Source organism: Vipera ursinii (assembly GCF_947247035.1).
Source record: "Vipera ursinii genome assembly, chromosome: 6".
Classification (NCBI taxonomy): domain Eukaryota; kingdom Metazoa; phylum Chordata; class Lepidosauria; order Squamata; family Viperidae; genus Vipera; species Vipera ursinii.
This window is the reverse complement of record NC_139515.1, coordinates 36,405,962-36,550,140: the sequence shown is the minus strand read 5'-3', so window position 1 is coordinate 36,550,140 and position 144,179 is coordinate 36,405,962. Positions and strand designations below refer to the sequence as shown.

At 42.7% G+C, this 144,179-nt stretch overlaps 1 long non-coding RNA gene across 2 annotated transcripts; it reads left to right on the top strand.

Moving 5' to 3' along the window:
* Positions 1-47,009: 47,009 nt before the first annotated feature.
* On the top strand, positions 47,010-96,475 carry LOC310641908. 2 transcript variants are annotated; one of them, XR_014492796.1, is made up of 3 exons: positions 47,010-47,273; positions 94,223-94,404; positions 95,951-96,475. It is a non-coding gene; the product is annotated as an uncharacterized lncRNA (long non-coding RNA). The 2 variants fall into 2 exon arrangements; XR_014492797.1 differs by lacking the exon at positions 47,010-47,273 and adding an exon at positions 81,257-81,355.
* The last annotated feature ends 47,704 nt before the right edge of the window (positions 96,476-144,179 follow it).

Sequence of the window (144,179 nt, the reverse complement as noted above, 5' to 3'; positions counted from 1 at the left end):
TAAACATTAAGAAAACCAAGATCATGGCATCTGGCCCTCTCAATTCCTGGCAAATAGATGGGGAAGAAATGGAGGTAGTGACAGATTTTATTTTCCTGGGCTCCAAGATCACTGCAGATGGGGACTGCAGCCAAGAAATTAAAAGACGCTTGCTCCTCGGGAGGAAAGCCATGGCAAATCTAGACAGCACACTAAAAAGCAGAAACATCACCTTGTCAACAAAAGTGCATATAGTCAAGGCTATGGTCTTCCCAGTTGCAATGTATGGCAGTGAAAGTTGGACCATAAGAAAGGCTGAGCGCCAAAGAATTGAAGCCTTTGAACTATGGTGCTGGAGAAGACACCTGCGAGTCCCTTGGACTGCAAGGCGATCAAACCGGTCAGTCCTAGAGGAGATCAACCCTGACTGCTCTTTATTCTGAAGCTGAAACTCAAATACTTTGGCCACCTAATGAGAAGGAAGGACTCACTGGAGAAAATCCTAATGCTGGGAAAGATTGAGGGCAATAGAAGAAGGGGACAACAGAGAATGAGGTGGCTGGATGAAGTCACTGAAGCAGTAGGCGTGAGCTTAAATGGACTCCAGAAGATGGTAGAGGACAGGAAGGCCTGGAGGAACATTGTCCATAGGGTTGCGATGGGTTGGACACGACTTCGCAACTAACAACAACAAAAAAATATTGTATTTTAACCTACCCCTTTTAAACTTTTTAAACCCATTTTAACCCATTTTAACCTTTTAAACCATAGTTTTAAACTTATTTTTAAACCTTTTTTAACAAACCTGAATGGGGAAAAGAAGGAAGAGACAGCTCTCTGCAGCAGAAAGTATATCCAAGCCTTTGAAGCAGCAGAAAATGGAGGATTATATTGCAAACAGACAGTCTGCTCCAGTAAGTAACTCATTTGCAGGCACCTTATCAGATAAATTTAATTTATGTGACTCATTGGAATGGGACTTACAAACTGAACTGGAGAGCAGACAGCGTGTGGAGTTGTCCTCCTCCCTCTAGGGGAATGGCTCCCCTCCTTGGAATCCGGCAACAGCCTTTTTTACACAGGAGGGAGATGTAGCAAATTTGAAGGGGGAAAATGTGACAGACTTCCTCTCTAGAAAATGTTTGCTTACAGCTCAAACTGTAAACTCAATATATGATCTCTTGTCATTTGTCATAAATAAGGTCGACTGCCTGAAAGAATCTTTTGCAAAGTTTGTTAGGAGCCACCCAAATACTGTAGAAGGACTTGGGAGGATAACCATGGACAGACATGGGATGGCTAACTCAGAAAATGAAAGTAGAGAAGGACCTTGTTCTCCCAAAAATTTGAACACCTACAGAGAAAACACTCAATCAGGCAAAGGTCTAAGAGATGACCAATATAACTACAGTCTGCAAACTAACCAGGTTACTTTGCAAATTTATGACAAGAGAGTAAATAGAGGGTGTTGGAGCAATAGAAAAGCTATTAGGCTGTCCCTGAGCCAGCTGCTCCGCTGTGAATTCACTCTAATAGATCTACTACATGCAGAGTGGCTGCCAGCAAGAACACAATGTATGAGAATTCTCCTATCGTTCAAGCAGTCCACAATTCCCTCCATGCTCTTCAGAATGAAGCCCTTTCTGAGCATCTTCTCAATATTTCCAATAAGGGTCTTTTGTTCAGAAAAAGTGTACCCACAGCATCACCAAGAGGGAACTGTCGCTTTAAATCTAGGCTGCAACAGCCCTCATACTACTAAGCCTGAGGTTGCTGCAACTGAACTGACCCTGAGAAAGCAAAGAAGCAATATACGAACTGTGTTACCTACAGCTGCAGGAACTGCTGAAGATGTGCCAGAGGAAATGTTGATTGACCTATTCAGTGCATTGCCAGAACCTGAGCAAGTTAACATCATTCAAAGATTGGATGACCTAAAAGAGGCACTGACAACAACTCAATCTACAGCAAAGCCTCTATTTAATTTGGCTCCACTAACCACGCAACCTTGTGACAAGATATTTAATCAACAATCTGCCTTTACCTCAACAGTAAAAAAAGGTGTTGTCACACAGGCTGAGAGTGGAGTAACTGCACTGACTGACCCAGCCTCTGAGAAACAACTGAAAGACAAAGGGCTATGAACTTCACACAGTGCCCCCTAAACTGACAAACACTAAGGACATAATCCAGTTTACATCCTCATTTGATTTAGAAGTTCCCACAACATCTTTCCACAAGATGAACCCTCAGCCATGCCCCTCCAAAAATGGACATAAATCTACATTTATAGACTTAAGACAGAGTACCTGCCCATTAGGAAAAAAATCATTCTTGGAGCAAGAGCAGAGGCACACTGGCAACCGAGATATAGAGGAGCAACAACAAGTTCTGCAACCCATGAGGAGAAATATCGCACCTCACAATAACTGTGTTTATATGGGAAGCTTAGATGATATTGACCCAGCTCCAATGTCAAGTTGACATCTGGCATTTCTACCATCTAGCCAATCAACCAAGTCAGACCACCTTGCCTCTGAGAACCCCATACAGTTGATGACCTGGAACATAGCTGGCTGGAAAGGGATGGTTGATAGTGGACTAATGAGCTTTCTGTCTAGATTTGATGTAATAGCCTTTCAAGAAACCTGGCTAACCGAAGTGGATGAACCAGTACAATTGCCAGGCTTTCAGGGATGGGCCTCCCCAGCCCTAAAAACAAAGAATAAAGGGAGACCCTCTGGTGGGCTATGCATTCTTATGAAGCAAGAGTTGCAATGGCAGGGAGAGAAATTATATAACGAAGATAAGTATCCGTTTTTTCTAGCTGTCAAATTTGAATATGACCAGTTTGAGTTAATATTGGTAAATGTGTACATTCCTCCAAGCACATCCCAGCACTATAATTTTGAATATTGGATGGGCTTGGAAGTTATCTTAGAAGATATATCTATACTGTACCCTCAGTCCATAGTGGTATTATTAGGAGATCTGAATGCTAGACTGGGTCCCTCTCTGTATGAGCTTGCCCAGAAGAAGGGAATCCCAGGGGAGTTCTTTGATAACCATCCTTAATGGCTCTCGAGAGACTGTAAAAGTAATGCTGCTGGCCTGCTCCTAGTCTCCTTAATTTTTAAGGGTAATCTCCAAATTTTGGGAGGTAAGGACAAGAATTATACATACCCTTATACATACCACTCAGCCAATACAAGTAGTGTACTGGATCTCTTTTGTGTGTCTAGAGATAAGGCTGACCTCTTCTCAGAGGTCACAGTACACCTTAGCGACAATAGCGACCATCAGCCTGTAAGTGTGACATTGCGAGGCCGCTCAGATTTAAGACCATATAACATGGCTGACAGATGGCTCACCAAAAAGGTAGAGGTAACCCAAAATAAAAGGTTAATTTGGGCCAAAGTTGATACTAAGGCAATATTAGAATGCCTTAAAACAGAGAATGCTACTAAGTGAGCTAGAACAATACAGTCATCTACTACTAACTGGATGTCAGCCTTCAATTCATTCTCCAATCTTTGTAACATACTGAAGAAATACCTAACAGCTAAACCTACTACAAAAAGAGCCCAAGTGGGTAGACCTTGCTGGTTTGATCCTGATTGCCAGCGACAGAAAAAGAAATTGAAGGCAGCCATGAGGCTTGCCCAGAGGAATCCTACTGCCCATATACAAGCTAAAATGCTGCACACAAGAAGGGAATATAAAAAAACTATAACATTAAAGAAAAAACGTTTTGCCATTTCAATCTGGTCAGAACTTGAGTTGGCTGCCAGAAGTCATAATTCAGTATTATTTTGGCACTCTGTAGCAGGTATCCTGAAGGAACGGAGATTTTCATTTGACATACCAATCTCTGCTGCGGACTGGGAGAATTATTATCAGTGCTTGTTTGCCCCCACCGAACCGGTAAAGAAATTGTTTTTAAACAGTGATTTGGTAAATCCTAGAACTCTCCCCCCTTGGCCACCAGTCTCAGAAAAGGAGATACAGTCCATCATTAAAAGCTTAAAGAGCAATAAAGCCCCAGGCGAGGATTTTTTTACCAGCAGAATTATTTAAGAAATTTCCCAACTGGTGGGGCCCTGTATTAGCAGGTCTTTTTACACACATAAATAACACCTGCCATATACCAGATGGGTGGAAGATGGCAATAGTTGTCTCCATATATAAAAAAGGGAATAAAAAGGATCCTAGTAATTATAAGCCCATCAGCCTGATTGACATTGTAGCAAAAATATATGCTAGGTACCTTTTGAACAGAATAGAAATCTGGGTAGAGGAAAACAACATCCTCACAGACGAACAAGCAGGTTTTAGACAAAACAATCTACTATTGATAACTGCTTTGTCTTGAACCATCTAATTGCCAAATATGCCTATAAGAGGAGACCCCTGTTTGCTGCTTTTATAGACCTTACAGCAGCATTTGATATGGTAAATAGAGACGTACTATGGAGTAAATTGACATCTCTTAAAATAGAACCCAGACTCCTGGCCTTGATTAAAGCCCTTTACACAAGTACCTGTTTGAGGGTGCGGTATGGGGTTAATGGGGCCCTAACTAACAGGATTCACACAAATAAAGGGATAAGGCAAGGGTGTATCCTGGCCCCATTATTATTTAATTTATACATCAATGACTTGCCAGGGTTAATGAAGGATACCATGGTACACATGCCGATGATCCTAAATACTTACTGTAACAGCTTGCTTTATGCTGATGATATGATTTTATTGTCATACTCACAAGTAGGATTATGTAGGCTATTAAGAAGATTCAGCTCTTATTGCCAGGATAACTCCCTAATCATTAGCAAATCCAAATCGAAAATAATGGTGTTTGGAAGAAACCATCAGAGACATAAGTGGCAATTAGATGGTGAACCAATTGAGCAGGTTAATACCTTTGTATATTTGGGAGTAACTTTTTCCAAGACTGGATCTTGGGCCTGCCATCATCAACGGAGTACATTTAGAGCAAAAGCCCATTTGAATTTATTGCTTAAACTAAAGAACCATAGTTACCCAGGGTCCCTAGCCCCATTACTCAAGGTTTATAAGGCTAAGGTTACGACAATGCTCTTGTATGGAGCAGAAATTTGGGGTCTTTATTCAACCACAGTTTTAGAACAAACACAGTCCCAGCATCTGAGATGTATTTTGGGTGTAGATCCAAGAACATCTGCTGCAGCAGTTAGAGCTGAATTGGGAATTCATACAATTCAGGCATTATCTAAAATTAGAGCTTATAACTACTGGTGCAAAGTTAATGAAATGGAGACTGATAGACTCCTCAAATTATGCCTACTAGAGCAAATAAAACTACAATCACAAATCTCCTGGATCACCAAACTAACAAATTTTGTAAGAAGCTGTGGCCTTCCTGTTTCTTGCGTAACAGGACAACAATCTAAAAAAAGAGTTGCCCAAAGAATTAAGGATATAGAAGCACAAACTGATATAGCTATCCTTAGTAAGGTGGGTAACTTGAAATGGCTGAGTAAATACAAATGTACTTTTCAAGTGGACAGTTATTTGAAGTTACAACTCCCAAAACATCTTAGGGAGATATTTACGAGAGCGAGATTCGAACAGCTTGATACAATGATCAGATATGGGAGATTTCATGCTATACCGTACAATGAGCGTCTCTGCATTTGCGGAGCAGCAGAGGTAGAGGACCTGGCTCACATCCTATTTGACTGTTGTCTGTATAAGAGGGTGAGAGACAGGTATCTTGGTCTATATACCAAACGAATGACCCATTGGGATCCCCATATTAAAATAACTTATCTTATGTCTGGTCAGAACTTGAAAATAACATTTAACGTAGCACAGTATTTAAACAAAATGATCCGGTTAAGATCTGCATATGTGGGACTGATTGGGGTAGATTGCAAGGGCGACTCTGAAATATAATGTTATCATATTTTATCTATATCTTAAATTTGTATTTTATTACTATTTCATCTTAAATTGTATTTTATTTTAATTCCATTTTAAATTGTATTTTATCAAATTCCATTTTGGATTGCTTTTATCAAGTTTTGGTGACAGTTTGTTGCTGGAACTTTGCACTTTGATATGGCCCAAGGGCTAATCAATAAAGTTGTTGTTGATTGAGATGATGGAATACTTTGAACTATAAACCTTTCATTGATGAACAATTTTTAATTGCTCTTCTCTCTCTGGACAGAAAGGATGTGTTTTTCATTGGACAGAAAAAATTGAAAAATTCGAACTTATATTTGCTGAGGGGAGACTTAAGGATGGATTGATAGGCTAGCTGGATAATTAGGAGTTCAAATGACAATTGACTGAAACTTTTGAAATCCCTAAATAGATTGGACTATAAAGACTACATACAAAAACAAAATGAATGTTCCATACTTAGCTTCAAATGGTAAAAAACCATGCCTAACACCTGTCCCCAAAGTCCCCAGCTTGACATACCAACAAGAAAATGTTGATAAATTTCAGAAATAAATTCTTTCTATGTTAAAATCAATACAAGAGACAATTGCCTTAGCTCATGATGAGACTAAAAATAATACAAAGGAGATAAAAGAACAATTTTTAATCCAAATCTATGAACTCAGAAAATGACTACAAAGAAGGAACTAGCAACCCAGAAAATAGAAAGAAAATCAGAGGAAGCAGATCCAAAGATGGAGGACCTAATGAAAGGAACTAACAGAAAGACTCAGACAAATGAAGAATTAGAAGATGTAGCGATAATATCGGAAATGGAAAAGATATCTTACTTGTCAAGTTCTCAGAACACACTTGAGGATAAGAAAGAAGAACTGACTGAATGGAAGATATTTTTTTTTAATTTTTTAATTTTAATCCAATTTATATCCCACCCTTCTCCGAAGACTCAGGGCGGCTTACAATCTAAGAAGCACAAATCAATGTGCTTAGCAATAGATAGATAGATAGAGCTGTTAGGAGAATTATGAGAAAATGGAGAAGGAGGGAGGCTGTTTAATAAATATCAATGGGCTGAGCATCCTTTCAAAAATACTTTAATCAAATTGTCTTTCTTATTCCAAACAATATACACAAAAATAGAGGAAGAATTACTTGATGATTCAAATGCATTAACTTGGAAAGTTAGTTGGCAAAGGAAGAAACCTAGAGTAAGACTGAAAAAAATAGTGGTTTTGACCCATTAGATGGGATATTATACTATTAATCAGAGGTTTGAACATGGCGGAGAATAGATAATTGTTAGAAATAGAAGTATTATTATAACTAGAAAGATAGGATTTATAATTAGAATATTATATTTTGGTATGAGAAGGGAATTATGAAGATACTAAGAGGGTTTGAATAAGGGAAGCTTTTGGTTACCCAAATATCACTTATTATGAGAAATTATAAGTGATAGAGACATTTTGAACACTGATGGGAAATAAAAAATAAAAAAGTGGGAAAAACAGGATATTAATTGAACATATGGATATTAAGTGCAAATGCAATTACTATATATTTTGGTTAGAAAAGATATTTTAAACCATTATTGATATTATTAGGAAAATGTAAAAAAGATGTTGATATTCAATTGTATATGTATTAACAACAATAACAAATGTATTTGCCTAATGTGGGAAAATGTGTACTACCAGAAGAAGAGAGGAAGCATTGAATGGTATAATATTGGGCCTAGATTGAAGAAGTTAATATTTACCACTGAATTACTAATGGACCCAGGACAACAAATTGTTTATTAAGTACTTATGATTGTAAAACAAGAAAATTATTATATATAAAAAGAAGAGAGTCCATACTATCTATCTGAATATTGCAAATTTGGCAAAATGTTAAATAATGCATCTAAAAGAAAGCATTAAAAGATTCCTAACAAAGAAAATTAAACATTTAAGAAACTTTAATATTACTGTCTCCGTGGAAACTTCATGAAGCTGCAGTTGATCATGAAAGCAAATAGAAATAAACCTTTAATATCATACAAACTTAACAGATCAAAATTAATGTGCTGTTATTGTAACAGAGATTCACATGTACCAAATCAATGCAGATTAGAAAGAGAAACCTGCAGAAAATGCAATAAACCAGCTTTTGGTCAAGACTCTTCTTCAGGGAAAGCAAATCTTTTAATAAACTGCAATGTATAAATTCAAAATGAGTGCTGTTCTCCATGTTTTAGATGAAAAATGTGATATGAAACTGAAAAGGAATAGGTAACCTCAGTGCTTTTTTTGTAAAAAAAAAAAAAAAAAGGTGCCGGAACTCACACATGTCATACAACCCACCTTGCCTACCCTACAACATTCCATCCAAAAAAGGTGCCGGAACTCCATTCTGGGCATTCTATGACAAAAAAAGCCCTGGGTAACCTAAAAATACATATCATAAAAGGAGAAATGATAGCAGCAATATGGCTCACACCAGAAGCGTATGGAAGAACCATATGAATGCAACTGATTCTACTTCAGCGGTTATATTACAGTATGAATTTGAGCAGTTCTTCAGAAATGCAAACCCAAACCATTAAAAGTACATTAAAAACTTAAACTGGAGAAAATATTATTCTTTTGATGTGATACCTATAATCAGTGCTTTTTTTCTAAAAAAAAAAGGCGCTGGAACTCAGAGGTGCTGTCACTGGGAGCGATGCCGGTGTCTGTAAGAACCCCCTCTTGCTATGGTGTCACTGCCTGTCCTTTGCACCCCCTCCCCTGCAGTTGCCATGCTGTGGCCCGTGCTGAGCCCCCACCTGGAGCTGCTCTGAACCCCAACCCAGAGCTGTGTTCCTCATGGCAGTGGTCTCCAGTGCTGAACAGCTGACAACCTCTGGCAGTGGCCCTGACACCAGCTGAAGACACCCAGGCCACTGGACGCCCAGCATCTCTGGTGCCAAACAACTGATGGCCTCTGGCACCAGCCCCGACACTCATTCACTTACTGCCCCATTGCTTCTAAACACAGTAAGTGAGCAAGTGGCATTTGGAAGCGTTTGGAAGTGATGGGGCAGTAAGTGAGTGAGTGAATGAGCAAATGGGGTTTGGAAGTGTTTAGAAGTGATGGGACAGTGAGTGAGGGGCATTTGGAAGCATTTAGAAGTGATGGGGCAGTAAGTTTCAAATTCCGCGCCTTCAGTCCCCCTCTTTCCCTAGCATCTTGTAAAATCTTAAATTTAACTCTTGTTTTTTCCCCCGCCCAAATAAATTTATTAATACCCTTCTGCCATTGATCAAGGTTGGCATCCTTTTTCAATATAGGTATCATTTGAAACAAAAAGAGAAACTTTGGCAGAACATTCATTTTAACAACTGCAATTCTTCCCAATAAAGATAATTGTAATTTTTTCCAATTATTTAAATCCCTTTGTACCTTCAACCATAGTGTTTCATAATTATTCTTATACAATTTTACATTTGAAGCTGCAATATATACTCCTAAATATTTAACCTTTTTCACTATTTCAAAACCTGTTAATTTAGATAACATATCCCTTTCACTCATAGATAAATTCTTAGATAATATCTTAGTCTTATTACTATTCACCTTGAACCCAGAAACCTTACCATACTGAGTTATAATTTCCATCAAATCTATAACCGACTGTAACGGTTGAGATACTGTCACAACCAAGTCATCAGCAAAAGCTCTCAATCTATAATTCCTTTTTATTTTAATTTCCTCTATCATAGAGGACTCTCGAATTTTAATTAATAAAATCTCTAATGTTAAAACAAACAATAATGGTGATAGGGGGCATCCCTGTCTTGTACCTTTTTCAATTTTAAAGGTCTCTGTTAGCCCCCCATTAACTATAATTTGTGCAGTTTGTTGTTGATATATAGCTTTAATAGTATGTAAAAAAACCTTCTCCAAAATTCATCTCCTCAACAACTCTCAACGTTTTTGCATTTGCTTATGCCTCTAGGCGTTGTTCATATAAATCAAAACCCATCTCATATAAGCTTTACTAGCATCCCAAACCATTTCCATCGATGTACCTTTATGCATATTTGTAACAAAAAATTCTTTCATATGTTCTCTACATTTCTGCAAGAACAAGTCATTTGTAAATAAATTCTCATTCAGCCTCCAGGATCTTCTACTACCATCTTCAGCAAAAAAAACCTCCAACCAAACAGGGCTATGATCAGACATTGTCCTAGGGAAAATCTTAACGTTCTTAACCGAAGAAAAAAGATCAGTAGTAATCAAAATAAAGTCAATCCTAGAAAAAGATTTATGTCTATCCGAAAAAAAGGTAAAATCTCTGTCTCTCATGTTCCTTTCCCGCCATACATCTCTTAATTCCAGATCCTCCTTCAAATCAAAAAAAGCTTTAGGCAATTTAGAATTAAAAAAGTTTTTGGAGGATCCCTTCTTGTCTTCAGATGGGACCAAAACTCCATTCCAGTCCCCCATCATGATAACAGATTTATAATCCAATTCGATTAGTCTCTGATGTAAAAATTTGAAGAATTTTTGCTGTTGTTGATTTGGAGCATATAATCCAATAAGAAGAACTTTCTTTCCTTGTAATATTAATTCAATACTAACATATCTCCCTTGTTTATCCGATTCAACCAATCTTGCCGAAAAATCTTTTCTTAAATAAATGACCACTCCAGCCTTCTTGTCTGGAGCAAAAGATGCAAAATGTGTTCCCAATCGGGAATTAATCAGATACTTTTGGTCTTTTAATGCAATATATGTCTCTTGTAAGCAAATAATGTCATTTTTATGTTGTTTCAGATAAAAAAATACTTTCTTTCTTTTCTGTGGTGAATTTAAGCCATTAACATTCCATGTCAGGAACTTCACCATCTCTGGTGACCATGAGCCTTTGGAACATAGCCTGAAGATCAGCTGTTGCTCTCTTCAGACGTGCTCCTCCCACAGGCTCTGAGACAGCCCCGTCTTGCGTAATTGGACCAGATACAGGCTTCTGTGTTTGCTCTTTTTCCATACACTTATATGCAGCCCTTGTCATCCTCTGTTCTTTTGGGTCTTCCTTTAATGCCAAACTCTGCTCCATAACCTCCGCCTGTCGTATCTCCTCAAGAGGCAATGACATTGCCCCTTCACTCAATTGTTTATTTTCTTGTCTTGCTTCTGTTCTTTTGATTCGAGGAGATGGTGGTGAGCCTGCTTTCAGGACCTTAGTGTAGAAATCTTTTGCTTTTAAAATTGTATCCAATCTGTATCTGGCCCCTGCGTAATTTACCACAATTCCATTAGGTATTTCCCATCTGAACTGGATTTGTCGCTTCTTAAGCTCATTGGATAGAAAGGCAAAGTCTTTCCTTTTTCTAATAATTTTTGGAGGTATCTCCTTTAAAATCATAATGTCTTGGCCTGCAATTTGAAATCTTTCCCGATAAAAGGCCTGGATAATAGAATTTCTGGTTGATCTCCTGGAAAAATAAATCACTACATCTCTAGGTAATTTTTTTTGCCTAGCAATCCAGGAGTTAACCCTAAATGTCTTATCCATTTCTTTAAGTAGTTCTTCAGGTTCACATTTCAAAACAGGAGCCACTGCTCGTTCTACTTCCCATTCCAAATCTTCTTTAGGATTCTCTTTAAGGCCTCTGATACGCAATGCATACTCCAGGTTCTTATATTGTGTTATAATAACTTCGTCCTCTGTTCTGTCAATCTTAGCCTCTGCTCTATCAATCTTCTGTTCAGCATCAATGACTTTATTTTCCAAATTCTCCACATACTCCATAACTGAGTCCACACGAACATCCAGGGGTTCTATATGTGCAGCCAAACCCTGGAGTGCAAGCATTATATCTTCCCTCATCTGGTTGTTTTGGTTAACAAATTCTTCCCTTGTTTCCTTTATTTCTTACTGCAAAACTTGTGTTGACTGCATCACAACTCGCTGAATGTCTGTCAGTGTAAATGCAGGAGGTGGGGGGGAGGGTGGTTGTACTGTAGGTTTCATCGAAGTCTGCCCGACAGCTTGTGGTAAAGGTGAAGAGATAACATTCTTAGAACTTGGAGGCCCTCCACCATGTCTCACAGCCATCTCTTAGGTTTCGATTTCCTCTTTCACCCAGCAGAATCAAAGTTCAGGGGAAAAAAGGGGGGAAAAAAGAAGGGAAAGGAAAGAAAAAATAAAAGTTCTCCCAAAGTTCCTTAACCTTCAATAAGAAAAAAGGAAACAAGCTTTCAAATAAACAAAATCCAGTACTGGGTAAAGTCAGTTGCAAATTGTATCTCTTACTATGTAACAAAATATAACAGTTTTCCAACGCAGTCACTTCACACAGGAAAGAAACATTCCAGCACCATTTTTACTCCATTTCAAACTTAAAACTTGAAGAAGATAATGAATCTGAGTTAAAGTTAAAATCCAACTTGAAAATTCAGATCTTCCTGCTTTGCTTTGCCTGCTTCTCAAAGAAACAAAATACTCACAGTCCCATCTAAGCAGCAGGTGCAGTTGTCGCGTCTGGTTCCACTCCTTTTGGAGCGAAAACATCCCGAGAGCAGAGAGAGCCTGGCCTCTGAGGGGGCTCACCCTGTTATCCCCCAAACTACTTGAGAGAATCGCAGGGGAGCTCTACCTCTACCCAGGCAAGCTTGCCTCTCCCTCTTCTCCCGAGGGAGAAGCTCCAGCGCCGCGGGACAGCTAATTTTCGCTGCCTCCGAGCGCTTTGATGCTTCCCAGGATCGAGCAGCTTCAAAACGCCGCCATTCGGCGCGGCAGCGCTACTGGAAGTCGGTGTCCAGTCTCTTCTTAAAAACTTCCAGTGTTGGAGCATTCACAGCTTCTGGAGGCAGGTTGTTCCACTAATTAATTGTTCTAACTGTCAGGAAATTTGTCCTTAGTTTTAGGTTGCTTCTCTCCTTGATTAGTTTCCATGTTTTTTATATTGTGGTGATGAAAACTGGATGCAGTATTCCAAGTGTGGCCTTATCATGGCATTTTAAAGTGGTATTAACACTTCACGTGATCTTGCTTCTATCCCTCTGTTAATGCAGCCTAGCACTGTGTTGGCTTTTTAAGTGATTGTCCACTACAACTCTGAGATCCGTGTCACAGTTACCACTACTGAACAAGGTGCCACCTAAACTATACTATATTTTGTTAGATAGTGCCCAGTGTTCGAGTCTGTCCAGATCCTCCTGTATCTTAAGCATATCTTCTGGAGCATTGGCTATTCCTGCCAGCTGCAAATTTGATGACTTCCCCATCTATCCCCTCATCCAAATCATTGATGAAGATGTTGAACAGCACTGGATCCCGAACAGAGCGCTGGGGTGCCCCGCTACACACTTCCCTCCATGTACATGTAGTTCCATTGAGGACCACACACTGAGTATGGCCAGTCAGCCAGCTACAAATCCATCTGGTGATGATGCTGTCTAACCCACATTTTTCTATCTTATCAAGTAGTAGGTTGTGGTCTACTTTATCAAATGCCTTACTGAAATCCAAGTAAATTATATCCACAGCATTCCTCTGATTCTGTCAGGACCCACCTCAATCCACATCTTAGGAAATAAGAACTTTGGATGCAAGTTTAGTCCAAAAGGAAAATGTTTACCAGGATGGAATCGATTGTGGCAATACAAGGCGGAATCTAACAAAGTTACATTTCAATCCTATATAAAGCATTCCCATTTCAGCCCCTCCCCTCATCCATTTGGTCAGATGTCAGGCCCTTCCATGGGAAAGGGAACTCTCCTTGGTTTTATGGTTATTGCTTCCTTTTTTGTTCAAATGTTCCCTGTTGTTTGAAGATGCCTAAAGTCTATCCTCTCTCCCCCCCCCTTCGGAGAGATGGCAGAATCCCCAGAATAAGCACATTGTTCTACCTATACATTTATGAAATGTGATATACATGGATTCTGACATTCGGCTCTCCTTTCAGAAAAAAGATGAGTCCATCCATATAAATGTTAGCCTGGTTTGTTCGGATATTCTGTATGAAACCTCTTAAGCAACTTAGGTGCTTTAACATGGAGTTTGTTAACCCACTCATTTTCTGAGGAGGGGAGGTGTTTCCATGCCACTAAATATTGTATCGTTCCATGGTGTTTTCTGGAATCTAAGATTTCTTTCACTTCAAAATGTTGTTCTCCTTCCACCATGATGGGTGGTGGTGGTGGTGGGATTTTTGCTCGTAGTGGTGATTGTTGTTCTCTCTTTAATAGACTGCAGTGGAAGGTTGGGTGTATTTGTCTAAGATTTTTGGGTAGTTCTAATTCAACTGTTACTGGGATTATGATGGTTTTAATTGGAAAGGGTCCAATATATTTTGGTCCTAGTTTTTTACAGGGTTGGAGTGATTTCATGTATTTTGTGGATAAATATACCATCTCTCCTACCCTAAATGGTGTGGGATCGGTTCTTTTTTTGTCTGCCTGTGTCTTGTATGCTTTTCTGGCATCTTCCAACGCTTTCCTAATGATTGGCCATGTATTTTGTAATTGAGCAATCCATTCCTTCAGATCAGGGATAACCGGTTCTTTTGGGGTTAGTTCTGGTATTTGGTTGAAACTCTGGCCTGTAGCTACTTGAAAAGGAGTGTAACCTGTGCTTGAGTGGACTGCATTATTATATGCTACTTCTGCAAAAGGCAGTAGGTCCGCCCAGTCGGACTGCTGAAAATTAATAAAGCATTTCAGATATTGTTCAAGTATATTATTAAGTCTTTCAGAAGGTCCGTCTGTCTGAGGATGGTGACTAGATGACAGTCCTTGGCTGGTTCCTAAGAGGGATAAAAATTCTTTCCAAAATGCCGACGTAAATTGCACCCCTCTGTCAGATATGATGCGTTGTGGTACCCTGTGCAATCTGTAAATATGCTGTACAAAAAGTTTTGCTAATGCTTTTGCGGTCAGGATTTTTTTTGGCAAGGTATGAAATGTACTTGCTTAGAGAACAGATCTGTGACAGTCCAGACTACGGTGTTTCCATTACTTTCTGGCAGTTCTACGATAAAATCCATGGCTATTTCTTTCCATGGGGCTGAGGGGTTTGCCACTGGTTGTAACAGACCTGGCGGTTTCCCTTGCAGTCTTTTGGCCATCGCGCAAATTTGACAGCTACCCACATAGCTTTCTATGTCCTTTTTCATAGATGGCCATCAAAATTGCCTTTTAGTTAAGTGTAGGGTTTTTACAAAGCCAAAGTGTCCTGCTGATTTTGTATCATGGCACAGTTGCATGAAATTGATTCTCTGTGTGGCAGGTATATATAGCTTCTCCCCCACCCACGGCAGTCCATCTTTAATTGTGCACACATGTTTATTTTTCTGGAACCATTCATCACTTTCCAAAGACTTCCTGAATTCTATTCCAGTTTGGCTATCTACCTTCGGCTTCATTTTTTCTTGTGCCCTGGTGGTGACTGGTGCTGCCAGTTGTTGTTCCGGTACAAGTGGTTTAAAGTCAGTAACTCTTGTGCTGTTATATTGGGGCATGCGGGATAGTGCATCTGCCAGGAAGTTCTTCCCCCCTGGTAAATGTTTGAGAGTGAAATTGAATCGGCGAAAATGTTGGGACCAGCGAGCATGCTTAGGAGTGAGCTTCCTGGGCGTTTTTAGTGCTTCCAAATTTTTGTGGTCTGTCCAGACCTGGAAAGGTATTTTATTTCCTTCTAAAAATTGGCGCCAAGTTAGTAATGCCCACCTCAACGAGAATGCCTCTTTTTCCCATATTGGCCAGCGTTGTTCTGTTTCTGTGAGTTTTCTGGATGTGTATGCGCATGGTTGCAACGTCCCCCCCCATCATTTTCTTGTAATAGTACGGCTCCTACCGCTACATCACTCGCATCTGCCTGTATTACAAAAGGTTTGTCGGGATCTGGGTGTTTTAGGACAGGTTCAGCAGAAAAAAGTCTCTTTAGCCTCTCAAATGCTGCTTGACATTCCATTGACCATTTCAGAGGCTGGCTGGGTTTCACGGGTGACCCCCCCTTCATTTTCAACAAATTTGTGAGGGGCATGGCTGTTTGGCCAAATGCGGGGATGAATTGGCGGTAGAAATTTGCAAACCCCAGGAAACTTTGTAATTGCTTCCGTGTGCAGGGGGGTGCCCACTCTAGTACTGCCCTGACCTTCTCAGGGTCCATTTCGATGCCCTCTGGAGATATGCGATACCCCAGGTAGTCGATTTTTTCCTGATGGAATTCACACTTCGATAATTTAGCATATAAATGGGCAGCTCACAACTTCTGCAGGACTGCTCTGACTAGTTTGATATGTTCCTCTTTGGTTTCTGTGAAGATAAGGATGTCATCGAGGTAAACCAGGACCCCCTTATATAGGTGCTCTCTCAGCACATCATTAATTAATTGCATAAAGACTGCAGGGGCCCCTTGCAGTCCGAATGGCAATACTTTGAATTGATAGCACCCCATTGGGCAGTTGAATGCAGTCTTCCATTCGTCTCCTTCCTTAATCCTAATACGGTAGTATGCTTCCCTCAGGTCTAGTTTGGTAAAAATCTTTCCTTTCGATAGGTGGGATAGCATATCCTTCATTAGGGGAAGGGGGTACAGATTACATTCACTAATTGTGTTCAAATTTCTATAGTCCACAACCAAGTGAAAAGACCCATCCTTCTTCTCCCTGAACAGAACCGGGGCGGCCACTTTGGGTTTGGCAGGCTCAATAAATCCTCTTTCTAAGTTTTTCTTTATGAATCTTTCCATTTCTGCCATTTCCCTTGGGCTCATGGCATACATCCTGGGTTTTGGGGGTTTTGCCCCAGGTTTGAATTCTATGGTGCAGTCTGTGGGGCGGTGGGGGGGAAGCTCATCTGCTCTTTCCTCACTGAAAACCTCAGCCAGGTCCCTGTATTCTTCCGGTATCTCTGGTAACCCCTTCTGTTTCCCCACCGCTGCTGTCTCCTCCCTCTGGGTTGGGGGGGTGCTTTTGGAGTCTAAGTTCTTCTGCCCCCATTTGGGAAATTGAGTTCTCCTGTCCTCCAGTTTATCCCAGGGTTCCATTTCTTCAGCCATTCCAGTCCTAGAATCATTGGGCATTCCATGCCTGGGGCCACTATAAACGTTATGTCCTCCTCATGGGGCCCCAGTGATAGGTGGATTGGTAAAGTGGCTAGGGTGGCTGGTCCTCCCCCTGCTATTGTCCCATCTAATTGACTAAAAGAGATTGGTTGTTTTAGCTTCCTCACTGGGATGCTCAATCTCTCCACCAGCGTTGGGCTGATAAGGCAGCGGATGCACCCAGAGTCTATCGGAGCTTTTATTTTGGCTGCTTCAGGCATAGGGGAAGCTAATATAGTCACTGTCTTAAGTATGGGTGGAAGGGGTCCACTACCAAGGGTTCTCCCTCTGAGCTGTCTTCTGAGTTGTCCACCATCCCTGCGGTGCAGGCCGGAGTCCAATCCCAGTTCTTGGCAGGAATTGTGGACTCTACAGTCTCTGTCCCCTTCATGGAAGATTCTTTTGTGTTGCCTTGGGGCTTCCCCAGCTTCTTGGAGGATGATGCCTCTGGTTTTCATGGGGGGGCTTTTGAACGACATTCTGCAGCACGGTGGCCCTCTCTCCCGCAGTTGAAGCAACCTGTTGATTTTTTGGCTGTGGCAGGTGGTTTTTCCCCCTCGCGTGGTTGCTCGGGTGGCAGGCGGCCCCATGGTTTTCCTCTGCAGTGTCTCTTCAGTAGGTCTATTTCCACTTCCTCCACCAAGATGTACCAGTTGTCGAGATGGGGTGGGTCTCCTCGAGGCAGGTTGTAGTTTAGACCATCTTTGAAGTGGCTGAGGAGGATGTCTTCTGGCCAGTTCAGCTTGCTGGCAATGGCTCAGAATTCTTGGGTATAATCAGCCACTGCTCGCCTTCCCTGCCTCACCGTTTTGATTCTCTCCCGGGCCTTACAGTCAGCCAAAGGATCCTCGAACCGCCGCCTCAAAGATGACATGAATCGGTTGAAGTCGTTGAGTTCTGGGGCATTGGAGTCATGCAAGTTCACCACCCAGTCTGCAGCCGTCCCGTCCAGGACAGATTGCACAATTCGGATGCATGCTTTGTCACTGGGGATGTCCTGTCTGTACTCTTCCATGTAGCTGAGGACTTGGGTTAGGAAAAATCCCAGTCGTGATGGCTCCCCCTTGAATTTGACTTCCAGGGGCGGGAGTCTTTGGCTGGAGCGTTGTCTGCGCCGGGGCCAGTATCGCTCCTCATCCTGGTCCCCGTCTGTGGTTCTGGGGTGGGTGGGTACTGCTGAGGCAGCAATTCCTGTTCCATTGGACAGCCCTGGGGTTTCAGGTGTTGGATCCCCTCCGTTACCTTTCCAGTTACGTCCCCAGACGCTGCCTCGGTTGTGATTTTCAGCTCTCTCCTCCCTCAGTGAGCTCAGGGTTGCTTTCATCAGATCAATGGCCTTTTCCAGGATCCTCTCCTCCTCACTGGCATGCAGGGAACTCTCCATCTCTTGCCTCTATTCCGGTTGGTGGTTACTCTGCCTCAGGGTCGCTTCTCCCAAAGCCTTTTACCACTCACTTTTCCTTCCAACGCCCATCGACCATCAGGGTTTTATGTCGTACTGCTCCACCGCTTCTTCCCCGGGGGAATATGCTGCTTCAGCTTCCCATTGTCTCTGGGATTTCATTTGGGGGGAAGACTCCCCCTCCATGGGGCTTCCCTCCTCTCTTGCTTCGTCGCCAGACATTGTATTTGTTGCAAAGTCCCCCCGGTAAGGTTTTCCCTTCCAGGTTGACTCTTAAAGCAGATTCCGTCTACTGTCAGGACCCACCTCAATCCACATCTTAGGAAATAAGAACTCTTGGATGCAAGTTTAGTCCAAAAGGAAAATGTTTACTAAGATGGAATCGATTGTGGCAATACAAGACGGAATCTAACAAAGTTACATTTCAATCCTATATAAAACATTCCCATTTCAGCCCCTCCCCTCATCCATTTGGTCAGATGTCAGGCCCTTCCATGGGAAAGGGAACTCTCCTTGGTTTTATGGTTATTGCTTCCTTTTTTGTTCAAATGTTCCCTGTTGTTTGAAGATGCCTAAAGTCTATCCTCTCCCCCCCCCCTTCGGAGAGATGGCAGAATAAGCACATTGTTCTACCTATACATTTATGAAATGTGATATACATGGATTCTGACAGATTCACTAATTTTGTCACTTGGTCAAAGAGTGAAATAAGATTTGTCTGGCATTATCTGTTTTTGACAAACCCATGTTGGCTTTTAGTAATGAATTTGTTTGCCTCTAGGTGCTCGCTGATTCATTGTTTATCTTTTCCAGAATCTTCCCAGGTATTGAGGTCAGGCTCATAGGTCTGTAATTTCCTGGATCTATTTTGTTTCCTTTTTTGAAGATGGGAACTACATCAGTTCTTTTCCAGTCCTCTGGTATTTCCCCAGTGCTCCAAGATCTTTGAAAGATATAGTTCAGTGGTTCTCAGACCACATCTGCCAGTTCCTTCAGAACCTTGGGGTGTAATCCATCTGGTCCTGGTGATTTGAACTTGCCTAGGGTGGACAGGTGCTCACTTACCATTTTCTTGCCTATCTTAACTTTTGTTTCTAATCTGTTTTTTACGGTACTGTTTTTGATAGGTTGGACTGTTTTTTTCTCTTTGTGTAAAGATGGATGCAAGAAATGAATTAAATAGTTCTGCTTTCTCTGTTGCTTGTCACCTTCTTGCCACTTTCTCCCACTAATGAACGAATCATTTTCTTAACTTTTTTTCTTGTTTTTTACATGTTGAAAGAAGCCTTTTTGTTATTTTTGACTTTGGTCATAGGCCTTAGTTCATTTTGAGCTTTAGTTTTCCTCATTTCATCTTTGAAGGCTCGGGCTATTTGCTGTTATTCTGCCTTAGTTATGTGCCCCCCTTTCCACTTTTTATACTTGTCTTTTTTGTCTTTCAATTTATCATAGAGTTCTTTATGCAGCCATGCTAGTTTCTTTAATTATCCAATCCTAAATATATATATGGGTGAGGTACCTATAATCATATCTGACCTTGAACTTTTATTATCAATATAGCAAATAAAAGAAATTGGTTGTGAAGCTCTACTATACCAAAATAGATTGCAACCTTTCTGATTTTTATCTGTTTCTGCTGCAAAAGAAAGGTATTTTTTTCTATGTTCCTGTTTCAAAACGCTCTAATAACTATGCATCTTTTAATCCTGTGGGAACCTTTGTTTTCACCATATTTCTTTCACCTTTTACAAAAATCTGGCTCTGACTTCCAGCTCTTAATTGTTTCTCCACCTGATGTTCAAAGAAAGCGGACTTCTGTAAGGAGAAAGTCAGGCATCACTTTTTTAAACAGTAACAAATTGAAACATTTATGTAAGTAAGTGATGGGAAACTTCAAATTTGATTACAAGCAACCTTTGGCTTTTTATCTGCTGAACAATAGGTCATGTTGTTAAGGGAAATTTCCATGCACAGCATGTGGGTTCTATTTTTTTCATCCTTAGACATGGTTGTTTACTGTTCAAAGCTGTTTATGCATTTTAATTAGGATGATTCAATAGTCCTTAATAAATCACTCCTAAATGAATGTTCCAAAACAAGGACTGTTCTCCAAAAATTTTCTTGCTTTTTTTCTTCTCTCTCCTAATACCAATGTTTAATACTTCAGGGCCTGGTAAATAGGAAAATAAAATCAAAGCCTGGTAAAGTCAATGAAATTATAATTACCTTGTTCAATGTCTTGTTTGCTCCAAATTGCTTTTTTAAAAAACTGCAGGAGTCCAACTTTAAATAAATTGCAGATAGACCCAATTTCACTATTGGAATCTCCATCAGCTCCTGGTATGGAAGATTTTTTAATGTCCTGAAGGTGACAGTCTAGATTTTGTCAAGAGCTTACAAATGAAACATATGCAAATTATACAAGTCTCAATCTTGTGGATAATGGATAATAAGGAGGGGGAAAACATAGAAATATTACTTTTTGGTGGGATAAATATTTGTTCACAATTCTGGGAAAAAACATTTGGACTAACATACAACTTGTTGACTGATATATTTTTTTCATTGCAAAAATAAAAGCTTTATTGTGCCAAACTGTCAGACCTGTCCCAGTTTGATCTCTCAGGAAAGTAAAACTTGTGTCTCCATTTAGTTGAAGCAAAGGAAGTTTTACTGAAAGAAACTGGTTGCAGTAAAGTCAGGTGGAATCTGGTATTCCCATACAAAACTATTCTCTCCAACTCCCAATCCCTCCCCTTAGGACCAGTCCCCTGGCCAGCCAATGTGATGCCAGTATTATGTTTTGAGATTCTGAGATGTGAAACTGGTAACATTCCATTCTCAGGGCAAACAGCCTTGAAGATCCTGGTACAAGCTGGTTTGGTGATCTGGTCTTCTTCCATTGTCACTTCCCCCTCCCATTTCCCACCATTAGATACACAGGTGTGGATTGCTCCAAATGCCTGCCCCCTCCTTCCACTTTGATAGGAGTAAAGGAAAATAAATAAAGGTTATTCTTTTATAAATGGTACCAAATGTAACACCAATGAATTGTATAAAATGTAACACTAAGATGTGGGGCTATCTACAGTATTTCCTGCTTAGACAGAGAATTCACACATGGTAATCAACAAAGTTCTTTTGAAATGTTAAAAAGGATACTCACCTCAAGAAGGTGAGTAAAACAAGATAGTGTAGTGACGGATGTAAGGAAGTTGTTACAATAAGTCTTTTGGATGTAAAAGTTCAAAGAGGATCTTTTAGAAATGTAAATGACTTCAAAGACTAACTTAAGTTTCTTGGGGGGGGCATGTATCGAGAAAAGAAAGTATAAATGCCTAGTTTGAAACTTGCTCAGTGCGCTCTTTGAACCCAATCCAACTTGGGAAGGGTCTAAGAGGCCGCGTTTGCAAACGCTTTCTTTCTTTATTATTTTCTTTATTATTTTCAATTTCTTTTCAATAAATCTTTGTTTTGTTAACCAGACTTGTCTTTGAGTTGTGAGTATCAAATTTTGGGTTTTTAAATCTCACAGGAGGAACCCAGCAACGGGCCAGCCTGATATTGAAGATCCTGATAAAAACAGATTAATGCATGAAACTGTTAGTCAATCATTTTAAATCAATACGATACTGCTGGAATCTAATGTGGCTTTCTTTTTAGAAGAATAACAAGTATTACAATAATATAATAAATATTATAGGAGAATTCCATCATTTTCACTGTCACTGGCCAAAGTCATGTGATAATAAAAACATTCATTATAGACTTTTTGATCTCCATATCAGCAAAAAGATGTATTTAAGTTCAAAATACTATGGATTTGGGGAATGTATGCTGCTCACAGAATATAAGTAAATATAATAAGTAATTAGAATTATGGTAAAAGATTGCAAACCTATGCTGACTTTTGATATAGTAAAATCCACTGAGCTCACTGAGATATATTTTCCAGTAAACATATACAAGTAAAAGTAAAACAATTACAAATATGTGAGCATTTTATTTTCCCTAACTTGTAATAAGGTATGATGTTAGATCAGAATAAATGCTGCATTTAATAAGAACATTTTCCACCTTGAATTTGCAGAAAGATATCTGTATCTTTTACTCTAACATGTACTATAATGAAAATAAATATGATTATAAATGGCAAGATCAACTGTATAACGAAGAAAAAGATAGTATTATAGAAAATTAGTAAAATTTGGGGGTAATATGACTGATGTGGTGTCTACAAGAAAGGAAAGCAGATAAAGCATGCAACATGACATTGCAACACCCAATTTGTCTTTTTTCTGGTTAAGGTATGTATGTACTGATCTTTCATAGAGTTTATTGACTGATTATATGCCTTTAAGATAGTGTTGAACTCATTTTATCTTATTTTCATTTTATTTTTTATTTATTTTATTCAATTTGGACACAGCTCACTCCAACTGATTCACAACCATGTACATGGACCTTCTCCAGAATTATCTGTTCCCAATGTAACTCTCCAAATCTTCCAATGGTGCAGTGATTGAGAGAAACTTGATAGAAAGATTTGTGTGGTTTTAACAGTGCAGTGATAAGCTAGCTACACTACCGTGACAGATGAAAATGAAAGGATCTGCAAATTCTAGTAATGAAAGTCATCTAGCACAATAAAACAATTTGACTAAGACCAAAAATATGACAACAGTTACAGTAACTAGCTTTACAACTGACAATGAAGACATTGAAATGGATGATAGCTTTGCCTTTTTTGATTGACTATCAATAGTATGGGATCAAACAGCCAAGAAATACACTGCAGACTAGCACTTGTTGGCATAAAGGCTGTAGGAAACATATTCAGATGGTTTAATGTGTATATACCTATAAAGATTAGAAGTGGGCAGTCAACTGTTTTCTATGATACTCTACAGAAGCAAAACTTCGATTTTTTTTAAAAAATAGGAGAACAAGAATATTGATGTTTTTGAACATTGGTGTTGGAGAAGATTCTTGTGAATACCAAAGTAGCCAAGAAAACAAACTAGCGCATCAAGAATAAACTAAATGAAATAACTCACTCATTACAAGGCTCAAATTATCATATCATGGACAAGTTGTATGATCTCAAGAAGAGTAATAATATGAAAGGTGAAGTAAAGATTAGAAGAGGACAACCCTCAGCAAAGCAGATGGATTTGATTATAGCAGCAATAGATGTACCATTGGAAGATCTTACAAATCAAGTTAGTAACAGATCACTCTGGAGAAGATCTATGTGATTGCTAACAGTTGTGCTTTGAAAGAGCAGGCAGGACAGCAAAGTTAAGCAAACTTAACTTTATTAGGAACCAGGCAAACAACAGAAGAACAACGCTCCTATTTATACTAGCAGCTGTCAACGTTTGTCCAATCAGGGCTGAGCCGGTTTCCCGCGCCGTCTGCTTCGCCAATCAGCGCCGGCTGGTTTTGACAGCTCGGAGCTGTCATCGGTAGCGCGTGCTGTTGCCAGGTGATTCTGACAGCTGAGAGCTGTCAGACGGTGGACGCCTGCGTAGTTCTGTCCGGCAGCTTTTGACAGCTGTCAAAAGCTGCCGTGGCTTTACCTCAGCCCTGTATAATCTTAATGTTAACGTTAATAAACATGTGAATACATAACACCCCTTACCCCTCCCTCTGATTGAGTTGCCGTTTTCCCAATTGTTTCTTTTTTGGGTTACCCCATTTGAAGTCTTCCAAATAGGTGGGGGGTCTTTTTATTCTTTCGGAGCGCCGGGGGACTGTTTCTTCAGTTTGTTCTTTTTCTTCAAATGTATTGGGATCTGGCTCGGGGGGCGGGGGGCTTGGCTCCCTTGTTTCAGAGTTCCTTTGAGGAAGGAAGTCATTCTGCGCGGGGTTTTGTTGTGGTGCCATTTGTTCGGGGGGGGTTAGGTGTGCGGGTGTCTGCGGCGGCGGTTCTGACTGCATTTCAAAGTTCCCCCTTTCCCCCATATTTTGCGGGCTGCGTTGCCGTAATTGATCAATGTGTCTGCAGATGTGGGAATTGTTCCCTGTGTCAATGACGTAAGATAGGGGACCTGTTTGTTCTATGACGACCCCCTGTGTCCATTTATTGCTGCCTCCGTAGTTCCTAGTCCAGACAGCTTGCCCGGTGCTGAGAGTTCTGTACCGGAGGGGAAGCTCAGGGTCTGGTGGGGATCTGTCAGGATGTAAATGGTCCAGTCTGGTAGTCAGTCGTTTGCCCCAGCGTAGTTCTGCTGGAGACTTCCCCCTAGTTGTGCAGGGGGTGGTGTGTTGTGATAAAAGGAATTGAGCAAGTCTGCGGTGCCAGTTGCCGGTGATGATTTTCCGCAGTGCCTCTTTGGTAGATTTCACCATCACCTCAGCCAAGCCGTTCGTCAAGGGGTGAAACGGAGCCGTGGTGGTGTGCCTAATAGAGTTCGCCGTTGTGAAACTCTGGAATTCATGGGAAGTAAATTGGGGGCCGTTATCGGAGACTAATATATCCGGAAGCCCATGTGTGGCAAACAACCCCCTTAAAACTTGTATTGTGGCTGCAGAGGTTGTGCTTGTAACTGGGGCCACCTCTAGCCACCTAGAATAACTATCCACGACTATTAGGAACATTTGCCCCTGGAATGGACCTGCAAAGTCTAAGTGGACGCGTGACCAGGGTGTCTTGGTTGTTTCCCATCTGTGTATGGGAGCTTGGGGCTGAGCTGCTCTGACAAGTTGGCAGGGATAACACCCAGCCACATCTGATTCTATTTGCCTGTCCAGGCCGGGCCACCAGACGTAGCTTCTGGCCAAAGCTTTCATCTTGACCATGCCCGGGTGACCTTCGTGGAGGCTTTCCAAGACTTTTAATCTGTGTTTTTCGGTTATTATTACCCTACTGCCCCATAATAAACATCCCTGATGGGAGGATAATTCTTTTTGTTTCAAAATGTAAGGTTGGAATTCTGGGTCTGGGGGTGTGGATTGCCAGCCTGAAGTGACGTAGCCTAAGACTCTGCCCAGGATTTTGTCCGCAGCTGTGGCTGCAGAAATGTCCTTGACTGATAATGGGCATTCTGGCAGTTCGGAAATAGCTAGGATCTTTCCAGCTGGTGCAGGGTCTGGGTCAATTACTGGTAGGGGAAGTCTGCTAAGCCCATCTGCATGACCCATGCTTTTCCCTGGTTTGTATTCCAAAGTGAATGAATAGGCTGACAAAAAGGTGGACCATCTGAGGATGCGGGGGGATAATATTTGGGGCGTCTGTTTGTTTACTGTAAAGATTCCTAATAGGGGCTTATGATCTGTAAAAATGGTAAATTGGCGACCATAGAGGTAGTCGTGAAACTTTTTTACGCTAGCAACTATGGCTAAAGCCTCTTTATCTATTTGAGCGTAATTGCGCTCAGGCTTTGACAGCGTTCTGGAATAGAACGCTACAGGGGTTTGTGTTCCCTCCTTAGTTAAGTGGCTCAGGACTGCTCCAATGCCGTAGGGAGAGGCATCACATGCCAAGCATAAGGGTAGCTGTTCGTTGAACAGTGCCACCGTAGCGTTGCTAGTCAATAAGTTTTTTAAAAGTTTAAAACTTTTGTTGTGCTGAGGGGACCAGACCCAGGGTTTGCCTTTGTCTAATAGCCTGTGGAGGGGTTCAGCGATTGAGGCTTTGTGAGGCAGGAAGGTATGGTAGAAATTAACTAACCCTAGAAAGGCTTGCAGTTCCTGTTTATTCTTTGGGATGGGTGCTGTTTTGATGGCTTTTATTTTAGATTCAGTGGGGTGAATTCCCCTTGCATCAATTTTAAACCCTAGGAACTCCGTTGAGGGTACCCCTATGGAGCATTTGTCTCTTCTTAATTTGAGGCCAGCCTTCCTGAACCTATGGAGCACATTTGTTAGTTTGTCCGCTAAGTCGTTTTCTGATTCCCCTGCAATTAGGATGTCATCAAAATATGGGCAGACCCCAGGGATCCCTTTTAGTGTTTTTTCCATGATTTCTTGGAAGATCCCTGGGGCTGCGGAGATGCCAAATTGAAGGCGGTTAATTTTGAACGCTCCCTTGTGCGTGACAATTGTCTGTGCTAAGGCGGTGTCAGGGGTGACAGGCAGCTGTAAATACGCCTGTGCCAAGTCTAACTTAGTGAAAATGGCGCCTGACTTAATGGCTGTGAGGATGTCTTTGACAGCCGGGACCGGGTAAGCATGGGCGTTTAATGCGCGGTTCAGGGTCGCTTTATAATCAGCACATAATCTGATTTGACCATTGGGCTTGATTGGGGTCACTATGGGTGTTTCCCATTCGGCCCCTTCAACTGGTTCTAAAACTCCCAAAGTAACTAGCCGATCTAGATCGTTTTCTATTTTTTCTCTCAAGGCGAAGGGAACTCTCCTAGCCTTGATTCTGATGGGCATTACATTAGGGTTCAGTTTTAGTGATACTGGGGGTCCTGTGTATTTTCCCAGTGAGCTGTCAAAAACGTCCGCGAATTGAAGGCAGACGGATTCTAAGTTTGACAGCTGAGTGGCGTTGACGCCTGTCAACGCTATCCCTAGTGCCTCGAACCAGTCCAGCCCTAGCAGGCTGGTCCTGTTTTCCTGGGTAACTAGTATAGTAAGGGGTCCCTTAAATTGTCTAAACTCCGTTGGGACTGAGGCCTTTCCCCGGAGTTTAATGGGCGTTTTTTGAAAATCCGCTAGGCGGAGTTTAGTGGGGCGTAAGGCAGGCTGTTGCCGGCTGCGATTACAAATGTCCCTGTAAGTTTGCCAAGAAATGAGAGAGACGGAGGACCCAGAGTCCACTTCCATCTCGCAGGGGATTCCGTGGATTAGAACGTCCACCTTGACTTTGGGCTTAAGGGTGCTGTGGACGGTATGCTCCCTCACTTTTCCCCTTACATTTTGCACTAGGGGCTTGGATTTATGCCTGTCCCTGGGTGTGGGTCGGTTCGTACCTGCAGACGTCACCTCCAATTCATGTAGGTTTTCTCGGCTCCGGCTACGGCACACGGCTTTGAGGTGACCTGTTTTTCCGCATCCATGGCACTTGGCACTGCGGAACCGGCACAATGCTCTCGGGTGGCTTCCGCCGCAGCTGTCACATTTAGCTCTGTTAGGCTGGTAGCTAGTGCTCTTGTTGTTGTTGGAAGGGCCCCCTTGGTTGTTGCGCTGAAGCCTGAGCCTCTCGAACCGCCGCTGCACAGCATCAATGTCCATGGAGATGTCGTCGTCCTCTGGCCCGCTGAAGGTGCCGTCCTCCTGGTGCATGGACCCACTGGGCCCGCTATCAGGGGGATGTTGGTTGTCACCGTGGCTGTCTTCGTAGGTGATGACTTCCATGGCCACTTCAGCCAGCATCAGAGCGGGTTTGGCGATCAGCTTCCTCCTCAGGCGCTCATCTTTAAGCCCGATGACGATTTGGTCCTGGATTCGGTCCTCTAAGTCGGGGAACCGACACCGCCGTGCAGCGTGTCTGACCCGGGTTATAAAGTCATTAGCGGGCTCGTCAGGAAGTTGCACTCGTGGGGCGAAATTCACCCTCCAGAAAAGCTCTGATTTCATGGGCATGAAGTGTTTACTCAGCCCCTCGGTGAGTTCTGCGTAGGAGATTGTTGCGATGGGTTCTGGACCACAGCAGCATCGTAGACGGCGGGCCCGCTGAGCCAGAGGAGGGCAGCTGCTTTAGCCCGATTGTCAGTGATCTTCTTTACCACCAGGTACCCTTCTACCTGGCCTAGATGTGATTCCCAGCATTCTGGGTGGCGAGTGTTGAACTCGCGAATATGGCCACGGTTCGTCATGCTGTCTGGTCGTGGGTGCTGCTGCTTGCCTTGTGTGGAAGCTAGGCTTCCCTTAGTGACTTCAGCGAGTGACTAGCTCTGGCTAAGGGAAAAAATCTCTTCTCCCCTTAGGCGGTGACTTCAGCTACGCAAGCAGGCATCCCACCTTCGTCGCCAGTGCTTTGAAAGAGCAGGCAGGACAGCAAAGTTAAGCAAACTTAACTTTATTAGGAACCAGGCAAACAACAGAAGAACAACGCTCCTATTTATACTAGCAGCTGTCAATGTTTGTCCAATCAGGGCTGAGCCGGTTTCCCGCGCCGTCTGCTTCGCCAATCAGCGCCGGCTGGTTTTGACAGCTCGGAGCTGTCATTGGTAGTGCGTGCTGTTGCCAGGTGATTCTGACAGCCGAGAGCTGTCAGACGGTGGACGCCTGCGTAGTTCTGTCCGGCAGCTTTTGACAGCTGTCAAAAGCTGCCGCGGCTTTACCTCAGCCCTGTATAATCTTAATGTTAACGTTAATAAACATGTGAATACATAACAAGTTGACTTTGTAATGATGGTATATATCTCATTTCTAACTCCCTCTCTGTGCAAACCCAAATCTCACCCCCACTTTCTGGATTCTGCCATTCCCAAGGAGGAAAGAGAATAGACAGGGGGGTTTATTGCCCTCATCTCTTTCCCTTAGATGTAACTTTTTGTTTATTCAGCCTGTCTGTTGGCCATTGCAAAAAGACTGATGAAAGGAACCCTCTCCCTCTAATCTACGAGCAACTAAGAAAGGGAGTGAGGGGAATTCTGGCTGTTACCAATGAAAGGAATCTTCTCCCTCTCTGATCTACGAGCAAATAAGAAAGGGGGTGGGGGGAATTCTGGCTTGTATCTCCGGATGGAATGTGAAGGGGAGGAAGTAATTGTGTTGCAAATGGACTGATGGTTCTCCATTTCCCACGAGGGGTTTGACACCTGAGACTTGACTGATCCGGGACTGACCAAATAGACTGAGGGGTGGGGTTTTGCTTGGGGACACTTTAAAAATATCGATCTGTGAGACAGTTTTCAGATCCTGTCTATTATATCATCTGTCATCTATGTCTTAGTAAAAGTTCCTGCTTGGACAATCTTGTCTCTAAGAGTTTTTCTTTCCTAAGATGTGGATTGGAGTGGGTTCTGACAGGTAAATTATTGATCAGCTAAATACTAAAGCCAGTGTGGTGCACTACTTCTCAAATCCAATCTATCCAACAGAGTTGCTATTATGAGGGGAAAAACAGAAATTTACTGTGCTTAGATATAAGTACATACCATGCTAAAATAAAGTCTAAGAAACCTTCTGACTGTATGATGTTCAACAGTTCATTATCCTTCAAATTACATCAAATTTGTGTCTGTATATATCTGTTTTAATAAACACATTGAGGTGATCGGGAAGCAAGGAAGAGATATAAAAAGCAACTTGGCCTAACTTTCAGAACTGTAGGAAGTGCTGACCTTAGTTTGCTTAAGGGCTTCTACCATCAAATAAATGATTTCAAAAATAGTATAAAGCAGAGGTTAATACCAGACTAGGTCTTTGATTGTGTATCCATGGTCACTCTTGATCTCCTCCTGATTTCAATCAAGCCTTATACAAACTCAGGACACAAAAACCACTGGTAATTTGAAAAGATCTTTATGGCTAATTGGATATTGTTATAAAACCTTTTAATGTCAATGGTTTGGATACCTGGAAATGTATCAATCACACTAAGTTTTGGATTAATTCAGGCCACTGAACTGATGTGGTACAAACTAGTCTTATGGACAGCAGCATCTGCCCCAAATCAATATGATGCCAAAATATGAAGTGACATGATGATGCAGTGGCATTATCATGCAAATGCCACACTATATACTTATCTCAATATGTAACAAGTATGTAAGTCGCAACATATTCATGATAGCATCAAACATGTTATTGTATGCTCTCCCTTATCCCTTTTTTTCTTTTGTAAAACTTTTTATCTTTTCCTTATTTGAGCCTTTCTGTACTGCCAACATAGGCTGGATTTCCCGTGCAGAGCAATAGGTTAAGGTATCCCCAAGCAAGACCCCACCCGATAGTTCATCTGGCCAGTGTGGGACAGCCAATCCACAGGTATTAGGTCTATCATGGGAAAAGGGCAGATAACATTGGCCCATCTTTGGTTCACACAGCGATGGTTGGGTGGCTCTTCACACCTTCATCTGAGAGCATAGAAATAAACCAAGCACGGAGGTTACATTCCTTATTCCCTCCCTCGTTCTAGCTGACAGTTTAGGGAGAGAAAGTTCAGAGAGAGATATAACACAGGAAAGTAAAATGTTACATTGTAGCAGATAGAGGAAAATGTTACATTGTAACGGACAGAGGAAGCAGAGGCAATAAACCCACGGGTACATCCCCCCTCCCCCCTGGAAGTATGGCAGAATGCAGGGAAAGGTGAGATTTGATTTTGGGTCAGAGGGGATAGATAGAAATGAAATAGGAATGGGTTCTGACATCCTGCCCTCCTTAAAAATAGGAGAGATCCACCTGTAGTGAAACAAAACAGGTATAGAGGTTAGTTGGGTTTGTTGGGATATTCTGTATGAAACTTTTTTAACAGTTTGGGTGCTCTAAGATGACATTTGTGGACCCACTCATTCTGTGAGGAGGGAAGGTGTTTCCATGCTACTAGGTATTGGGTTGCCCCATGGTATTTTCTAGAATCTAGGATTTATTTTGTTTTAAAATGTTGTTCTCCTTCAACCATGATTGGAGGTGGTGGTGGGGATGAAAGATTGGGTGTATTTGTCTGAGGTTCTTTGGTAATTCTACTGTTACTGAGTTTATGATTCTTTTAATTGGAAAAGGTCCTATATATTTCGGACCAAGTGTTTTAGAGGGTTGTAGGGATTTTAGGTATCTTGTAGACAAATATACCATTTCTCCTACAGTGAATGGTTTAGGTTCGACTCTTTTTTTATCTGCTTGTGTTTTGTGTGCTTGTCTAGCTTTGTCTAAGGCTTTCCTAACCACTGGCCAGGTGTTTTGTAATTGGGATACCCATTCTTTCACTGATGGGATTGTTGGTTCATTTGGGGTTAGTTCTGGCATAGGGTTGAAACTTTGGCCAGTGGCTACTTGAAAGGAAGTGTAGCCTGTGCTGGAGTGGACTGCGTTGTTGTAGGCAACTTCTGCAAAAGGAAGTAGGTCCATCCAATTCATTTGCTGGAAATTAATAAAGCACCTTAAATATTGTTCAAGTACTGAGTTCGAATGTTCAGTCGATCCATTAGTCTGAGGATGATGACTAGATGACAGTCCTTGGGTATTTCCTAAGAGGGACAGAAATTATTTCCAAAACTCTGATGTGAATTGTACCCCTTATCTGATGTGTTGGGGTGCCCCATGCAGTCTGTATATGTGCTGCACAAATAATTTTGCTAAGGCTTTTGTGGTGGGGATTTTTTGGCAAGGGATAAGGTGCACTTGTTTTGAAAACAGGTCCGTAACCACTGAGATGACAGTGTTTCCATTGCTTTCTGGTAACTCCACTATAAAATCCATGGATTATTTTTTTTAAAATTCCATTTATATCCCGCCCTTCTCCGAAGACTCAGGGCGGCTTACAAGCTTAGCAGTAGTCTTTATTCTATGTATATGCCTGCTTATTAGGGCTTTCACACACACCCCCAAGCGGCATTATTACAAAGTCAGCTTAATTGCCCCCAACAATCTGGGTCCTCATTTTACCTACCTCGGAAGGACGGAAGGCTGAGTCAACCTTGAGCCTGGTGGGATGTGAACCTGCACTAATTTCAGGCAGCTGGTGTTACTTAAGGAGGCATTAGCCCACTGCTCCACGAAGGCTCTTTTAATGGGGCCAAGGGATTTGTCACTGGTTGTAGCAGTCTGGGCGATTTCCCTTGCAATCTCTTAGCAGCTACGCAAGTTGGGCAGCTGGCCACGTATCTTTCTATGTCCTTTTTCATGGATGGCCACCAAAATTGTCTTTTGATTAAATGTAGTGTTTTTACAAATCCAAAGTGCCCTGCTGGTTTTGTATCATGGCACAGCTACATGAAAGTGACTCTCTGGGTTTAGAATCAGTGGATCGTGTGCTGTTATATTGGGGCATGCGAGATAGTGCATCTGCCAGGAAATTCTTTCCCCCCGGCAAATGCTTGAGCGTAAAGTGGAATTGGTGAAAATGTTGGGACCAGCGGGCTTGCTTGGGGTTGAGCTTCCTGGGTGTTTTCAATGCTTCCAGATTTTTGTGGTCTGTCCATGCCTGAAAAGGGATTTTATTCTCTTCAAGGAACTGGCGCCATGTAAGTAATAACCATCGTATCCTGTCTGCTTCTTTCTCCCACACGGGCCAGCACTGTTCCATTTCGGTGAGTTTCTTGGATGTATACATGCAGGATTGCAATACCCCTTCATTGTTTTCTTGTAATAGTACAAACCCCACTGCCATATCACTTGCATCCACCTGTATTATAAAGGGCTTATCCATGTCTGGGTGTCTCAGGATAGGTTCTGTAGAAAAGAGTCTCTTTAATCTCTCAAATGCTGCTTGGCATTCCATTGTCCATTTTAATGGCTGGCTAGGTTTTACTGAGGATGCTCCCTTTGTTTTTAATATGTTCATGAGGGGGAGGGCTGTCTGGGCAAATGAGGGGATGAATTGGCGGTAAAAGTTTGCGAAGCCCAGGAAACTTTGCAGTTGCTTTCTTGTGCGAGGTGGTGCCCATTCTATTACTGCTCTAACCTTCTCTGGGTCCATTTCAATGCCCTGTGGGGATATGCGATAACCCAGATAGTCTATTTTTTCTTGGTAGAATTCGCACTTCGATAGTTTGGCATATAGGTGGGCAGCTTGCAGCTTCTTTAAAACCGCTCTGACTAGGTTGACATGTTCCTCTTTTGTTTTGGTGAAGATAAGGATGTCATCTAGATAAACCAGGACCCCCTTAAATAGGTGCTCCCTTAGTACCTCGTTGATTAATTGCATAAATACTGTGGGGGCTCCTTGTAATCCAAATGGCAAAACTTTGAATTGGTAGCACCCCATTGGGCAATTAAATGTGGTTTTCCATCCATCCCCTTCCTTAATTCTAACACAGTAATACACTTTCCTTAGATCTAGTTTAGTAAAACATTTTCCTTTTGAGAGGTGTGATAACATGTCCTTCATAAGGGGTAAGGGGTATAGGTTGCTTTCACTGATTGTGTTCAATAGGCGATAGTCAATGCATAAATGTAAAGAGCCATCCTTCTCTCTAAACAGGACCAGAGCAGCCACTTTAGGCTTGGCTGGCTCAATGAACCCCCTTTCTAGGTTTTTCTTCATGAATCTTTCCATTTCCTCCTTCTCTTTTGGGCTCATTGAGTATAATCTGGGCTTTGGGAGTTTTGTCCCAGCCTTGAATTCTATGGCACAGTCCATAGAATTGTCCATAGATGAGGTGGTGGTGGTGGGAAGCTCATCCACCCTCTCCTTGCTGAAAACTTCAGCAAGATTTCTATATTCCTCTGGTATTTCAGGTAGCCCCTTTTTCTTCTCCCATGAAAGCTTTTTCCATCTTAATTTTGATAGATCCCCTTGGGTTTTTAAGTCCGTAGGGTCCCCCTTTGGAAAGTTGATTTCTGCCATCCTCCAATTTACCAAGGGTTTCCATTTCTTTAACCATTCCATCCCTAGGATCATTGAGCATTCCATGCGTGGGGTCACTACAAATGTTATGTCTTCCTCTTGGTTCCCCAGGGATAGGTGGAGTAGTAAAGTGGCTAGGGTAGCTGCTATAGACCCATCTAAATGGACAAATGAGATTGGTTGTTCTAGCCTCCTCAACGGAATGCCCAGATTCCCCACTAGTGTCAGGCTAATGAGGCAGCGGGTGCAACCAGAGTCTATTAAGGCTTTCACCTTGACAGCTTTAGGCATGGAGGTAATTAATATAGTTACTGTCTTGAGGATGGGTGCGATGGGTCCACTTACCAGGGGTTCACCTTCCGAGCTGTTGTCTGAGGCATCCACCGGCCCTGCAGTGTAGGCTGGCCTACCTTCCCCACATTGGGCAGAGGTTGGGGATTCCATAGCCTTTATCACTCTCATGGTGGATTCTTTTGGCTTAGCTGGGGATTTCCCGGATTTGCTGGCCAGTGATCTGTCTGGGTTGTGCTGGGAGGCTTTCAAGCAGCATTCTGTGGCCCAATGCCCCTCTCTCCCACATTTGAAACAGCACATTGGCTTCTTGGCCAGTTACTTTGCTGGCTCATGCGTCGACTCATGCATTGAGCAGCTCCATTGTTTTCCTCTGCGGTGCCTCTTCAGTAGGTCGATCTCTGCTTTCTCTGCCAGGATGTACCATTCGTTGAGTTGGTGTGGGTCCTGAGATGTATTTTGGGCATAGATCCAAGAACATCTGCTGCAGCAATTAGAGCTGAACTGGGAAGTGATACAATTCATGCTCTATCCAAAATTAGAACATACAGTAGTGGCCAAAATTGTAGAAACCTTTTGGGAAAAGTGCACAGTAGAAATGCTACCTTTGGTTAAGTTTCCACCAATTTTTCTTCTAATTTCTTTATAACTGTAGCCTTGTTCACTTAATAATACTATTTTACATCACTTTCTGGGCAACCAGTCAACTCTTTGCACCATTACTTTAATTTTAATACTTTTTACAAGCTCACTAAATGAAAGATCACAAAAAACCCCAACCAACTTGATAGCAATCACATAATACACTGACAAATGTCCTCCTCTCAGCTTCAATACATGACATTAATAACTGAATCCTACTGTGATCTGATTGGCTCATTGCCAAAACAAGGTGAAACCTGATTGACTCTCTAAACACTCATGCTCATTGGCTACAATCAGATGAAGGAAAGCTACCTGATATCAACCTAAGCAAGTTGTGCTTCCTTTTTCTGGTTATTTGGCTATAACTTTTCATAGAATACAGTACAGATAATTGAACAAACATTGTTGCATTACATTCTTGATTAAATTATCTTTCCATTGATATATAATTTTACGGTACTACTTCCCAAAAAAGTGTTATTAGCTATCAAATCTCAAAAATACACTTTTCCAAAAAGGTTTCCACAATTTTGGCCACTACTGTATAATTACAGGCATAAAATTAATGAACTGTAGCGTAATAGACTCCCCAAGTTAAGCCTACCAGAGGAGATAAAATTACAATCACAAACTTCCTGGTTCACTAAATAGACAAATTTTGTAAGAAGCTGTCAGGACCCACTTCAATCCCACATCTTAAGAAATCAGAACTCTTGGAAACAATTTCTTCCAACAGGAACTTTTATCAAGAGTAGTTGAAAGCAGGCATAATAGACAGATCTGAGATGTGAGACACAGGTACCTTGGCCTATACACTAAATGAATGACCCATTGTGACCCCCATATCAAAATAATTTACCTTTTGTGCAGCCAGAATTTGAAAATTACATTTAACACAGCACACTACCTGAGCAAAATGGTTCTGGATGAGATTGGCATATGTGAGACTGATTGGGGTAGATTGAAGGGGTGATAGTGAAATATAATTTTATCATATTTTACCTATTTACATTTTAAATTGCCGTATTTGATTCTAATTTCATTTTAAAAATGTATTTTATCTCAATTTCATTTTAAATTGTATTTTATTTCTATTTTATCTTAAATTATATTTTAACTAATTCGATTCTAAATTGTTTTTACTGCATTTTTAGTATATTTTTTATTATTTTTTTTCTATTTTTTTATTAAATATACATTTAAAAACAAAAGTGGACATGATTCAACTTCCCTAGCTAAAACACTACTATTAGTATTATCTTACGTTACAGAAAGAAATAACAAAAACCTAGAATACAGTCTATAATAGGACAGAGCATAACAAACTGTACATATAAGATCTGTCAGGTTTTTTTACTAAACTGTCATTCAGTCCTCAGTGTTAAATTTACGTATCTTTCAGTTATGTCCATTGCCGGCCTGGACTGAGGGACTGGGATTTTAGATTTTAAATTTTAAATTTTAAATTTTAGAACGTGTTTTATTGTTTAGGGCTACTTGGTTTAATTTATTTTAATTTTGTATATTATGTGTTGTATATAGTGTTTTAATTGCCCTGTACACCGCCCCGAGTCCTTCGGGAGAGGGGCGGTATATAAATCCAAATAATAAATAATAAAATAAATAAATAAATATTGATGCTAATAAGAAATCCTTACATTATCAACCAATCAATGTTCATCTCAGCGATCCTCCTTAACAATAACCAATTGTACAAATTTTGCCAAATTTCATAATACTCCGTTTCGTTCTTATTTTTGATCTCTAGGGTTAACCTGTCCATTTCAGCGCAGGATAAAATTTTATCTATTATTTCTTCTTCAATGGGTGTTTCCTTTCTTTTCCATTTTTGGGCATATGCCAGTCTTGCTGCGGTTAAGATATGTACTAATAAATAGAGAGAAGCTTTACTGAAATTATCGTTAATAATCCCTAATAAAAAGATTCTGGTTTTAAATCAATTTTTTGTCATAATATTTCTTCCAACCAATTTTTTATCCGCTGCCAAAAATTTTGCGCTTCTGAACATTCCCACCACATATGATAGTAAGTCCCTGGGAGCCTTCTGCATTTCCAGCACATTGGTGAGATTATTTTATCTATTTTTGCTAACCTTGTAGGGGGAAGGTGCCATCTATGAAACATCTTGCACAAATTCTGTTTATAGGAGGTGGCTAGTGTTAACCTCCTATTTCTATCCCATAGTAATTGCCAATTATCTAAGTCAATATTATAACCAAAATTTTTACTCCAGGTTAACATTGTTTCTTTTACCTGTTCTTCTAACAAATCCTGTTCTAATAAATATTGATATATCTTTTTTATCATTCGATCTTCTGTTCCTAGAAGAATTTTATCTAATTGTGTATGCTCTAATTTTATCCCTGGTTCTTTATCTTTTCTGTATCGTGACTTTATTTGTAAATATGCCCACCATTCCAACTCTACACCATCTTCTAATAATCTTTTTCTTGTTTTCAGGTCTCCATTTTTTTTAATATATTTTTTTATTTTATTGAAATCGTCCACAACTACATCATAACAATACATCACAGTGCTTATTAAAATTCTTTTAAAAAATACAAAACATAATAATAAACATTCTAATAATTTAGACAAGTTGCTGTTACATTATATAATCAATCCTTCCCGTAACCATCTCTTTTTGTCAACCATTCATACCACGGTCTCCAAGATAAATAATAATCTGTATCCCCCTTATCTTTCAACAGCATGGTCAAACGGTCCGTTTCCGCACAATCAATAAATTTCTTGATTAACAGATCCTCGGAAGGACTAACAGAATTCTTCCAATATTGAGCCCATAATATCCGTGCCACCGTTAACAAATGCGACATCAAATACCATGCAGATCTATTCAGATTTTCTGGTTTTAAGCCTAACAAAAACGTCTCAGGAGTCAGTTTAACAGAATGTCCCAAAATCTCATTCAACCATATATGAAGCCGATGCCAATACTTCCTCGCTTCACCGCAGGTCCACCACTGGTGGTAATAGGTGCCCTCTCTTTCTCCACACTTCCAACATTCTGGGGACACACCCAAAAACATTTTACCCAATCTAGCTGGAGGGAGATGCCAATGAAACATCATCTTATAAGCGTTCTCCTTATATGCAGTAGATTTCGTTAGCCTAACATTTTTCTCCCAAATGGACTGCCAATTATCACAGTCAATTTGGTAACCCAGATTCCTTTCCCAGGCGACCCTAAAGCCCTCTGTAAGTTCATTTCACCCATCCATATCCAATAGTAAAGAATAACGTTTTGCCAGCAACTTCTCACTTTTCCCAAAAAGAATCTTATTGAATCCTTGAGCTTCTCTAGTAATTCCTGGCACCACTCTCTCCTTCATAAACCGACTGCGAAGCTGCATATATGCCCACCAATCTACCTGGATACCCTGTTCCTGCAATTGTGATTTAGATTTTAATTCTCCATTTGAATGCAATAATTTTTTATAAATAACCCTTTTTTCTGGGTTAAACACATTAGGGTAGGTCAATGCTTCCATCGGCGACAGTCAATATGGTGTCCTCGTATAAAACTTCTTCCTAACTAACGACCAAGCCCCTAATAGTATATTACGCAAGTAATGCCTAATAAAATATTCTGGTGGGCTTCCTGACTCCCGCCACAGATAAGCATGCCACCCTTGGGATAGATCATGTCCCTCTAATGCTAACAACTGCCTATTTTGGAGAGTCATCCACTCCCTTATCCAAACTAACAACGCCGCAACATAATAATGCTTCCAATTAGGGAGCCAAAGTCCTCCCTCTGCCTTTGGTCCTTGCATTATCTTAGCTTTAACCCGAGGTTTTTTTATTTGCCCAAACAAATCTAGAAACAAGTCTCTCCAAGTTCTTAAAAAATGAATTGTCTAACTTCACTGGAGCTGTTTGAAAAAGAAAGAGAAATCTCAACAAAACCTGCGTCTTTATTAATGCTATTCTACCAAATAAAGGCAATTTGTTCCACTTCTCCAAATCCTTGGATATTTGTACCAATAATTTTTGATAGTTGTTTTCTTTAATTGAGGAGCACCGTTCTGTGAGCCAGATTCCAAGATATTTTACCTTACGTTCCACCTGCAGCCCCAACTTGCCTTGCAACTCCAGCCTTTGTGCTATCGTCATATTCTTTACCATAACTTTCATTTTTTCTCTGTTGATCTGTAACCCTGCCACCTGTCCATACTCCTCCAACTTCTCCAAGAGACACTTACCCGAATTTATAGGTTCTTCAAGAATAAACACTAAATCATCCGCGAACGCCTGGACTTTATATTTTTGTTCCTTTATCCTCAACCCTTTAACTTCTGGGTCTCCTCTCAAGGCTCTCAAAAATGGCTCCAAAGATAAAATAAATAACAAGGGAGACATAGGACAGCCTTGCCTCATTCCTCTCTCTATTTTCACCTCTTCTGATTCCTCTCCATTAATCAAAATTTTGGCAGTTTGCTCCTTATAAATAGCCTGGAATGCATTCAAAAACCTTGGACCAAAATCCATGTACCTCACTAACCCGTTTAGATACCTCCAATTCACCTTGTCAAATGCCTTTTGGGCATCAAGGAATACCAATGCTAACTGTTTATCGGGTTGGGCCTCATAATACTCCAGCACATCGATTATGATTCTCAAGTTATCCCTAATCTGCCTAGATGGTAAAAAACCATTTTGGTCACTATGAATAAAGCTACTCAAAAATCTTTTAAGTCTCCCAGCCATAATAGAAGCAAATATCTTGTAATCTGTATTTAAAAGGGAGATAGGTCTATAATTCTTGATTTGTGAGTGATCAGTGCCTTCTTTAGGAATTAATGTGATATAGGCTACGGACCAAGATTTGGGAACTACAGATTCCTCTAAAACTGCGTTAAATAGATCTTTCAAATATTTCACCAAAGTCTCTGAGAGCAATTTATAAATTTTGGCAGGCAAGCCATCTGTCCCTGGAGTCTTACCCGTCTTTTGACTCCTAATCACACTTTCTATCTCCCCCTCTGTTATCTCTTCATTCAAAAGCTCCCTCATGTCTTGTGGGACTACAGGGGGATCCACATAAGTCAGATAGTCCAAGATCTTATTCTCCTGTACCTCTTCTCCAAAGTATAGGTGTGAAAAAAAATCTTGTGCAATCCTCTTCTTTCCATCCATATCTACTCTAATCTCTCCTGTCTCATCTTGTAGTTGATCAATAAACCTTTTCTCTTTCTCTTTCTTCAACTAGTAAGTCAACCAACGCCCTGCTTTGTTAGCATGCTCAAAATGGTGCTGCCTGACACTTCGAATTTTCTGGGCCAAATCAACCTGTTCTAATAACGTAATCTGATGTCTAATTCTATCAACCTTCTCTCCCAAACTTCGATCTGATGGGTGTAATTGTAAGTCCCCTTCTGCTTCTCTTAATTTCTCTACCTACTCCTCCCTTTCCCGTAATTTAACCTTTTTCTTCCTCGCGATAAATTTAATTGCCTTTCGCCGTATCCCAAAGGATTTGTAACGACGTCTCCCCATTATTGTTCTCCCTAAAAAAAGCTCCATCTCTCTCTTAATTAATTGCTGGAATTCTATATCTCTTAATATTGTTACATCAAGGGTCCACCTTCTCCTTTTCCCAATCCTACCTTCACCCCATACCACCACTATGGGGTTGTGATCAGCCCATAAATTAGTCTGTATTTCCACAGTGGCTAGAGATCTTATCTCGGCCGTCATCCACACCATGTCCAGGCGCGACCAAGATCTATGCCTCATAGAAAAGAAAGTAAATTGCTTCCCGTTTGGGTTCAACTCCCACCAGGCATCTCGAAGGCCAAGCTCCTCCCTCATCTCATCACATATTTTGGGAAGTATCTGCCTATCTGTCAGCCACCTAACCCTTGTTCCTGATCACAATTATAGTCCATCTCCTTATTTATAATCCCATTAAAATCACCTATTATGCAAATTTGATCATACTGCAAATCTACCAACCTATAATACAGCCTTTCATAAAATTGCTTTTGGGTTCCATTCAGGCTTCTAGACTTTTGGTACACTTCATCCCTAAGCACCTTTTTACTAAATCTAACATATATTTCTTTTGGAAGTTTAAATTTCCTAGTATAGGAAGTGTACATCCGAAAGCATTCGTCAATATCTCTGCATACCATTTCAACCTCTGATTCCGTACCATCGTTTCCTGCATAGAATATAATAAATTTTGAATCCCCTGGAGGGATGGAGCCTTCTCAGCTGCCATACTTTCAATCACTCTATGTGGTGTAGGAGGCATTGTGAAACCCTTTTTTGGTTTAACTGCTGCAGAGGAACTCGACATTTCCATAAGGTCTCCAAACCCTTTTTAAAAATTATATACTACCCACACCCAATATAGTAATCCCCCTTTCCCCCCTTTCCTTTCCTTTTCCTTTCCCCCCCTTTTTGCTACCTTCCCCCTCCCCCTGAGTTTAATTAACCAAATTAATAGTTATTTGAATTAGTTCATCTAACTGTAAAGCCAAAATACTTATAAACAATACATTTATCCACAGATACAAGCAAAAAATCTTATGTCTAGAGTTAATAATATCACCTCAATTAAGGGAAAAAAACACAGGAAAGAAATCAGTGTAAATCAAGGAGCAGAGTCCAAAAAGTTCCAATAATCGAAAGCCTTCTTCAAAATGCCACTGTTCCAGTTCAAATAGTGAAAGGCATATTCCACACTCCAGATGCACACTGTGAATCAGCAAAAATGTAAAGGAACTAATCAGCCAGCAAGATATTAATTGTTAATTGTTCGGCAAATCCTTGCACAGCCAAACAGCCGCTCGATAAAGCAGTCAGGAGAAAAGCCAACTAAAAAAAGGGAGAGGCCCCTCAAAACAGATCGCAAAGTCCAGAATCCAACTTAGTTTTTAAATCCAAAAGAAAGTAAAAGTAAAATTCGCCACCATCAATCACTAGCTCAACTGCTGCTCTGCTCCGAAGCTTCCACTCCTCCCCTGAGGAAAGCTTATTTCCAAGCCAGGTATAAACAAGAAAGTTCTTTATCAGGGCTTGCAGACTATCCTTATCCACCCGCACTGCACAGCTGGTAATGTCCAAATTAGTGGCGTCGTGGTATTGGGGCCACCATTATGGGGCCAGCTTTTCACCCTGGGATCAGAGCCGCACACTGATCGTCGGAGAGCTCGCACCGCTCCCCGTGTTCTAGCGCATCTGCTCTTCCTTACCAGCCTCTCCGGGGCTGGCAATGGCCACGTTTGGCCGCAAATCGGTGAAAAAGATCGAGCTGGGGGGGGGGAAAGAGAACTTTCCTCACCCACTCGCCTGGTCCGTGACGTCACTGGAAGTCTAGGTCTCCATTTTCATCTAATTACACATGTAATTACACTTCCCTAGATTTATAAATTTGGGGTGCATAAAAATCTCTAATATAGATAGCCAATTGGGAATTTCTATATAGTTAAATTTTTTAATTTTTATCCACACATCTAATAGTGCTCGTCTAATACGATGATTCTGAAAGTACTGATGAGCCCTATATTTTCCATCCCACATTATTGCGTGCCACCCAATTTGCATGTCATGACCTTCTAATGCTAGTAGTCTTCTGTTCCTTAAATGCTATTGCTGCTTGATAATATTTTTCCCAATCTGGGAGGCCGAGCTCTCCTCTTTCCTTTGCATCCTGTAATAATTTTAACTTGATTCTCGGTTTTCTACCTTGCCAGATAAATTTAGATGTAATTCTATTTAAATTTTCAAAAAAATCCTTACCTAATTTAATTGGTACACATTGGAATAAAAAGAGTAATTTGGGCAGTGTATTCATCTTAATTGTCACTATTCTTCCCATAAAAGAGAGCTGCAAGTTTTTCCATCTATCTAGGTCTACTATAATTTGGTCGATTAACTTATCATAATTTTCTCTTTTAAGGGTAGTACATCTTGTTGATAGTTGGATCCCCAAGTACTTTACTCTTTTAGATGTCTGAATGTTAATTTTTTCAGTTTCTTGTAAGTTGGACATATTTTTAACTAGCAAAAAAAAATTAGTTTTTTCTTTGTTGATTTTTAATCCCGCAACATCTCCATAATTTTCTAGCACCTGTAATAATCTTATTCCAGATTCTAAAGGGTCTTCCAGAATGAAAACTAAATCATTTGCATAAGCCTGTAATTTAAATATCTCTTTTCTGATTTCTAATCCTTTAATCATCTTATCTTTTTGGATTATTCTTGTGAGTGCTTCTAAAGAAAGAATAAATAATAAAGGAGATAGTGGACAGCCTTGTCTCATACCTTTTTGTATTTGAATGCTATTTGTTAATTCTCCGTTTATGATTACAAAAATTCCATTTGACATTATCAAACACTTTCTGAGCATCAACAAAAATTAATGCCACTTGTTTTTCGCTATGAAATTCATAGTATTCTAAGATGTCTAGTATGATCCTGACATTATGTCTAATTTGTCTTTTAGGCAAGAAGCCATTTTGGTCAGTATGAATAAATTCAGCTAAATATTTTTTTAATCTTTCTGCCATTATAGTCATGAAAATCTTGTAATCCGTGTTCAGTAAAGAAATGGGTCTATAATTTTTAATACAGGTCAAATCAGAATTTTCTTTAGGGATTAGTGAGATGATTGCTACTTTCCATGAGTTTGGAATTTTTGCTGTGTTTAGTACCTTATTAAATAAATCCAATAGGGTTGGGACCAAAAGTTCTTGGAGGTTTTTATATATTTCGGACGGTAATCCATCAGGGCCAGATGTTTTATTACTTTTTTGTTTTTTAATAGCTTCCATAATTTCCTGGACTGTTATATCATTATTTAATATATTTTGAAATTCTTCTGAAACCTTCGGTAGGTCTGCTTTCATAAGATATTGTGATATTCTTTCCTCAGTGATCATTTCCTCCTCTTTATAAAGATTTTTATAGAATTCATACGTCACCCATTTTTTCCCATCATTTTGATGTATTATCTCCCCTGCTTGATTACATAATTTACTAATCCATCTATTATCTTTTTCTTTTTTCAATCTATAGGCCAGCCATCTCCCAGGTTTATTTGCCTGCTCAAAAAAATTTTGTCTAATACTTTTAATTTTTTGTGCCATTTCTCCCTTTTCTATAATATTCAATTTATGCTTATTTTAATCCAACTGTTGTTTTAAATCTCTACATTGTGGGATTTTTTGTAGTTCTAATTCTAATTTTTTATGTTCATCCTCTAAACTTTTTTGATATTGCCTTTTATTTTTATATTCATTGGCCATATACGTAATTGCAGTTCCTCTCATAACTGCTTTGGCCATATCCCATAAATTTTTAGTGCTAGTCTCCTCTTTCTTGTTTATCTGTAAGAATGTCCGCATTTGTTCCTCCATCTTATGCTTAAATTCTGTTTGGTTTAGGATTGCCTTTTTAAGAGTCCACCTCCTTGTTATCTTCTGTTCTTTCCATTTAATTACAATGGGATTATGATCTGCCCAAGTATTAATATCTATTATTATATCATCAATATCTGAATTTAGTTCTTTCATTGTCCAGACTGCATTTTTAGTATAGCGTGTTTGGAACCCTGCACCTTGATATGGTCCACAGGCTAATCAATAAAAATTATTATTAATAATAATATATATGACACAGCTTTCCTGGTTTAAAACTTAGAAATCTTTTAAAGAAGCAATGTAAAAGGAAATATGCTGTTTGGTCTCATATTTATTTATTTGGCTTAGATTCTGTGAGGTCCCACCCCAATCCACGTCTTAGGAAAGAAGAACTCTTGGAGACAGAATTGTCCAAAAAGGAACTTTTACTAAAACATGATTGTCAGTGGAAAATCTAGAGAGGATCTGAAAACTGTGTTACAGGTTGGTACTTTTAAAAGTGTCCCCGAGTGAAACCCCCCTCCCCTCAGTCCATTTGGTCAGTCCCGGATCAATTAAGGTTCAGGTGTCAAAACCTTCCAAGGGAAGAGGGATCTTCCATGCCTTTACATTTCCTTCCTCCCTTTCAGATTCTAATCAGAGATACAAACCAGATCTCTCCCCCCTCCCTTTCTTTGTTCTTCTCAGTTCAAAGGTTCTTCCCCTGGTCTAATGACGGCCTCTAGGCAGGCTGAAATAAACACCCTTGCAACAAAAGGATAAGGATAGCCAATTAACATCTTCTCTTCTCCTCCTTGGGAATGGCAGAATCCAGTGAGGGATGTAAGATTTTAGAACATACAGATGGGGATTTATGAATGGGATATAAATGGATTCTGACAGATTCTGTTATTTATTCAGGAGTTGAAGGTGAGGTAATTAGTATTTCATCCTCATAGTTGTCATTGGAACAAGCTGGGCTAAGAAAGGATATCTTGTTCAAAGTCACCCAGTGAGCTTCTGTAGACCAGAATCTGGATCTCATCCTCATAGTCCAGCACTCTATCACAGTCACCCTTTGGCCTAATTTAGCCCATTATACTGGTATTTCTCAGGTTTGGCAACTTTAAGATGTATGGAATCTGAACTCCCAGAATTCCTCACTAACATCATGGAAACACAGTGTTATAACACACCTGCTCATCTGGTGGTGCAGGTTCTATATACTGATTACTGCATCCACCCATACAGTATGCTTATTTAGAGACCTCCAGAATAGCACTTTATCTTCAGCTCTAAGGGTCAACAATTCTAGGTCAATGAAGTAACACTGGGATTTCTGGGAATCATTCTGAAAGGAATAAAATATTATTCAGAAATGTCTAATGAGTCTAAAGGACATTAGAAGCCACCTGAAAATCCTAAGTAATAATGGTTGTCTCTCCATCTCATCTAAAATTTGACAAGTACAAATGTGACAAGCTGAAAATGCTAGCTAACCTAAACCACAAGCAAAAGAAATACAGAAATAACTATAGGAGCCGAGCTTTGTTAACAGAAAATTAGATGGTGATAGATAGGATGTGCACAAAGGGGCTTCCTGGAACATGGGAGGGACAGTGATTTTAGGCGGTCTGGATAGTTTATCGGATGATTAGGGAAGGGGTGTTAAGTGCGATAGGGGAGGGGGGAATCTGCGTCGGGGATAAAAATGTGTCAAACAGCACTGTAAGGTGTGACTGAACTCCTGTGTGTGTTTCAGTTCACCAAGCCTTTGCAAACGCTTCTTTTTTTAAATAAAACTTTGTTGCTGGAATTCCAAGTGAGTTTGTTTGTTTTGGGATATTGAGCCACGTTCCAAACAATTCTGAAAACAGAAAGTTATGGGGTCCTTGGGTCAGCTTCCATTGTTATGCTTTCACACCATCCTTCATCATTTTTTTCTATCTGTTAAGGAAAACAAGATTTAGGTGCTTTGCCCTGTAGCTAATATCTGGATTTCTGCACTGTTCTAAGCCAGAGTTTATGCAGTCATGAGAAAAACTGCAGAAGGAATGTACCTTTATCAGAACTATAAATGAATATATGTTAATTTATGTATCTATGTTTATAAGATGCCCATTTCCTAAACCTCCTTGCAACGCACATCGGCAAAGCCTGGTACAGAAGAGCCATCTGAGTCCTTTGGCTAAGGGAAACTTCAGCCAACAGGCTGGTGCTGAAATTCGGGCAACACGCAGGTCCTTTAGACAGTTTCCGAACGCCCCCCCACCCACTTTTCACGGCATAAAAGTTGGTGAATTTTGAGGGAGAAACCACCTGCCGACACAAGGAATACGTGGCTGGGTATTTGGGGCCTTTGGCTCTTGATTTCGGCGGGTCTTGCAGCGTCTTAGAGGAGAAGCAGCTGGGAGCTCAGGAGCCCCTTCAGTCCGACTAGTGCTTGGGATCCAATGGTATTTAGGAGGACCAATGCCCATCCAATACAGACGGCGACGGCGCCCCCGCCCCGCTCCTCAGCACCCTCAGCAGCGCCTTTCATTGTCGCCCACGTCGATCTTGCCTTAAGGACTATTGACAGAAATTAATGAGGTCGGACACACCTTCCAGCCCATTTGCCGATTCTCCGGAGAAGGTGCGTGCAATCCGCGGAGAATCGCCGGCAAATTGCCGAGGCTCCCGGTTCATGATCGCTTGCGAAGGGCCGCGGCGGGAGGGGGCGATAGCCAGAGGAGGAGAACCCTCTCTGCGTAAGGGCAGCCCTGCGCTTCGGAGCCGGAACAGCGGCTACTCTCTTCTCGGCCATGCTTCCAAGCACCCTCGCTTGGCATTGCGGAAGTTCCGCCGCTCTGCTCGGCTTGCCCGGGGCTTCGGGTTTTGGCAATCTGGGCAAAAGTTTCCTAATTGAGAACCTGCTGAGGGCCGGCGAAGGCCCGTCACGCCTCCAGCCGCGCCTACCCACCACTCCGATTCCGCTCAAGTTGCAGGAACCAATGCGCGTCGCCGGAGAAGGTGCCTTCCCCGTCTGCGCCTGGCCTTTCAAAGCGTTGAATGCTTCAGCAGCGGATGGTGCGGCTCCGGAGGACAGAGGAGGCGCGTTCCCAGCAGCAGCGCCAGGTAAGCGACTACTTACCGGGTGGAAGAAGTTTCTGGGGCTGGGATTTCGCTTTTAGGCCTGCGCAAACGCTGCGCTTTCCTAGCAAGCTCTTTCTGTCAACACTAACGGAGTTCACAGATCGACGTCAGCCATCCTGGGTTGGTTGGTTCCGAATTAGCATGTCCTGTGGATGCTGGGACGTGTGTGGGAGTCCAGCCAGATACTATGGCTTAGTGGGTTGTGTAAACACACCCGGGTTCACTTGTTTAGTGAACAAATCATTGCTTAATGTAGGATGTGAATCCAGGTTTATAGAGCAACTCCACAGATAATGTTTCTGAATTCAGTCTGTAATTTCCATAGATTTAGTTCCAGGTGGGTGAGTGGTGCCTTAGAAATGCTTTAATCAGCTGGGAACCCAATGGGAGAGTCTGTGTCAGAGAGAGGCGTAATACCCTCCTTGGGTGATCATAAACTCAGCTTCATCCTGTTACGTGGATCTCTCATTTCAACAGTTCTGATCATAAGCACCACCTCAGGATGGTTGAAATGCACAGGATAAAATGAAGAATTAACTTGGGACAGATTCAGATTCTCAATCTGGTAAATGGATAAATATTTCTGCTTAATAAACATAGAGAATTCTACCCCATTATTAGTTAGCAATGTATTTTCAGATTCATAGAAATGACACACAATATGCTAGTATTTTCTTTGTAAGGCTGCTGATACCAGCAGCCTCTTACTTAACAAAACTTTTTTTTACTTTTTAATCAGTGGAAGGCTACTGTCAGCTTTCTTACACCTCACATTTGAAACATGCCTTATTGACCCCAGTCTGTACATATTCAGCAGGGCCTGCAGAAGAAACTAATCACCTAACCTTTTTTCCACCAGGGTTCATCAGTAGTATAAGTACATACAAACTTTTAATGGATCTTATCAGTAGTTTTGATCAGTGACGTCATCAAAGTAAACAAAGCCACGTGCTGATTACGTCACCAGGCTATGCCCATAAATGGAAGTGACGTTCGCACCCCTCCTCCCCGGAAGTGACGTGCATAATCCCCACCCCACCCCTCATGGTACAGGACTCACAAGGCCATAACCCTAGCCGGATATGACGTGTCTGCCCAACCCCATCAAAATAAGCATGGGTAACCCTAGCAGATAAGGTGTGATATAAGGTGATAGCCCTATTTCCAGATGGTGCTTGCCAAACCTAATCCCATCAACAAACATGTGGCGGTCAAGCTTCTGTGTACTTGATTACATTAGCCCTAGACTAATTCCATGGACGTGCAAATCCAAAAGAAACACAGAGACCTGTGTTTTTGGGAAACAAAACCCTGCTTTTGGGGGGGGTGATAATTAAAAAAAGCTTTTTATCTCTAATCATTCTAGCCTAATGATGCTTTCAATTTTTGTGGAGTTTTAAAAATCAATACCTCAAAAGCTGGGGGTGGGGGGGAAAAAAAGGATCACCTAAAAGGCTTCCAGGGTTTGCATTTAAACCAGGCAATTTTAAAAACATTTTCCCTGAATGTAGGGGGAAAAAACCACAGACCTTTTAAAGCCCACAGCTGGTTTTTTACCTTTGTAAAAATCTAAAGACTTATATTTTGGCATTTGCAACTCCCTCGAATTCATATGTACGCGTAACCGTTCATAGCAGAGATTTAATAAAATTTATTCTAACCTTACAGCAAAAGCGAAGTGTTTCTGACTGGCCAGAACAGATTGATGTATTAGGTATGTGTATTGTGGGCATGTCTGGACATGACCTGTAAGCTCCTGCTATAGAGCATGCGCGTGGCCACAGAGAACTCGGAAACTTTAAAGCGTAGATCTATTTTAACAGCGTCATGGGAACTTGTGAAGGAAATAATAAAAAGGGTGTAGAACCTGCTGCATCTTGGTTGGCGACACAATCTCTTTGGAAAGATTTCCATAAGATGAGCTGTGATGTTCGCGATGAAACCCCGGACTACTCCTGGTCTACCTTGTCTGAATGTCGCTTGCCCTGTTGTATCGTGCGGGAGATGGCGTATCGTGAAGATGAGGCCATACCGCGTAAGTAAAAACCTGTTATGTGTTCAAATGTGTAAAGCGCAATAACCCCACCGTTAACAATGTGATTGCTAATGGCTAAATACATTTTCCAGGTTCTGTTCCGGGGTATAGCTATAATGCCGACGCCTCCTTAATAACAAACGTCTCAAGTGATGAAGAGGATGCAGAAGTCGGTCTAGGTAAATGAATTGTCTTTTTACTATGCATGCTGCCATTAATATTATATAATAAAAGGAGAGTTAAAGAGGGTTTTACTAATGGATTATTTTCGCGTTTTTAAACAGGTGGGTACCCCGGATATTACCTAGCCCCGTCTCTGTCTGATTGTCCATGCTGTCTACAGATTGATCTCAAAAGAGATACTCCAAATGACTGCTATATAGAATGTGATTGTGGCGCATCAAATTGTATATGTACAATGCCTACAGAGAATGAAGATACTGATGATACAGATGACCCCAGTAATGATAGTAATGATGAAGGATATTATTCTGTAAATGAACGTGATGATAATTGCGTCTAAATTACAAATAAAAGGTTTGTGCTAAAGCGCAGTGTGTTTATTGTAAGGTTTGAACGGTGCAGAATGAAGTGTGAAAATGTACTAAAGGAACTGTATTATACGCCGGAAGGTCCAGGTAGCTATGGTGGAGTAAAACCCCTATTTGAGGCTGGGAGGAAACGCTTTAAAAACTTAACCTTGAGGCAAATCAAGACATGGCTTTCCGGTCAAGAAGCTTATACCCTGCATAAGCCTGCAAGAATAAAATTCTCCAGGAACGCTACAATAGTTTCCTGCATAGATTGCCAATGGCAGGCTGACCTTGTGGATTTATCAGGATTTGCCTCTGAAAACAGCGGCACAAAATTTATTTTAACGGTAATCGATGTACTTTCCAAATATGCTTGGGCAGTCTGTTTAACCAATAAGTCTGGATGAGGGGTTGCCGGTGCTTTCCAAAGTATATTCCAATCAGGAAGGGCGCCCAGAAAGCTGTAGTCAGATGCCGGGAAAGAGTTTTTAAACAAGCCTGTAAAGAAGCTTTTTGAACGCTATGGCATACATCACTTTGTCACACATAGTGAAACTAAAGCAGCGGTTATAGAGAGGTTTAATAGAACTCTGAAAAACAAGCTGTGGAGATTTTTCACAGCTAAAAATACGCACAGGTATGTGGATGTATTACCAGCCCTCATGCGGAGTTACAATAGCGCTTACCATCGCAGTATCCGGACAGCCCCCAACATGGTGAAACAATCTAATGAAAAAGATGTGTGGATGCGTCTATATGGGAATATTTTAAAATCGGACAGAAAGGCAGAAAACTTTAATGTGGGGGATCATGTTAGGATATCCAGGCTAAAGGGGAAGTTTGAAAAGGGATATCAGCAAACCTTTACAGATGAAATATTTATTGTCAAAGAAAGGGTTAGGCGGAGAGAAAGGGATGTATATAAATTAATGGATTATGCAGAAGAGCCGGTACATGGGTCTTTTTACCCAGAAGAGCTGCAAAAAATTCCTAGTGATCAAGAACGCGTCTACAGAATTGAAAAAATATTACAGAAAAGAGGGAGGGGTAAACAAAGAGAATTCCTGGTTAAATGGCAGGGTTGGCCAGAAAAGTTCAACAGTTGGATTAAGGAGTCTGAAGTACAACATCTTTGATATGGAGGAGTTTTACATCACCCTACCCAGCAATGCATCAGCAGCAATTTTCCCCCAAAACAAAAATTCTAATTTTACCATACAATTAGCGAGAGCGCTGGATCTTCCAGGAGCGTGGGAAGTAGCGCTAGCAGAGATACAGTATCCGCATAGTTGGTACACATTAACTTCACCTGGATATTTTGAAATTGCTAACGAGAGAAAGAGATGGCATTTTTCTTTGAGAAGCGGGTACTATAACAGCATCCGTCATCTGTTAGAAAATATGAACAAGCTTATATCAAACGTCAAGGACGGACCTAAGACAACCCTACATTATGATTCAGTGGGACGAAAAATTAATCTTAAAGGAGATGAACCGCACACCATTCTAGTTAGCGGAGATCTCGGACATCTGTTAGGGATGTTCCCTGGATTCAGTACATTATATGTTTACACAGACATTGTAGAGCTCCAGATAGTGGGCGACTTCTATGTTCCGTTACTGCGCTGTGTGCCTGTGCGAGGACAAGACAATGATGTCGTCACAATTACCTATGACCGCCCGCATTATGTACCGGTCAGCAAACATCACATCTGAATCGTATCTGGGAACCAGTAGTTCCCAAGCCGCAAGTAAAAAGCCGAGCCGGCCGACATTTGACAGTTGACAGCTGTCAAATGGCCGCCCGAAGCAACGACGCACGCGCACCGCCCAGCCGGCTGCCATTCCCGTTGACAGCTGTCAAAAGGGCTGCCGGGGGCCAACGCGCACGCGCCAGATTTGACAGTTCCCGGAACTGTCAAATCGGGAAGTCTTCAACCCGGTCCTCCGAGCTGAGCCAAGCGCTCAGCTGAGAGGAATTCCCTGACAGCCGCAGAGCTGTCAAAGTACTGTTAGTTGATTGGCCATTCTCCGAACGGCGGGGAAATACCGCTACCTGATTGGCTACGCTGTTTGACAGTTCCCTATATAAACCCGGATTGTTTTGACAGTCAGCTGCCGGGAGCTGAACCAAATAAACGAGTTAACCTTGCCTACGGTCTCTCGCCTGTCTTTGTAAAGACAATTCACCTGGCGACGAAGGTGGGATCCCGGTACTACAGAGCTGCCTGCTGAGTTAGCCTCCGCGAAGGAGTTCCGATCCCTCTCGCTGAAAGTCACTGCTGAAGCCACATCGAGGGCAAAGGAACCCTTCGGCAGTTTGAACAGCACCGTGGATCCAGACCATGGCAAATTTAGGCCACGTCAGAGAGTTTGACATCCGCCATCCCGAGGGATGGTAATCGCACTGGGGACAAGTCGAAGGCTACCTCGTAGTCAACAAGATAACGGAGGATCGTCACAAGGCTGCCGCCCTCCTGTGTCTCAGCGGGCCTGCCGTCTACGACATCGCCGTAGGGCTCTGCAGCCCAGACCCCATCACGACCGTCCCCTACGCCGTACTAACCGACTGCCTCAGCAAGCACTTCATGCCCCGGCGGTCCGAGCTGTACTGGCGCCTCCATTTCACCCGCCGCCGACAGCAACCGGGCGAAACGACCACAGCCTTCATCGCTGGGGTACGTCACGCTGCCCGCAGGTGCCAATTTCCCGACCTGGAAGACCGTATCAGAGATCAGGTCATCGTCGGTCTCTCCAACGAGCGGCTCCAGCGGAAATTGGTAGCCAGACCCACGTTAGACCTCACCCAACTCACATTAGAGATCATGGCCTACGAAGATAGCCACCGTGAAGGCTCCCCGACGTTCAGAAGCAGCCCGGCCGGGTCAGTCCACTACGCCGGGGAACCGGACGACGAGCAACCCGAAACCTTCACCGGCGTCGACATCATGTCCCGTTTCAGCAAAATGGGCACCGACCCCGGAAAGAACCGCAGGCCATTCAGGCCAGCCGCCCCCGGCCCAAGACCCACCTCCGCAGGCCAAAAACCTAAGTGTGCCAGCTGCGGCGGGGCGCATGCCAGAACCACATGTCGTTTCAGAAATGCCAGGTGTCACGGATGCGGGAAGACCGGGCACATTCGCTCCGCGTGTCGCAGCTCGAACCGGGAAACCCTCCACGAGCTTGAGGAGATTCCGGCAGGTAGGACCAGGGTTCCCCTTTCTGCCAGGGAAATTCCCCAGCCCTCAGTATTGTCCATTCGGGCCCAACAAAAAATTTCGCCCATCCACCATTTACAGCCCAAAATTAAGATCTGGGTCAAAATTCAAGGAGTGCCCTGTGAAATGGAGGTCGACTCCGGCTCCTCTGTTTCAATAATGTCCTGGGACACTCTCAAAAAGATTGGGTTTAAAATCAGATGCCGTATCCCCCTGCAGCCCTCCAAAATACTCCTTGCAGACTTCCAGGGGGCCGCCATCCACTTAAAGGGACAGGCACAAGTAAGGGTAGAATACAAAAAATTCCAGGGGCAATTAACAATCCAAATCACTGAGGCTCTCAGGACCACCCTCATCGGGTTAGACTGGTTCGAGGCTCTAGGCATCCACCTGGAGGGCACCAACCGCATACAATCCCGAACATTAGAGCAGGTCTGCCAGGCGTTCGCGGACGTTTTCGACGGAACGCTTGGCAAATATACAGGTCCCCCCATAGACCTCAAATTAAAACCTGAGGTAGGTCCCATCCGCATCAAGGCAAGAAGGGTCCCCTTTGCGCTTAAACAAAAAATCGAAGCAGAATTAGACCGTCTAGTCAGCCTGGGAGTCCTAGAACCAACAGACGGGGGAACCTGGGAAACCCCCATAGTGACACCAGTTAAACCAAACGGTGACGTGAGAATATGCGCGGACTATAAAGCAACAGTCAACCGCGCATTAAATCCCCACGCATACCCAGTGCCTGCTGTCAGGGACGTGCTATCAGAAATAGGGTCCGGCTCAATATTCGCCAAACTCGACCTAGCGCATGCCTTTCTTCAGCTACCAGTCACCCGGGAAACAGCTGAAGCACAAACCATCGTCACTCACCGTGGCGCTTTCAAAGTAAACCGCCTCCAATTCGGCATCTCTGTGGCCCCTGGCATTTTCCAGGTCATGGAAAAGACCTTAAAAGGAATCCCAGGTGTCTGCCCCTATTTCGATGACATACTCATCGTTGGGGAATCGGAAAACAACTTAGCAGACAGACTACAGGAAGTACTATTAAGATTTAGAAAAGCAGGGCTCAAACTAAAACGTGAAAAATGTTCCATAGGCGTCCCGTCAGCAGATTTCTTAGGCTACAAGATCGACTCGCAAGGAATTCACCCCACAAACTCAAAAATCCTTGCTATCAAGGCCGCCCCTACCCCAAAAAATAAAACCGAGCTCCAAGCCTTCCTTGGACTTTTAAATTTTTATCACGCCTTCCTACCAGGGAAGGCAACTATCGCAGAACTCCTCCACAGACTGCTCGATAAAGGGGCAGCCTGGCAGTGGACTACAGCCCACGAAAACAGTTTCAAGTCACTTAAACAAATGCTTTCCAGCAACGCAACTATTTCCCACTACCAGGAGGACAAACCTCTATGCATAGCCTGCGATGCATCCCCATATGGGATCGGAGCAGTTTTAAGCCATTTAGACAACAATGGCACCCAATCCCCAGTGGCATATTATTCCAGAACTCTTTCCAAAACGGAAAGAAACTATGCCCAAATAGATAAAGAAGCCCTGGCAATTGTGGCGGGAATTAAAAAATTTCACGATTACCTTTACGGTCGCCCCTTTGTGATTTACACAGATCACAAACCATTGTTAGGACTATTCACTTGGGACCGTCAGACCCCCCAAATCTTATCTCCCAGGATGTTGCGCTGGACAACATTCCTCACAGCATACTCCTACCAATTAATATATAAGCCAGGACACCAAATGTGTCACGCTGACGGCCTCAGCAGATTACCCCTACCCCACACAGAGCCAGACCCAGCCCCAGCAGGCAACATCTTAGCTATTCAAGAGCTCCCAGAATGCCCACTGACAGCAAAAGATATCGCTACTGCAACTTCGTCAGACAAAACACTTAGCAGAGTGTTAGCATGGGTACACACAGGCTGGCAGACCTCTTGCCCAGGCACAGAGTTTCAGCCATACTTCTCCAGGCAAAATGAACTAACGTCACACTTAGGATGTTTACTCTGGGGGTGCAGGGTAATCGTGCCCACCAAACATAGGCCAAAAGTACTGGACACCTTACATGAGGGCCACCCTGGCATCGTAAACACAAAAGCCCTGGCCCGCAGCTACGTCTGGTGGCCAGGAATAGACCAAGACATAGAAAAGTACATTGCTGGCTGCTACCTATGCCAAGAATCCCGCCCACTCCAACCCAAAGCCCCAATTCATAAATGGGAACTCACAAAAAACCCCTGGTCCCGCATCCACATTGATTATGCCGGGCCCTTCCAAGGACAGGTCTTCCTCATAGTTGTAGATAGTTATTCCAAATGGCTGGAGGTTCTCCCGGTTCACAGCACAACGTCTGCCGCAACCATTCAAGCCCTCAGGGGAATCTTCGCAACACACGGTCTCCCCGACGTCATTATTTCAGACAATGGCCCCCAATTTACTTCTCATGACTTTCAGATCTTCACGAGGAGAAATTGTATTAGGCATTCAACATCGGCTCCCTTCCACCCATCGTCCAACGGCCTTGCGGAGGTTATGGTGAGGACCACCAAAGACGCCCTCAAAAGAATCATCACAGGAAACTGGCACCGACGCTTGTCACAATTTCTCTTAGCCCACCATTCTACTCCCTGCACAACCACCGGCAAAAGCCCAGCCGAACTTTGATGGGGCCGCCGCCTGGTGACACGGCTCGACAGACTCCACCCCGACAGACTGGCAGCCGAAATGACACCAAACACCCAGCCAAAAACATTCTCCAAAGGACAAAATGTTTGGTCCCGAGATTATGGGGGAAGGGATAAGTGGGTTCAGGGGGTTATCCTGGACCAAACTGGACCATTATCATACACAGTGGACACAGGGACAGGACTCATACAACGCAGAAACACGGATCAGCTCCGACCCAGGTCACTACCCAACCCCTCTCTGCAACCGACTCTGGGTGAGCCTACGCCAGCCGACACCCCCGGACCCGATGAATTCCTCCCCTAGGACTCACAACCATCTGCTGAGCCCCACCTAGAAACAACTCCTCCAGCCACGCAACCCGAAGGGAGCACCCCCTGTCCCCGACGGTCCAGCCGAGCCAGAAAACCCCCCGCATACCTCGCGGACTTTGAATGGAAGGGAAACCCACCATATGTTAAAGAACCTGTTAACCATACTGTTTTAAAACGTTCAACTGTTATTATGCATAACATACCTGTTCAGGGGGGGGGAAAGGGGGTGAATCATATCTGGGAACCAGTAGTTCCCAAGCCGCAAGTAAAAAGCCGAGCCGGCCGACATTTGACAGTTGACAGCTGTCAAATGGCCGCCCGAAGCAACGACGCACGCGCACTGCCCAGCCGGCCGCCATTCCCGTTGACAGCTGTCAAAAGGGCTGCCGGGGGCCAACGCGCACGCGCCAGATTTGACAGTTCCCGGAACTGTCAAATCGGGAAGTCTTCAACCCGGTCCTCCGAGCTGAGCCAAGCGCTCAGCTGAGAGGAATTCCCTGACAGCTGCAGAGCTGTCAAAGTACTGTTAGTTGATTGGCCGTTCTCCGAACGGCGGGGAAATACCGCTACCTGATTGGCTACGCTGTTTGACAGTTCCCTATATAAACCCGGATTGTTTTGACAGTCAGCTGCCGGGAGCTGAACCAAATAAACGAGTTAACCTTGCCTACGGTCTCTCGCCTGTCTTTGTAAAGACAATTCAACATCGATACCATTACCATAGAAATCAAAACCGATCAGGACAAAAATGTGCATTTTTATCACGGGAAGGTGATTGTCAAGCTTCATTTTAGGCCTCGGAAAAGTGAAGGATGGTTGTAATCAAGGAGCACGGGAACCCTCAAGACTACGTGGCTTACTACAGGGCACAAGCTGGTGGGGGGCTTCCAGGCTTTCGAGGAGCCCCCATTATGTACGGGACAGGTTTAGGGGGCCTGTTCCGTGGGCTTTTTCGAAAAGCAGTGCCATTTTTGAGGCGAGGATTAGAAATCATTAAGCCGCAGGTGAAATCTGCTGCTAAAAACATTGCCAGAGATGTCGCGGGTCATCTTGTATCCCGTGTTGTTGAGAGGGGGCAGGATGGATCAGGGATGATCATAACCAAGAAGAATTACGCATTGGGCCCGCCTATTCCATTTAAAAAGAGAAGACTTGTGAAAAAGACCCGCCATACCAAGAGGAGACGTGCACAGAAGAGGAAGCCCTGTGACAAGGAAGACATATTCTAATACGATATGGCATTTATTCATTCTGCTTCAGAGGAATGTGTTAAATCAGAACTGGATCTTTTTCAACTGGCACCTACACAGACCAGTATTGAAAACAGTACTTATGTCGAGATCCCACCTTTATCAGCGCTGACACCCAATGCTCCCCTGGAATTTTTTATCACGGGGCATGGTGAACATTACACGGATTTAAACAACACCCTGCTGTATGTGAGTTGCAAGATTGTAAAGGCTGACGGTTCGGATATTGATGACGAGGCTAGGGTGGCCCTGACCAACTACCCCATAGCATCACTGTTTAATCAGCTGGATGTTACCTTGGGAGATCGGCTCATTACACAGAGCCATCATTGCTATTCTTACCGGGCCATGATTGAACTGATTCTGAACTTTGGTGGTGATGCGCTGGGCACCCAATTTACAGCTGGCGGTTTTTACAAAGATGACTCGGACCTGATGGAGAGTACTCTACTGACAGCCGCTGGGAACTCCGGTTTCAAAGCGAGAGCAAGACAGACGGCCGGTAGCTGTAAATGGGACCTGCTAGGGCCTCTGCATAGCGATCTGTTTTTTCAAGACAGACTGCTAATTAACGGTGTTGATGTGAAAGTCAAACTCACAAGAAGCAGAAATGAATTTTGCGTGATGAAGGATGGCAACGAGAATTACAAAGTGCAACTCTTGGAGGCATCTCTCTTTGTAAAACGTATAAAAGTAGCCCCGGGAGTGCGCCTTGGCCATTCAGAAGCTTTGCTCTCCTCCAATGCCAAATACCCCATTGATCGAGTGGGAATGAAGGTTTACAGCATTCCTGCAGGTAGCCTTGTGTGTAATCAGGAAAATCTATTTCTGGGCCAGCTACCTAAACAATTAGTGATTGGGTTTGTGGACAATGCATCTTTTAGTGGGGATTATGAAAGAAATCCGTTCAATTTTCTACACTGCAATGTCAATTTTTGCACCTTGCATTGTGATGGCGAGCAGATCCCTGCAAAGCCTCTTCAGCCTGATTATGAGCATGGTCTTTTTGTGAGAGAGTACATGCAGATGGTGCAGGCCACAGGCAAAGGCATGAAAGACAGGCCACTGTTAATCAGTAGGGAAGAGTTTAACCGAGGGTATACTTTGTATTGTTTTGACTTGAGTCCTGATCAGGGGTGCTCTGAGCACTATTCTTTGATCAGGAACGGTAACCTCAGAGCCGAAATTAGATTTGCGCAACCCCTCCCCAACACCGTCAACATGATTCTCTATGCAATCTTCGAAAACCTTATTGAAATAAGTCACACAAGGAATGTGCTCTTTGATTATATGTGAGTATGGACACACTGCAACTCCGCCACTTGTTCTCTGGAAATAAAGCCTTTCTAGGGGTCTACCCTTGCGACCTGTTACCCCAGAGACAGATCTCCAAAAGACCTTTTGGATTAATTGTAAATACCCACCCTCACACTCTGCCTGGTGAACACTGGCTGGCCCTCTACTTCCCATCTCCCGGATATGGCGAATTTTTTGATTCTTATGGAAGACCGCCGGATAGCCCTGACTTTCCTGGCTCCATAGCGATGTTTTTAGAGCAGCAAGCTGAGAAGTACACATTTCACCAACGCCAACTGCAGCACCCCAGCGCTGTGACCTGCGGGCAACACTGTGCATTTTTTCTACTGAACCGGACTAAAGGAGTAGACTATGAAAATATTTTAAAGATGTACTCCAATGTTGATATTAAAAATGATCAAATGGTAAAGCTGTTTGTAAAAACTATAAAGGTGGGAAGGGGGCTTGGAACCTGTAACCGTCACCAGTGCATGCAGACATGCCTGCCTTACTGTAAAATAAAGAAAAAGACTTAAACGTTTTTACTTGTTTCACTGTGTTTTTATTCATTTTACAAATTGAGCCAGTCACCAAACCTGAACCTACTTCTAGGGTTTAATGGGCTAGAAGGGGCACTGGAAAACAGAGGCTTCTGAGTCCCAAAAGGGGCTGTCATAACAGAGTCGGGGCTAGTAGCAGTTTCATCCTTAACAACCAGAGAATCTTTCAACTTTTCTACTTTCTCTTTAACAGCTGTAGACCCCAACACAGAGGTCGGGACATTCACCTCAGCCATAGCATTCATAAAGTCATCCCAGCCTTTAGGTTTCCGCTTCTCAGTAGGGGCTCGGTGCTGCGAAGCTCCTTTCACCAAGTCTAAAATATTAGTCCCAGGAATAGGGACCCCTTTGTATAAAAAGGTACCGCGATCATCCCAGGTTGAGATGTCCTGATGCTGTTTCATTTTGTTCAGCAAAAGTTCCGCATTTTTCCTGTAACGGGTGCTCACACCGCTTAGGATTTCGTCCATCGCTGTGTCCTGCGGAGATGGCTGTGGTGGCTGCTCTGGTAATGTTGGAAGTGGCCGAGGTTCTTCTGGTGGGTAAATAAGATTCAGTCTGTCCTTTTCAGACTCATTTTGCCTGGTTAGTCTTAGATACCTCTGCAATGCAGAACTGTAGAGCTTAATCTTGTCATCCTCAGACAAATCAGCTCTCTGAAGAATGGAACGCATCTCAGCATCCAACCGGTTAGTGGCTGTAGCCCCCATAGTAGGGGGCCTGCCCTGTAGTTGCTCCATCTGATGACGCGATACCAGATACATTTTCTCAGCATGATCCATGGTTTATCCAGCTAACAGGCTAGTCAACAGCGGAATAGCTGCCCCTAGTAAGGGACCGATAAAACCACCCGACTGAAGTATGGCCTGCTTCTTCTTTTTGAGTGAGACCTTTCTATCGCTCAACTTTTTAATGACACCTTTCTTTCTCTTCAGAGACTGGAATTGTGAAGGTTTCAGAGGAAGGTTTCCTTTTAGGGTGTTCAAAGCTATTTCTGCTTATAGCCCCCACCAGGTCATTATTAGCATTGCATAAGATGGCTTTTCTCTGTCTTGGTCTGGCCTTTACTAAGATTTTTAAAAGCCCCCAATTTCTACGTACCCTCTCTGACATCTTAAATGAACTAGTGCTAAGGCAGCCGGGCTACTGCTTTTTACACTTCTTTTTCATTGTGTAAACAGCAGGCCAATCAGGTGGAAAGAGACCTGTTCTCAACCTGTAGGATTCTGGAGTGGTGGCTGCCAAATCTATCAAAAGGTACCCGTGTGGTTTGTGAGTGGCATCTTGGAATACTTCTAAAAAATACTTTGTGTTAGTGGGGTACATCTGCCTGGCCAGTGTGACAATTTGCATCTGATCATGGGGGTTGCTGAATAAAACCAAATATTTGGAATTCAGAGCTATTGTTCTCATTTTCTTGCCTTGAAAAAAAAGGTTTTGTAGTATGAGAATAATGCTCAGGTTTCTGTGATGAACGTACTGTGTAAATGCCTTCTCTATTTGATCGCTCTCACTGGCTGATGTCATGAGATCATCTATCACAGCTAGAGTAATTTGATTTGGTGGAAACAAATCATCATCTTCAAAAGAAGACGGAAGCCCCTCAATAAACTTAATATAAGGGAATTTATTAAGCAGTTCTTTGTACAGAGGTTGCCAACAGCTATAAAACCATACAATATTTTGAGGCAATTGAGACAACACAACATCACCATGTTCTAACATTTGTTTGATAAAAAAAGATTTGCCAGAATTGGACGGACCGCTTATAATACACGAGAAAGGGTGTACAAATTGTGCAATATTTTCTGCCATCCTTAATAACCGTAAGGTAGCGTACAGTAATCTTCGCTCTTTAATAACCTTTTATTATACACTACTTTTAGAGTTTTTTGGAGGACCCGCGTTTCAAGGGACCACTGTTTCTTAACCCTAACAATCCCCAACTGTTCTACTCTGATCTCTTTTTTTCTCTCTGCACCAGACAGACAATAATCATCTACCAAATCTTTCAAGCTGTCAAAATTAACCTTTTTGCTGTTACCGCAGTTCAGTGTGATTCCCTTCACCTTTAGCACCACTTCACCGTTGGACAAAGCATAGGCATACGTTTTGGGGCCGGCCGCAACAAACTCTGTTATCGTAGTGTTTGGAGGAATCTCACTTGTCAGCTGTCCTAAATAATCACCCAAAGGTGGAGTCCACGCCCCCTCCCTACTTACAAAAATGACTGAATCGGTGTCATGATACAGGCATCTATCGCCCAGCCCATCCAGCAGCCTGTATAATTCCAGTCGTGCATACGCTGTTGTAAAGCTGGCAATGAATACGTTAGTACATGAGGCTTTGGTGGGATGGTTCTTGGCAGTTTTCCACATCACAACGGCTGTCTCACTATCCACAAACTCACAGGAGGAAACATCATAATAGGGCACAAAAAGGTATTTGAATAATTCTTCAGGGTTTGTCACCACAGATGTTGTCAGGTGATTGGTGCTCTGACCAAACTTGCCCCACAGCGAGTTTAAAAAAAGTTTGGCAATCTGCCTTTTAGCAGGATTTACCTCAATGTGTTCACGGCGTAAGTGGACGCCTTCCATCTTTTCATAATCGCGAATATATTGCTCTTTATCCTGTTCTGTTTTGCACCAGTCAGGGTAACCGCTGGCCTCCTGTTTCTGTCTGAGATGTGCGTTAATATAATCTGAAAATAGCCCCTTTGATGTACTTTCAAAATGCCAGATCTCATAGATTTCAACAATTCTGTAACCTTTTTCTAAAGCTACATTCAATTCAACAGTGCACCATGTTCCAGTCAGAGCTCTTTCCTCATCACTGTGTTTACAGGGAGTAGTTTGCAGTTTTTCTGTGCAGGTTGCACACAAACTAAACATTAATTTGCCCCCTGATTTGTGGGGTAGTACAGGAAAATAGAGATTCCTTGGCGGGTACACTTTGACTTTGGCTAACCCAAAATATTGTTTTATGTCCCCAAAATCTTGGTAGATAATTTGTGGATGGCCAATTGGGTACTCCTTGGTCTTATTCACAAAGGGGTACAAACTGGTGAAATCGTAATATAAGATTTGTTCACCAGGTTTTGGTTTGTAGTAAAGACATGTGGCATTTGTTCTACCACCAAAAAAAGCATCTCAAGGTATCAAAGGTACTGGGAGCTTATTCTCAACCAGAAACTGCTTCAAAGAGGTGTCAGCCTCCACCAAGGCCCTCCATTCGTGTTCCCAGATGCAGCGCACAACATAACCCTGGCTCCTGAGGGCCTCTTCTTTAATCCTAGTACGGCTGTGCAGGGTGCCATATGTTGAACCAAGTAAGTTGTTGAAGTCTCTTTCAGAGTAGCAGACAGGGCACCCATGAAAAAAACAACCATAAAATTCAAAAGCTGTGGGGGTGTCATTTATGACAGCAAAACCATCCAAAAAATATTTGCCTACTTGTTTTTTACCCCCCTTCAGGGCATGCTGGATATTGACGTTCTCAGTGTGCTCTATGTACATCAACCATTGTATCGCAGGTGCTGAATATCTTTTCTGTGTCTTGTGATAATTATCCATAGGAGCCAAAGCAATGGAGTTGTTGTTCAAATACATGAACCGGTACTGTGCCATACATACAGAAGCCAATGTGATATATTGGAAGGGGTCAATGCAACGAATCACTATCTCCTCAACAATATCCCCACCGCCCCTCTTGACGAACTCACGCTCAGTCATTTCCATTACCTGTTCCCTAAATCGAATACATGCTTCTCTTAGTATATCAACATCCTGCCTGCAATAGTAAGCCAGAGCCTTCTTTAGTTTAAATACAGTACCTCTATTAGCAGCGTGCCATTTCAGGAATTCTTCTCTCTCCCCGGGCATCATGGTTTCAGGGCTATAATACTTGGCTTCAGGGAGCAGCCCAACGTAGTCCTGATTGGCCATTGTATTGAACAAATGGGGGAAATATCCTTTGCAGCCTTGAAACCCCATAGCTTTGGGTAATTTACTTAATTTAAGGGGCAAAAATGAGAGGCTATCAATAAAACGGATCTTGTAAGCCGGCAGGGTGATACACAGAAGTTTCCCTCCCAGGCTTATAAGCTGAACCCTAACCTTTTCCCGGATCAACTGCCTCAGTATTAGGTACCCGTCATAACCTTTGGCATTGTGAGCGATAAAAGTGCATCCTTTAAACTTATCATTTATAAATGTCTTTACAAACTGATCCAGACATCTAACACCGTAACAATCCCACAACACAACATCTTCGTCATCATCATCCTTCAACATATCCCTGGCACATGTATAATTAGGTATATGTGTGCCAGTTTCTTGGCAGCATTCAAAATCATAAATAATGTACCTTTGGCCAATTCGTGGCCGGACCAGCTCTTTTAGAAAACATAAATGATATTCCAAACTTTCAACCTTCTCAGAACACTGCCCACACTTGGGTTCCTTGCATTTCACGTGGGGTGTAAAGACATAAACCCCACACTTTTCACAATATTCTTTACTCTTACAGTCAACTTTTCCCTCCGTAGCTAGCTGTGTGTGAGTTTCAAAACATACCTTAGAATAACAAACCACTTTGCACCTATAGCAGCACATCTTTTCCTTCTCTACCTGCTTGCATTCTTGCTTGAGACATGATCTGCAGATATATTGACAACCATGACTAAATTTATGGTGATAGTGTGTGTGGCAAAATTTACAGAAATAGCGTTCGCCCAGGAAACCCTTTATATTTTTGATGGCATAGTAATGATTGTCGTGTAACAATATAAACACTATTTTTTCTTGCTGTGGGAGGCCTGTAACAAAAAACCTCCATCCGTCCTGCAGATAAAACAAGATCTTTATAGTAACCCCTAAAGCTTTTTCAAAGAGGTGTATCTGAGAAAAGTTAACCATGTTTTCTGTGGAAATACCCAGTCTGATGTGAAGTTCCCTGGCCCTGGTAATAATTTCTTCATTACTAACACCCCCGCCAATGAGCCAGAGCAAGCAGCTAGCAAAACACAGAAATACGCCTTCCACATTGAAATCTACTAGGTGACGTCTTTTTTTCTCCAGTACTTTGGTGATCAGCACAGTACTTAACTTCCTAAGCCCTCCCCCCTCATTGTTCCTCACAATGGTAACCACTAATTGTAAATCTCCCCCCCCCACAATATCTCTGCTTTACTTTAAAGCAGATTTTCAATACTGGTCAGAAATTCATCAGCATTTAAACCATCCATATTCCTCCTCAGAGAAAAGAGAGGATGATTTAACCCATCTGCATGCAACCGGAGTTGAACAAAATCATTTGCACCTATGTCTCTAGCAACATTATTCAATATATGCTGTATAGCATTATGAATAGCATCTATAGCATGTACAAAAGACTGTATTTGGTCAACATTAACGAATCTATATCGCCGGTAGTATTCCACAGCCATGAAATTTTGGATAGGATGCTCCCACTCTTGCACCAAATCCAGATAAACATTGTTCGAATTCTGAGAGTTTGCAGAGTTAGTGCTTTGTAGCTGGGGCATAGAATGATTTATCTCCTCTTCTTGTTGAGATACAGGCGTAGGTTCACTACTATCACTGTCTGCTGGGGATGCGGGGAGTTCGCCTCCATGCATTTTTGCTTTTTTGCAGGGCGGCCCTGGTTAATCAAACAAACAAAATGTTATCACCTACATTCCTAATAATGTAATACAAACACACCCCTTTTTTAGATTATAAAATAATACGAATGGATTTGTAGTTGGATAAAATGCTAGATGTTATACCTCCTAACTCTTGTGCTGGGTGGCTTGTGCATGGTTGAGGGGTCATGCCATGCCGGGGTCCTTCCTGCTCTGTGGGTATAGTGAGATCCACAAATGGTTGATCATCTTCCCATTCTGAAGGAAAAGAAAAACCCAATGGTCAGAAATGTTGCAGAAATTTTTGTAAGAATCTGAATGTATGTAGGTATGAAAAACAAATACCATTATAAAACCTCAGACATTCGGAATCAGTCAGTTCCATCTAGTAAAAGAAAACAAACATGCCAAGAATATTATAATCACATTCTTTTTTTTATATCTAAAAGGGACAGTGTTTCAAATTTTAGCAATAAAACTACTTACAAGATCCGCACCCCTTACACATTCGGAATCAGTTAATTCCATCTAGTAAAAGAAAACAAACAGGCCATGAATATTATAAATACATTCTTGTTTTTTTTATATCTAAGAGGGGCCGTGTTTCAAAATTTTAGCAACAAACTACTTACAAGATCTGCACCCCTTACACATTCAGAATCAGTTAATTCCATCTAGTAAAAGAAAACAAACAGGCCATGAATATTATAAACACATTTTTTATAGCTAAGAGGAACAATGTTTCAAAAATTAGCAATAAATTTACTTACATTTGTAGCATCCATTCTGTAAAGAGGGTCTTCTTAGCAGATAACAGGGGTCCAGAGGTATGAATATGTCAGAAACTGACAAACGTGTCTGGGGTCAGTATGAATCCTACTTTTTGTACACTCTGGCTATCTCAAAAATCACATCGCCCACCAATCAGGTAACCCCCAGCCAAATGATTAGATTATACATCTGTGTCTAGCACCTGATAGGCTTAAACATGAGACCAGCAAATGTAAACTTCATAGTGTTAATAATTTCTTGTAATTAATTCTGCTGAGTTTTTCACCCCTTTTGACCAGTACACCCTCATATCAAGAAAAAAATATAATACAACTTTCATGTGATTTGTAAAGCACCTTTTATTATAAATTTCATAGCGTTAACAGTTTCTTGTAATCTATTTCTGTTACATTCTGACATATGATCCTCTTCAGAGACAATGGCAATTTGGCTTCAATCTTTGACATTAATGACAGTGGTTCACGCATAAGAGCTATACGATATATAAATTTCTTGAGCTCCCCAAGGGAATCCCTGGTGAAATATAAGTTATTCACTTTGTCAGAAATACTGATGATGACCCAGAGAACATGAGGCATAGAAAGTCTAAAGCATAAGCTGCTAATAAGCTCTGTTTCACTGGTTCCATCCGTATGGTCTTCATCTGATTGTAGGCACCCCATTAAACAATGGTGTAATATTTTAATGATACACGCTTTCAGAATCTGAGGCATGCTGGCATTTTGAGATTCCGCCGTTTCTAAAACAGGAAATAAGGTAGAATTAGTCTAGCTGTTTCAACTAATCAAAATACTGTTTTCTTAATTTTTATATTTACTTACCATTTGATGTTTTGCAGAATCTGCAACAACAAGGTTTTATAAATTTGTTGTCTTCCACGACGCCGCGTAGGTCAGGTCCTTTTCTTATTCTACGTCTACGCTTGGGAGGTTTGGGGGTCAAATTTACATCAAACAAATCACCATCAATATTTGCCATCTTCAAAAGACTGCTGGAATTAATTTGCTAGCTGTTCAGACCTGCCTGTACAACACCCCCACGCATGCTATGACACGTCCTTGAGCCTTGTGCCTGTCCAGAATCACGGGGAATGACATGTCCAGACATGCCCACAATACACATACCTAATACATCAATCTGTTCTGGCCAGTCAGAAACACTTCGCTTTTGCTGTAAGGTTAGAATAAATTTTATTAAATCTCTGCTATGAACGGTTATGCATACATATGAATTCAAGGGAGTTGCAAATGCCAAAATATACGTCTTTAGATTTTTACAAAGGTAAAAAACCAGCTGTGGGCTTTAATAGGTCTGTGGTTTTTCCCCCCTACATTCAGGGAAAATGTTTTTAAAATTGCCTGGTTTAAATGCAAACCCTGGAAGCCTTTTAGGTGATCCTTTTTCCCCCCACCCCCAGCTTTTGAGGTATTGATTTTTAAAACTCCACAAAAATTAAAAGCATCATTAGGCTAGAATGATTAGAAATAAAAAGCTTTTTTTAATTATCACCCCCCCCAAAAGCAGGGTTTTGTTTCCCAAAAACACAGGTCTCTGTGTTTCTTTTGGATTTGCACGTCCATGGAATTAGTCTAGGGCTAATGTAATCAAGTACACAGAAGCTTGACTGCCACATGTTTGTTGATGGGATTAGGTTTGGCAAGCACCATCTGGAAATAGGGCTATCACCTTATATCACACCTTATCTGCTAGGGTTACCCATGCTTATTTTGATGGGGTTGGGCAGACACGTCATATCCGGCTAGGGTTATGGCCTTGTGAGTCCTGTACCATGAGGGGTGGGGTGTGGATTATGCACGTCACTTCCGGGGAGGAGGGGTGCGAACGTCACTTCCATTTATGGGCATGGCCTGGTGACGTAATCAGCACGTGGCTTTGTTTACTTTGATGACGTCACTGATCAAAACTACTGATAAGATCCATTAAAAGTTTGTATGTACTTATACTACTTTCATCAAACAACGACTCTTTCATTGTCAGCAACTAGTTATGGCATTTTGTGCTACTTGCAACTTCCAAACCAGCTCCAAGGAGAGTGTGTTGCCTTAAAATGGTCACAGATGCAAATGCTATTAAATGGAATGTTACTGCTGCTTCAGATTTGTATAGCTTTTTAAAGTATTCTGATATTTTTGTACCCACTGCCTTAAGAATGAATTTAGGAATAATAGTTACTAAAATTAATAATTAAAACAAGACATGTCTGGTAATTAATTAAACTTCAAAGGCTCATGATTTGGTGCAATATTTTCCAGACAGCATTTGCTTAATCGTAAAATTTAGCAGATTAAGTATGCAACACACCCTGAATAATTTTAATCTTGCTTATACTGTAGACTGTTCTCCTCAGATTGATAAAGCACAAAATATACATTAATAACTGACCTGAAAAAGCTTTTAAGTAACTTTATCCTGGGAAAAATAAAAGTTTTACCAATAATCTCAGTAAAGCCTGTGAACACTGGTTGAGTTGGGTGGCCTTTTAAATCTTATAAATAAAAAAAATATAAATCTTAGATATTATTGCAGCAGATACTCAGAATTTTAAATTCTTCTGAACTGAAAATATGCAAATATTTTCATCAGCAGTGTTTTACATACAGTTGAGACTTCATTTAATTAATTTGTTACTAAAGTTCCAGTTCCTGCCAAATGTAAAGTTACAGTGCTGTTCCAAAAATAATTTGCCCAAATTAGTGACAATTTCTCTGTATGAATTCATAATTTTGTCTGTAGTAAAGCCCTTCAGTATGATGACATTTAAAAGGTCAAAATTGTGATTTGTTTTGTTTCCAAATATCACAATTGTTTTGTTTCCAAATATCATAGCACTGAATTCTAAAATTATGTTTTAAAACCCACTCATTAATAAAGCAAATATGTAGAAGATGTAATCTGTGGAAATACAGAGGTAAAAAAGTGTACATTATACTGGAATAAATTAAGTGGGTCATTAGCAGCAAATGGATTATAAAGGAGAACTAGTGATCACTCTTATTATAATAACTGGATTGTGAATTTAGTATTTCCCTTTAAATAAAAGTGTATTAATTGAACATTGGCCTGAAACATTTTATTATAATAAATTAAATAGTATTAATTATCCTTTCAAGTCACCCACTCAGATATCTGAGGAAGTTGCTAATATTTGTAGTGTGGGGTATTTTTGTGTTGGGATGCAGCCTTAAAAGATAGATAACAGAAGAAATCAATATATGAAATTGGTGGCATGATCCTGGTAATATAAGTATATTGTTGGTTTGGTATTAATAGTTTCACATGTTAGAAACTTGGAATCTCTGTTCATTGAAAAGAAGTACAAATGTAGTTTTAAACAAAGTATAATATGGTAATGAACTGACTCCTTAACAGTTTCATTTTGATTCAATCCCTTTTACTTCTATAGGATTATATAATCTGGATTTCTACTTCAGTAATAAGGTAAAATAATATCTACTGCAATTTTCATAGCTCAAATGCAAAAAACCTAGGCAGCCAGATGGAAGCAAGGATATAATAGCTTAATCTCTAAATAATACACAAGATGCACCTAAATATCTATCCTTCAGTTTAATAAGTCTGCCTGATTTGTAGTCAATTTTCAATGCAAATTTACCTAAAAATCAGTGATAGGGGTTTGCAATCATGTAATTTCAAATCTTAATATATGTATTGAAAATAAATATGCATTATGTATATTGCCACTTGTTTGCTTGCATGCTCACATCAAATGTATATTGCCCCTTGATTGCTTGCATGATCACATCTCCTTTACCACTGTTACTTCTGCAACCAGCATGTTGCATATTTTAACAAATAATACTGAAAATAGGAGCCACAAACAATACAGATAAGATCATTCTGCCCTTGGAAATTCAGACAACAAAAACAGCTGTGCAGCAAGTGGATGGGCTTCCACTTGGCCTAGAGCTCTTAGTGATTGTGCACTCACAAACAAAAGCTCTATCTGTCACATAATATCTACATTTGTTTTTTAGTGACAGGCCACTGCTCTAGCCTTAACTAGCTAACAGTGCAGCAAGTTATCCTCACCAAGAGAGGGCTGTTCTCCACTGAGTAGGATAGTATTTCATGCCTCCCTGGAAAGAACCAGTTTACAACTTAAAAACTGAGAGACAAACAGAAGAAACTTCTTAGCACCAAAATATGTTTGGGCATAGTCACAAAATTGACTGAACTTGGATACCAAAAAAAAAATATGAACCAAACCATTCAACTTTCTAAAGTTATGGTTCAAGGGTCTTTTGCAAAGTTTAGAGGCTCTTAATGATATTCATGTTGTATTTTTTTCAAAAGATTTTGTTTTAGAACAATATTTTTCAAACTGAGCAAACCCTCAAAGGGAGAAAAGCCTATTTGTAAAATTCAGGCCAAACTTCAGGTTTAGCCATTTGAAGGATGGTACAAGGCCAGGGTGTCAAACGATGGTGGTAAAGAGATCATCAAAGCCCTGCCCCTTTTTAATGTGCATCAGATGCATCTCATGCATATAAAAATAACCCAATTTACAATTTTCCAGTTGTGTTTATCATTTTGATGTCATTAATTCCATCATTGATGTGGGTGGTAAGGAAAGAAATGACTTAGGCATGATTGCTATATATATGGTGGGATTTAGTGCTGTTCTTAAATGTTGTTTCTGATGTCTTTTGGTATATAGAGCCTCAAGCAATCAGGTCTGCTGCTGATTATAGGATACTACATTATTTGCAGGTGTGATGATGGGTGGCAAAATTGTTCATTTTTAAAAATACCAGAATGACTGTGCATTATTTATTTATTTTTAAATTAATAGCAACAAAAGAAAAGAACAATACATAATAACAATAGTAATGCTAGTGATACATGCATTATCAAAGAGAAAAACACACAAAAAGTGCTATAATAAGTGAAAAAAGATGGCAAAAAAGTAATACATGTCTTTTATAGCAATAAATTTACAATTCTACATATATTTGTCTTATAAAATATTATTGAAGACATATATTTCTGACACATTTATACAGCATTTTTAATCCACTCTATTCTGAATAAATGAGACCCATATTTCATGATACTTGTCCATACAAAGTCTAAATCTATAGGAAATCCACTCATTGGCAGCTAGTGCAATTAGATCTTCAATCCATACATTCATCTTTCCAATGCTGCGGTATCAGTCTTTTGGCCTTGGAAAGGACATGGAGAATCTATTTATGTTGTCTGTTTGTCAGGTTCCATGAACTAGGTATGTACCAAGAGAATATTATCTTCTAGAACCCACAGTCTCTTGGCTTCAAGCCTGGTGTCTTAACCATTAGATCCAACTGGCAAAAATCATAATATAACAAAAGTCATGATATTATTTAGTCGTTCTCAATAGCAAGGTATTATGGAATACCAGATTATGGAGTAATTGTTAAATGCATAAAGCAGTGTTTCTTAACTTTGGCAACTTAAGAAGAGTGGATTTCATGTCAAGGTTGAATTGCTAAGATGCCTGCTAACTTCTATTGCTATTCAACTTGCCATAGAAACGGGATAGGGGTAGAAAGCTTGAGAAAGAAATGGAATTGTAAGAAGCCAACCACAGATCGTGAATGTCAAGGGCACAAAAGCAGGTGTCTGATGGAGAAGTGGACTGTTCTTACAACAAATCAAGGAAGTGCGATTGGGCAACATGAACACTTATGGAAAGCTATTGTTAACTAACCAAATTTTAGCATGGGAAAATTAGAGCTGGTTTTGCTTCTTCAGTACCAGGATGTGTATTCAATAAAGTTGATCTTTTCTGGCACCTCAAAGCCATGAAGATTCCTTAATTTTGAATTTGCTAGATGGATGATTGACATTAAACCAACTGTTATGAAGTTGTGTGTGCAGCCTACTCAGAGGCTCCAAGAAGACTGTAGCATAACAATGTTGGGGGCACAGAAGAAGACTGAGCCCACAGCCAAGCCAGGGCTTGCCCCTCCTCAGGAAACACTGGCAATGGCCCAACTGGACCTTGGCACACAGCCGGTGGTAATGTGGTCCAAAGTGAGGGCAGAGAAAATGGAGCAACTACAAGTGCATGAGGAAGGGGCCGTAGCAGGGTGCCTCTATGCAGACCCCAAAGCCCAATGATGGGGGGCATGAGGAAGGCCGTCAAGATGAAGTTCCCCTTGATCCCATTGGAGGTTGAGATAAGGGAAAGCCAAGAGGGCTGCAAACTGGGAAGGTCAGCAGAGTGGAAGCCCCTAACCACCTCCCACAGCCCTTCGGTGGAGCAGTTGTGCGAAAGGTTTGGAGGAATGGAAATGTGAGGAACAGAGCAGGTGAGATTCCCCAGGCTGGGGGGGCAGCATTGGGGATGAGTCAAGCTGCAGCTTCATCCCCTTCCCCATCCCAACTGGCAGCACTAAACTGGGTGTGTTGGGCTGGCAGGGAATAGAGGAATGGTTGGGATTTTACTGGTGGCCGCCAGGCAACCCTCCAATCTCTGAAATGGGGGAGGCTCCAGCCCATGCCACCCAGTCAGTTGTGAAGGTGCCACCCAGATACCTACTGGTCCAAGATGAACATGAGCCACCATCTTTGAAAGCCATGTTTGACAGGTGACTGGAGAACCTTACCTACTTCCTGAACCAAGTGTGGATTTACCTGGATTGGAACAGAGCAGCATTCCCAGATGAAGTGGCCTGTATGAATGCCGTCATGGCAAACCTGGAGGGGGATACCACTGAATGGATGGTGGCCCTCCATGACAAGGGGACTCTGGAGTTGGGGAATGTTGATGCTTTCCTAGAAGAGCTCTGGGCCAGGTTCAGGGACCCCACCCAAAGCCACCAGGTGGAATATGATATCTGCTTCATAAGACAAAGGAATCAGTCTCTTGGCTGAGTATATTCAGGAGATTTGCAGCATAGCCAGGAGGCTGAGGGGGTGGCTGGAACATCTACTGGTCTACCAATTTTGAGGTGGGCTAAACAGAGAGGTGTACCAGAACTGCCTATCCGGGGAATCCCTGACAATCTCCAACCTGGTACCAACTGAGCACCACAGTAGAGCTGGATCTGCCTGAGAACTGTCCTTGCTGAAGCCAAGAGAAACACCCGCTGGCACGTAGAGTGGGAGGGGCCCCTCCTCTGATCACCAGAGAGGGTCTGTGTCACCCTGCCCATCTTGCTTCTGATGTGAGAAGGAAGGGCACTGAGCGGCAAATTGCCTGCCTCCCCAATCTGTGGCGATGCCCGGGACTCCGAACTAACCAAGCCCGAAGAAGATTCTGAAGAAGCCGAAGGAGAAAATGTGAGCAGCACAGCAGGTTGTGGAGATCTGCCCCCAATCAAGTGTGTGGGAGGGAACTCCAACCCCCAACGTGTGGAACGGTCTTCTCTGAGAGTGACAGCGAGGAGGAAGACGATCCAATGGTAAGTGGTGCCATTATCCCATTGACTGCCCAGGTGGAGGTGGTAATCCCCCAACCAGGAGCAAGGGTTTTTCCACAGCTCTCCTGGACTCGGGGTGCACCTGCTGCTTAGTCAGCCTGAGAATGGCGGACTTGTTGGGACTAAGACTTAAGAGACTGAGACAACCCATGAAGTTTGAGCAAGTGGATGGCTTGCTTATGTGTGTGTGTGTGCATGCTGCATGCAACCTGCCTGCCTGAGCCAGTAGGCCTAAGGGTGGGGAGCCACGTAGATACTATCTGGTTTATTGTAGCCCCAAAGATGGCAGAGACAGTGATACTGGGCTTCTTGTGGCTGAAAAAGTGGAATCCGTCAATTGACTGGGAAAGCAACAAGTGTTGGCTGAGGATTAAAACTAAGAAAGAAATGAGGGGAAGGGAAAGCCGCTGAAAGCTAGACGAGGGCAATTGGCTGTGAAAGTGAAAGTGGAGGCAATCAACATTTTAGGTGAGAGCAGCCCAGCAGAACCAAGTATTCCAAAAGAGTATCAAGATCTAGCGGAAGTGTTTAGCGAGCAGGAATTGGATATGCTCTCCCTTCACCGCCCCACAGACTGTCTGACTGAGCTGCTTCCAGGGGCAAAACTTCCAAACCAAAAATGTACTCTATGACTGCAGAGGAGATGGAGGAGCTCTGAGCCCTTGTGGACAAGAATTTAGCTAGGCGCTTCATCCAATTGGTGACACTGGTGCTCTTTAAAGAGAAAAAAGATGGATTGTTGAGACTGCATGGATTTTAGGGCGATTAACAGTGTGTGTGTGGAAAATTTGTACCCCCTCCCACTCATGAAAGACATGCTGGGGCACCTATCTAAGGGGAAGGTGTTTACAAAGTTGGATTTGAGAGGCATATTATCATGTGAGGATCAAAGAGGGAGATGAGTGGAATACTGCTTTTAATTATCCTTTGGGATGCTACCAGTTCAGAGTGATGCCTTTTGGACTACAGGGAGCACCAATGGTGTTCATGCAGCTAATTAACGAGATGCTGCATGATCATCTGTACAAAGGGGTGCTAGTTTACCTGGATGATATCCTCATCTACCTGAGGAGCATGTAAAGCTAGTGAGAGATGTGCTACAGAAGCTACTGAGAACTAAACTTTAGGCCAAACTATTGAAGTGTGACTTCCACAAAAGTAGCTTGGACTGGTTAGGCCCTGAAAATCCCAAGAAAACTGTCCCCCAAGAAGGTCCAATGGGCTCAGTATTTCAGTTGATTTAACTTTACCCTTCAGTACCTGCCAGGATGAAAAAAATTATTGGCAGATGCACTATTTCACACACCACAATACAAGAGTACCAAGGAGGAAATAGTTAACTTAATCATCTCTTTGGGGCAGCTGGCAATACTAAGTTCTATGAAGCCAATTCTTCTGGTTCTCCCTCAGCCAGCTGATAGTGAGATCACCCAGAAACTCAGGGAAACCCTGGAGGAAGATTAATGGTTTAGAAATCATAAAGGGAGACATGATGACAAGAGAGGGTCTGGCTTGGAAGGATTCCAAACTGTATGTGCCACTCAAACTAAGGGTCCAGATTTTGCAAAGGTGTCATGACGTGAAGCCAGTGGGCCACTTTGGTTTTGTGAAAACCCTCCACTTAGACAGGAGGCAATTTTGGTGGTCTAAGATGAACAAGGACATAGAGAGTTACGTTGTGGGTGCCCGACCTGTGCTTCTATGAAAAGACTGCCAGGAAAGCTTCCTGGACTGTTGCAGCTGGTGGCTAACCCCAGAAGCCTGTGGAAGCAGATAGCCCTGGACTTCATTGTGTTTTTATTAATGTTTTATCAAAGTATAAAATACAAAAAGTGGAAAATTAAAAGAAGAGGGAGGGGAAAAGAGTGATAGTGTAAAGGAGAAAAGAAAAAAGAAAAAGGCACTGACTTCTGACCCTCTTTAGTACATTAGAAGGTAACAACATTACAATCACATTTTTTTTCTTTTACACAATAGATGTAAAAGCCATTTCTGTAACAATAAGCCTATCTAGTTTACAAAAACAGAATCAATTGCAAGCACAAAATCCAGAAACAATTTCAAAATAGAAACAAGATTAAGTATATTCTTTTCTTTAGGTAAGGGAATCAATTTAACCATCTCTGCTTCTCTTTGCTGTGGGGAATAATACATTTTTTTAACCCTAAAGGAAGAAGATACTTTTAAAAAAAGTTTTAGTAATTTACTGATTCTGGGAGTACTCAGGTATTATATTTAAAGGTAAAAAGAGAAAACCCTTCATTTTATAACCAAAACCCAAAGTTAGCTCATTGTTAGACTCTTTTCCTTGAGTTTAATCCCCATAAAATGGATCTTTTTCTTCTCATATTTTCAAATCCAATCAATAGTATTTTACAAACTTTGGGAATTGTTCAACATTATTTAAAAAAACCATAAAATATGCATTTACATACATACTCATGTTATACATATTAAAAAATAACTAAAAACTTTATTTCAGCACATATATGAAACTTTCAAAAATGCATCTTAATTAAGACATTAATTTTAGGTCACTCCCTCCAGCTTATCTTTGTAGAATAGTCTTTTTCTTGTTTTCAAGAGAATCTGTCAGATCTTTTTTCTTGAAAAAATTCTCAGCTTTATTTATAACCATATAATGAAAGTCCCAAAGTTGTTTTATTTGACATTGTAAATTAGTCTGAGGCAAATCTTTGCAGAATTAGGTTTCCTTCACTAAGATGGTTATCATATCTTTTTTTCTCAAAGCATTCTCAACCTTGTTAATATTCATAAAGCAAAAGTCCCAAACTTGACCTCTTGAGAATTGTGAATTTACTTGATTCTCTTCTTTCAGTTGCACTGGGAGGGTTATACTCACATCATCGTCATAGGAAAAACAGATGTCACATTTGTATTCTGAAGTTATAGTTAGGTTATTTGCATTGTCCAATATTTGTAAAGTTGACACAGCAGGTTGATAATATCCTCTGTATAATTAATATATTTTGATTGATTTATGAAATTAAAGATATTTTGTAATGACTGGTCGATGGTCTCTTTGATAACAAGCAACTCAGGATTAATCATCCTCATAGCTCCCTCTAGTGGTCAAAATCTTTTATTTATTTATTTTTTTCCTTTCCTGGCCAATCAAGAAATCAGCAAATTTCAAACACCCACATCAAAATAATACAGAACCACTAATCGTTTAAAAATAGTAAATTGAAAGTACAATGTTTACCCACATATTTCAGAAAAAAAAATACTCCACGCTTCCTTCTTTTGGCTGCCTTCAGCAACCCCTCCTGGCTGGTTTATACGGCTCGGGAGGGCACACTAGGCTGGTTCCAGGCAGTAATAACTGCTTCTTTGAAGGAGGGTGTCTTCCCCGCCGCCTTGAAGGAGGCGGTGGTGAGACCCCTCCTCAAAAAGCCTGCCCTGGACCCGGCTGTTTTAAATAACTATCGTCCAGTCTCTAACCTTCGCTTTCTGGCGAAGGTTGTTGAGAGCGTGGTGGCGCATCAGCTTCCTCTGTTCCTGGAGGAAACTGATTATCTGGACCCGTACCAATCAGGTTTCAGGCCCGGTCACAGCACGGAGACAGCATTGGTCGCGCTGGTGAATGATCTCTGGAGGGCTCGGGACAGGGGTTGCTCCTCTGTCCTAGTCCTATTAGATCTCTCAGCGGCTTTCGATACCATCGACCATGATATCCTACTGCGACGTCTCAGGGGGCTGGGAGTGGGAGGCACTGTTTTACGGTGGTTCTCCTCCTATCTCCTGGGCCGCTCGCAGTCGGTGTTGACGGGAGGGCAGAGATCCACCCCGAGGCCTCTCACTTGTGGAGTCCCTCAGGGGTCGGTTCTCTCGCCCCTCCTGTTCAACATCTATATGAAGCCGCTGGGCGAGGCCATTCATGGTTTCGGGGTGGGGTATCATCAGTACGCTGATGATACCCAACTTTTTCTCTCCACCCCGAACCAACCCAGCGATGCTCTTGCCGTGATGTCCCGTTGCCTGGAGGCGGTCCAGGTCTGGATGGGGAGAAACAGGCTTCGTCTCAATCCTGCCAAGACTGAGTGGCTTTGCGTATCGGCATCTCAGGCTAACCAAACTATTCCACCTTTAATGATGGGGGGTGAGGTGTTACCCCCCATTGATAGGGCTCGCAACTCATGGCTCAATTTTGAAGATCATATAGGAGCCGTGACCAGGGGAGCTTTTGCCCAGCTTCACCTGGTGCGCCAGTTGTGACCCTACCTGGACCGAGATACCCTACGCACAGTCATTCATGCGCTCGTGACCTCCCGTTTAGACTACTGCAACGCTCTCTACATGGGGCTGCCCTTGAGGACCACTCGGAGGCTTCAACTGGTGCAGAATGCGGCCGTGTGAGTTGTGATGGGGGTTTCCCGATACTCCCATGTAACACCTCTACTCCGTGAGCTGCATTGGCTTCCGGTTGCCCTCCGGGTGAGATTCAAGGTGCTGGTGATGACCTATAAAGCCCTAAATGGCTTGGGTCCGGGATATTTGAGGGAACACCTGCTGCCAGCATCAAGTTTCCTTCGTCCAGTGCGCTCGCAGAGGGAGGGTCTTCTCAGGGTGCCGCCGGTAAAAGATTGCCGGCGGATAACACCCAGGGCGAGGGCCTTTTCTGTGGGTGCACCTGCCCTCTGGAACCAGCTGCCCGTGGAGCTCAGGACTGCCCCTGACCTACGTTCATTCCGCCGGGACCTGAAGACTTGGCTCTTTGAGTTCTCTGGCCCAGGCTGAGAATTTTAACTGGGGTTTTATTTTCAGGGATAATTTAATCTTTTAATTGTCTTTTAACTTTGTATTTTGTATTGGTGTGATTTTAAAATGCCCTGTAAACCGCCCTGAGTCCTTCGGGAAAGGGTGGTATATAAATCTAATAAAATAAATAAATAAATAAATAAATAATCCCTCTTCCTTGTCATTTAACAACAAAGGAATTTTTAAAATGGTATATAGCTTCAGAAAGGAATATTTAGCTATAGTTAAAGAGAGCCTTTTAGCTCATAAAGATAATAGTCTCATAAATTTATTAAGAAATGAAGGGAATGACATTGTCCATTTGAAAAATAAATTCCAAAATGGCTGTTTTATCCAATACCGACGTGATTTCTACCCCGCCCCCAAACTTCAGCTCTTTTGGAGCTCAGCTTCTAAAACAGCTTGCAAACTGATGCTTTATTAGAGGATCATAAGGGATGATTCAGAGATACTCCCTAATCCAGGAGGATCAAAAAAATAAGAGGAAGCGTGTTCTTTCTGTAATGTATTGGGCCTGTTTTACTTGAACTGTACCATGTGTCTTTGAACGCTGTTTGAGATTGCTTAATCAGGGAGTTGGGTAACAGTTGCTGGCTCCTCAGACAAGCAGTCTCCAGGACCACGATTGGTTGGCTCTAGGGCAGCAGTAGGCTCCTTCAAACCTATTGGCTGCCACCTAGTGGCCAGCAGTATAAATAGTTCCATAGAAGCTTTGGTTAACAGTTCAGTTCCTGCATTCAATAAAGCATGTTCCTGCCTGAACTCTCTCGCCTCGTTTCCTGCTTGCTGCAAAGAACCCAGTACACAACACTGGTGATGAAGGTGGGATCCTGCTTCTTCAGAAGAGTTGAAAGTCACTAGGGGGTGAGTCCAGCCAAAGCGCCTGGCAGGGAACGCGTTCCCCACCCCTTGGTCGGCCTAGCACACAACGCTAGCGACCACCTGCAGTGCAGACCAGTCCCAGGGCCTATGAAGAAGCAGGACAAGGAAGAAGAGAAGCCCAAGCTGCAAAGACTTCCCAAGATGGTGAAGGTTGGAAAGCTTGAGGAATTTGATGTCACTCACCCGGAGAGATGGGTGTCGTACATCTCGAGGGGCGAAAACTACCTCCACGCCAACCAAGTCGCTGAAGATGGACTGAAGGCCACAACGCTCCTATGTTCTGTGGGCCTGCAACATTGGATATCGTGGAGAACTTGGTTGCACCGGCACAGCTGAAGTCCATAGCATACGTAGACCTGAAGAAACGGCTCGGTGACCATATCCAGCCCAAGTTATCGGTAATAGTTTGGAGGCACGCCTTCGAACAGAGAGTTCAGCAGCCAGGTGAAACAGCAATGGAATTCATTGCGGCATTGAGACAATCTTCACGTCTGTGCCAATTCGCCGATTTAGAAGAAAGGCTTTGAGACCGACTCGTCTGTGGAGCAGAGAGCTGCAGCAGAAACTCTTTGCCAAAGAAACTCTGTCGCTCCATGAAGCCTTGAAAGAGATCATGGCGGACGAAGCTGCTGGCGGGTCCATGAAAGCCATGTGGCCTGCCAAAAGCACTCAGCACGAGGAGGCCATTCAACTCGAGAACGCCGAACTCACAGAAGATGTCGACTGCAACAACGAAGTGGGCAAGCTTCAATGGCACAACGACCAACAACAAAGGACTACTTACAAGGCAATTCCCTTCTCTCGGTGTCCGGGTTGTGGCGGCCGCCACCAATGAATGGACTGCAGGTTCCGAACAGCCATGTGTTGGGCCTGCAGGAATATCAGCCACATCGCTTCAGTCTGTAGAGGTCGACAGAAGGACCGCCAATTGGACATTCTGATCAGGAGAGGTACCGGGGCCCCGGGGCAGTTTAGCGTAGGGTTTTGCTCCAGTTGTCGGACCGTTTGCCACATGGGAGCTTGCTGCCCTCTTAAGCCCAAATTCAGACTTCAGGTCGAGCTGCAAGGCATCCCTTGCAGAATGGAACTGGACACTGGGTCAGCCATGTCCATCATTTCACTCAAAACCTTCCATTTTGTCTGCAATCGCAGCAAGAGGTGGGCCAAGCTTAAGCCATCCGACATTATCCTGACCAACTTCCAGAACTCTCGAGTTGCCGTCAAGGGTGAGGCCACACTGGCCATCAAGTTCAAGGGGTTTTCAGGACCTCTGGACATTATTGTAGTGGAGAGTCAGCAAATGAGCTTAATAGGGCTTGATTGTTTTGATGCTCTGGGCATCCATGTCACTGGAATCCACCAGACACAAATGGCGAACTTGGTGTCAGTATGCGAGGAGTTCGTGGATGTTTTTGACACCAGCCTTTAAACTTGATCCTGCTGTAATGCCTATCAGGATCAAACCCTGCAGAGTGCCATTTGCGCTTAAACATAAGATAGATGCTGAGCCTGATAAGCTAGTTGAACAGGGGGTACTACAGCCTGTAGATGGGGGTGAATGGGAAACCCCAATTGTCATGCCACTTAAGGCCAACAGGGAGGTCAGGATTTGCGCTGTTTACAAGTGCACCATTAATCGGGCACTTAAGCAGATAGAAAAATAAAAATAAAGGAGTGCTGTTTTGTATATATAATTTAAATTAATTAGTGTCCTGATCCTAAACAGGCAATTAAAAACAAAACAAACCTGATTAATTAAGTTCAATGAGATTTATGGATTGGTGCCCAGAAGTTGAATTAGAAACATTCTTAAATTTATTTTCAGCAAACCCTACGCATGCAAGCGATTATTGTGCAAATACAGGAATTCTCCAAAAAAGTGTTCCATGCCAGGAAAAATATTTTCTTATCAATATGGCAAGTCACAGAATACTGATAACATGTGTGAAACATTGTTTGAACAAACCCCTTATTTTTAGACATCTATGTTTAGGATTAATGCAAAGGAAATATTCCTGCAAATAAAAAACCTTCACTGCATCAGGTAAAAGTCACAAAATAAGATGAAATAGCTAGGGTTAAATCCATTTATACTGACCTTAGTGCTCCATCACTGCTTATATTGACTATTCTGCGAAACCATTTCTGATCAGTGCTAAACCTGATCTGCCAAAAGTGTTTGCTAGGAAGTATGAATAGTTCACAAAATAGCCAAATAAAAACCATGAAAAATATATTGTGAGAAGTTTACTCGGATACTTGTACTAAATATTTGAGATGAAAGAGATTTTGATAAAATTTCTGAAAAAGGCTCTGGCACATGTATTTTCCATGTTTATATTTAGCCAGAGAAAAATGCTGGACCATCACTAGATATTTGGGATAGAATTCACTGTTACAGAGAAAGCAAAGCCAAAATACAAATTGCGTTTAATAGATTAACATGTAGCATAAAAGGCATTGTTGTAGATATCAGCTCTTAATTCAATGGACTCAACTTTGTATTTGCAGCATTCCCAAAGCACTTCTTCTTAAGCACCTCCCCAATCTACTTGGCATGCTGTGGTGGGTCCTGTCAACACCCTGCATCCTCCATGGCTTTTCCAAGTAAGTTTTTATGCTTAATCAGTAATGCTTGAGTTATTCTGCAAACCAAAGCAGCAGGGTTTAATGTGTTCTGGGGGGGGAAACCTAATTGGGGATGCAGTAGCAAAGAGCTAATGCCTCTGCAGAAATCACAGCCAACCCATTCAGGACATTTCCAAGGATTTATCAGACTTCAGTACCCTGAGTGATTGTGTGAGGTTTCAAACACTATTGAAGGAAAGGAGCAAAGCTTCTATTTGGGGCCTCACTGCAAAAAGTATTACAGTTTGTTTTAAATATTTAAGTTAATGGGGATTTGCAAAGGGGAATGTAAAAAGAAAACAAAGTTTAGTATTTTTTAAAGAAAAATATTGCTGAGATCTCATAGGATAAGAAAACATTAGGATTTTCTTTTTGAAAAGACTCCTTGTCTACATTCAATGTTTAGTGTCAAAATTTTGGAATTGGTTTTACTGTGGTAGTAAAAGAAAGTTCTATAAAATAAATAAGCAAATAAATACCATAAATACATTTTATTGGAAGAAGTCTACATATGTATACATTTCATGTTTTTCTGAGATGCATAACTATGTAAATATGCTAAATCAATAAATAACAAAATGTCTCAGTTAATAATATGTGTTTAAATGTTTAAATTTGCTAATTTGTGCTTTTATCTTTTTAGATATGAACATTTAGAAATCTAAAAAATAGGACTCATAGCTAAAACTGAATAATTTAAACTATGATATATGAAATTAAAATTGATACTTACATTTTTTCTTAGATTATTATACCTTAAACAAGCAAAAAATGAATAAACATATGCAGTTCAGCCAGTTAAAATTAATAGAATGATATATGTAGATATATATTTAGATATATATTTTCAAAATATTATATGTTTCCTACTATATGCAATTGGTATTGATTGAAATGTAAAGTTCTCTGGTTTTGTATTTGGTTAAGGATATCCTTTGTTTGGGGGGTTTTAAGCTACAAGTTTTACCTGGATATGAGACTTAATTCCACTAAGCTCAGGAAAGTTTCCGAATCAGAGGGTATTCCCCAAGCAACACTTAATTGTATGTAAGCACATTACAGTCTCTTATTTCCCATTTCCAATATAGAACTATCACTGATCTCATTCTGTGGTTAATTACACTTTAATCTGGGATAGCATAACCAGTTGATGTTGAACTCAAATATGTAGGATTAGGCACAAATAACCCCTTCTCTTTCCCCACCGCTGCTGTCTCCTCCCTCTGGGTTGGGGGGGGTGCTTTTGGAGTCTAAGTTCTTCTGCCCCCCCTTTGGGAAATTGAGTTCTGCTGTCCTCCAGTTTATCCCGGGGTTCCATTTCTTCAGCCATTCCAGTCCTAGAATCATTGGGCATTCCATGCCTGGGGCCACTATAAACGTTATGTCCTCCTCATGGGGCCCCAGTGATAGGTGGATTGGTAAAGTGGCTAGGGTGGCTGGTCCTCCCCCTGCTATTGTCCCATCTAATTGACTAAAAGAGATTGGTTGTTTTAGCTTCCTCACTGGGATGCTCAATCTCTCCACCAGCGTTGGGCTGATAAGGCAGCGGATGCACCCAGAGTCGATCAGAGCTTTTATTTTGGCTGCTTCAGGCATAGGGGAAGCTAATATAGTCACTGTCTTAAGTATGGGTGGAAGGGGTCCACTTACCAAGGGTTCTCCCTCTGAGCTGTCTTCCGAGTTGTCCACCGTCCCTGCGGTGCAGGCCGGAGTCCAATCCCAGTTCCTGGCAGGAATTGTGGACTCTACAGCCTCTGTCCCCTTCATGGAAGATTCTTTTGTGTTGCCTTGGGGCTTCCCCGGCTTCTTGGAGGATGATGCCTCTGGTTTTCATGGGGGGGCTTTTGAACGACATTCTGCAGCACAGTGGCCCTCTCTCCCGCAGTTGAAGCAACCTGTTGATTTTTTGGCTGTGGCCAGTGGTTTTTCCCCCTCACGTGTTTGCTCGGGTGGCAGGCGGCCCCATGGTTTTCTTCTGCGGTGTCTCTTCAGTAGGTCTATTTCTACTTCCTCCGCCAGGATGTACCAGTCGGCGAGATGGGGTGGGTCTCCTCGAGGCAGGCAAGCGTCATACAGGTTGTAGTTTAGACCGTCTTTGAAGTGGCTGAGGAGGATGTCTTCTGGCCAGTTCAGCTTGCTGGCAATGGCTCGGAATTCTTGGGTATAATCAGCCACTGCTCGCCTGCCCTGCCTCACCGTTTTGATTCTCTCCTGGGCCTTACGGTCAGCCAAAGGATCCTCGAACCGCCGCCTCAAAGATGACATGAATCGGTTGAAGTCGTTGAGTTCTGGGGCATTGGAGTCATGCAAGTTCACCACCCAGTCTGCAGCTGTCCCGTCCAGGGCAGATTGCACAATTCGGATGCGTGCTTTGTCACTGGGGATGTCCCGTCCGTACTCTTCCATGTAGCTGAGGACTTGGGTTAGGAAAAATCCCAGTCGTGATGGCTCCCCCTTGAATTTGACTTCCAGGGGCAGGAGTCTTTGGCTGGAGCGTTGTCTGCGCTGGGGCCGGTATCGCTCCTCATCCTGGTCCCCGTCTGTGGTTCTGGGGTGGGTGGGTACTGCTGAGGCAGCAATTCCTGCTCCATTGGACGGCCCTGGGGTTTCAGGTGTTGGATCCCCTCCGTTACCTTTCCAGTTACGTCCCCAGACGCTGCCTCGGTTGCGATTTTCAGCTCTCTCCTCCCTCAGTGAGCTCAGGGTTGCTTTCATCAGATCAATGGCCTTTTCCAGGATCCGCTCCTCCTCACTGGCGTGCAGGGAACTCTCCATCTCTTGCCTCCATTCTGGTTGGTGGTTACTCTGCCTCAGGGTCGCTTCTCCCGAAGCCTTTTCCCACTCACTTTTCCTTCCAACGCCCATCGACCATCGGGGTTTTCGGTCGTACTGCTCCACCGCTTCTTCCCCAGGGGAATATGCTGCTTCAGCTTCCCATTGTCTCTGGGATTCCATTTGGGGGGAAGACTCCCCCTCCATGGGGCTTCCCTCCTCTCTTGCTTCGTTGCCAGACATTGTATTTGTTGCAAAGTCCCCCGGTAAGGTTTTCCCTTCCAGGTTGACTCTTAAAGCAGATTCCGTCTACTGTCAGGACCCACCTCAATCCACATCTTAGGAAATAAGAACTCTTGGATGCAAGTTTAGTCCAAAAGGAAAATGTTTACTAGGATGGAATCGATTGTGGCAATACAAGACGGAATCTAACAAAGTTACATTTCAATCCTATATAAAGCATTCCCATTTCAGCCCCTCCCCTCATCCATTTGGTCAGATGTCAGGCCCTTCCATGGGAAAGGGAACTCTCCTTGGTTTTATGGTTATTGCTTCCTTTTTTGTTCAAATGTTCCCTGTTGTTTGAAGATGCCTAAAGTCTATCCTCTCCCCCCCCTTCGGAGAGATGGTAGAATCCCCAGAATAAGCACATTGTTCTACCTATACATTTATGAAATGTGATATAAATGGATTCTGACAATGAGTTTTCTTTTCTTCAACCTCTGCTATACCTGGTGAAATGTTTCTTTCACCAGGATTTCTCCAACTAGAAATACTTAAGAATAATATAAGAAATATGTATCTTATGACAAAAAGCATTATCTGTCTCTCCTGGATTGATATATGCTGGTAAGAAGTCTCCTCCGATTTTGTATTTCTCCAAATTTACAATCTCTCTCTTCTTTCTTTTTTACTCAATCCTATCATCCCACCCAGGAAATGGATAAAACATGTCTTTTTAGAAAGCATTTAAAATCCAGAATTGGACATAAACTCCAACTAGTTTGTCTTTAGTGAGGAAATATATTCAATTATGGGTTTTGTTTTGTTTAAAAATTCTCAGACAAATATTAACAGAGCTGGCATAATAATCCCCTCGGGGAAAAATGGGAAAATCTAATGTGCTGTAGCCCTACCTAATTTGCAGTGTGGTTCTACCCATTTTAAGCTAGGCTTCCATCAAATGCTAAGTGCCTTCCCTAGTAAAATTAGATTTATGAAGACTGTGATATTTCAAGACTTACATATGCTCTGCTGTTCTAACACTTCTGGTAGAAATCCAAGCTGCTGTTCACATGAACTTCTTTTATTAGCAGCATCAGAAAGATGACATTTTTCCTTTCCTCACAGCCCCTTACATATTTTTATTTTCTTCTCTAGAAATTTGAGGCAAACCAGATTCAAAGGTTGAGACTAAATTCAGCCAACAGATTGTCTTAAGCATAACCATTAATATTTAATGCTTTTTCATTCTCCCTTAAATGCATTATTCTACTGGTTTGGTATTATGTCACCTGATTTTCACCAAAGCAAGTGTATTTTTTGGAAATAATTCATAGTCAATTAATTGATAAAACACTGTTTTCTAGGGCACTTTTTTGCATTATTTTAAGATGAAGTGCGTTCAGGTCTCCTGAGAGTATAATTCAAAAAATTCCAGATGGCGACTATGATAACATAACCTAAGCTTTGACCACCTTTTGTGCATTTCACATGCACCACACATAAAAAAGGATAAAACTTCAATTGTATTATGTCAACATTATAACATTGTATAATGTTATACAACAAATTATATTTTAATTAAACAACAAATTATATTTTAATTAAACATATAGGTTGATGCAAATTAGACCTATATCAAAGAATTTAAATATTTAACTGCCCACATCTATTCTGGTGCAAAATAATCTCATTTCCATGCAAATATATAATATTTTGCCCTAAACACAACACTTTAAATTGAAAGTAGAGACATAATCCCATCCTCAGTGTATTTTCTTAGCTTTAACTTGTTAAGACTTATTTTGGTATGTTTCCTTTTAATGGTACAGTGTTAAGATCAAGATATTAGAAAAACAGAGGTTATTGTGTTGATGGAACAGAGGTTATTGTGTTGATAGGACACAAGACAGAAGAAAGTGAATGAGAATAATAATGATTAAATTAAATTAAATCATTATTTTGAAAAAATAATGATATAAAGTCTGGATAAAGCTTTATTGCTCAACCCATACTCAGAATCTATGTGTCTTTAGTAAAGTCCATTTTTTAAAGAAACATTTCAGAATGTGATTTGCCAAGTGGAATAATTCTTCACAAGTGAGGCAGCAAATGCTGGCAGTTTAATGAATTGCAAGTTTTGTATCTCTCTTGCGGGGGCTGACACTTTCCCACAGAGCATTTCATATAGGCCTAGCTACCTCACAATGGACAACAGCGCCATGACCAATCACCACGTTCACTTGATTCATCTACACGCGACCTCACCACTATTTTTCACTGTGCCAATAAACTTTTAAAACCATCCCAAGTTGAAAAGGCTTGGCTGAGGGTCAGTTGTTTTTTTGTGTGGCCATAAAGGGGTGCTCTGTGTGCCAATCTTTCTCCTGTCTCACATTCCACAAGGACTTCTTGATGCTATTTAAAGCCTTGACTGAAAAATAAAGTAGTGAATGAAAGTGACTTTTATAGACTTATTCTAGCTCATCTTCCCATATAACCCTGTCTACCTGAAAAGCGATTTAGTGAGCTGAGCTGACTACATACAGGGACTTTCCAAATACACTGGGCCTAACTATCAACTGCACCAATTGTTTATTGACCAGGACTGATACACTACTATTTTGGAAGTGACCTATTAATTGTCCATTTAACTGGAGTGTATTGAATTGCAATGGAAAAGTGAAAACCATGACAAAAGTCTTTCCTTGCTCCTTCATGGTGGTCTTGTCACAAAAGCAAGTGAAGTTTGTTCCGCAGATTAAGAAGACATTTATTGCCATATACACTAATACTAAGAAAAAACTTTTTCTGAAAGTATTTGCCACCATATTAGTGTCTGGTATAATGAGGTATTATACGCTTCCAGTGTGGAATTCAGCAGGATGTGGCTGCAAGTGCCTGCAGCTTATTTGTTCTGATATAACTTCTTCCTAATACAATGATTTATATTTGCTAGATGGTCAGAGAAGCAGAGTAGAATATCTGTTTTCTGTTATCTGTTTTCTGACTTGCAATGCAGTGGTCATTGGTCTAGCTCAGGGGTCGGCAACCTGAAAAAGGAAAAGAGCCACTGGGAACCAGTTCCATCACACATAAAAAAAGTGGGAGCCGCGTGCGTGTGTCCATGCACGCGCATGTGCAAAAAATGTTTTGCCCATGCGCAAAACGGTTTTTTCTTGCTCATGCGTGGACGCGCACGGTTGCCATTTTTTTTATGGGTGATGGAACCAGTTCCCGGTTGTGCGACGGCGACGGCCCGTTTGCAGAGCTACTGCCTTCGGCAGCCTGCAAACATGCCGCGACAGCTTTCCCAAAGAGCGGCGCCGCTGCCCGTTCGCGCGGAGGTGCGCACGCACCTGTCCAAAGGTTTGGGGAGGTGCGCATGCACCTACGGTCGTTTGGAGAGGTGCGCGTGCACCTCTCGGAATGGGCAGCGGCGCCGCTTGTTGGGAAAGCTGCCGCGGCCCGTCTACAAAGCTGCCGCTTTCAGCAGCCTGCAAACGTGCCGCGGCAGCTTTCTCAAAGGGCGGCGCCACTGCCCGTTCGCGCGGAGGTATGCACGCACCTTCCCAAAGGTTTGGGGAGGTGCGCGCGCATCTCCGCCCATTTCGGAGAGGTGCATGCGCACCTCTCCAAACGGGCAGTGCCACTCTCCATTTGGAGAGGTGCGCGTGCACCACTGCCCGTTCGAAGAGGTGCACGCTCACCGGGTGGCTGGGAGCCGCAGGAGACGGGTCAAAGTGCTGCATGCGGCTCCGGAGCCGCGGGTTGCTGACCCATGGTCTAGCTGTACTCCTTCTTCCTACTATAATTTATAAAGCATTTGTTGAATTTGAACTGATAAATGTACATAAAAAGCTTGTATAAAAATACATCAAAATATACCCAAACCTCTAGATCACAGATATTTTATTAGGTTGCTATTTTGAACAATGGTCCTAATTTGTAACCAAACACTCTATGATTTAATAAGTAAATTTCTTCCCTATTGCTGACTGGGAGGCTGTAGAAAACTGATCATCATAGTTATGGATTTCTGGATAGAACGTCTGGGTCACTAATATACAAGGATTTATACAGTATCTGTTCTGTACCAGCCTGCTACCGGCCCTGAAGAAAAGTCAGGGACAACCCCTTTTACAAGAAGGCAAAAGGCTGGAATTAAGCCTGCCAAATTTATTAATACAAAAACAAAGGGAACAAGACACAAACCAAGAAACAGGAGCTTTTCAAGCGTTTGCCTTCAGCAAACCAGCCCTCCCACGCATTCCCCTTTTATACAGTTCAGGGCGTGGCTTCTCTCTGCTTCCTTCTGAGGTGCCCCATTGCCTTCCTGTGTTTACTCCTGATTGACTGCCTCCTGCGTCGGGCGTCCTTGAACAGGGCCAGCTGTGGGTCATCTTCATCCACGCTGTCAGGCTCACACAGCTGGGTCTCCGTCGTGACCAGGTGGGAGGGGCCTGGCTGAGAGCTCTCATCAGCAAGATCTTCAACCCCCTCAGCAAGCTCTTCAACACCCCCCTCCTCCTCTGAGTCATCCGACCCAACTGCTGAACCCACAGGCTGACCCTGAATCACAACAGTATCTTTAAACAGGGCCACCTGTTTATTAGATCCATGGTCTTACTGGCTAGTGAAAGCTACCCCAAAATGATATGTAGTTGAGTCCATGTGGTAGGATTGCCCTCTTTGAGATAGGGGGTGGTTTCATTCACATTAAAAAGACCCCTTTATGGTATGCCTCCTCTTCAAGAGTCTACCATTGGACTTAAAACTCTTGGACATTTTTCACTGAACCTTCAACATTTTCTTCTCATAATAGTTGTTGAGAAGAAAGTTGAATTGCAGCTTCAGATGTCCCTGGGGCAAATGGATTACTTAGCCCTTTTTCACCATGTTTCAGACTGGGACATAACACTGAGACAGCATTGACTGTGCAATTGGGCAGGAATGTGGCAACTATCCTGTATATCTCTCAACTCCTATCAATACCATCCATTGTGAAAATTCAGTTGTAGAACTGATGGAGATAATAATGCAATATGGGAAAGTTTCTGGATTCAAGGTTAACATACAAAAAACTAAAATGTTGTCTAAGAATATGACAGTGTCAAAAAAGGCTGCTTTAGAAGGGCTAACGGGATTTGAAATTGTCAAAAGGGTTAAATATTTGGGGGTATATTTGTCACCCTCAAATGCAAAGCTATATAAAAATAATTATGAAAAGCTATGGGGATAAGTTCAAAAAGAATTGGATAGCTGGAAAAAACTACAGTTATCTCTATTGGGAAGAATTGCAGCAGTGAAAATGAATGTTTTGCCGAAATTTCTATTTTTATTTCAAATGATACCTATTCTTAAAAAGGATTCAAACCTGGAGGAATAGCAAAAGGGCATTAATAAATTTGTCTGGGCAGGGAAAAGGCCACGAGTTAAATTTAAGATTATGCAGGATATGCGTGAGAGAGGTGGTCTTAAAATGCCTAATCTTAAATTATACTATGAAGCTGATGCTTTGTCAGTGATAAGTGATTGGATCAATTTAACACAAGTGAGATTATTAAATCTTGAAGGTCATGATTTGCTATTCGGTTGGCATGCATACCTATTGTATGATAAGAAGGTGGATAATGTATTCAAGGTGCATATTTTAAGACATACTCTGTTGCGAGTTTGGAAAAAGTATAGACATAAGCTAAATTATAAGATACCTTTATGGGCAATATTGAAACATGCAATAGAAAATATAAGTGTTGGGTTTAAACATGATGTGACTACATATAAGGAAATTTTAAGTTTGGAAACGAATGTATGGTATTTGAAGCCGTATAATATCTTACGAGAAGAAAAGATTGTTCAAACTTGGTTTCAGTATGGGCAATTACAGGCCAGGTGGAAAGAAGATCAGAAAATTGGTTTTTCAATGACTGATAAAAATTTGGTAAAGCAAATTAGAGATCAAGGTCAAGCACATATCAAACAGATATATCTTGCACTGATAGAAATTGATTCAGAGACAGAACTTGTTAAAGACTGTATGATAAAGTGGGCTCAGAAGTTTCAAGAAGTTATTACAATGGATACTTGGGAAAAGATTTGGGTGAGAAATGTGAAATTTACGCAAGCTCAAAATTTAAGAGAGAACTTTTATAAAATGTTTTATAGGTGGCATTTAGATCCTAAAAAATTAGCAAGCATGTATCCGAACTGCCAGCCTAAATGTTGGAGGTGTGGTGGTGAAGATGCAACATGTTTTCATATATGGTGGACCTGTAAAAAAGTTAAAGCATTTTGGATTAAAATTTGGTGGAATATGCAGAAGATATTTAAGAAAAGGATAAAGTTTTGTCCGCAATTGTTTTTACTGGGCATTATTACTGACACTACTGTTGTGGACATTAAGTTGATGTTGAACTTAATTACGGCAGCAAGACTTTTAGTAGGGCAATATTGGAAGAAGGAAGAACTGCCGACTATAGAAGAATGGACTTTAAAAGTTTCCAACCTGGCGGAAATGGCAAAGATCTCAGCGTATTTGAAAGACCATTCGCAACAGAGATATATTGTGGAGTGGAAAAAATGGATTGACTACATTCAGAATAAATATGGGACTAAAAAGTTTCACTTAGCATTTGAATAAGTACTGATGTGATATTTATATGGCTTGTAGTTATTTTATAAGAGTTAAAGTGTGATAGATTTAATATTTTATTGTTGTTTGCATATGGTAGACTAGGATTGTTTGTATTTTTATACCTTGTATTTAGCTCTGGGAAGTTGGGGAGGGGGGAGGGGGAGGGAGGGAGGTGCTAGGGAGGGTTGGGAAGAGGGGAGGGGGTTGGGAGGGGTTTTGTTTTGTTGTAAAAATAAAATGTACTGTAAAACTTTTCAATAAAAAAATACCATCCATTGTGGTATGCATTCATTGTGCATACAAAGAGTGGAGGCATGTGTGGTCTAGCAGTGGTTCTCCTCCTCTCTCTGCATTCAGTTCCAATCAGTATTAGCTGGAAAGGGGGAAAAGGTGGCAAAAGCCTTTTATACGGGGTGCAGCAGGTCTTGAAACTCTCATTCCTCCTGTTTAACATCCACAGGAAGTTAGTGGATGAGGTAATCCATTAGTTTGGGGTGAAGTATCATGAACATGATAAAAATAGCAGTTGTATATCTCAACCCTGAGCTGATCAAGTAGTGCTATCAACATTTTTGTCCCAGTCCCTACCAAGATTGAATGGCTTACCTAAATCCACGGATTCTCCATCTTTTGTCCTTAATGGTGTTATGCCACCTTTTTCAGATTGGTATGTAATTTTGGGGTCCTCCTGGACTTGCATTCCTCTGTGTCAATAGCTGCTTCCTGAGCTGTACTGATTACTAAAATACTTCTGTGTTCAATTCAAGGTTCTGATTATTACATATAAAGGCTTGCATAGCACAGGGCTTGGTTATTTGAGGGACCGTTTGTTTCTGCCTGTCCTGTGCAATCAAATACAATTGGTATACTTCAGATTCAACAATTAAACAGCATCACCCAGTGGGATACAGGAAATGAGCCTTTTCTATTGTTGCCTCTGGCCCCTGGAACAACAAACCACACATTCAAATGGCCCCTGCCAATAAAAATTCTGTAGATGTTATTTTTCTTTTCAAGCCATCATAAGTGCATTTATCATTTTTATCTCTTGTAGGATCATGCATTGCTTGTTCAAAATGATACACAAGGGATTCAAAATTATTCCATACAGCCAAAACTGTACACAAACTAGATGACACCCATCGGGTACTTAAAATTCTTCCAATTTTCAGGAGCTTGTTGTTAGCTGTGAAGTCATGTCTGACCCATCGCAACCCTATGGACAATGTTCCTCCAGGCCTTCCTGTCCTCTACCATCTTCTGGAGTCCATTTAAGCTCACGCCTACTGCTTCAGTGACTCCATCCAGCCACCTCATTCTCTGTCGTCCCCTTCTTCTATTCCCCTCAATCTTTCCCAGCATTAGGCTCTTCTCCAGTGAGTCCTTCCTTCTCATTAGGTGGCAAAAGTATTTGAGTTTTAGCTTCAGGATCGGGCCTTCTAAAGAGCAGTCAGGGTTGATCTCCTCTAGGACTGACCGGTTTGATCGCCTTGCAGTCCAAGGGACTCACAGGAGTCTTCTCCAGCACAGTTCATACCATGCTTCACCAAAGAATAGCAGAGAGTTGCATTCATGTGCATAATTACTGGGGACTGAGCTGCTGAAAATTGGAAGAATTTTAAGTACCCGATGGGGGTCATCTAGTTTGCGTACAGTTTTGGCTGTATGGAATAATTTTGAATCCCTTGTGTATCATTTTGAACAAGCAATGCATGATCCCACAAGAGATAAAAATGATAAATGCACTTATGATGGCTTGAAAAGAAAAATAACATCTACAGAATTTTTATTGGACCTAGGATTGATGTGTGACGCTCTCCAAGAATTGTCAGATTTAAGTTTGGATCTACAGGACCGCAACACCGACTTGTATAAGGCAAGTAAGAAAATAAAAATACTGGTACAAGTTTTTGAAGAAAGAAGACAGAACTTTGGGCCCTATTATAAATATGCTGTTGCTGCTGTAAGTAATCTTCACTTTCGTGGAGTTTTACTTCACAAAAGAGATTCATAAAGGATCCTCCCATTGACCCAAGTATATTTTATACAAAATTGAAAGAGTCAATTGAAAAAAAGATTACTTGATGGCAAAGACGATGAGTTGGCGTATTGGTCTCACGTACTTGATCAAAAATATTGGCCTGAAGATGTTAATACTCAGCTGACATTTGGAGAAGTGGAAATTAGAAACGTATCAATCAGACTGCAACTAAATGAAAGAGAAATGATTTGTGGATTCCGTGAATACATTCTCGAAAAGACATATCCAGAAAAACTGCTGCATTTGATACGGACTCTAAATACCATTCCTATTTCTTCAAGTGAATGTGAATGTGGGTTTTCACAGATGAATCTAATTGCCACCCCAACAAGAGCTTCATTAAAGACTAAGACAATTTCATCACTTTTGTTCATCAAACTTGTCGGACCACCTCTGAGACTTTTCGATCCTTCAAAGTACGTTGATCTGTGGTTACTCAGAGGACGACATTCGGCCATATATACTAAGAGCAAGGAAAGGAGTCAAGAAGATTTGCCAGATGACAATTGGACAAAAGTTTGAAATTTTCAATGAACATTTGCCTTAAATACAATAAATTAAATGTATGTTAAGAATTGAATATATAATTGTTTAATTATATAAATAAATATATAATTAAAATTATATAAATAAAAGATTAACAAGATGAGAGTTCCGGCACCTTTTTTTTTTTTTTAGAAAAAAAGCCCTGGGTACAGTTGATTGCTTACATGAAAAGAGCATGATAAGGGGAGGGGGAAAAGGAGTTATGGTGGACCCTGGGTTGTGTTGTGTATGAGTCATCATCTAGGAATTATTTTTAGTTCCTACTACCAAGACCAGATCTCTTTGTTCTGGAAAGGTATAAAAGGTGGAAGACATCTTTCCTGGTTGTTGCCTTCATCTCTCTACCAGCCACGAAGAGAGATGTGGCCACCCAACTCTATTTTGATCAAAATAAAAGTGGTTTGCTTGCTGAAACCTCAGCTCAGGAGTTTCTTTTGGCTCTTTTAAATTCCTGAGTAATGCTGGGGCAATTGTGAGGCTAAGTGTAAAATCTTACATCAATAATACATTTAATCCCAACCTTCGGATCAGTCTGGTCATCTCCTACAGGAACTTAGTAATGGCTATAAGATGCAACAACAATAGCAATTGACTGAGATAGTCTGTTACAATATTTCTTATGTTTTAGGACAGGAAAGTCCTCTGCCTCTTCTAAGCCATGACCCTAGATCCCGGAGAAGTATCTTAAGAAGGGCTGTCTTTTCAGAAGAGCAACGGAAATCTTTGGAGAAAATGTTTCAGAAACAGAAATATATCAGCAAAACAGACAGAAAAAAACTGGCCATCAATCTGTGTCTGAAGGAGTCACAGGTAAAGATAGATTTGGTACAGTGACTTTCCCCTAGATAGTGCTTCTCAGAGGTGTGGACTTCAACTCTTCAAATGGCTGTTGTGGTTGGAGAATGTTGATATTGGAATTCCACAGATTTGGAGGGATGCCCAGGTTGGGAAAGGTTGTGGGAAAAATATTTAAAACTTGTTTTCTTTAACAAGAAAACAAAAAATAACCAGGATAGATAATTTTCAACTACATTTTGAGAACTTACTTGTCAAATATGGGAATGAACTTCTCTTTAATGTATCAGAAAAGGAAAAGCCACATTTAGATTTGCTTGCAAAAAAAAAGATTGCATATAGAGGATGCAGGGGAAAATAAGAGCATCTTAATGGTTTAACCAAAACTGCTACTGTAGCTGAGAGGCAATATATAAGTAGCTTGGGTTAGAAAAAATGCTCATATGATCCAATTGAGTAAGATAGCAATTTCTAAATAATAGCTCAGATAGGTAAGTAGAATCTTTAAGTAATACAAACATATTTCAACTTCTGAAGTTTGATCACATGTGAAAGAAAGGGTATGGCTCCTCACTGACCTCAATTCAATTTGCAGACTGAGAATTATGTGCACTTCCTTACAAACATGGTGGCAGTCCAATGAACCTTTCCAAAATTACCAACAAATTATAATTTCTGCAGTTTAAGGAAGGTAAAATTATATTTTGGGAAGCATTACATTAAATATAAGGGACGCGGTGGCTCAGTGGGTTAGGACGCTGAGCTTGTCGATCAGATGGTCAGCAGTTTGGCGGGTCGAATCCCGAGTGCCACGTAACAGAGTGAGCGCCTGTTACTCGTCCCAGCTTCTGCCAACCTAGCAGTTCGAAAGCATGTAAAAATGCAAGTAGAAAAATAGGGACCACTACGGTGGGAAGGTAACAGCGTTCCGTGTGCATTTGGGGTCTAGTCATGCTGGCTACATGACCACGGAGACGTCCTCGGACAAGTGCTGGCTCTTCAGCTTTGAAACGGAGATAGCACCGGCCCCTAGAGTTGGAAACAACTAGCACGCATGTGCGGGGGAACCTTTACCTTTACCTTTACATTAAATATGATCAATATAATTAATTACATTTATAATTACATGCATAAAACTTTTTGCCTCCTCTGCCAATTTTGGGGGAGAATATGGCTCCTGCTACCAAAAGCCTTTTGATCTCCCCAAGTTTAAGGTTACTACCTTAAATATGATTTTCTTATGTTTCACATTAAAAGTTCTCATAGACTGGACTTCTAAAACTTGTTAGTATTACCCTAATTTCCAATTGGCATAAAGTGTACTTGGGACTACAGGACTATCTATTTCCATCCTTGGTGTGACCATTTTTCTCTGACAAATTCATTCCTTATTTGAACTTCTTATTGGATTTTCCTAACAAGCTAGATGGAAGCTGGATTTTTTAAGCTAGGTAATTTTGGCTAGGGTAATGAAAGGAGATGTCTTAATTTAATAATTGTAAAAAGTTTCTTTTAGACAGAATTACCTAAAGCATCTAAAAGACTTGTCTCTATCTCACAGGTCAAGATCTGGTTTCAAAATCGAAGGATGAAATGGAGAAACTCCAAAGAAAAAGAAGTGCTCTCAAATCGGGATCTGCCAGAGGAAGGTCTTCAAGAGATATATGTTTCCAGGGGTTTAAATTTTTCCTCCTCACCATGTCCAGTCTGGGAAATGTCTCAACAACAATCAAGTTCAAGATGGCAGAATTTCCCAGAATGTGCTAGGAGACTGAGTAACAGAATTAGTCTGCAGCCACATATAAAGTCAACTTTGTCTTCCGACACATTGTATTTGTATCAAGAAAGAGGCACCATAGACAAGGAACTCTCTCATAAGAACAGTGACAGTAAAAATGATGGTAAACCAAGTGAAATCAAATTAACTTTAAGGGAGAACTGAATTAGGTTACATATTCCATCACTGGTTCAAATAAAATGTAACACATTTATGTTGACAGAATTAATAGTTTAAGAAATATTCAGTAATTAATCTTTCTTTATGTTTCTTCCAGCTGAAATAATATCTTTAAGTACAGTGTGAGAGGGAACTGGTAAGTAAAGTTAAAGTGTGAAACAATACAAATAGATTTAGATTTTGCAATCAGTCAGATTAAATTAGCATTTCATTATATAGTCATTAATAGGAATAATGGAATTGAGGAGATCTTATACTGTATGACATTAGGTCTGCATCATTTTTGTTTTTTAAAAAAATGGATCAGGGTTTGTGATACATATAAAAAAATAGAGAAATAAAATGGAGTTTGATGATCTATCTGTACAGTTGCCTGGTACAGATTACTGAATCTGGGTTTTCTAATCCCAATTTGGTGAAAATTTCAGAATTTGTCTTTAAGAGTAAGAATAAGCACCTATAACCATGACAGGACTCCCATTTATTTTTGCTAGTATCGTTGTCATCAAGAAGAGTAGCTAGGGATCAAAAGCATCCGAAGGAAATTTGTTGCATTTATATCATGGGAATATGCAGGGCAAGAGAAAAATAACTTTATGAGAGCAAACATGCAAATTATGCAATTCAGGTCACTTGTGTGAGGATATCATATGCTCATAATGTCAACATTCCTTGTGGCTATAATTCCCATAATAAAGGCAGGGTTTCCCTGGAGTGAAAAAAAAATGAAAATTGTCAGATTTTGTACTTATGTATCTAGATCAGAGCATGCTGAGTGACACAGAGCAGGGCTTTTCAACCTTTCACCCATTGTACCACTTTTAGGATATAGCAACATCCGAGTACCACCAGTCGCCAAAAACCTGACCAAAAAAAAGAGGAAAAAAGTAAAGTCCTCGACTTACAACAGTTCGCTTAGTGACTGTTTGAAGTTACAGTGGCACTGAAAAAAGTGCCCCCCTAGCCACAGCAGAGCAAGAAACTTGCCTGCCCACCCGATGATGCTCTTCCTCCTGTCTGAGGTTTTCATTGTTGTGAGCAATTCTGTTGAGGATTGGCAGCGGGGGTGGGGTGGGGGTGTTTGGTTTTTATTCTCCCCATCTGCTGGGTGGTTGCAGCAGGTTTTGGTCACTTCACATGACCCTGGGACAATGTGACCATCATAAATATGAATCAGTTGCCAAGCATCTGAATGTAAATCACAAGACCCTGGAGATGCTACAACATTCCAGCTGATCGGCTCTTCTTCTTGGCTCAGAAGCACCAGGATCAGCGCCAGGCTCCAGTTGATCCTGGTGATTCCGTTGAGCCCCAACAGCCCCAAAGAAGCACTGATCCTGGCGCTTCTGAGCCCTGACAGCCCTGCAGCTCCAGCCATCTCTCGCTCAGGCTTGTGCAGTGCTGCCACTGGTTCAACTCATTACCCTCCCCCACTACCACTTTTCTAGGATGGTCACGTACCACCTGCCAGGTGCCAATGTACCACAGGTGGTGCCCGTACCACTGGTTGAAAAGCCCTGACATAGAGTTTGCTTATAAATAAACAAGCTCTAGATTAGTTTTTCTTTTGCTTTGAATTGAACCAGATAGGTGGTAACAGGTAACCCAAGAAAAGGATAATAAAGTATAAAGAAACAAATAAATAAATAAATGGTGGGTAACAATCTTGAGTCATTCTGGGTAGTGATTATTGGTGTTAAAATATAGTAAAAAAATATTAAATCCAGCAATGGAACTCCAGATCAACTCCATATATTAGCCTAATGAAATACCTAGTTCCAAAACCATACTTCCCTTTTATTGCATCTCATCTGGAAACTGGAATAAGTTATTTACCCACTGTCACACAAAATGCTTCAAAATTGTCACTGTACATTGGCTACAGACTTATTCCTGTGGAACAGCTTGCCTTCAGCAATTGTGGGTGCTCCATCACTGGAGGTTTTTAAGTAGAGACTGGTCAGTCACTTGTCTGAAATGGTATAGGTCAGGGGTAGGGAACCTTGGTTCTTTTATGACTTGTGGACTTCAACTCCCAGAATTCCTGAGTCAGCTAGTTCAGGAATTCTGAGTATTGAAGTCCACAAGTCATAAAAGAGCCAAGGTTCCCTACCCCTGGTATAGGTTCTCCTCCTTAAGCAGGGGACTGAACTAAAAGACCTCCAAGGTCTTTTTTCTATTCTATTCTATTCTATTCTATTCTATTCTATTCTATTCTATTCTATTCTATTCTATTCTATTCTATTCTATTCTATTCTATTCTATTCTATTCTATTCTATTCTATTCTATTCTATTCTATTCTATTCTATTCTATTCTATTCTATTCCATTCCATTCCATTCCATTCCATTCCATTCCATTCCATTCCATATTGAACGATGGCTTTTCTGCCACATATTTATACCAAAGGCAAGTGAGTAGCAGAGAAATCATTGACAATGATGAAAAAAATTCAAAAATGTTTATACTGCATTATCTTACTACTTTTTTAGATTATTTATTTATTTATTTATTTACTTATTTATTTATTTACTTACTTATTTATTTTTGGGACTTGCATGCCGCCCTATCTCCTGAAGGACTCAGGGCGGCTAACAACCATAAAAATACAATAATACAAAAGTTAAAAAAGAATTAAACTAACAGCCCCAATAATAAGTTAAAAACATTTTTAAAATCCCTGTCAGTCCAGGTCAGCCTGATGGAAAAGGAATGTTTTAAGGCCGCGGCGAAAGGACCGGAGATCTGGGGCCATCCGGAGCTCAAGGGGAAGTTGGTTCCACAGGGCTGGCGCTCCCACAGAGAAGGCCCTCCCCCTGGGGGTCGCCAGCCGACATTGTCTAGCCAACGGCACCCTGAGGAGGCCCTCCCTGTGTGAGCGCACTGGGCAATGGGAAGTCGTTCTCGGCAGTAGACGGTCTTGCAAATATCCCGGGCCTAGGCCATGTAGGGCTTTAAAGGTAAGTACCAACACCTTAAATCTCACCCGGAGGGCAACTGGTAACCAATGCAGCTCACGCAGGAGGGGTGTAGTATGGGAGTATCGGGATGCAACATCACACATTGCAGAAATTCTTATAAATGCAGGACAATTGATATGGCATCAGATTTCTGATTTATATGTATTACTGTTCAGATGACATAGTAATCAGCATACAGGATAGGAATTTGATTTTATGCACTTTTGTTTGTCATGGCTATGGGGCCCCAAAGGGCCATTCGGCTGCATCTGGTCATTTAGCACTGCGAGGGAACATATGGACCTTAACAAATGCTACAGATATGGGTGACTATTGCTCCCCAATACCACAAGACTTAGTGCTATCCCCTACTCTTTTTAACTTGTACATCCTGAAACTGTTTCTCAGAAATTTATTTATGCTGATGATATCAGTCTCATAGTCCAAAGAACCAATTTCAGTGATGCAGAGGACATCCTCTCTCAAGATCTCCAGAAGCTGGATGACTACTTCAAAAAAATGGTGCTTCCAACCAAACCTAATAAAACAATAGGTTCCACCTCAACAATAGTTACATAAATTACCACCCTTCAATGAAGTTCCCATAGTTTATTTTATAATAGTAAACAGATCACTAACCTTTTGGCAACACTTGGAACAAACAACTGCAAAATTGAAAAGCCGCAACAATTTACTGAAGAGACTGACTAGAACATCATGGAGTGTTGATTCTAATACCTTACAAACAACAGCCTTGGCTTTGGTTTATTCCACAGCTGAATATTGTGCCAGCATGTGGCTTAACAGTGCCCACCCAAATGTTCAATGTCCGACTCCACCAGACAATGCATATCATCTCTGGCACTTTGCATCCCACTCCTGTGCACTGATTACCAGTAATTAGCAATATCATACCACCCCACATTAGAAGGCAACAAGCTCTCATTCGGCTGTAGTCAAGGATGCTGAATAACAAGGCCCTCCCTATACACCAGGACAATGCACAGCCCATCACAAGATTGAAATCCTGTAGGCCAGCATGGAAAACAGCTATTTACTAAACATCTACCCTGTGTAATCTTGAGAATACCTGGAGAGACAAATGGTCCATACAGTACTTGTGGCCTGAACATTAGTTACCCCTCTACTAAACCACCTGGTTTTGATTTGCCTTGCTTTGGTCAAAATTGAACAGAATTATGGGAATGGAAGGATTCCCCTGTTGCAGTTGTGGTGCTCATATGCAAACAAACATATGTAAGATTGCCCACAATGTGCATTCTCTGGTTCTCTAGAAGACCTGCATGATGCAATACCAGAGGCATTCACCTGGATAGCTGAACTGGATATCCAGTTATGAAGCCACTGCCATGTCTCCATAGAAGTTTTATATATAATTATGTGGACTGTATATATGTGTTTACTTCTCTTCTGTCATGTTCTAATCATATGCTAAATAATAATAAGGATAGGACTTCTATGGCATTTAAAAAAATTGAATTTGAATTTATTTTTTCCCAATCCCATTTATATCCCGCCCTTCTCCGAAGACTCAGGGCGGCTTACAATCTAAAGCACAATGTGCTTAGCAATAGCCTTCATTCTATGTATATACCTGCTTATTAAGCGGCATTATTACAAAGTCAGCTTATTGCCCCCAACAATCTGGGTCCTCATTTTACCTACCTCGGAAGGATGGAAGGCTGAGTCAACCTTGAGCCTGGTGGGATGCGAACCTGCACTAATTGCAGGCAGCTGGTGTTACTTGAGGCATTAGCCCACTGCTCCACCAAGGCTCTTTTTTGTAGCTACATACTTTAAGACTAATCAAAAATACACTATTCCAACTAAGCATGAGTTTGGTAAATATAGCTACACATACCTTATATTGAAATGAGTGGAATTTATATGTTGAACTGTTAATTTCTGTACACACTAAATCTGTTGAATACTAAGAAAAATATGTGTTCTATCAAAGTAGTCAAATAAGTCAGCTTGGAGAGCAGTAAAAATGGCAGCAGTTGGATATAAAAAACAAGCTGCTATAAAGAAAGTTTGACAGCTTGATAAAAGAAAAAAAATGAGAATAGACCTAGTAAGATTTTTCAAATGAAGGGGGGGAAAGGAAAAGATTTGTTATTGTTGTCTAATCACAGAAGCATGAATAGGTCCAATTGACTTAACTTCATCTGAACTTTGACAATGCCCTCACACTCTTGGGTGGGGGGAGGGAAAGGTAGATGGCTCAAGGCAAGTGGTTTTTTTAATGGAAATATGACCACTAGCTCCCCGAAACAACTGTGTTGGTAAATGGAGGAGAAGAAATGGCAGAAGAGTCAGAGGAGGAATCAGTTTAGTTTCATTAACCAGGGGCTGACCATTAGTTGAGAAGATTTCTGTGAATAGGCTTTTAGCAATAAATGAGTTAAATTGAGCCTTCATGTTTGGATCTGGTTTTTTTGCGTCTAACAATAGAGTCCAAACTCACCAAAGCAAACAATTTGTGAAAATGTGAGTCACAGGACTACTAGCCCCAAAAGGGTATTACACCGGAGTTAAAATGAATTTAATTTTTAAAGTAAAACTAAGCAGCTAGTTCCATTGAAGTCCAGTGAAAGTTAATTTGTTTTTAAATTTATTTTAAATCATAATGCTTTTCTATTTTTAAAATTATACTATGGTTCATTAAAGTATGCACAGTCACAAAACTGTATTTTATCTGCCGCATGAAGTCTACAATATTTAAAAACTGTCATCCTTAATTCTTCAGCTGATTACATAATGTTTGAGTCCAGATTCTCAGTTAATTATTTATTGAGATGACAAATATACCAAAGGCTTATGTACATTGTTTTGCTTATTCTCCACAGACAATACACAATTGTAATCTTGAGAAATGGTTTATCCCAGATGATTCAAATTCAGGTTATTTTTCCCCGACATACTCCTCTATTTATGCAATGTTGGACTTTATTGGAGTTTTCCCTATAGCACTGAATAAATTCATAATCACTCGTGAAATGTGTTCCATTAGTAATAGATAAGAGAGCTGTTTCTGATGATCTCACACAATTCAGTAAATTAGTGATTATCCCCATTGACTGTATCTGTATGAAAAACAAAACAATGAGAAACAGTGCAGGGGTGTCAAACTGCTGGCCCGCTGGCCGGACGCATTATCCCAAAACCACCCCATTGCCAGCAATGGAGACGTTGTGTAACGTCACATGACGTTGCGAGTTTGACATGTCTGACTTAGTGGATCAGAAGGAAACATAAGCATTCCTACTCTTTGACATGATATTATGACCATTAAAATTATCATATCCAAATTTTCTAGAATGTTTTTGTGAAAAGGCTCCATCAGCAGCATCAGTAGTTATTAACAGCGTTATTCTAAAAAGAAAAAGAGGCATGATCTACTTTTGGTATTTTGCCACTCATTCATATGTCTATCTTGATCCATGCTTCAAAGAAAAAAGTTGTCAGCAACAGAAGTTAAGAATTTTACTCGAAAGAAGGTGCTGGCAGAGTTTGTCTTTCAACAGATGTTAGGGTAGTTAAAATCTCCCTTCGCTACTAATTCATGAATCTTTAAAAGATCTGCATTTTATTTTTGGAACAAAACAATAATCTGCTTAATTTGGCAGCAATAGTAGACACTAATACTTAGTGGTGGGATTCAAATGTGTGAACAACCAGCTCTCTGTGTGGATGCCACTTCTGGAAGTCCATTCTGGGCCTGGGCAACAAAAAATTAGCTACCGGTTTGGTTTACCAAAGTGGATTTTATATTATCAAGCATCTTTACAGTATTAACATGGGTAAAAGAATGGATAATTCTTAGAAACAAAAGATTGTTATATTTGGAGGAGCATGATTTACAATTGGGGTGGTACACTTTCTTATGGTACGGGAAAAATAAAATTCTTAAGTAGTTTCAAAATCACTATATTAAGAAATGCATTATTAACAACATGGGAAAAAATAAAATGTAAAATATATCTGAAAATTCCAGGGTGGCTTTCAACAATGGAAGCATTTTTACACCCAAATTTAGTTGATTTTGAGAAAATCTGGACATACAGAGATATTCTAAACTCGAAGGGAATTTAAAATCTAAACAAGAAATGGAAAACCAGGGTATCAATTTATCATGCTGGGTACATTTACAAATGAAAGTTAGATATGATAAAGATGTTAAACTGTATGGATTTTACAAGGAAGAAACTGATAAGGTATTATTAACTTCTGATAAGAAATTAAGAAAATTTATAATTTTCTAATAACTTTTAAAATGGAAAGTGAACAAGTTAAAGAAACGATAAGATGGGGAAAAATTTTTGGATACAATATAGAATTAGAAAAATGGAGAAATTTGTGGGAAAGAAATTATAAACTGACAATGTCAACTTCTTAAAAAGAAAATTTATATGAAATGTTTTATAGAGATGGCACTTGCCACCAGCAAGTCTAGCAAAAATGTTTTAAAATATGTTAGATGTTGGAAATGCAAACATAAGTCAGGCACTTGTTATCATGTTTGGTGAACATGTGCCAAAGCAAAGAGTTATTGGAAAAAGATACATGCCTAGCTAGAAAACATGTTTAGGAGAATATGTAGATTTTAAACCTGAACTTTTTTTATTAGGTATAATGCCAGAAAAGGCTGATAAACAAAGAATATATTTGATTTTGCATGTTACAACAGTGGCAAGAATTATATTTGCACAGTATTGGAAAAATGAAGAAATACCATCAGATGAAGAAATAATTTAAAAAAATACTAGAATGTGCGGAGATGGATAGACTGATTCTGAGGCTAAAAGAAAAAGAAGAAATGGAATATTATCAGACTTGGGACTTATTTTATCAATGGCTAGAGGAAAGAATAAAGGATTAAGAACTAAATATGTATTAGTGAATGTAAACTCAGAAAGCACGTTTGTTGAATAAATACTATTGAATGTATGGGGAAAAATATTTTTTTTAAAAAAATTAGCTACCGGTTCTACCAAACTGGTGCAAACTGACTGAATCCCACCACTGCCAATACTGTAATGATTCCTTTCTCCACATACTTTACCCCAGATAATTTTTTGAAAGTAGATTGATTTTGAAGAAAACTCATTCACATGGATTTCCGAGCAAAGGTTGCTATTTTTAAAATGTAGTGCAGTGCCTCCTCCTTTCCACAGCAGATATTTTTAAACTAATATATTCCAACTATTGAAGTCAACATACTAAGACTCTATGGGGGGATTAAATAGAAATAAAATAAAATAGGAATGGGATTTGACATCCTGCCCCCTTTAAAAATAGGAGAGATCCACCTGTAGAGAAACAAAACAGGTATAGAGATTAGTCTGGCTTGTTGGAATATTCTGTATGAAACTTCTTTAGCAGTTTGGGTGCTCTGACGTGACGTTTGAGGACCCACTCGTTTTGTGAGGAGGAAAAGTGTTTCCAGGCTACTAGGTATTGAGTTGCCCCATGATACTTCCTAGAATCTAAGATCTCTTTTATCTCAAAGTGTTATTTCCCTTCAATCATGACTGGAGGTGGTGGAGGGGGAGTTTTGGCCACAAGGATGACTGTTGTTCTCTTTTCAGCAAGCTGTAGTGAAAAATTGGGTGTATTTGCTTGAGGGTTTTGGGTAGTTCTAATTCTCCTTTTACTGGGTTTATGATTCATTTGATTGGAAAATGTCCTATGTATTTTGGACCAAGTGTTTTAGAGGGTTGTAGGGATTTTAGGTATTTTGTAGACAAATATACCATTTCTCCTACAGTGAATGGTTTAGGTTCAACTTTTTTTTATCTGCTTGTGTTTTGTGTACTTGTCTAGCTTCATCTAAGGCTTTCCTAGCCACTGGCCAGGTATTTAGTAATTAGGATATCCATTCTTTCACTGATGGGATTGCTGGTTCATTTGGGGTTAGTTCTGGCATAGGGTTGAAACTTTGGCCAGTGGCTACTTGAAAGGGAATGTAGCCTGTGCTAGAGTGGACTGTTTTATTGTAGGCAACTTCTGCAAAAGGGAGTAGGTCTGTCCAGTTCATTTGCTGGAAATTAATAAAGCATCTTAAGTATTGTTCGAGTACTGAGTTTGAATGTTCAGTTTGGCCATTACAGTGAGGATGATGACTAGATGACACTCCCTGAGTGGTTCCTAAGAGGGATAAAAACTCTTTTCAGAATTCTGATGTAAATTGCACTCCCCTATCTAATATGATGCGTTGGGGTGCCCCATGCCGTCTGTAGATGTGCTGCATGAATAGTTTCCCTAATTTTTTTGTGGTGGGGATCTTTTGGCAAGGGATAAAATGCACTTGTTTGGAAAACAAATCCGTAACTCCCCATATGACAGTATTCCCATTGCTTTCTGGTAATTCTACTATAAAATCCATGGATATTTTCTTCTATGGGGCTGAGGGATTCACCACTGGTTGTAGCAGTCTGGGTGGTTTCCCTTGCAACCTCTTGGCAGCTGCACACATTGGGCAGCTGGCCACATATATTTCTATGTCCTTTTTCATGGATGGCCACCAAAATTGCCTTTTAATTAAATATAAAGTTTTTACAAATCCAAAATGCCCTGCTGATTTTGTATCATGGCACAGCTGCATGAAATTGACCCTCTGGGTGGCTGGTATGTATACCTTCTCCCCCACCCATGGCAGCCCCATGCACATGTGTCTATTTTTCTGGAACCATTTGTCTGTTTCTCAAGTTTTCTGGAATTCAATTCCAGTTTGGCTATTCAGCTGCGGCTTTACCTTAGCTTGGGCCCTGGTGGTTACTGGCACTGCCAGTTGTGATTTGGGCAGGAGAGGTTTAGAATTGGTGGCTCGTGTGCTGTTATATTGGGGCATGTGAGACAGTGCATATGCCAGGAAGTTCTTTCCTCCCGGCAAGTGTCTGAGCGTGAAACGGAATTTGTGAAAGTGCTGTGACCAGCGGGCTTGCTTAGGAGTGTGTTTTCTGGGTGTTTTTAGTGCTTCCAAGTTTTTGTGGTGCATCCAGACCTGGAATTGGATTTTATTCCCTTCAAGGAAATGGCACCACATAAGTAATGACCACCTCACAGCGTACTCTTCCTTCTCCCACACAGCCCAGCGTTGTTCCATCTCAGTGAGTTTCCTGGACGTATACACACATGGTTGCAGTGCCCCATCATTGTTTTCCTGTAATAATACAGTCCCCACTGCCACATCACTTGTGTCCACCTGTATTAAGAAGGGTTTATCTGGGTCTGGGTGCCTCAGTACGGGTTCGGCAGAAAAAAGTCTCTTTAACCTTCATTCCATTGTCCAATTCAGTGGCTGGCTGGGTTTCATTGAGGGCCCTCCCTTCATTTTAAAAAAGTTCATGAGGGGCAGGGCTATTTGGGTGGATGAAGGGATGAACTGGCGGTAGAAATTTGCAAAACCCAGGAACCTTTGTAATTGGTTCCTTGTGTGGGGTGGTGCCCATTCTAGTACTGTCCTGATCTTCTCAGGGTCCATTTTGATGCCCTGTGGGGATATGTGATACCCCAGGTACTCTATTCTTTCCTGGGGGAATTCACATTTCTATAACTTGGCATATCAGTGGGTAGCTTGCAGTTTTTTTAAAAACCACTGTGACTAGGTCAACATGCTCCTTTTTGGATTCGGTGAAGATAAGGATGTCATCTAAGTAAACCAGAACCCCCTTAAATAGGTGCTCTCTTAGCAGTTCATTGATTAATTGCATAAATACTGTGGGGGCTCCTTGTCCAAATGGCAAAACTTTGAACTGGTAGCAACCCATTGGACAATTGAGTGCAGTCTTCCATTCATCCCTTTCCTTGATCCTAATGTGGTAGTATGCTTCTCTTAGGTCTAGTTTGGTAAAAATCCTTCCTTTCAATAGTGGGATAACATGTCCTTCATGTGGGGTAGGAAATACAGGTTACTTTCACTGATTGCATTCAGGACACAGTAATCCATGCACAAATGCAAAGTGGCATCCTTCTTCTCCCTAAAGAGGACTGGTGCAGCCACTTTGGCTTTGGCAGGTTCGATAAATCCCCTTTCTAGATTTTTATTTATGAATCTTTCCATCTCCTTCATCTCTTTAGGGCTCATGGAGTACTGTCTGGGCTTTGCGAGTTTTGCCCTGTGTTTGATTTCTCCATGGGTCGGTGAGGAGTGTTCTGTTCCAGCCTACGACTATCCCAGTTGACTTCAAGGACAACCCCTTTTGTCTTTGCAAATGAGTAGGCTGGGAAAAAACCAACCCAAATTTATTTACAGTTCCAAAATAATAAAGTCTTTCAAACAAAAAAGCAGCAGAATATTTTCTTCAACCAAAAATAAATGATTCAAAACATCAAACAAGAGTCAAACAACAAAGAAGTGTCAAACAGATTAGCAAAAACAGACCAGGATTCTCTTAGAATGTCTCCACACAGTTGCCTTCAGCACCCAGCCCCGCCCACACCTTCCCCTTTTATTATCAGTCCCAAGGCGTGGCTTCTCACTGCCTTCTCCTCCTCTCACTGAGTTGCCTCATTGATTTTCTCTGCTCTGCTCTGCTGGATTGCCTTCTGCTTCTAGCGTCTCTGAACAGATTCAGCTGCGACTCTTCTGAGTCCGACACCTCGTACTCACACAGTTGAGCCTCATGATGAACATGACTGGAGGGGCCAGGCTGAGAGTCCTGCAGTGCATCAGAGCCTCCTTCTGACACCAAAGGCTCTCCAAACCCCTCCTCCTCCTCCTCAGATTCATCAGACTCAGCTGCTGGGAGCACAGGCTGATACTGAATCACAACAGGCACCTCCCGTCATTTCAAAGCCGCTTCCCGACACATCCATGTTTCCCGAGTCTCAAGGGCAGAGTGCTTCATTGCCTAAGCTGCCCCAGGGGGCTGCCTTCACATGCAATTTGGAAAGGCTAGAAGTTGTAAACCCACAGGACCGTGTGTAGGCCTACTTTGACAACCAGAGCGTGAGATGACAGGAGCAGGCAGGAGCGCCACTGTTATTTATTTATTTATTTATTTATTTATTTGTTTTTATAGACCGCCCCCAAGACCAAGTGGACAGGAAGGAGAATTTCCATGACCAGATGTTCCAATCAGCCAGAGAGTCAACAGCGCACCATCTGGATCATGAGATCTTCCCTCCGGAGCTACACAACCAACTCCAATGAACCAAGCCACAGATGGTAACTGGACAGTGATGACTCCACAGCAGAAAGAGCAGCTGCTACAGGACGAGATTGCCAGGACTCAGGGCAGGCTAGAGTCTCTACTGCATCAATGGGAAACAGCATCCCAAGGCGCTGCCTTCATGCCCAACCACGGAGGAGAATCTCGGCCACCAGATATGCCAACTGGCCAGGAAGCCAGCAACGCACCATCTGAACAATGAGACCTCCCCCAACAAGTAAGCACACAAGAAGTGAGGCCTCTTCAGCTTAATGTAAAGGCAGAGTAATTCAAGCCAAACCCTCAGGGCCCTTCGTATGCACCATGGCAAGTTACCCTCAGCAGACAACATGCCGAAGAAAATCACCAGCCAGCCCTGGCAAATGTCCCCACTCTCGGGAGCTATGGACCAATTCTGCCCAGCTACACCCCCTACGCAGCACTAACGTATCATCAAAAACCCTGCAGAGGAAGGCTACATTTGGCAACCAAATGTATGCAGAAATTCTCTGATGAACCGGGGAAGGAATACATATTGTGGAAGCACAAGTTCAAGCATCCCCTCCACGATGAAGGGCCAACACCAGGCAATGAGATTGGGCTCATGAAGGCATGGCTGGGACCAGCATCTGCAGAGATAGTAAAGAACACCGACCTAGCTCACTTAAGCAACCCAGTTATTTATTTATTTATTTAATTAAATTTCTATACCGCCCTATTCCCGAAGGACTCATGGCGGTTTCCCTTCAGCATGCTTGGGGAAAGCTCGACAAGCGGTATGGCGCACCCGCACAGACAGTGGGTTCACTCTTGGATTGCATTTACAAATTCCTTAACATCAATATCAATAACCCTAAGCAGTTGTTGGAATTTGCCAACTTGCTCACACTGCTACAATCAGTACAAAGCAAGCCCAACATGCCAAGGCTTGGCTGACTCGATCAGTTCGAGAAGCAAAAGCTTATAGTTAAAAAACTACCATGGCAGTTAAGGGACAAATGGGTTGATATATCTGAAGCTCACAAGAAACAGAATCCTGGCAAAAAAAAACCTTTGCTGTTCTTGCAGAATTTGTAGCCGACCAAGCAGAATGGTGCACTAATACCTACAACCTTGATGACACAGAAAAATTGTTTCCAGCGGCCAAACAGACCAGCCAGAACTCTGGTGCTACCAAGGGTCCATTCCAAACCTCAAGGGGCAAAACTCATATTTCTGTGCACAAGACAGAGGTCACAACTTAGCCAAAGAAGACTTCAGACAAAGTACTGCCAAGAAAACTCAACCTGAACCTAGATAATCAGATAAAGGCCTGACATCCACTTCATAAATCTTCACACGCTCTGAACAGGTGTAGAGAATTTGGAAAGAAGTCCATGGGCAAATGAAAAGCCCTGCTGAAAAAGCACAGGATATGCTACAAGTGCTGTGAGTCTATGGACCACATAGCCAAAGATTGTGCAGCTAAGGTGAAATGCCACCTATGCAACAGTGACAAGCACTTGGGGGCCTTGCACCTGGACTCTAAGCAGCCACAACAAGCGACCTCAACTCCTTCTACGTCAAAGGAGCTTCAACAAGGCTCCAAAGAGCACCCAGAAATGATCAAGGTCCACAGCATGGCCTGTGAGGGGTCCCGGCGGAATGGGGTTGGGGTGGAGGCTGCTGGTTCTGTGTGTGCTGGGGTGGGGTTTCAAATCCCCACGACGATAGGGAATGGCGGCAGGTGGTTACACGGAGGGCCGCATCAACATCTGGGATCGTGCCCCCGCTGTCTTCGCGCCCTGGCGTGCTCCGACCATCCAGTTAGCACCCTCTTGCCCGGGGATGAGGGTGATCAGGTCCCTGAGCTTAGGCTGGTTTATCTTAATGCCAGATCCATTGTTAATAAGGCTCCCCTCGTTCGTGACTTGATCGAAGAGGAATGCGTGGATCTGGCATGCATTACGGAAAATTGGTTGCACTCGGAGGGAGGGGTCCCTCTGATCGAGTTATACCCCCCAGGTTTCTGTGTGCTACACCGGCCACGGGCTCAGGGTAGGGGTGGAGGGGTGGCAGTGGTTATTAGGGAGACCTTATGTCCGCGGGAGACCACCAATGTCCAGATTGGCGGGAGTGAGTCCCTCCTCCTGAGATACGGCCCTCAGGTTTAGATGGGCTTGTTGCTCACATACCTGGTGCCCAGCTGTGTGGCAACAGCCCTGCCCGAGCTGCTCGACACCCTCTCAGGGTTGGAGGTGGAGGCTTATAGTGCTGGGTGACTTCAACCTGCCTTCCCTGGGAGAGTCGTCGGAGTTAGCCCAGGAGTTCATGACTTCCATGAAGGCCATGGACCTGACCCAGGTAATTCAAGGCCCGACTCATGTGGGGGGTCACACTCTCAACCTGGTGTTCCTGTCTGGACAGTGGTTGGATGACTTGGGAGGGGGTTCACCAACTATTGTTCCCCTGTCATGGTCCAACCATCATCTCCTGCGGCTGGTCTTCTGTTATGCCACCCCCTGCCGCTGGGCTGCGGAACCGACCAGATGGTTCTGCCCCAGGCGCCTAATGGACCCAGAATGGTTCCAGATGGTGCTTGGGTCTATACCCATCGCCCTCACTCACAGCCCAGTTGATGCCTCGGTGGATGCCTGGGAAAGGGTGGCCACTGAGGCACTCAACTGTGTTGCACCCTTGCGACCCCTGACCCGGCGCAGATCCCGTTGGCCTCCATGGTTTTCTGCAGAGCTCCAGGAGATGAAGCGTCGGAGATGGGGTCTAGAGAGCGGTTGGAGGTCCAGCCATTCCGAATCTGACCGATTGCAGTTAAGAACCTTCATAAGGTCAGACTCCACCCTGACAGAGTTGCTGCTGACCCAGACCAATCCAAACCCAAACCCAAACCCCCCAGACACCTCGGCATTGGAGAATTGGTCTGGGCAAGGAACTATGGCTCTGGGCACGCATGGGTGCCAGGGGAGGTGGTTGAAAAGACGGGGCCACTGTCGTTCATTGTAAGGGTGGAGGGGGGGCCGTCAGTGGAAAAGACATATAGACCAGGTCAGGAGAAGAGCTCCTGAGAACGTACCAGGAAGCACACATTGGGAGGGCCCAGCGGCACACTCCAGCCACCCTGACCAACCACACACAGAAGAGTCCAGCGGGGATGCTGACCTGTGGACAATAAGACCAACACAGTCATAGCATCAGCAGGGCCAGGGGGACTGGGCGCCAGAAACAACCATTGTTCCGGGGTTTCCCCACACTCTGGGGCAAACCAGCAATGCAGATAACACCACACAGGACTCGGGGGAAACACTAAGGCGGTCAGGCCGGGAGCACAGGCCCCCGGCCTACCTCACGGACTATGTGTGGTCGTGAAGGAAGAAGGGGGTCAACAAACAAGTGTAAATAGTTACAAGTGTAAATAGTTACAAGTGTAAATAGTTATGTTGGGGGGGAGTAAGTTTAGAGTGGATTGGCATTGTCTGTTCTTATGGGGGAAGGGGTGTAATGTATGGGTCTAGTTACAGTACAAGAACTACAGGAGGCACTGTTGCTGGACAGCTCCAGTAAGGAGCAGCACTGGTGGGAAAACCACGAAAGACTATTGGCTGACAGCCAGGTGGGAAACCAAGGTTTGAACCTATTGGTCAGTGCCCACCTGGACAGGTATAAGAGGACCCAAGTAACCCCAGTTCCCCAGTCTTTGTTCTACAACCTTGCCATCCAATAAAGGTTCTGTTGCAGCCATCGCCTATGTGTCTCATTCCTCCACGATTTAACAGACTAGAAGACCTCCAAGGTCCCTTCCAGCTCTATTCTGATTCATCTGATTGAACTACGCAAAAGATGGAATAAAAATCAGTGGTGTCTATTAAATCACTTAAGATTTGCAAATGAGGTTGTTCTCTTTTCACAAGATCCTGAAGAGCTATAAAGACACATTCAGGAGCTGCACAAAGCAGGAGAACCATTTAGTTTAAAAATAAACCTGAAAAAGAGCCAGGTTATGTTTAATAAATTCACCAAAGAAAGAAAAAATATATCTGGAAAAGAATTAAACATAGTAGACTACTACATATACTTTGGCCAATGGATCCCAATGGAGGTGGTACAATAAAGGAAATTGAGCAGTGTGTTAAATGTGGTTGACAGGCATTCGGCAAGCTAAGCATAATTTTCAAGAACAATGTCCCCTATGCCTTAAGAGAAACGTTTTCAATCAGTGTATGCTACCTGGTCTAACATGTGCTGGTGGAACATGGACACTAACCTCACAATTGATACAAAAACTACAAGTGGCACAAAGAGCCATGGAAAGATACATGCTCAGCATTACAAGATAGAAAGTCCTGCACATGGATTAGAGAACAAATGAAAGTATACAATCCCATCAAGAGAGTAAAAGAATGGAAATGAAAATTGGCTAGTCACATAGCAAGAAGAACTGATGGCAGGTGGACCAAGACAGTCATAGAATGGATCCCACTTGATAAATAGTGTTCATGAAAGACCCAAAACAAGATGGATTAATGACATCATCAAGTATTGTGGGCTTAATTGGCAAAAGAAAGGTCAGGACTGTATTGGTTGGAAACATTCAGAAGAGGCCTTCATCTTGCAGTGGATAGACAATAGCTAAAATGATGATGATGATGATATGTTATACTGCTCTTTATAAATGATTTGTGCTGTTTTCATTTATGATAACCTTTAAAATAATGAAGAGAAGGTATTCGCATGGTGTTTAGTTCCATTAATGTACTGCCAGTAGGATTGGAGCTGAGTAACAATAGTAAAAGTCTTACATTAGGGCAGTGTTCTTCAAATATTGGCAGCTTTAAGATTAGTGGACTTCAACTCCTAGAATTCCCCTGTCAAATTCCCAGAATTCTAGGAGTTGAAGCCTGCATATCTTGAAGTTGCCAAGGTTGAAAGACACTGACTCTAGTAATCAGTGCTTTTTTTCTAAAAAAGATGGTGCCGGAACTCTCATCTTGTTAATCTTTTATTTATATAATTTTATTTATGTATTTTTTGTATAATTAAAAAATTATATATTCAATTATTAATGCATCTTTCAGACATTCACCAAATAAACTAGAATTTGTTGTGAGCAAATTCCTTAAATACAAACAGCTCATAAGTCGGACCTACCTATATTAGCAACCACATTATTGATGGCTTGTACATACCATTTTAAAGATATGATCACATTGGTTCAAGTGAATGACATGCTGCTATAACCCAAAATGCATGCTATTAATTCATCCCTGCCAAAATAGTTATTTTCATCAGACTTAGTTCATGGTGAACTTAGAACAGGGGTGTCAAACTGCTGGCCTGCGGGCCGGACGCATTGCGACAAAACCGCGCCCACCCCATTACCGGCAATGGGGAAAAAGCTCCGATATGTCGCGCGACGTCATGTGATGTCGGAGTTTGACATGTCTGACTTAGAACACTAAGTTCTGTTTTATCAAATTAATCATGAAGACAGCATAGTAGGCTGCCATAGGGGTGAAAAATTGTGGGCATAGCTCCCCCATGTTTATATATTGCAGGGGGGTATAGTAAAGATGGAATTTTTTTTGTCTACTTGGAAAATGATGTGTTGCACTTTAAAATGGCATGGGCCCGGATTATCTAAGGAAGCACCTGCTGCCAGCGTCAATTTCCCATCATCCTGTGCGCTCCCACAGGGAGGGCCTCCTCAGGGTACCACAGGTCAAGGCTTGCCGATGAGCGATCCCCAGGGGGAGGGCGTTCTCTGTGGGTGCGCCTGCCCTATGGAATCAACTGCCAACGGAACTCCGGACTGCCCCTGACCTTCGTTCATTTCGCCGGGACCTAAAAACCTGGCTCTTTGAGCTATCTGGTCTGGATTGAGGGGTTTAATGTTTTTAAATTGTGATTTTATTTTTTGCGGCTAGACTTAATTTAATTTTAATTTTATATTGTATTGTTTTTAATTTTTGCCTTGTAAACTGCCCTGAGTCCTTTGGGAGTAGGGCGGTATATAAACCGAATTAACAAACAAACAAACAAACAAACAAACAAATAAATAAATAAATAAATAAATAAATAAATAAATAAATAAATAAAATGAGGAGATAACGTTTGCATATATAGTATGACATATATTGAGTTCCTTTTGAAAAGATTAGCAGTGGGAGATAATAGATGTCTAATACAAGTGCGTATGCTGCCTTCAACATATATGTGTTTAATTTATGGAGTCATGTTGCTGACAAGATGATGAATTGCAAAGAAATTGTTATTAATACATAAATTAAACATTTTGTTTCTATTTCTTTACAACTGCTGATATAAAATGGCCTGACTATGTTCAAATTATACACACAAGAGAACAGGCTTAGGTGAGGGGGAAGGTGTTACAATTCAATCTATTTATGAATATGAATGAATATGTCCATAATTGCCCAGTGTATTTTAATAATGATATAGAACTGTGCTATGAGGAGTTTACAATTTACATTTCTTATTCTTGGAGAATTAATGACAGAAAAAAAATGGACTGAAAAAAGTAGATGCAAAAGTAACATTAAATAAATATGAGAAAGTATAGTTCCATATCCTTAAGTAATTTATGAAAAAAATGCTTAAGATTACCACTTCAGATAGATGTACAAAATCTGCAAGAATCCAGATAACCACTAAAATAGTAGCCATGGAACACAGTTCCTGGCTGAGGGAGTAAAGGAGACTATCTTTTAGAAAGCTAACTTTCACTCTCATGGGCCTTTGAGGACCACCTCCTCAGCTTGGAGCTAAGTAGGGTCAAATCTAGTTAGTGCTTGGATGGCTGTCTGTCAGGAAATCTCAGAGATGTAGGTTAGATTGGGGAGGTGGGGTTGGGAGGTGGGGACGTAATGACACCATAAAGGAGACAATGCAAACCAGTTATATACTGTTGCAAAAATAAAGGCTACCCAGATGTCTCCATGAAATGAACAAGAGAGAACTTTAACTGAAGAAAAGTTTACCTTGCCAATCCTACATGGTTCTAAAATTTAAAAATGCAGGGATATGGTGATGGACAGGCACGGCCAGTGTCGTAATTCACAGGACCTTTAATGGACTCTCCTGTCCCTCTAGGCCCTCTTCCTTCACATGTGCTGCTTGGGCAGCCTTGCGAGCCTCCTCTGAACTTTGCTAGCAGCTGACACCACAGCACCAGCTTCCTCCTCTGAATTTCTTCCCCTGCTCTTCGGGATCGATATGCAACTGTATTTACCAGTGCCGAGACCTCCTCAGTTCCCTCTCCAGAAGGAGAACAAAGAAAACCTTTTTGGCTTTCGAAGGCCAATAGAGGGAGTAGCACAGCTTGTGCAAAAGTTGAAAAAAACCTTTAAAAAAAGGTGCCAGAATGCCATTCTGAGTGTTCTATGAGAAAAATAAAGCCCTGCTACTAATACCATCATAAAGAATGAAATAAAAGGGGGGCTTCCGGTGGCTCCGTGGCGCCGGAGACAGTCTTCCCGGGCTGCCCGCAGCTCAGCTGTGTGATTTTTCGCCCGAAACAGCGCCGATCAGCTGTTCGGGCGAATTTGAAGCCCCCTCCTCGGGAGAAGAGGAGGGGGTGAGCCCCCAGGTGGGGGTTGAGTTCTCCGGGGCCGCCTGAGCTTGGAGCTTGGGCGGCTGAAGGATTGAACTCCCCCGTAGCCTGGGCTGCTCCCAGCTGGCTAGCGTCTCTGCTCCGGACTTTATGGAGCAGAGCCAGGCGTCTGCGACCATCCCTGCTTGAAGGAGAGACTATGAAAGGAAAAGAGCAGGCAGAGCAGTACAAGAGGGAAAGATGAAGAGATGAAGAAGATTATTTTATTTTACTCTCAAGCTTGATGGACTCTGCTTAAAACTTAAAGTGAAAGTGCGTCACAATTGTAAGTAAAAGATGGCGGCTAAACCTCCCCCTAGAACTTTTCGGAGTGCTGGAAATTCTCCGGTGCAACAACAATCATTACTGCAGGCGTTGCATTCTCCTGATGTATTGACTTCGAAGGATCTTGAAAGACATACCCAGTTAATTCTGGAGTCAATGGGTGCTAAATTTGCACAGATGGAGGAGAAATTGGAGAAATTGGAGCAGAGAATGGAAGAAAGGATGGAACAGAAACTTAGAGAGATGAAGGCAGACATTTTGTCCTCAGTGCATAAAGTTGCTAAATGTGTGGAGGTGCTGGATGACCAAGTGCAAGACTTGACTCAAAAGAATGCTATATTAGAAGCAAAAGTTTTGGAAATTGAAGATTTAAAAGACAAAATGGATAGTGAACAGAGTCTGGCCCAATTTTACCAGATGCAGTTTGCTGTGAGAATTAGAGGCCTAAAAGAGAATATTAAGGAAGATTTAAAGCAGCTGGTTTCTGAGGCTTTTGAGGGGGTATTGAATCATCCAGCATCTGAAATAAAACAAGGTATGGACAAAGTGTTTCGTGTGAATTCGTGGATTGCTAAACAGAGAAAGTTGCCTAGAGATGTGGTGGTTTATTTTGTAAAAAGGGAAGTTAGAGATGAAGTTATACAAGCTGCCTATGATACCAAAGTTGTGATTGCTGGTCAAGAAGTTTTGGTTCTAAAAGAAATTCCTCCAAAGATTTTAAAGAGAAGGAAGGATTTTATTTTTCTTGTGCAAGAGCTCAAGCAAAGGGATATAAGGTTCAGATGGGAGATCCCAGCTGGGCTGAGCTTCATGTATGATGGCAAAAGGTACTGTTTGGGTAATGTGAAGCAAGCGCATGACTTTTACAACAATGTTTTAAATGTAACCCCATCAACACTTCTGGAAGCTGCAGAGGGATCTGGAGAAGGAGAACATCAAGAGGATGAAGATGGACTGATAGACGAGAAGGGTACAGGAGGAGTTCAAGCTGCAACTCTTTTGGATGATATTAGAGAACAGAGGGTGACGCGTGCTGCCTTAAAACGCTCAAAAAAGACAAAAAAATAAGACCAGCAGAAATCTATGGAACTTCCACAATATACTTATAGACAAGTGGTAGTTGTGTTTTTAAAAGTTTTGGGATGATATGTATGGTAACAGAATCTTTAATTTGGAATTAATGGACAATTTATTACAGAGGAAGAGGAAGAAAGTTTTGTGGGTTAATGCGGGTTAATTTGTGTAAGAACTATCTATTATAGTCTATTTTGGCTAGAGAGGTTAATAGGGATAGGTGTTTGTGATGTGTAAATGAGAATATGTTTAGGTAATAGGGAAATGTGGAAGAACATAGATGGGAATGATGCTAGTTTTCTTTTATTTTAGTTTTTTATATATATTTAGTATTGTTAAGGATTGGTTTACCTTATATAAGCTAGAGAGTGATGGATTTTAGAGTTTATAATTGTTAGTATATGATTGTTTATGATTGCTTTTTAGATATATACCTTGTATTTTGCTCTGGGAAGTCGGGGGGGGGGGGGGGGGAGGGGGGGAGGAGGGGAAGTAGAGGGGGGGAGGCAGGGGAGGGAGGAGGGAGAGGGGGAGGGGGGAGATAGGGGGGAGGTAGGGAGGGGAGGAGGGAGGGGGAAGGGGGGTTTTTTAAAGGAAAATTGTATTTTTTAAAACTTTTCAATAAAAAAAAAAAAAAAAAAAAAAAAAAAGAATGAAATAAAAGGGTAGCAACAAACAAGAATCACCGGAAAGAATAGTACCCACTGCAGACTTCTCTTCTCCTCCTTTTCCTTCTCTCTTTTTTTTAATAAAATGAGCTAAGGATTACTCATTTTAATAGGTTCCACTTTTGAAATATGGTATTACTTCCTATAACAAAAATGCTTCATATTCCCAAGAAAATATGCTTAGTATACAAAAACCAAGCCAAGCAATTCAGTAGTGATTTAAATTATTTCCAAATGTTCAATGTCTTGATTAACTCCACTTTTTAAAATCCAAGATGGTATAAAGAGTGGTGCTGTATTTTTTATTCTGTTCTCATAAATCAGGTATAATGGTAAGGAGATAAAAATATATCACATGGATGTTTCTTAATTGAATATACATAGCCATCAAAGCCATAAAAGGTGTAGGAGAAGTTGAATGGGAGACATCAGACTTTTAAGTCCATGGTCTGGACTTAATTTCTTTTTAACTGTAACATTGGTGTCCGCTTGGAAAAATGTCCTATAATATCCAAATGTTAATTGCAAATCCATTAATGGTGTTGGTTGTAAATTTTTAAGCAAGTACTTCATAATGTAGGAACAAGTTACTTGTTTCTAGCCATCCAATCTGGTGCAGCAGATGAGCATGCTTTGGCCAAAGAATGCCAGGTGGTGGGGCCTAGAATATGTGCCTTTCCTGATGTAATGCCCACTTCAGGAAACATTCTTCTATGGAAATCAGGATAGCCCTACTGTCAGAATCCATTTACCGTATATACTTGAGTATAAGCCGACTCGAGTATAAGCCGAGACCCCCAATTTCACCCCCAAAAACTGGAAAAAGTTGTTGACTCGAGTATAAGCCGATCCGCCGTTCTGCAAGCCTCCGCCGCCGGCGGAGGCTGGATCTGCGCTCTGCAAGCCTCTGCCGCCAGCAGAGGCTCGATCCGCCATTTTGCAAGCCTGAATACACAGGAATACCCTGTGTGGCCGCGGCTCTCGGGGAAGCCCTGGCTGTCCGCTTCCTCACTCCACGCTGCGGAAAGAAGCAGACCTCCGCTGCGGAAAGAAGCAGACCTCCGCGCCCTGCTTGCCTGCTTCTTTCCGCTGCGGAAAGAAGCAGACCTCCGCGCCCTGCTTGCCTGCTTCTTTCCGCTGCGGAAAGAAGCAGACCTCCGCGCCCTGCTTGCCTGCTTCTTTCCGCTGCGGAAAGAAGCAGACCTCCGCGCCCTGCTTGCCTGCTTCTTTCCGCTGCGGAAAGAAGCAGACCTCCGCGCCCTGCTTGCCTGCTTCTTTCCGCAGCGGAAAGAAGCAGGCAGGCAGGGCACGGAGGTCCGGAGACTTGCCGACGTTTGGGGAGGTTTGGGGAGGTGCGCGCGCACCTCCCCAAACCTCCCCAAACTTCGGCAGGTCTGCGGACGGCGGTGGCTTGGGAGAGGTGCGCGCGATACCGGAAGCACCAAAGCCTCGGCCGCACACAAGTCCTCGGTAAGTTTTTTTTTTGTTGTTGACTGGAGTATAAGCCGAAGTGGAATTTTTCAGCCCAAAAAGTGGGCTGAAAAATTCGGATTATACTCAAGTATATACGGTATATCATATTCACAAATGGAATGTTTCAAACATTATTCCATGGATTCTGCCATCTCCCAAAGAGAAGAGAATAGATGTGTATTGAACTGGTATTAGGCATTTCAAAGGAAAGGAGAAGCCTTTTGAACTGGGGAAACAAAAGGGGGGGCTAGCATCTGGCTTTTGTCATGGAAGAGAGCAATAAACATGAAGGGTCTTAAATTCCTTTTTCCCACGAGATGGATGATACGAGAGAAAGGATGGGGGACTGACCAAATGGGGTTAAGGGGGGTTAAACCGGGAACTCTTTATAAGGGTTTACTTCGTGGGATAATATTAAGTCCTGTCTCGTTTCCTACAACCAAGCATGTCATAGTAAAGATTCTTTTTGGAATAGATTTGACTCCAAGAATTTTGTCTTCCTAAGACGTGGTTTGGGGTGGGTCCTGACACCTACTCTGTTTTCATAAGGGTCTTTATAAGGCCCTAAAGACCTTGTTCTATGCCCAGGCCTGGGTCCCCAAGTATGTACTTTTTGGTTGTGTTAGCAATTTGGTTTGCTGTTTCTAATCTGCTTGTATTTTAATCTGTATAATGTTTGTTATTGTTTTTATATTCTAATTTTGCTCGCCAACCAGAATCAATGCACTGAAATGGCTGATGATATAAATTAGATAATGAATAAATAAGCTGAGAAGCTTTGAAAGAAAATGTAGTAAAAGTGATTTTTTACTTATTGAATTATTTTCTCATTTAAGTAGAAGATAGTATGAAATACCTAAAAAAATCTGCTGAAAATTTCACCCCCTCTTTTGAAATTGCTGTACCATAGAAAATATTGTCCTTTTTGGGCTTCCGGGTGGCAAGGCTTCGCTGCAGGCAGCCATTCTGGATATCAGCCCCGTCGTCTCCATAGAGCCGCCAAAAACAGCGCCGATCAGCTTTTTTGATGGCTCGGAAGCCCGCTCCTCGGGATAAGAGGAGGGGGTGAGCACCCAGGTAGGGGTAGAGCTCTCCGGGGCCACCAGAGCTAAAATTCTGGCGGCTGAAGGATTGAGCCCCCGTGAAGCCTGAGTTTGCTCCGGACTGCGGGGCGCCTCTACTCCGGGCTTTTGGAGCAGAGCAGGGCATTAGCAACCATCCCTGCCAGCAAGAGAGAACTTTAGAGAACTTGGATGCAGGCAGAGCGATACAGGAGAATCAGGTGAAAGTGAATTTGTGATCTTTAACTCAGTGGACTTTGTGGAGTTTGATGAAAGTGAAAGTGCGTAGCAGGCAATAGTGGGTGAAAATGGCTGCCAAATCTTCAAAAGTTCCTAGAAGTGCGGGGGCTTCTCCGGTGCAGCAATCTTCAATACAAGCTTTAATGCCCCCCCCCTGCACCTGCACCTGCACCTGTACCAACTTTTACAGTTAAAGACTTGCAGGATGTTTTGCAAGAGGATTTGAGAAAGCAATCTCAACAACTAGTTGATCTTATGGATGAGAGGTTTACTGAAATGAGGGCAGACATCTTACTTGCATTTCAAGGCATGGCTGTATGCATAGAGCGCCTGGACGAGAGAGTGGAAGATTTCAGCCAAAATAATATTAGATTAGATGCAAAAATGACAGAGACTGAAAATGTGGTGGATAAAATTGATGACGATTTGACCTTGGTACAGTACCGAGAGATGGAGTTCGCTGTGAGAATTAGAGGCTTAAAAGAGGATCCTAAAGAAAATTTGAAAAAAAATAGTTTCAGAGGCTTTGGAAGGTGTTTTGGAGCGACCAGCAGAAGCAATTATGGAGGATATAGACAAAATTTTCTGTGTTAATTCGTGGATTGCAAGACAAAGGAAATTACCCAGAGATGTGGTGGTTTATTTTACAAAGAGAGCAATTAGAAATGAGGTTATTCAAGCCTTTTACAATAATAAATTTGCAATTGCTGAACAAGAAGTTTTGATTTTAAAAGAGATCCCTCCACGAATCCTAAGGAGAAGGAAGGAATTTGCTTTTTTGGCACAAGAATTAAGAAGACGTGATATTAAGTTCAGATGGGAGATACCAGTGGGTATGGTGGTGATGCATGAAGGCACGAGACATCGTCTTCTTACAGTGCTGCAGGCACGTGATTTTTATACCAATGTTTTAAAAGCACTCCCCATACCACTTTTGGAATCTACAAACAAGGATGGTAAGGGAGAGTCTCAATCACGCAGTGAGAATTTACAAGGTGCTGAAGGAACAACGCAGATGAAAGAGAAAGTTACAGGAGTGGATCAAATTTCAGTATCATCGGAGGAGGTTAGAGATCAGAGAATGACACATGCTGCTTCCAGACGAATGAGACGAGAGCAAGAACAAGAACAGCAGAAAGTCATGATGGCACCTCCAAAACTTACTTATAGTGAAGCTGTGGGAGGAGCGCGACCTAAGAGAGTGCAGGTGATTTTGGAAGAAGCGCTCCAAAAGCTTCAGGTCACGAAAGATGGTGACAAAGTTTCTAACCTGGAATGTTAATGGCTTAAATTCACCACAGAAGAGAAAGTTTTCCAATATTTAAAACAATTTAAGAATGATGTTATTTGTTTACAAGAAACACATATTAGAGTCACGGATCAAAAGTATTTGTTAAACTCAAGACTGGGTACACAATTTATTGCTTCCGCAATGGATAAGAAAAATGGAGTGGTTGCTTATGTTAAGAATACCTTGACAGCGGCGTTAATTGAAGCAGATAAACAAGGAAGATATGTTATAATTGAACTGTTAATAGAAGGCAAGAAAACGCTTCTGGTTGGATTATATGCTCCTAATCAACAACAAGCAGACTTTTATAGTTTATTACACAGCACGATTACTCAGTGGGATTATAAATCTTGTATTTTTATGGGGGACTGGAATGGCGTTTTGGATGTACAAATGGACAAAGGTGTTTTTTTTTTAAAGTACTCCAAGTCATGCTAAACTGCCTAAATCTTTTTTTGAGATGAAGGACGATTTGGAATTGTGAGATATCTGGAGACAAAGAAATTTGCAAGAAAAGGACTATACTTTTTTCTCTGATAGACATCAATCTTTTTCCAGGATTGACTTCATATTAATTACTAATGATTTTTTTTCTAGGATTAAGAAGATTAAGATTTGTCCAAGAACTATGTCTGATCATAGTCCAGTATGGTTAGAGATAGAAAAAGATAATAGGGATAGGCGCTCCTGGCGTTTAAATGAAAATTTGTTTAGAAATCAGGAAAATGTGGAAGAGTGTAAAAAACAGATGAAGGATTTTTTTTAAAATTAATATGCATAAAGGTACTTCTATTGAAATGGTCTGGGATGCTAGTAAAGCTTATATGAGAGGTGTATTAATATATTTGAACAACAAATATAGACGTAACTTGGAATTTAGGAGGAAAGAATTAGAGAATGAAATTAGAGAAAAAGAAAAGGCTTTAATTTTGAATCCATCGGATGGGAAGATTAAAGAGGTAATTAATTTATTAAGGGGACAGTTTGATAAGTTGATGGCTAATCAAGTGGCAAATAACTTACGATATGTTAGACATAATACTTTTTGCTATGCCAATAAACCAGGTAGATGGCTAGCTTATTTGTTAAGGAAGAAGCAAAGGGCTTCTAATATGAATAGAATAGAACATAAGGGTAAGGTAGTGTACCAGCAGAGTCTTATCAAAAAGACCTTTGTTGATTTTTACTCTAAGTTGTACGCAAGAGATAAGATTAGTGAGGCAGATATTGATGAATATTTGATGAAAGCTAATATTCCTGTTCTTACGCAAGAACAAAAGGAAGAGATGAACCAATTGATAACTGAGGAAGAAATTTTTTCAGCAATTAAACAATTGAAAGTGGGCAAAGCGCCAGGTACGGATGGACTGACTGATGTGTATTACAAAAATTTACAGTTAGAGATGGTGAAGCCATTAAGGGAATTGTTTCAGACAATTCAAATGGGAGAAGGGGTACTTCCGTCTTGGAAAACTGCTTTTATCTCTTTGATGCTGAAGGAAGACCAGGATGTCACCCAAGTAAAAAATTATAGGCCAATATCACTTTTGAACACGGACTACAAGATATTTGCTAAAGTTCTAGCTAACAGACTAATGAGGGTATTGCAACAAGTAATTCATGGTGATCAAACTGGGTTTATAAGTGGTAGACAAATGAAGAACAATGTGAGGCATGTAGTAGATTTGTTGGAATTTTTGGAAAGAAACAATCAGATCCCTGCAGCGTTGATCTTTTTGGATGCTGAAAAAGCCTTTGATCAATTGGATTGGCAATTTTTGTTGAAAGTATTAGATAAAATGAAATTTGGGGATAAATTCTTACAAGCAATCAGGGCATTATATCAAAAGCAAACAGCCCGCCTAATAGTTAATAATAGTTTGACTGAAGTATGTAACATTGAAAAGGGTACAAGGCAGGGGTGCCCGTTGTCACCCTTATTATTTGTTTTAACATTGGAGATATTATTGATTAAAATACGGGGTTCGGACAAAATTAAGGGGGTTCAAATTAGAGACCAGGATTATAGATTGAGGGCGTTTGCAGACGATCTGGTTGTTACAGTGACTCAGCCTGATTATTCAGTTGTAGAATTGATGGAGAGTATAAAGCAATATGGGAAAGTTTCTGGATTTAAGGTTAATACACAAAAAACTAAAATGTTGTCTAAGAATATGACAGTATCACAAAAGGCTATCTTAGAATAGCTAACGGGATTTGAAATAGTTAAAAGGGTTAAATATTTGGGGATATATTTGTCACCCTCAAATGTAAAGTTATATAAAAATAATTATGAAAAGTTATGAGGAAAAGTTCAAAAAGAATTAGATAGTTGGAAAAAATTACAATTATCTTTATTGGGAAGAATTGCAGCTGTGAAAATGAATGTTTTGCCAAAATTTTTATTTTTATTTCAAATGATACCTATACTTAAAAAGGATTTAAACTTGGAGGAATGGCAAAAAGTTATTAATAAATTTGTTTGGGCAGGGAAAAGGCCACGAGTTAAATTTAAGATTATTGCAGGATACGTGTGAGAGAGGTGGTCTTAAAATGCCTAATCTTAAATTATATTATGAAGCTGCTGCTTTGTCAGCGATAAGTGATTGGTTTAATTTAACACAAGCGAGATTACTAAATCTTGAAGGCCATGATTTGTTATTTGGATGGCATGCATACCTATTGTATGATAAGAAGGTGGATAATGTGTTCAAGGTACATATTTTAAGGTATGCTCTGTTGCGAGTTTGGAAAAAGTATAGACACAAGTTAAATTATAAGATACCTATATGGGCAATACCGAAACACGCAATAGAAAATATAAATGTTGGGTTTAAACATGATGTGACTACATATAAGGAAATTTTAAGTTTGGAAAGGAATGTATGGCAATTAAAGCCATATAATATTTTAAGAGAAGAAAAGATTGTACAAACTTGGTTTCAGTATGGGCTATTACAGGCCAGGTGGAGGGAAGACCAGAAAATTGGTTTTTCAATGATTGATGAAAATCTGGTAAAGCAAATTAGAGATCAAGGTCAAGCACATATTAAAAGGATATATCTTGCATTGATAGAAATTGATTCAGAGACAGAACTTGTTAAAGACTGTATGATAAAGTGGGCTCAGAATTTTCAAGAAGTCATTACAATGGATACTTGGGAAAAGATTTGGGTGAGAAATGTAAAATTTACGCAGGCTCAAAACTTAAGAGAGAACTTTTATAAAATGTTTTATAGGTGGCACTTAGATCCTAAAAAATTAGCAAGTATGTATCCGAACTGCCAGCCCAAATGTTGGAGGTGTGGCAGTGAAGATGCAACGTATTTTCATACATGGTGGACCTGTAAAAAGGTTAAAGCTTTTTGGATTAAAATTTGGTGGAACATGCAAAATATATTCAAGAAAAGGATAAAGTTTTGTCCGCAACTGTTTTTACTGGGCATTATTACTGATACTACTGTTGTGGACACTAAGCTGATGTTGAACTTAATTACGGCAGCGAGACTTTTAGTAGCGCAATATTGGAAGAAGGTAGAACTGCCGACTATAGAAGAATGGACTTTAAAAGTCTCCAATCTGGCGGAAATGGCAAAGATCTCAGCGTACCTGAAAGATCAGTCACAACAGAGATACATTGTGGAGTGGAGAAGATGGATTGATTATATCCAGAATAAATATGGGACTAAAAAGTTTCATCTAGCATTTGAATAAGTATTGATGTGATATTTAAATTGCTTGTAGTTATTTTATAAGAGTTAAAGTGCGATAGATTTAATATTTTATTGTTGTTTGCATAAGGTAGATTATGATTGTTTGTATTTTTATACCCTGTATTGAGCTCTGGGAAGTCGGGGAGGGGGGAGGGGGAGGGGAGGGAGGTGTTGGGGAGGGTTTGGGAGAGGGGAGGGGGTTGGGAGGGGTTTTGTCTTTTTAAAAAAAATGTATTGTAAAACTTTTCAATAAAAAAAAGAAAAGAAAATATTGTCCTTTTTATAGGAGAAACATAAACTTGTTAGTCTTTGCTCACTTGAAATAAAGGGGTAAAGTTACCTATCTTTAAAATGGTCAGTGAACATACAATAATTTATTGTGGCCTTACTAATTAGTTACAACCCATATCCTTTGATCTCTGGACAGACAATGGATAATCATTTTATAATATTTTTATAATTCTATAGTGCTAAGTTATTCAGTAATGATTCTTTGTCTTTTATCTGCTGATTTGCTGTCTGATTTTATCTTTTTTCCCTACTAAAAGTTCACCTTAGGCAGATCATGGAATAGCAGATGGCTTTAAAAGAGCAGAAATTCCAAACACTTTAGGAAAATAGTAAATCACAATAAACATTTGGGATGAGAATGAATAACAGTTTGGTTAATATTAAAATGTTTTGAAGATGAACTTCTTCAGCCATTAAAGGATGTAATGAATGTTATATTACAGGGAGGAAAGATACCCCCAACCTGGACAGAAGCTAATATTGTGTTACTTCCAAAGGAAGGTCAGGATACCATGATGATAAAGAATTATAGACCAATCCCATTATTAAATGAGGATTATAAACTATTTGCTGCAATTTTGGCAGAAAGACTAACAAAAGTTTTATTATATATATATGTGTGTGTGTGTGTGTGTGTGTGTGTGTGTGTATGTATGTATGTATATGTATATGTATATGTATATGTATATGTATATGTATATGTATATGTATATGTATATGTATATGTATATGTTAATGCTTGTTAACTATTTAGATTACCTTGCTAGGCCCCAAACATGGGACAAATCTTTATTTCCTGTTTCGGTCTAACAGAAGGCCATTGTGACTACTGCCTGTTGATGGCCTTCGGTTAGGCCGAAACAGGAAATAAAGATTTGTCCCATGTTTGGGGCCTAGCAAGGTAATCTAAATAGTTAACAAGCATTAACACATATCTCCCTTGCTTCTCAGCTAACAAAGTGAGATAGAACTTGTGGCCTAGAGGTTAAAACAACTGCCTAATGTGCAATCAGCTCAGGTTCGAATCTCAGAAGGGTATGGATGACTGATGAAAACAAATAAGTTTGAAATGCATATCAGTCTCCCTTTAATTCTTTGTTAGCAATCTAAAAATTTATATATATGTATATGTATATGTATGTGTATATATGTATATATACATATACATATACATATACATATACATCATACATCCATACATCCATACACACACACACACACACACACACACACACACATATATATATATATATATATATATATATATATATATATATATATATATATATATATATATATGTTGTTGTTAGTTGCAAAGTCGTGTCCTATGGACAATGTTCCTCCAGGCTTTCCTGTCCTCTACCATCTTCTGGAGTCCATTTAAGCTCACGCCTACTGCTTCAGTGACTCCATCCAGCCACCTCATTCTCTGTCGTCCCCTTCTTCTATTGCCCTCAATCTTTCCCAGCATTAGGCTCTTCTCCAGTGAGTCCTTCCTCCTCATTAGGTGGCCAAAGTGTTTGAGTTTTAGCTTCAGGATCTTCAGTTGATCTCCTCTAGGACTGACCGGTTTGATCGCCTTGCAGTCCAAGGGACTCGCATGAGTCTTCTCCAGCACCAGAGTTCAAAGGCCTCAATTCTTTTGCTCTCAGCCTTTCTTATGGTCCAGCTTTCACTGCCATACATTGCAACTGGGAAGACCATAGCCTTGACTATACGCACTTTTGTTGACAGGGTGATGTCTCTGCTTTTTAGTGTGCTGTTTGTTTTGTTAAAAATAAAATGTACTGTAAAACTTTTCAATAAAAAAAAGAACCTCCTTCTGCCAGAGACCCTCAGATCTGTCCCACCCCTGCCCAGGCCCCCATAGGCACCCTTGATGTGAATGATGTAGAGCTGGCCGTGCCCACCCAGTAGGCCATATTCACTCTAGCACACGCCCACCCAGTAGGCCACGCCCACCCTGGCCATACCCACCCGGCCCCCTGAGGGCAACCGCAATGCTGATGCGGCCCTCAATGAAATTGAGTTTGACACCCCTGCCCTAAAATATTGGCTCTAAATAGTTTTTTTTATAAAATATAAGCTAATCTATATTATGAAAAGTTATAACATATACATTTATTATGTACATCACAATGTGAAATTAGAAAGGGTACAAGACAAGGATGTCCACTGTCTCCACTGCTGTTTATTCTGGTGTTGGCAGTCCTGAACAGAGATATCAGTCAAGATGAGAAAATAAAAGGTATAAATGTTAAGAAGGAAGTTTATAAATTGAGGGCCTTTGCTGATGATTTGGTGATATTTCTGGAAGGGCCAGAAAATAATATAGAACAGTTGATGAGGACACTAAATGAGTTTGGGTCCTTGGCTAGTTTTAAAATTAACAAGTAGAAAACATTAATGTCGCTTAAGAATATGACCTCACAGGATGATGATACACTGACTAGAAAGTCTGGTTTTAGGTTTGAGAAAAAGGTGAAATATTTGGGGGTTACATTAACAAATTCAAACACAAACTTGTTCAAAAATAAGTATGTGCCTCTCTGGAATGGTATTAAAAAAGATTTACTAAGATGGGACAAATTGCATTTATCATTATTGGCAGAATTTCTGTGATCAAGATGAATGTTTTACCAAAGATGCTTTTCCTGTTTCAAACATTACCAATTGTCGCGCCCCGCGGGCTCGACGCCCAGCGGCGCCACAGGCGCAACACTCACCGGCACCTGCTTCACCTGCTCCTGGCACTGACGTCCTCGGCGGGGCCCGGGCCGAGTCAACACTCCACCGTCGTGCGGCCCGGCCCAGCCCTGCCGGCTACGGTGGCCTCGCAGGGTCCTGGGCCCAGCCTCGTCCTGCCGGCTATGGTAGCCTCGCAGGGTCCTGGGCCCAGACCAGCTGTGGACTCGGCCCTTGCGGCGCTGGTGGGCGGGGCCCAGGGCAGCGGAGCCCATTTCCAAGACAAGAGGACTGGGGGCTCGCCAGACCTGCGAAGGGGGGGCGAGCATCAGGGTGAAGCTGTGTTTGAAGCAGCGAAAGGAAAGGTGCCGGGTCTAGGGACGGGTGTGGGGGTGGCGTCTAGCGGCGACGGGGCGAGCGTTCGTGAGGGACCTCACCTGGGGGGTGGAGGGTGCCGGGTGCCGGGGTGTGTCGCAAAGGGAGGTGTTTGGGAGGAACGGGTGTTAAGTAGGGGATGGGCGGAGGTGGGTACGGCCGGGTGGGGTGTGGGTGTGTACATGCAATATGTATTTAACAGCGTTGGATGCGGGTAGCAGCCAACGCTGGCTTTGTTCCGTTTGGAGGTCATTTGCTTTTGCTTAATAAACCATTCTTGGAAACTCAGCACTCGTCTCGGTTGCTTGATTCTCCTGCTCTCCGGACGAGGTTTGAGAGAAAGCCAGCGTTTCACCCTTTTATCTTGCCTTCCGAGCGAAAACTGGGTGTGTTGCCACGGTGGAGGGATTGCAGGGGGCCACCTCGGCGGCTGCATCTGAGAAATAGGTCGGGCCTGAGATGGGGGCCGGGACTGGTGCAGCCTCCTCCAGGACGGTGGACGTGGGAGAGGTTGCGCTTCCGGCGGTTCGGCCTAGGCAGCGGTTCTTGTTACTCGAGGACTGCGCAGTGGAGCCGAGGGAGGCAGGGAGCCAAGGCCTCAGCAGAGGGAGGTGGCCGGGCCCTGCCCTGGGCCACAGAGGTTATGAGGAGACCCACGAACCCCGGCTAAGGGGCCCCTCGTCAGTTTGGAGGGAGCAGTGCCTTGTGGAGGACGAGGGGGAGGAGTGGAGTTATTCCACCACCCCAGGCAACCAGACTATGGACATTTTGCGGACCAGGTTCGGGGAGGCTGGTGGCCAGGAGCCAGGCCAAGGGTCCCCTGCCGGGCTCCGGTAGGACGGGCTGGGCCGACCCATTCATCTCTGGATGCGCCACCCTACCAGAACCAACCTGGTCTCGGCGTGCCCTGTGAGGGTTCTGCTCCTGTAGGCCTCGGGTGAGGTGCTGCAGGGATGTGGTCAGGGACGGACGATAGGCCTGGCCAACCGACAACACGGCTAGTTGGAGCCTCTCCTGTGCTGGGGCCGCAAGTGGGTTCATGGGGACCCGGAGTGGTATGGGGACCACCACCTTTGACAGTTACCTACGACGGCCACTCCGACCGCCTGGCGATGTTCCTGGGCCAGGTGATAGGTCATATGGACCAGTATGCCCAGGCTTACGTGTCCCAGCGGGCTATGGTGGTGGCAGTAACAGCTTGCCTGCAAGGAGAGGCAGCGGCCTGGGTGGCCGATTTATACAGTGACCACGCTCGGGAGCTCGGGGATGTTGGCTTGTTTTTGGAGTCGTTACGGACCCGTTTCGAGGACATCTCCCGGGTGCAGCGGGCCAAAGCCGACATCCTTTCCCTACGCCAGCGAGGCAGACCTGCGGTGGAGTATGTGAGGAAATTCCGTAAGGTGGCCGGGAAGTTGCGCTCGTGGCCGGAGCGTCTCCTCGTCCACCATTTTAGGGCTGGCCTGGACGGGGCTCTCCGCCGGGCTTGTGTGGTGCACGGCGTTCCGGCGCGACTGCAGGAGTGGTACTGTGTGGCCATGGAGCTGGACGTGGGATTGAAGGACGTGCCGGGACGGTTCGAACCTCCCTCTGGAAGCCGACGGTCGACCGAGAAGACAAAAGTGGAGGAGCTGTCTGTGGGGGCGTCTACGCGGCCTTCCTCCCAGCCAGTGCGGGCTGTTCTGAGGTGTTTCAGGTGCGATCAGCCAGGACACAGGGCAGTCGATTACCCTCTGCCTCCTGCCCGGCCAGCCCCTTCTGTCTCCCCAGCACGAGGGACCGGAACCCGGAGATCCACGGAGCGGACACGAGCCGCTCACCAATTAGGCGGAGATGTCTCCAGGCCAACCGCTCCTGTTCGAGTGGAGACGCCGGTAGAAACACAGCCTGCACCGTACGAGAGTCCAGAGGAACAGGGTCTACACGAGGACCCAATGGTAAGTGCTCCGGTTTGTCCCTTTGTATTCCCTGTGGTGCTGGTCAGTCCCCGTACGGGTCAGAGGAAAGCGTATAAGGCCCTCATTGATTCAGGTAGCACCCGGTGCCTTATGAGCCAAGCAGTGGTAGCTGGACTGGGGGTTACGGTGAGGCGGCTGGCCAGCCCTCTACGCTTTCAGCAGGTGGATGGGTCTCTCTTGGGGGGGCACCCGTCACTCACGTCACCGAACCGATCCGGTTGGAGATGGGCGATCACTGGGAGACTTTGCGGTTTATAGTGGTGCCATCCATGACCGAGGCAGTTATTCTGGGGCTCACATGGTTGGACCGGTGGGGCCCCACGATCTGGTGGGAGGGGGATTGCCGCCATCTCCGGTTGGGGTTGGGCCCACAGCCTCCACAAGAGCACGCATTCCTGGGACCACTACACACGGGGGAACGAGAGAGGGCCTGCACGGGTGGGTTAGCGCAAGAGGCTCAGGTACCCCGAGAGTACTCCGACCTGCTGGACGTCTTCGACGAGCGAGAGTGCAACACGCTACCGCCTCATCGCTCCACGGATTGCGCCATCGAGCTGGAACCGGGTGCCAAGCTACCAAAATCCCGGATGTACGCTATGTCCCCGAAAGAAATGCAGGAACTCTGGCGGTACATCGACAAAAACCTGGAGCGGGGTTCATCCAGCCAGCATGGTCTAGGATGGCGGCGCCCGTGCTGTTCCGCGAGAAAAAGGACGGTGGGCTTAGACTGTGCGTGGACTATCGCGGTGTGAACGCGGTGTGCGTTGAGCACCTTTACCCGCTCCCGTTAATGAAAGACCTGTTGGCCCACCTGGCTAAAGGCCGGATCTTTACCAAACTGGACCTCAGGGAGGCCTACTATCGTGTCCGAATCAAAGCAGGGGATGAGTGGAAGACGGCATTCAACTGTCTGCTGGGGAGTTTCCAGTTTACGGTGATGCCGTTTGGGCTACAGGGTGCCCCTGCTGTCTTCATGCAATTGATTAACCAGGTCTTGCATGAATTCTTATACCATGGGGTTCTGGTCTATCTAGACGACATCCTGGTTTACACCGAGACGATGGAAGAGCACATCACCTTGGTGAAGCGGGTGTTAACTAAGTTGCGGGACGCACGGCTCTTTGTCAAACTGTCCAAGTGCGAGTTCCACAGAAAGCAGCTCGATTATTTGGGGTACAGAATCTCTGCAGGGGGGTGGAAATGGACCCAAAGAAGGTGGAGGCCATCCAGCAGTGGCAGGCTCCGCGGACACAGCGGCAGTTGCAAGGTTTTCTAGGCTTCGTGAACTTTTACCGCCAATTCATACCATGTTTTGCGGCCATAGCCCTGCCACTTACGGACCTTCTCCGTACACGACAGCTGACAGTACAACCACGTCCTGGATTACGGGTGGGGTGGACTGCAGAGTGCCAACGAGCCTTTGATACACTCAAGGCTCTTTTTGCTAAAGAACCGGTCTTACGGCACCCAAACCCTGCCCTGCCCTTCGTGGTCCAAGCCGACGCAAGCGACGTCGCCCTTGGAGCCGTCCTTCTTCAACGAAACAAGGACGGGGTGCTTCAGTCATGTGCCTATGCGTCTAAAAAGTTGTCTCCCGCAGAGCGCGCCTGGGCGATATGGGAGAAGGAGGCTTTTGCAGTACGCTGGGCACTGGAACTGTGGCGACATCACTTGGAGGGGGCTGTCCACCCGTTCGAGGTGTGGACGGATCATAAAAACCTGATGGCTTTGCAGACACCCCGACGGCTTTCGCCCAAGCATGTACGGTGGGCGCTGTACTTTCGACGATTCCGCTTTACGTTGAAGTACGTTCTGGGGGGGCAAAACTTCCTGGCGGACGCGCTGTCGCATATGCCGCAGTTTGAAGGTAAGAGGGAGGACGTTGTACGAGCGCTTGTGCCTACCGAAGGTCCAGTTCAGGAGGGGAACACTGCTCTAGCAGCACAGGACGAGTTCTGTGAGGACCTTCGGAAAGCCCTTCAGGGGGACACCTGGCTACAGACCCACCCAGAGCTCGTAACCATGCATGATGGCTTGGCTTGGCACGGGACCCGGATCTATGTACCAGCCCCTTTACGGGAACGAGTGCTATATCGGTGTCATGACACCAAGCAAGCCGGACACTATGGATTTTTGAAAACCCTGCATTTGGCACGTCGGCAATTTTGGTGGCCACACATGACAAAGACGGTGGAGGACTACGTGCGGCGATGCCATGTTTGCGCTACCACTAAACCTATGGTGGGAAAACCTTTGGGCCTCCTACAGAGAGTGGCCGACCCTACCCGTCCATGGCAGGATATTGCCATGGACTTCATTGTTGAGTTGCCCGAAATTAAAGGCCATAATGTTATTTGGACAGTGGTGGACTTATTTTCTAAGCAGGCCCACTTTATTCCCTGTAAAGGGTTGCCCTCAGCACGTCAATTGGCTTGGCTCCTTGTAACTCACATCTACCGTTTACATGGGGTACCGCGCCATATCATTTCGGACCGGGGTGTACAGTTCACGGCGCGTTTCTGGAAGGAATTTGTTAGATTCATCGGGTCAACCCAAGGACTCAGCACGGCGTACCACCCTAGCACCAACGGCGCAGCAGAACGGGCCAACGCCGCCGTTGAGCGATATCTACGTTGCTACGTGTCGTACCAGCAAACCAACTGGGTGGACCTTTTAGCATTTGCGGAAGTAGCATATAACAACGCTGTACATAGCAGTACGGGGTTTTCCCCCTTCAAAGTGGTGATGGGTAACGATTTTGTCCCCATTCCCGAGTGCAGCCCAGGGAACGGAGTCCCCTGTCAGCCACAGGAGTGGATGAGGCAGATTGAGGAGGCCTAGGGTGCGGCGAAAAAAGTGCTGGAGCGGGCTGCGGTAACGTATAAGGAGCAGGCTGATAAAAAACGAAAAGCGTTCGCAGTCCCGAAGGTGGGGGATTTGGTCTACCTGTCTACCAAGTATCTACGTGGCCACGTCCCCTGTAAAAAGCTAGGGCCCAAATACATCGGGCCATTCCGGGTGGTACAGGTAATTAACCCCGTAACAGTACGGCTACGACTACCGAAGATCCTAGGCAAACTCCACCCAGTGTTCCACACTAGCCTACTGAAGCCCGCCACCACAGCCTCAATGGCAGTGGGGGAGGGAGGGCCTGGGCCCACCAATGGCGACCATTACAAGGTCCAAGAGATCCTTGACTCCAGGGTTCGTAGGGGGGGTGTCCAGTACCTAATCAGGTGGAAGGGATATCCCGTGGAGGAAGCAACATGGGTAGGGGACGCAGATGTACATGCCCCTCAGTTGGTGCGGGCATTTCACCGATTGCACCCTGGTAAGCCAAGGGGGGGACCGGGGGACGCCGCGGACCGGGTGGACGATTGCTTACCTCTTATGTCTTCCCCTGCAGGAGGGGCCCTGGTAGGAAGGGTGGCATGTCGCGCCCCGCGGGCTCGACGCCCAGTGGCGCCACGGGCGCGACACTCACCGGCACCTGCTTCACCTGCTCCTGGCACTGACGTCCTCGGCGGGGCCCGGGCCAAATCAACACCCCACCGGCTGCGGCAGCGACAGCGGCCTGCTGACATCTGCGCGCCTCCACACGTGCATGCCGAGCCGGCTGGAGCCTCGACGGTGCGTGCGTGCGTCGTGCGGCCCGGCCCAGCCCTGCCGGCTACGGTGGCCTCGCAGGGTCCTGGGCCCAGACCAGCTGTGGACTCGGCCCTTGCGGCGCTGGTGGGCGGGGCCCAGGGCAGCGGAGCCCGTTTCCAAGACAAGAGGACCGGGGGCTCGCCAGACCTGCGAAGGGGGGGCGAACAGCAGGGTGAAGCTGTGTTTGAAGCAGTGGAAGGAAAGGTGCTGGGTCTAGGGACGGGTGTGGGGGTTGCTTAATAAACCATTCTTGGAAACTCAGCACTCATCTCGGTTGCTTGATTCTCCTGCTCTCCGGACGAGGTTTGAGACCAATGCTTGCAACTGACATTCCATTTAAACAATAGCAGAGACATATTTCAAAGTTTATATGGCAGGGGGAAAAACTAAGAATTAGATATAAATTATTGCAAGATGTTAAGAAAAGAGGGGATTTGGCTCGCAAGAACGTTATATTATGGAGTGGAGAAAATGGATCGAGTATATCCAGAATAAATATGGGACTAAAAAGTTTCATGTAGCATTTGAATAAGTCTTCCTTTCTTTTCTCTCTTTTTTCTCTTTTTTATATATTTTATATTAATAGTGTTTGTAGTTATCCTATATGAGCTAGAGAGAGAGAGATTTTAGAGTTTATGGTTGTTAGCATATGGATGTTTATGATTGTTTTTTTTTTAATACCTTGTACTTAGCTCTGGGAAGTCGGGGGGGAGGGGAGGGGGGTAGGGGTAGGGAGGGAGGGATAGGGGAGGGGTAGGGGGGATTGTTAAAGATAAAATGTATGATAAAACTTTTCAATTAAAAAAAGAAAGAAAAGAGGGGATTTGGGTTTATCTGATTTGAAATTTACTTTGATGCTTGTTGTTGGCTTGGCTAAAAGAATAGGTGAACCTTCAGAATAGGAGGTTACTGGACCTAGAAGGCCATGAGGTTTGATTGGGATGGTTATTTGTGGTATGATAAAGTAAATGTTGATTTTAATAATCATTTTATTAGGCATGCCATTTTGAGAGTTTAGAATAAATACAAAACAAGGCTCTCCATGAAGGTGCCACTTTGGGTTTACACACAAGAAGCCTTTTTCAGAAAAGAGATGGCGATGAGGCTGAATTTGAAGTGGCTGAAAGGACCACGCTGGGACAACAGGCTGGCTAACGAGGTTTATTCGTGAGCAAGGCAAGGAAGGGTACAACTTAGCCGGCTTTTATAGCCGGCTGCTGGCAGGCTGAGCCAATCAGGAGTTAGTCTTTTGGCGCCGCGTTCTGTCGTCCAATCGTAGGTGCTGCTTTTGACAGTTCTTTCTCTCCTCGTGGCTGGCGGCTTTTCTGTGTTTTGACAGCCGCGAGCTGTCAGTCGGCTGCGCCTGCGCTCTGGTGGGGAATTTTGACAGCTGTCAAAATTCCCGCGTGTTCTCCTGTCAGATTGGGTTTACCTCATGGTTTAACGTGTTTAACAATAGTAATAAGTATTTACATATATATATACATATATTACACCCCTTCCCCTTCCCCTGGATTGCTTTCTCCCCCCTGTTGTTGGTTATTGGTGCCCGCCCATTCATAGTCTTGTAGGTAGGCCGGTGCCCTTCTGGTTCAGCCAGATCGCCGTGGGGGAGGTTCGTTCTCTTGTTCCTCTTCCTCCTGCGGTGGTGCTGGCAGTATGTCCACGGGGGGTGGAGTTGGGTCGTTGGTAGCTTGACGGTCTGCGAGGTGTGGCGTGTGTTCTGGTTGTCTCGGTCAGAGCTGGTCTACATGTCGTCGTAGATTGCCTTCTGTTGTGGTGCGTATTTGGTAGGAGATGTGTCCAGTCTGTCCTAAGACGATCCCTTGGACCCATTTGTTGTTAGAAGTGTAAGATCTGGCCCATACTAGTTGGCCCGGTGCGAATGTGCGTGGTGGGGGGGGGATGTTCTGGTTCCGGTATGTTGTTATCAGGGTGTAGTCTGTCCAGACGTGTTATAAGCCTCCTGCCCCACCTGAGTTCAGCTGGTGTTTTGCCGGTTGCGGTACACGGTGTGGTATGTTGTGCCATGAGGAATTGGCTGAGGCGACGGTGCCAGTCCCCCTTTACGAACTTTTTTAAGGCTTCTTTGGTTGAGTGAACCATGATTTCAGCCATCCCGTTCGTCGATGGGTGGAACGGCGCTGATGTGACCAACCTAATAGAGTTCTTCATAGCGAACATCTGAAATTCACGAGAAGTGAATTGTGGTCCGTTATCTGAGACTATGATGTCTGGGAGGCCGTGGGTAGCAAAGACCCTTCTAAGGGCTTGTATGGTGGATCCTGAAGTGGTTTTCTTAAGGGGAAGCACTTCCAGCCATTTTGAATAGCTGTCAACGATTATTAAAAAACTCTGTCCCCGGATTGGTCCCGCGAAATCTAAATGGATGTGGGACCATGGGTTTCTGGTAGCTTCCCATTTGTGTACTGGGGCGTGGGGTGGTTCACCTCTTATTGATTGGCAAGGGTAGCATCCCCCCACGTGGGTGTCTATGTCCTTATCTATTCCAGGCCACCAAACATAGCTCCTTGCTAGGGCTTTCATTTTAACTATCCCTGGATGTCCTTCGTGGAGGGTGTCTAGGGTTTGTGGTATGTTTTTGTTAGGTATTACTACCCTGTTCCCCCATAACAGGCATCCCATGTGGGATGACAATTTGTGTTGTCTGTTACAGAATGGTTGGAATTGTGGTTCTGGGCATTTGGGTGGCCATCCCGTGGTTGCCCATCTTAGAACCCTGCTTAGAATCTTATCCTTGGCTGTGTTTTTGGCTATGATTTTCGCGGAGAGGGGGCACTCTGGTAGTTCGGATATTGCTAGTATATTCCCTGCAGGAGCTGGGTCTGTGTCATCCATTTGAATGGGCAGTCTGCTAAGGCAATCCGCATGTCCCAGTTCCCTTCCAGGTTTGTGTATTAATCTGTATGAATACGCTGACAGGAAGGTAGACCAGCGCAAAATTCTTGGGGATAGAATTTGGGGGGTTGTTTTGTCCCAAGTGAAGATCCCCAAAAGGGGCTTGTGATCGGTGAATATGGTGAAGGGTCTTCCATACAGATAGTCATGGAACTTTTTTACCCCTGCTACTATTGCTAGAGCCTCTCTGTCGATCTGCGCGTAGTTCCTTTCTGCTTTGGATAGTGTGCGGGAATAGAAGGCTATTGGTCTTTGGGTGCCGTCCTTATAAAGGTGGCTTAATACGGTCCCGATTCCATAGGGGGAGGCATCGCAAGCGATGCATACTGGAATGTCCTCTCTAAAGAGCGTGACCATCGAGCTGTTACAGATAATGTTTTTCAGTGATTGAAAACTGTTTTCATGAGTCCTGGTCCAAGACCAGGTAGTGCCCTTGTCTAATAGCCTGTGGAGAGGTTCCGCAATTGTGACTTTGTGCGGCAGGAATGCATGATAAAAATTTAGTAGTCCTAAAAAGGCTTGGAGTTCTTGCTTATTTTTTGGACTGGGGGCTGTTTGAATAGCTTCTAATTTTTCCCTAGTTGGATGGATGCCCTGGGCATCTATTTTATAGCCTAGGAATTCCGTAGAAGTGACTCCAATGGAGCACTTTTCCCTTTTTAATTTGAGACCGGCTTTCCTGAGCCGGTCCAGAACAGCTGACAGTCTGTCAGCTAAATTGGCTTCATTTTCTCCGGCGATGAGTACATCGTCGAAGTATGGGCAGACCTCGGGTATTCCCTTTAAGGTTTTCTCCATGATGCCTTGGAAGATTCCCGGGGCTGCCGAAATGCCAAACTGTAGCCTTTTTACTTTAAAAGCCCCGCGGTGTGTGACGATTGTTTGGGCTTCCGCGGTCTCATTGGTTACAGGCAATTGCAAGTACGCCTGTGTGAGGTCAAGTTTAGCGAAGATGGCGCCGGAGCGGATGGAAGCAAGGACGTCTCTCACCGCTGGAACCAGGTAAGCGTGGGGACTTAGAGCTAGGTTTAGGGTTGCTTTATAGTCCGCACATAGTCTTATTTCCCCGTTAGGCTTGACAGGGGTTACTATTGGGGTTTCCCAGCTTCCCCCGTCGGTAGGTTCGAGTACCCTTAGTTTCACAAGGCGTTCCAGTTCGTCCTCAATTTTTTTCTTGAGGGCGAATGGAACCCTCCTGGCCCTTATCCTAACGGGTTGGACGGTTGGGTTTAATTTTAAGGAGATGGGGGGGCCTGTGTATTTCCCTAGCGAGCCGTCGAAAACGTCTGCATACTTGTTGCAGACGACTTCGAGGCTTGCGGCCTGTACTGAATTTACCCCGGTGATGGCGATGCCAAGGGGGCTGAACCAGTTCAGCCCTATTAAATTGGTGTGATTCCCTGGGGTTACTAGGACTTCTAGGGGTCCCTTAAACTTTTTGTATTCAACTGTAACCCTAGCCTTCCCTTTTCGTTGTATGGGGGTTTTCTGGTAATCCGCTAGCTGGACGTGGGGTTTTTCTAAAGGGATTTTCCAATTACAATGTCGGCAGATTTCCTGGTATGTTTTGAACGAGATTAAGGAAACTGCTGACCCGGAGTCGACCTCCATGTCGCAGGTGACTCCTTGTATTTTGGTCTTAATTTTTACCTTTGAACTAAGACTGTGTACCTCATCTACCATTTCCACTAGACCCCCCAGCGTTCTTCCCCTGTCATTTTGGGTGGTGTTCCTACCTGGGGGGTTGACCTCCAGCTCGTGCAAGTTGTCGCGGGGGCAGCTTCGGCATGCAGGCTTGATGTGGCCGGTTTTACCGCAATTGTGGCACTTTGCATTGTGGAACCGGCAGCTGCCCCTGGCATGGTTGCCCCTGCAGCTGGCACAATTGGGGCATTGGTCTCTTCGTGGTGGCAGGAGGTTTCTGGCTTTTTGGCGGTCCGTGGTGTCGTTCCTTCGGTTTTGCCGCCTCTCCATCCGGCGTTGTAGTGCGTCCCCATCGGTGAGGTCTACGGACTCGTCATCGCTGAAGGTTGCTTCGTCTTGGTACACGGTTGCGTGGCTTTCCGGTGTGGTTGTGGTCGCTTTCTTCCGGTGGTTGTCTTCGTAGGCCATTATTTCTCTGGTGAGTTTGGCTAGGCTCATGTTGGGCTTCGATATGAGTTTCTTCTGGAGGCGTTCGTCCTTCAAGCCTATAACCACTTGGTCCCGGATTCGGTCTTCCAAATCCGGGAAGCTGCAGCTGCGGGCGGCGTGCCGGACCCCTGCGATGAAATCGTTCGCAGCTTCATCCGGCCGCTGCTTCCTTTGGGCGAATTGTACTCGCCAGTACAGCTCTGAGCGGGCCGGCATGTAGTGCTTGTTGAGCCGGTTGACCAGGTCAGCGTAAGAGACTTCGGTGATTGGCATGGGGCTGAACAGCCCCACGGCGGCATTGTAGACCGGGGGCCCACTGATGTACAGGAGGGCAGTGGCCTTTGCTCTGTCATCAGTAATTTTGCTGACAAGGAGGAAGCCCTCGACCTGCCCCAGGTGCGATTCCCATCGCTCCAGATGGCGGGTGTCAAACTCCCTCACGCACCCGAAATTGGCCATGCTGTCCGGGTCCTGGGTCTCGCTCCGATCGGGAAGTTAGAACTTCCAGTGACTGCTCTTGGCCGGGACTTCCCTTCCTCGGCCGTGACTTCAGCTCGGGAGCGATCCCATCCTCATCGCCAGTGAAGTGGCTGAAAGGACCACGCTGGGACAACAGGCTGGCTAACGAGGTTTATTTGTGAGCAAGGCAAGGAAGGGTACAACTTAGCCGGCTTTTATAGCCGGCTGCTGGCAGGCTGAGCCAATCAGGAGTTAGTCTTTTGGCGCCGTGTTCTGTCGTCCAATCGTAGGTGCCGTTTTTGACAGTTCTTTCTCTCCTCATGGCTGGTGGCTTTTCTGTGTTTTGACAGCCGCGAGCTGTCAGTCGGCTGCGGCTGCGCTCTGGCGGGGAATTTTGACAGCTGTCAAAATTCCCGCGTGTTCTCCTGTCAGATTGGGTTTACCTCATGGTTTAACGTGTTTAACAATAGTAATAAGTATTTACATATATATATATACATATATTACAGAATTGGTGGATCTATGGTTAAATAATACCTTTTAATTTGGGTGAGCCTACCCTCAAATCTAAAGTGGAATTAGAATCAGAACGTCATGTCTGCCATTGGTTTACATACATGCAATTGAAAGGAAGATTTAAACTAGATAAAAGTATCACAGGTTAAGTTTTGTTAAAAATGAATTAGAAATCCTACTGTGTGGTAGTGACAAACATATTATTGCTAAAGTTTATAAAATGTTATTGAACTTAAATCTGGAAAATGAACAACTGAAACATTGTATAATTCAGTGGGCAAGGAATTTTGGGTATAATATAATGCTTGAATAATGGGAGAATATGTGGAATAAAGGATTACAATTTACATTAAACTATAATTTAAAAGAAAGTTTTTATAAGATGATGTACCATTGATATTTAACACCAGATAAGTTATCAAAAATGTATAAAGGCATTTCAAATGACTTTTTACCATTTATGGTGGATGTGTGGCAAAGCAAGAAAATATTGGAGCAGGATTTATATGTTAATACAGAAAATTCTTAAAATGAATATAGAAAGAAAACTAGAGACTTTTCTTTGGGGGCTAATGGACAAAGACCTGGAAAAAAATGGAACCTTGATGTTATATATGTTGACAGCAGCAAGAGTACTCTACACTCAGAAATGGAAGACTACATCGACTCCTACAATGGAGGAATGGTTAAAAAAAACTGATGGAGCTAGCAGAGATGGCTAAATTGACTGTACTGATTAAAGAAAAAAAATAAAAAATACTTTTATTGTTACATGGAAACCACTTCTGGATTTTGTGCTTGAGGTGGAAAACAATGAAACTAGGAGCAATGCCACTTTTAAAATTTAGAAATCCTTTTTTTTTTAAAAGAAAAGTTCTGCATTATTACATTTTGTTAATGACTGTGCCTTGGAACGTCTAATGTGACTAAATAAAATCCTACAGTAATTATCATATCTCTTATTAGCTCTTGCTTATTTTTGAAATCTGCTCAGTCTATTGTTGTCAGAATCCCTTTTTTCCCCTCTTCCCTTTTCCTTCTTCCTGCTTTTGGGTCCTGCCATTCTGTTGCGGGGGAGGGGAGAGGGACCTATGGGTGTAGTTGCAATGTATTTTCTTTGCTTTGTTCTTTCCTCTTGGAAGCATCTCTTACTTGGGGTGAGAATGGAATGTGCCTCTGGTCATCTGCCTTATCTCCAGGCGGAGGGAAGAAGCCACAGAGAGACTTGGCAACCTTGAGAATGGTGCCTTACTGGTTCTTTCCCAGAATGATTTGACACCTAGAGATTGACTCTGTTTGAACTGGCTAGATGGACAGTTGGGGTGGGGTTTGGATTGTCTCTTTGAATGTACTGTTTCACATGAGAAACCCTTACTTTCCTGTAGTCAGCATTCCCCAATAAAAGTTCCTGTTGAAATGATGCACCTTTCAAGAGTTCTGCTTTCTTGGGAGGTTTAGCTGAGGTAGGTCCTTACATTAGGCAGGATCTGCAAAGTGGTCAGCCTGCAGGGAAGAAAACTCCTACTGCAGGGACTGTGCGAGGAATGTCTAATCACGGTGGTGAGACAGGAGAAGGTGAGCACCGGGTGGAGGCCCTCCTGAAGGCTTACCCAAGTGACAGCAGCTCAGACTCCTTTAGCTCAGCCAGCGAAGCAGAGATGGGAGAAACCCAAGCCGAGATGATCAATCAGCATGGGGATGAAAGAGGACTGGGAAGGAAGGTACAAGAAAGTGACCATTCACCATGGTAGTCACAAGCCAGGGTGGAAGTGGGAGTTGGAGCAGTCACTTAACCTCAGCGAGGAAGATGAGAGACTGACCCAGTCCGATTGGTTCCTTAACCAAGCCATAAACCTGATGGTGAAAGCTTTTAAAAGCCTCAAGGAGGAAGAAGCAGACCCCTCCAGGAGGCTGTAGGAGGAAGAAGAAAAGGGGGAGAGTGAAACTGCCAACCCTGGTCCTTCCACCAGTGTCACAGAAGCTGCAGTAGCCATGACCACAGCAGTGACCCCAGCCCGAGCCACCCCAGCTAGGGGCGATGGTCAGGTCAGCAGTCTCCCCTCATTCTAGCCCTGCAGCTAGAAGGAGGAGAGACTGCCAACCTGACCAGAAATTCCCCGCAGGTGTGAAGCATGGTGGGGACCCCCAGCAACTGGGGTTCTTTTTGGCTCAAGTCCTGAGCTACATGCATGAGTATGGACAAGAGATCCCCAGTGAGAGCGGACAGGTCAGAATTGTAACCAAGACCCTGGAAGGTGCAGTAGTCCACCGGATGGTGATTCTACGTAATGCTGATGCCCCTGAGCTTCAGAACTTCAACCATTTCAAGGGCGCCCTGAGATGGTTTGAGGTTTGAGGACGCTTTAGTCAACTAGAAGGCTAGAGACTGCATCACCTGAGAGGAAAAAGGATTTGATGAAAATCCCAGCAGTGGCACCACACTCAACTGCCTGCTTTAAGTATGGCAAAGAAGGGCATCGAGTTGCAGAATGCCATTCAAAGACTTTGGTCAGGAAGCCAGACCAACCTAGAGGGGGAGGGGAATTGTATATAGCTGCAGCCCAAAGACTAAAATTCATGCAACTCTGTCATGACTCGAAGTTAGCTGGACATTTTGGATTTGTAAAAACTCTCCACTTAGTAAAGAGACAATTCTGGTGGCCATCTTTAAAAAAGGACATCAAAAGCTATGTGGCTAGCTGCCCGATTTTTGCAGCAGTAAAGTGAAGGCAAGGAAAAATGCCTGGCCTTTTACAGGCAGTGGCGAGCCCATCAGCACCCTGGAGAAAGATTTCTATGGATTTCATCATAGAGTTGCCAGAAAGCACTAGAAATACTGTCATTTGGTGACAGATTTGTTCTCCAAACAGGCCCACTTTAAACAGGATCTTTATGCAAAAAGATCACAACTGCTAAAGCTTTAGCCAAGCTGTTTGTGCAGCACAATTATCAGTTGCATGGAATCCCACAGTGTATAATATCAGATAGGGAGGTCCAATTCACCTCAGAGTTCTGGAAAGCTTTTTTGGGTCTGCTAGGTACCAAACAGGGCTTGTCATCTAATCATCATCCACAAACAAATGGGGGGAGAGAACAAATGAACTCAGTACTAGAACAATACCTGAGATGCTTTATAAATTACCAACAAGATAACTGGACTGACCGACTTCTGGTTTTCCATTGTAGCAAGAGGGACACAGGGAAGCAGGGCTCTGCCTCCTGCATTTGATTTCATCCTGCTGGGCCCCCGAAAAGACCCTAAAGGGGACCCTTGTAGATCACAGAGAGACAGCAGTCAATCCATTTGA